Raw genomic sequence first — 142,641 nt, 5'->3', positions numbered from 1 at the left:
GGGCCCCACAGTGTCACAGTGGTCCCTTGGTGTCACAAGGCTCCACAGTGTCAAAATGCTCCCTTGGTTCCATGGCCCTGTGTTGCTGCATTCCCCCCTCCCCTTCTCAGGCCGCCCTGACAGCTGAGAAATGCTCCTTGGGCCTCGGCCTTGGCCAGCAGCCCCTGGGCTCAGCTTCTCTGCAGCTCATCACAAACACTGCTCCAGCCACTGCTGCTGCCCAACCAGCTCCTGGTTCCTTTAGCAGCAGCCCTGGGAACTGTTTTTGTTCCCTCCGTGGCACAACATCCCTGTTCTCACACTGCCAAAGAAAGCTGTTGATGCCAAGTGCGGCCAGGATGAACCATTGCTGGGACTGAAGCCCCTCTCTTGGGGCCCTGCAAACAGCGCTCCTAAAGGAGCCCTTGGAGCTCTCCTGGGCCAGCGACTCCCTCTGAGTGGGGCCTCTCCCAGCCGGGAACTCTCCCGTTTGCTGCACTCGGGGATCCCCAACAACGATGGAGCCTGGGCCGATCCCCCAACTCCTCCAGGCTCAACCCTTTGCCCACTGGGGAGATGCCAAAGGATCCACAGTGAGCATTTCCTGCCCTCAGGGGAATTTCTCACAGGTGCCTTGCACTGACTCTTGGTGTCTGTGTGCACACACGAGTGCCTGTGCTGGGGAAATGTGGCAGAAATGCTGCTCTCTGAGGGGTTGTTGTGCCTGGGATAGCTGAGTCAGTCAGGCCTGTAGGGAAGGTTAAATCATAAGGCCTAAGTTAAATTAAATGCTGCTGAGAGTTTTTCTTTGCTAAGTGGTTACCTTTAATATAAGTTTTATGTTAAGTTCAATATTGTTAAATGTTATTCCTCTGTTAAATTGTGAAGTCATAGGTTTAAGTTAGGTTACATGCTGTTACGCTCTGCTCTTTTGCTAAATTGTGAGGTTGAAACTATCAGTTAAGGTTAATGTATAAGTAATGTCCGGTTAAGTTTGAGCTCTGTTAAGCTTTCAGGCCGTGTTCCTTTTATCCTTGCCCTTGCTGTCCTTGTGTTACACACACACACACAGAGGGACAGTTCTGAGTTAATTTCTGGTTTGATTGCCTGGATTCTGTTTGGTTTTGTTGTTGCTTTGTTTCCCTGGTGTGCCTGAAGAGTCCAGTCAGGAGCAGAGCGACTCTTGCCAAGGAACTTTGTGCTGCTCTTGGTTAATATTAAATCTGGTTTTTGCTGCTCCCTTGCTGGGGATTTTTTCAGCGCTCTCAAGCCCTCGTTCGTAACAGGGTGAAGGAGCCCTGGCCCAGGCTCTGGCTCTGGGGGACACAGGGACCCTGCCGGGGGGTCCCTGTCCCCCTGTGCCACCCCCAGGGCCCCGGCCCCCATCCCCATGTCAGGCTCTGGGGTCGATCTTGTGGAACATCCTCTGGGGGAGGCTGCGGGGCCAGGGGTGGGGGGACCCGGGAGGACAGGGGACCCCGCTGTGCACGAGCAGGGTTGGACTGCTCTGGGGGGAGCTGTGAGGGGGGCCGGGGCAGAGTGACCTTCCCAGTGACCTCACACAGCTCCCGTGATGTCACACAGCCCCCGTGATGTCACACTGCCCCTGTGATGTCACAGAGCCCCTGTTATGTCACACAGCCTTCTCTGTGATGTGACACTGCCCCTTTGATGTCACAAAGCCAACTCGATGTCACCTTGTGATGTCATACAGCAGTGCTGTGACATCACAGAAGACTGATGTCAGAAAGTCACCCTCTGATGTCACAATCTGTTCTGTGATGTCACAGCCTGCTCTATGATGTTCCACAGCCACCAGGTGATGTCACAACCAACTCTGTGATGCCACAGAGCCACCCTCTATGATGGCAGACTGTGTTCTATGGCCTCAGACCCTACTCTGTGATGTCACAGCCAGCTCTGGGATGTCACAGAACCTTCAAGAACCCTCAAGAACTCAGTTCTATTGAAACACTGAAGTTTCTTGTACTTTGAAGAGATCCCTGTAAGGGACACCACAGGGAAAGTGTCCCCAGGCCCCAGGCAGAGCAGAGAACTGCAGGCACTGATGGCAGCTGTGGACAAAGAGAAGCCAAGTCTTGGTGCCCTGGGGCACAGCAGCAGGGTCTGTGTCACCAAGGGCTGGGAGGAGACACCTTGTCCTGAGGCACTGGGGCCTCCTGGCACAGCCCCAGGCTGGGCACTGTCACCCCCTTGTCCTGTCCTCAGCATCTCCCCCTAGCCCACATCCCAGTGGCCTCAAGGATCTGCTGGAAGGAGTCCCTGGGGAGCCTTGCTCAGCAATGGCCCTGGGGGCACCTGAATGCTCCCTGCAGGGACTTCAGGCTTTTCAAAGGACTTGGAGTTTTGCTTTTGCTTTGGAGTCTCTGAGAGCTTTGTGCAGTCATGGCCTCCAATTATGTGTTGTAGTTAGTTCTTAGAGAGGCTTTGTCAGTAACACCACTCAGTGGGGCTCATTAATGCTTCAAGGTACTTCAGTTCTTTTAAGGTACTTGGTATTTCCCTTGGGATAGACTCTGGGAGATATTTGTCCAATCATGGCCCAATTATCTGCGTTAATTAGTCCCTGGAGAGCTTTGTACTGACACTCAGTGGGGCTCATTAATGCTTTGAGACACTCAAGGTGCTGAAGGTGCTTTGGATTTTCCTTTCCACACTGAGTGTCTGAGAGGTTTTTGTGCCATCCTGGCCACCAATTCTCTCCTGCAAGGAGTGCATGAGGAGCCTGTGTTGGAGAGGAACCTCAGTGGGAGCCATGAATGCCTGGAGAAACTTGGGGTGTTTCCTCTGCCTTTGACTCCTGGCAAGGTTTGTGCAATCTCCTGCCAGGCCCTGATGTTCAAGGGCTCAGCTCCAAATGCACAGTGAGGCTCATGAGGATCAAGCAAGTCCTGACAAACCCTGGCTCTGCCTTGATTTCCCTCTGCTCCAGTGCAGTTCATTAGGACGGTTTCCTTTGACAGTTATGGAGAAATAGTTCAAAGACCTTCCAGGAAATATGTAGTCCTATTTTAAAGGGTGTCTTTTATTGCTGTTCCTATTACACAAGAGGTGATTGCAGCATTCAGTGACTGATATTGATCCAGGGACTCTCCTAAGGAGCCCTGGCCTGCTCAGAGAAGCTGTGCCTTGAGCTCTGAGCCAGTGTAGACAACCTTGCTCCACATTCCCCAAGCCCATTGTGTCTCTCCTCACTCACCTGGAACCTGCTTTGCTTGAAGAACTGGCTGCACACAGCCAAAGAGGGATTTTCCTTCTTTGATTTTTGAAGCAATCTAAAACTCCTGAGTTTCCCCATTGCAAACAGACATCCTCCTCAAGTGTGTGCCAAGCCCAAGCTGCCACCAGGAGCACTCCAGACCTGCCCTGGACCAGCTGTGAGGGTGGATCATCATCCCAACATGCAGTGGTGCCATTGCAAGGGACTATTGCCATGGACACTGCAATGACCCCACTGCTGGGTTTGGGTGCCATGGCAACCCCCATCAGTTCAGGTTTCCTTGGAAACCAGCCCAAGGAGCCATTTCTGCAGCCAGGTTCCATGGCCACTTGCCTGCAGAGCTGTTGCTGTCCTCAGCGGCCATGGCAACCCTGGGACAAAGCAGTGCCAGGGCTGTTCCAGGTACAATTGCAGTGACACTCCTTGGTGCCACCAGGTGCCATGGCAATGGCCACGGGGACCTGTTCCTTGGTTTGGTGCCATGGCAACCAATGCCGGAGCTGTTGTGATGGTTGGTGGCCATGGAAAGCTGCCGTGGGCCCTTGCTCAGGGCTGGTGTCAGTGCCCAGAGCCAGAGGGGATCCCTTGTTGGGGGCTGTGCCATGGCCACCTGCCCTGTGCCGCGCTGGCCGCTCAGGCACCAGGAACCAGCAGCCAACGGCACTGCCAGGGCCAAAGGCCAGGTCAGCCAGACAGAAAGGGGCAGGGCTGGGCACTGTTTCCATGGCAACCGGGAGGACACCTGGGTCACCTGGCCTGGCAGTTGCCATGGAAACCCCTGGCAGGCACTGAGGGCACAGCCCCTGGCACTGAGACACTGCTGGGCCGGGTGCTGAGCACAGGGCTGAGCACGCAGAGATGGTTTTGTTCTTGCTGAGCTGCAGCACAGCCAAGGCCTGTCCTGCCCCTCGTCCAGCCACGCTGGGGAGGGGCTGGGGCTGCGGGGCAGCTGGGCAGGGGACACAGCCAGGACAGGGGACCCCAACTGACCCGGGCATACCCCAGACCAGAGCACATCATGCTCAGGGTATAAAGGGGGGAACAGGGAGGAAGGGGGGAATTTTGGAGGGAGGGCTTTTGCCTTTCCAGGGAATACCTAGGCAAGAGGGGGCCCTGTTTCACCAGTGGGCAGGGTCACTACCAAAGACACAGACACCAACTGAAGGAATTGTGTCATTTATATCATGCACAGCTGCAAAGATTTACAAAAGGATAAGCTCAGCAAAGCACATCATCATTAGCAATGAATTACAAAAGAAGCTCAGCAATCCATCATAACCCATCATTACATTTTGATGACCAATCCCTTGGTGAAACACCAGAGGTGTTTGTGGCAGACAAAGATTCTGGCTGACTATCAAGGTACACCTTACAGACATCAGCAGTACTTTAGTGACACCGTTCTTCATTCTTTTTTCTCAATCTCATTCGAGTTAGGAACAAGAATTCTGTTGTGCATGGAGCTGGCACCTTTTTAATTCCAGAATAATGCCCCCAGGCCCTTTGCTGTTCAGCTTTACCATGCTGTCTGTGGCTAACAAGGCTTGGGGGGCCCTTTCCCCTCTGGCTGGAAGGGGCCGGGTCCCAGTCCCTGAGGGGCACCCAGGCTCCTGGATGGAATTCCTGTGCAAGTCCCTCAGTGTCACAGCAGCCTTCACATGGAGCCCCGTGGATCAGAGCATTTCCCAAAGGGGCCCTTGGGGCAAACAGGGAGATCTGGTCTGGCAGGATGTGTAAAACCATATCCTGTCAGATCTCCTTGTTCTCACACAGAATCCTTGGATGCAGGGACACATTCCCATTGTTCCTGCCCAGGTTTCAGGACTCAGAGTTGTCTTTCCCAGGAGTTGCTCCTTCAGCTGCCTTGGGAGGGCCTTTTGGCCTCGGGACTCACACTCTGGCTCCATTATTAGGACTGCTGCACCCAAACCCTTTATTTGCACAAACAGTGGTGATTGGAGGTGGATCTCCTTTTTTCACAATCATTCCTAAAAATGCAGTATCAATAATTGTACTACCCTGTCACAGGGTTGACTAATCCAATCCTGGTCACTATTGTTTACAGAATTACTGTAATTTCTCCTTGATATTCTGCATCATTTCCTCCTGCCATGACAGGAACACTTTGCAAGGCCAAGCTCCAAGGGAGCAGTAACCAAAGCAAAGTGTCCTGGAGGAAGCTGAATTCCTGTTTCAGAATTGACAGCTCTCATTAGCTTTGAATTTCTCCTAATTAATTCCAGTGCATGAAGGCCCAGCCCTGCAGCCTCTGGGCTGGCCCTGCCAGGGGCCATTACAGCCAGAACAATTTCCCAGGCAGCCCAAGTCTCACTGCCCATGGCTGGATTTGCAAATTGGGGGCAGCCGTGCACAGCCAGGGGGTTCCATTTCCCCTGTGGGCCATTGTGAAGGGCATGGAGCACATCTGGGAGATGAGTTCTCCATGGACAAAGGTTCCCATCTCCTTACTTTTCCAACTGCTCTTTTAACAACCCCTTCACCCGTGCAACCAATCCTGCAGCTTGTGCATAATCTGGTACATGAAAAACCCTGCAGGCAAAATCACTGTATTTTTCACAGGAACAGACAAAGCGCCCTGCACCACAGTATCAGCAACCCCTGCAAAAATAGCCAATTTTCTCCCTTTCTCCCTTTTTCATTGTATACAATCTCAAAAAGTTGACCACTGACATTAGGGTCCTGGCCAGTCCTGTTCTGTAGGGTATTTAGTGTTACATCCCTGAGCAGCCAAAGCTACCAAATTAGTATTGTCAGCACTATTTCACGTTATTATATAATTTCATAGATAGATAGTGATATAGAAATATAGATAGATACAGACATAAATAAATTTGTATAGATATATTGAGGTCTTATTATACTATAAATACATATATAATTATTATGTATATAGATATTTCACTTGCACAAATGCATATCAGTTCAAGATTAAAACCTTCTTCTCTTGCTCCATGTGGGAGCATTCCAACAATCATTGTTCCTTCTGAAGGTGCTGTTTCCTATGTACTCTCAACAAATTCATCTTTGTCTGCCCAAACCCACATGGTCTTTTCCTTTTCCGTGTGCAATTTTTGGATGCATTTGAAGACATCCAGGGGTGCAGCTTCTTTTACCCGACTGCCCCACTGCACCCACGGGGCTCCAACCTCAGCCCACTCCAGAGCCAGGGAACTCCAGGAAAGGGCTTCCCAGCTGGGAATTTCTGATGGGACTGATTCCTCACATTTACACTGAACAAGTGACATTTTGTTGGCATCTGGCCAGACTCTGCCAGTTTTGTTTTGCCAGTGGGCAGGGTCAGCACCAAAGCCACAGACTCCAGCTGAAGGAATCAGTGTCATTTCCTGCAGTTCAGAGCAGCAAAGAATCGCAACAGGAGCAGCTCAGCAATGCACCCAACCATCCCCACCAAAGATTGCAGCAGTGATTAGGAAAGATCCAGCAGCATTTACCCTCAGCCTTTACCATCCCCCAGACCCACACAGCAGCTGGGGAAGCTGTCACAGCCAAGGGCTGCAGAGCCACTCCTGGGCACTGGGCATTCCTGCAGGTGCCTCCAGCCCCAGGTGAGGCTCCAACCCCGCTAGGAGAGGGCCCAGCTCTGACAGTGCTGAATGAACAAACTGGCAGCACTGCTAGTGTGGCAACATGTGCTTTCATCCTCCTCTTGCGTCCCTCCCAAAGCCTGGCCAGGGCTCAAGGAGGAACCAAGGGAGCTGACTTTGACCATACAGCCCCAAACAAGGCCAGATGTCAGATTTCATGGCGTTGTCTGGCTTCTAAATACACAAAGGTCAATCCGTGTTTCCCTAATGAGTGGCTACATCTATCTCAGTGCTAATGACCATGCATATTTCATCAGGGAGCAGATACAAAGATAACCTTTGCTTGGAAGGTTCATCCAGAGGCCATCTTTGGCTCAGGGCCTGCTGTTCAGGCCGCACTCAGGGCTGGTGTCCAGACCTTGGCACTTCAGGGACGTGGTTTAGTGCTGGGCTTCGCACTGCTGGGTGAGCGGCTGCACTGGGTGAGCGCAGAAGGCTTTTCCAACAGAAAGGATTCTGTGGCTCCATGTAATATCCACTGCATTCAGCTGGGGCTATTTTAGCAGCATTACTTTGCTCAGAAAGTCTCCTCTTGCCCAGCGCCTGTGGCCTGAGGCTTCAGCTCCTTCAGCTCCTGGTGCTGAGCTGCTCATGCTGAACGAGACGAATCGGAGAGAAGAGCACAGTCCATGCAATTCCTTCTGGGACACGGAGAGGGGAGGCTGTGCAAACAGGAGCATTGTTTGCTGTGGCCTCCTCTCTGCCCTTCACGTCTTTCAGCGCTTTGAACCAGCCAAGAGCTTTCTCCAAGAGTGCAATGGAGCAGCTGTTCCTGCTCCCAGGCCTGGCTCTCTCCAGTCTCAGCCCTTGCCTGGTTCTGTCCCTCTTGCTGTGCCCTCTGTTTCCCCAGGGCTCGCTGGCTGCTGCCCAGGACTGTGGCACTGGCACAGATCCAGTGCTCCAGAGCCTCCTTTCTGTGCCCTTGGAGCTGCCTGGGCACAGCCGCCTTTTCCATCTGGAAGCTCCCCATGGACAGGGAGTGCCCAGCTCCGTTCCCTGCACAGCCTCCAGGAGCCCAGGGCTGCCATCTCCAGTCCCTGCTGGCACTGGGGGCTCCCAGGTGCCTCAGGCTGCTGTGACACCGCTGCACACGGGAGGGCAGAGGGGCAGGGGCTGTGCTCAAAGTCAGCTCCATGTGCTGCTGCGGCTGCTGCTGCTGCTGCGGCTGCTGCTGCTGCTGCTGCTTCTGTGGGGTCATTTGTGCAGCCCTGACCCAGAGTCAGGGATCAGATCCTGCCAGTCTCTTCCAGCCCTGGCTGCTCAGAGTTTGGGCCTTGGAGCCTCAGGTGGCCAAAGGCAGCTGCTGCTGGTCCCTCTGTGTGCCCGTGTTCAGCAGTGCTGCTCCATCAGTCTGTGCCCAGAAACAGGGAAAAGCCTCAGCCCTGCAGGGCCAGGAGCTGCCGGGCTCTGCCTGAGCAGCTCAGCCAGCAGGAAGGGAGCTGCTCCACACGGGAACCAGGAGCAAAGGACATTTCTTCTGTAGGACATGTTTTCTATTTAGAAGGAAAAAAAGGAAAAAACAAGGTAAATTGTAAAAGATAAGAATAAAATCCAAGTGTTAGTGAAAAAACATAACACAATGTTAGTGAAAAAAAACAAAACATAAATGCAAAGACACCTTCTTTGCATTAAGAGGTAAATGATCTTTTTAAAAAGAGAACTCAGTTATTTACATTGTAAATGTGCTGATGGCATGGATCCATCTTACTGACATCAGCAGCCTCTTAAAAGATTTTGGGCTTTGTTCCCAACACTGGTATTTGAAATTGTGCTCGAAGCAAGAGGAAATTGCTTTGTGCCCTTCCAGCTCCAAGCAGGACTGGGAATGGAAACTCTGTCAAACCCCAAATCCTTTAGAAGATCACCTTCCTTCTCACCCTGAAAATGAGCTGCACATTCCTGTTGTAACTGCCAGGAGTTTCTTAGAGACACGAAGTCCAACTGACAGCTTTTTGCTCTGGTTTGGCAGTGCAGAAGGGCAATTCTCCATCCACCAGCTCCAGACTGCAGTACCTCAGGAACACGGCCCACTCGCCAGCTTTGGCCCACTCGTGGCACTTCTAGAGGAGGAAGAAAGTGCAATTGCACAATTCCAGCCAATCAAGAAGGAAGAATGGGACAGACATAACACCCTGTACAGATGCAGGCGTTCAGCTGGGACTGTGGAGAGTTTGGGTCCTTGCCAATTGGATGTGTGTCCCCAGCTGCAATCTCTGGGCCTGCAGCAGAGTCTCACTCACCTGCCAAAGCAGAAAGCTCAGGTGCTGTGCTCGCAACGGGCTCGTCTGATGCAGAGCTGTCAGAGCAATGTGAGGGCAGAGCCAGCCCAGCTGGGCCCAGGGCTGAGCCCAGCAGAGCCCTGGCAGAGCCCAGAGCAGCCTCAGCACCCGCAGAGCCCGGCTGCAAGGAGAGAAAGCAGAAACCGCCCGTCAGCTGAGGGCTCCTGTGCCCTTGTGCCAAGGCCTGCGATGACCAGGCCATGCTGGCTGCGCCCAGAGCTGTGCCCAGAGCTGCCCATCCCTGCTGCCAAAGGCACAGAACAGGAGGGCAGCACATGTGCCCAGCCTGCAGCCAGCCACGGCACATCCAGCCCCCAGCAGCTGCCCGGAGCAGGATGCTCCTGTGCTCGCTGCCATCTCCCAAAAGCTCTGATCCCACCCTGCCAAGCACACAGGGACCCACCTCACGCCAACCACGGCTGCAAGAAAAGCTGCTCCCAAACCACGGCCTCAGCCTTCTCCAAGGGCACGGCCCATCCACACCACAGCTGCTCCCAAGCACTTCCCCATCCACACTGGACCACCTGGAACGCTTCCTCTGCTAAAACAAACAACACATTACTGAAAAGAGTTTAGAGACAAAATGGGAAAACAAGAAAATTGGTAAAAAGTCTTATCTCTGTCAGGGTCTTGAGGAAGGCCCAACCCCTGCATGCCAGGGAAAAACCCAGCCATGGCTGTGGGAAACCCACACTTTCTCTCTTCCCCTCTGCACTGCCCCCCAAAATCACGGTGACCCCAAAGCAAACAAGGGCAGTGGAGCAGCCCAAGCCCTTCCTTGCCTGCACAGCAAAGCAGCTGTGCACAGGTTCTGGAGTCCCACCTCTGCTCCCACCATGGGGCTTTGTTTGTGTCGGGCTGGCTGCCCCAGCCCCAGCTCCAGCCCCAGCCCCAGCCCCAGCCCGGGGCACGGTGCGTGCTGGGGGCTGTTGGCAGGGCCAGGAGCCCACTCCCATTTCGTACCCACCCCAGCCCATCCTCCCAGCCCTGCCAAAAGCAGCTGGGCAGCCACTGAAGAATTACTTGCATCTGCCCCAGCAAAGGGGGAGCCTTTGGTTCCCCGCCACGCTGGGTCATGCCCAGATCTGGCAGAATTTCCCGGGTGGGACTCATCTGCAAATTCCCTGTGGAGTTTGGCTTTGAAGAAGGTGCCAGAATCAAAGTGCACCACCTTCAGCCTCCAGTGGCCAGGCTGAGGAAGAGCTTGTCATCCTTGATGTCACCCTCGCTGTCTCCAGCAGCAGCAGCAGCAGCAGCAGCAGCAGCAGCAGCAGCAGCAGCAGCAGCAGCATCCCCACCCGGTACAGCTTCTCCAGGGGCTCCTTCTCCTTCCCTGGGGGCAGACCAGCCTCTCAGGGCTCTGCCCAGGGCCCCAGCTGTCAGGGAACCAGGACAAGCAAAACGAGCTTGGAGGGTGGCCACCAGTGCTGGGCAGAGCAGCTCAGCTCCAGCACAAGGGCTGTGTGTTCCCATCCCATGACCCCAGTGCAGTGACACAGGCAGCACAAAAAGCTCTGGGTTCCTTTGCTTCTCATTGCCAAGGCATATCTGGAGCAGGAACTTACCAGGGCCCTGGATCAAAGTGTGCCTGTGGCTCTCTCCCTTCTTCTATGGCAGAGGAATATCCCACATCCAAGGATCATAGAACAGGTCTTCCAGTGCGGGTCTGTCCAAGGAGTTCACGGATAAACACCACCTGATCAGATCTTTGCACTCTGGGAAGAGAAAGCAGAAACTGCCGGTCAGCCAGAGAAGGCTCCTGTCTGCTTTGCCCCACTATTCCCACACCCAGGCCATGCTGCATGTGCTCAGAACTGGGCCTAAACTTTCCCATCAATTCCCTGTTTTGGAGGAGAGCAGGACATGTGCCACCTCCTCAGCAGCTGCCAGAGCAGGATGCCCACTAGCCGGCTGCTGGCTCCCAGCACTGGGATTCCCCCCATGCCCAGAGAAGAGGATCCACCTTGAGAGAGCCCTTGTGGCAGCAGGAGCTGGCCCCAGCTGAGGTTCTGGCCCCTTCTGAAAGGGTGCTCCCCGCAGACCATCTGGTGCAGCAGGATGCCCAGGGACCAGACTGTTGCTGCCTCGCCATGGTACCAGCCAAAGTCGTTCCATTCCGGGGGGCTGTAGGACAGTGTTCCTATGGAATACAGATGGAGTTCATCAGGGGGATGCTGCTGCTCCCAGAGCCTGGCCCCAGCATCCCTGGGTGTGCGGGGGCTGCATCAGGGGAACTCAGGGTGACCACTGCCCTCTCGTCAGCATCTGGGACTTGTGCACAAAGTTAGGGTTGGAAAAGAAGCCTCTGGTGTTGGAAGAGGGCAGTCCTGGCTAGGCCCGACCATGACATGCAAAGGAAAAACCCACTCCATGCTGGGGAAAAAACATGCCCTTATCCTCCCTGCCTGCATTTCCCCAAAAATATTATGAAGCCAAGGGAAACAGGGCGAGTGAAGCAGCCCAAGCCCTTCCTGTCATCTGCATACCAAAGTGGCTGGGGCACAGGTTCCGCCCTCCCTCTCTGCTACCCCACCCACGGGGGTTTTGGTCGGGCTGGCTGCCCAAGCCCAGCCCTAGTCCTGGGCAGAGTGGCTGGCAAAGGCTGCCAGCAGGGCTGGAAGATGGCTGCCCACCCAGCCCTGCTCTAAAGCAACCCAGCTGAAGATTCAGTGCCCTGACTGGCAGCAAAAGGGAGAATCCCCGCTGCCACAGCCAGCTTGGGCTGGGAGATGTTGGGCCATGAGATGTCAGCAGCGGGAGCACAGCCCTCTGCAGGCTCACCTGCAAAGTGAGTGTAGACTGTGTCCTGCAGGTAGGTGCCACAGCCAAAGTCAATGAGTTTGGCCTGCCCGGTGTCCAGGTCAACCAGGATGTTCTCTGGTTTGATGTCCCTGTGCAGGACCCCGCAGCTGGTGCAGTGCCGCACGGCCTCCAGCACCTGGCGGAACAGCTCCCGTGCCACCTCCTCAGGCAGGAACCGCCGTGCCCGAATGAAATGATGCAGGTCCTGACACCGCTCTGGCCGCTCCAGCACCATCACGATGCAGTTGGGGAGCTCGAGCCACTCCAGCAGCTGGACCACACCGGGGAAGCCAGTGGACACCCTGGCCAGCAGCACGATCTCCAGCGGGGCGCTGGTGCCGTCGGGCTGCGGGAGGAGCACGATGCCGTCAGTGGGGCCGATGCCGTGCCAGGCCTGGGGAAGCCCTCAGCCAGGCCGGGATGCTCTGCGCCCTGCGCTGGCCCCACGCCCGCTCTCTCTCGGGGCGTCCTGGTGGCTCCCACCGTGCCGGGCGCCGGCTCATCCCCGGCCGGCAGCCCCGGCTGCTGGCCCCGCTCACTCACCAGCTCGCCCCAGTGCCGGACGCGGTTCCGTGGCACCCTTTTGATGGCCACCTGCAAGCCAAGGGCAGCAGCGGGGTGAGCTCGCCGCCCGCACTGCGAGCCCCATCCTCCGCCCTCCGCCCTCCTCCTCCTCCATCTCCTCCTCCTGCGCCCGCCGCCGGCCCCGCCGCTCACCGGGGCGCCGTCCGAGAGCCGCGTGGCCGCGAAGACTCTGCCAAAGCCGCCGCGCCCCAGCAGCGATCCCAGCCTGTACCGCTCCTGCAGCGCCTCCTGCGCCGTCCCTGCGGGCGGGACGCGGCTGTCAGCGCTCGGCCCGGGGCCAGCAATGGCCCCCGAGCGCCCCTCACCCGCCCCGGGCCGGCCATGCCCAGGCGTTCCATCTTCGGAACGCGGCACGGGAGGCTGGGGGCTGGCGGCCGCGCTGCCGAGCGGCGGAGCTCGGGCCGGGGAAGCCGCAGCGGAGGCGGCGGGAGCGGCCGCGCCGCCTGTGTCCTCCGCGGGCCGCGGGAGGAGCCGGGGCCGGGGCCGGGCTCGGGACTGGACCCTGCGTCGGGTCCGGGGCCGAGCTCGGGCCAGGCGGAGGCAAAGGGCGGCGATGCCGCCCCCGCCCCAGGCACTGATGCCCGCCCAGCAGCGCCACCGCCAGTACAGCCGGAGCCGGGCGGAGGCGAGACCGCGGCGGGACGGCCGGGGCTGGGCACGGGGCAGCCCCGCCCGGGGCCGGGGGCGGGCCGGGGGCATGGCCCGGCCCGGCAGGGGAGAGGGAGGCGGGGAGAGAAGAGGGACGCTGGGCAAGGGACCCCGAGAGAAGGGTCCCCGACAGCGGGAAAGGGAGAGAAAGAGAAAGAGAGAGAGAGAGAGAAAGACTATTCAAAACTATCTGTTTTGCTGCTGCTGCCGCTACTGCTGCCGCCGCTGCTGCTGCCGCAACTGAAGCACCGGGGCCGTTCGTCCCCGTGTCCGTTCCCTGCTCGCCCCACGAGCCCCACGTTCGAGCCCCGCGCGCCCCGGGGACAGCCCCTCCGTCTGCACAAACACGGGAACTTTGCAGCGCTGAGCCCAGATGCAGAGCCCTGACTCCTGCGCACTGGCACAGCGATCCCCTCTCTCGCTGCTGTGCATTGTCCTTGCTGAGGGTCAAACACTGTCGGGCCACCTTCCCTTGGTGTAGGATTCCTACCTGACCCAAGCACTGCACTTACACCTCCAGTGTTGCTTTCCTGTGTGGAAAGGAAAACTGTGTGTAGCTCATGGTATTTTAGAGTGTCTAAAACTTGCCAAGTCACAGATTTTAGAGGTGAGGTGCATTTGGAATGAATGGGATGGAGAAGCAGTGCAACATGGAAAAGAGGAGCATAGAAATAAATAGAGGAAAACATCTTGGATTGTTTCTTTCATTTTCATTTCCCTTCTGGAAAGCTGTTTCAGTTTTCCAGGAATCATCTGCTGTCTGCTCTTCTCAAGAATCTCTCATGGAGAACAAGGTTGAGCCTCTGTCACAAGATTTGCCACCAGCTGCAGCTTCTCTTAGCTTTCCACAGTGCACAGTGTGTGCAGCAGGACTTTTGCAGCAAAGCAGGACAAATGTTAGGAGAACTTTACATGTCCGTTCTTTTCCTGCTGGGCTGGGGAGTTGTGCCACTGGTGAAGTTTTCATTGTGACTGTTTGTGCTGGTTTCAGGCAAATTTTGGGAGGAAACCTCCAAAAGGGGTCAGTCTAGAAAGCAAGTTCCAGCGGCCCCTCCCCCTACTAGCTGAGGAAAAGACTTCCCTCCAGAGTGGGTTTAAACAATTCCAAGAAAAAGGAAAGTCACAGTCCGAGGAACTTCTCTGCCCCAGCTAGCTAAAACCAAATTGCTAGACCTGGGCTGTGAAGGCATCAGGAAATTTCCAAGTCTGGGCACTGGCGGTCCCAGCAAACACCAGATCTGGATGATGCTGGTGCCAGAACCTGGAAATATCCAAACTTTGGCTTTCTGTGCCAGCACCAGGAAGTTTTCAGATCTGGGTGCTGGCGCTGCCAGCAAACACCAGATCTGCGTGGTGTCATTGCCAGTGACAGAAATCTGCCAGATTTGGGCTCTGCTGGCACCGGGAAATTTCCAAGTCTGGGCACTGGTGCATCAAACGCAAGATGTGGGTGGTGCCAGACCCAGTAGCAGGAAGCTGCCACAGGTTTTAGCTTTCTGTGCCAGCAAATTGCTGGACATGGGTGGTGCTGGAACAGGGAAATTTCCAGATCGGGGCACTGGCAGTGCCAGCAAACACCAGTGAAACCTTCTGGTCCTCGTCCGGACCGTTGACCAGTGGTTTCCCTGAGAACCAGCTCTGGCCACTTTACAGACAGAGACTGCTTTCATCTGGTTGTGTGGAAACAGAACTTTACTGAAGGCAAACACAACAAACAGGATGGCGTGCACAGTACAGAGAGCGAAGCAGAAAAAAGCCTGGGTCCAGGATCTAGCAGGGATATTTATACATTTATTTATGGGGAGGGGTTAAGGTGGGATCTGAGGGAAGGATCCAAGAGGAAGGAATGATTAGGAATATTACAATTTTGCGGCAAAAAGTAACCAATGGTAGCAAAGAGAACTCAGAACTTTCTAGTAACAATCTGCATAACTGAACAAGAGGATTATGGGCGGGAGCTCCTGCTCACCCTAAAGAGGGTTTTCCCACAGCCTTAAGCCGAGGTCTCCTTCTTTTAAACCAACCCAAACACAGCAGATCTGGGCGCTGCCAAGTTTGGGCTTTCTTTGCCAGAAAATTGCTGCCTTTGGGTTTTGCTGGCATCGGGAAATTGCCAGATGTGGGCACTGGCAGTGCCAGTGCACACCAGATCTGGGTGGGGAATGTGCTGGCACCGGGAAATTGCCAAATGCGAATCTTCTCTGCCAGCAAATTGCTGGAATTATGCTGTGCAGGCATCTGAAAAATTCCGGATCTGGGCACTGGCGGTGTCAGCAAACATGAGATTGGGTTGCTTTAAATACCTTTTAAATCCAGGTATTTGCTTGATTTAGGCTTTCATTGCCAGCAAATTGCTGGAATTGGGCTGTGCCAGCACTGGGAAATTTCTGCATCTGGGCAATGGCAGTGCTGGGAAACTCCAGGTCTGGGCAAAAACAGAGCCAGCAGTGGAAAATTGCCAGATTTTGGGGGTTTTTGCCTGCAAATTGCTGCACTTGGGCTGCACCAGCACCAGGAAATTTCTGGATCTGGGCACTGGCAGTTCCGGGCAACACCAGTTTGTGAGAGCCGAAATGAGGGATGTGGGACGCCAGGCGGCTCTTCAAAGTGCAGTTTATTGTATCCAAGGTGATACAGCAGTCCAGAGTCATAGGTGACAGAGCCTGTGCCTACAGCTGTCAGCTCCAGCTGCAGGCCTGGAGACCCTTAGTTTAGGTTACAAATGCATTTTATACTGTTCTTTGCTGAGCATCTTCACAAAATAGAACCAATCTATACCTTAACTTTTACCTATAGCCAATCATAACTACTATCATTACCATATTCATGTTACTATTCTCCAATCACTAAAAGTTAGTACATTAAAGTTTAAGCTAAAAGTTGTTTTCCAGTTTTCTTGCAGTGGAAAATTCTGAGACCTTTTTTCTACTTGCAAAATTTGCTGACTTGTTTGCCTGTGCTATCTTTCTGCTTGGTAAAATCTTCTCGTTTGAGGTGGGCTTATCCTTTGCTCTAAGTCATAAAAACCCCTTCTAACTAACATACACTTTGCCTTCTTAGCTATCCAAAAAGACTGGCTCATCAATTCTTTTCTTTTATATCAAAACTTGCTTTCATTTATATTCGTCTTCAGACATTACATTCAAAAATCTTTCAGCCAAGCATACATATCTGTAAGACTTTCTTGTCAAACTGCATCCCTATATAGTGGTCAAGTGCTTGAGGCCAGGAGCACCTGGACAATGGGGACAGTTCTTTCCTATAGGAAGGAAATCACAGAACTCCAGGGTTTTGAAGGCACATGAGAAGCAGTCCCCAGAGGCCAAGGCAAGCCAGACCTGTCTGTCCTTGCAGCTTTTGTCTGAAAGCAACCCTTGGTTATATGGGGAGTTTTGGGGTGGAATTCCATTTCAGCCATGGGCTCCTGGACAGGAATGACAGTTCTCCATAGAGGGGCAAGGGCCCCTCACAGCTGCTCATGGTCCCTCACAGCCCCACATGGCCCCTCACAGCCCCTCACGGCCCCTCACAATCCCTTGTGAGATGCAAAGCTGTGTTTCGTGTCAGGTACAAACAGGCAACATGTGTACTTGTGAATGAGAAATGTGTGGATACCGACAATGGGATAGTTGTGAATTCTAGTAATAACTGAGGAAAATAAAGCATGGAAAAAGACTTTTGAACCTATCTTTTGTTTGCAAATTAACCCTAGTTGATTTAGGAGCATTTGAATTAAAGTGTTATAGATGTTGCTTTTTGCTTGCATTTAATCCATAAAGAGTTCTGCAATAATAACCTTTTGAAGTATAATTTTAGAATATTACTTGTATTATTGAAACTGTAGCTTTGGAATATATATAAAGGAAATATGCTTATCTCACGCCTTATTGAAGCAGAGAAAAAGAGCTTGAAAAAGGAAGATGAACATCACCTCAAGGCTTTATGGTTTTGACCAAAGGGAAGCTGGACATCACTGTTATGAGATTTAGAGTCTCTGCAATTAAAAGGTGGACCCATATCTGGGGAGCTGGACTCCACCAGATGGAATTAATCTTTCTTCTTTTGGAAACTGGACCGTCACCATCTGGGAATTCTCCTTTGAGACAGATCCTGAGAAATTAAAATCACAATAGTTTATAGAATTGTGATGTAATAATTTGGAATAAAAATTGCTGATGAGTAAAAGATTGGAAATAGAAACTGCTGAAAAAAACTGATGGGTACCCCTGTAAATACTTGTAACCATCAATTATCGGTATGCAGTTGGAGGGAAAACTTCCCCCACTGTACCTGGCGCTGTATTGCTCATACTTTACCATATTAAATAATAAATTGATTGCTGCTTGAATATTGGACTAGTCAAGCTTCTGATTCATAACACTCTCACGGCCCCTCACAGCCCCTCACGGCCCCTCACAGGCCCAGTCCTGGGGCTCCTCCCAGAGGAGGGGTCGGGCCCTGCTTGTTCCCCTTTCGTTTCAGTCCCTTCATTACAGCAACAAGCAAAGAAAGCTGAAATGGAGCGTTTCCCCAGCATTTCCCTCGGGGTTAACTGCAGGCTGAAGCTCTGTGCTGGCGCTGGCCCCAGCGCCACCATCCCTGCAGCCGCCAGGCCTTTGCTGTCCCCCCGTGTCCGTTCCCTGTCCCCGAGTCCCGCCCGGCTCTGGCAGCAGCAGCAGCCGCAGCGCAGGGGGCGCCGGCCCGGCCCAGCCGGGGCTCCCGGCCAGGAGCAGCAGCAGCGCCGGCCCCTTCCCGCCTGCTCCTGCCTCGGCTCCCAAGGGCTTTTAACAGCTCAATTCTGGAGCAGAGCAACTAGCACCTACACACAGCCCTGACTGCTCAGGGCCCGCCTGTGCTGCCCTGAGCCAGCCCTCAGAGGAAGAAAGGATCGGGCTCCAGCGCTGTTTTCAACGCTCTTTTACTCACCCTGAGCTGACAGCAGGAGGCTGCTGGTGCCCTTTGCCTTGGCAATTGGAGATCATGGCTGCTCTTGGCCCTCTTCTGCTTGCCACCTGAATTTTATCAGTACAACTGCACTTGCCTCTTTCAATCACTGCTGCCCACTGTGCTTTTGTGATGGTGAACTCAGGGTTTTTGTCACAGGCATCATGATTAGCAGAGACTGAAATGCTCACAAGTCCTTGAGCACCAAGTCGAGGGGAATGAAAGCATCACAGACCACTTTTGCAGCACTCAAACACAGCCCTGCTGCTGGTGCTGTTGAAATAGAATCAACCTACAGAGACCATCACAGAAATTGCCTCTGGAGTGGCAAATCAAATGAAAAAATCCACCAGGAGAACGAAAATACTGAAGTTGGCTGGCTTCATTGCTTCCTCGGAGCAGCAGAAAATGGAGATGCCCAGAGGTATTTTGCACTGCTGCTGATCCCAGTTGGAGCCCTGCCCTCTGCAGAGTCCCAGCGGGAACCTGAGCCCAGCCCAGGGAGCTCCCAGAGTGTCCTGGAGATTCTTTCTGCATTCGATCAGGCTTGCATTCCCCAGCAAGTCCCCAACAAAACCTCCTGTTTTCTTGGGTTAGAACAGGCACAATGAAAAACTCAGCAATGGCACAACTGCCCAGCCCACAAGGAAAAGAAAGGACAAGTTGTCAAGTGATGCAAACATTTGTCTTGCTTTGCTGCAGAAGTCGTGCTGCTCACGGTGTGGAAAGCCAAGAGAAGCTGCAGTTGGGGGCACATCTTGTGACAGAAGCTGCACCTTGTTCTCCAGGAAAGGTTCTTGAAAAGGGCAGACAGGAGTGTGGAGAAGATTCCTGGGGAAGTGAAACAGCTTTCCACAGGTGAAATGAAAATGGAAAGTGTTATGTTTGTCCAATTATCTCATCATAAAAAACCCCAATAATATTAAAAGTAGTAGCAATTTTAATTGAATAGTTAAAATAAAAAAAAAATTAAAATTGGATACAATATAATTTGATAAAAATAAGAGATAATTTGGTTCCAATAATAGCGCATAAGCAAACGATAACCACGGGCTACGGAGGGCAGAGTTCTGGGACTCTTGCCACCTCACCTACAAGCTTGCCAAATGAAAATCACCCCTTATATGTCATGTGTCAATACCATCTCTTCTCATTTTCGGTTCATCATGTCTCTATCTCTGCCCTCATTACCACCCTTATCACGCATGCGCTACCACTCGGTTTGGTGTTCACACAAGTCTTTGGGGGTCGTTTTGGATGAAGACCTCTCCTCTTCCTCTTTGTCTTTTAATTCACCTTTGGGTTACACATGCGCATCAAGCCAGTACAATGTAAGCACGGACTAACGTATCACTGCATCTACATATCAAGGCAATAAATCCCTTATAATTAGCATTTTCTGGTACCCAACCAGGTTCTTGGTAATTTTTAGCAACTGTATCTTCAGCTTGTTTCCTGTGGTCCTTGAGAACATCTGCTGGGGGGGGGGGGGGGAGTGGAGCCCCTCCTCTCCCTCTCTTCTTTGGCATTTAACTATTTTATTATTCTCAAATATTAATTACTGTATCATTATTGATTACTGTTTCAATCTTTATCAGCACGAATCATACCTATTTATCACAAATCTCTCATTTCTCTTTTTGATCATTATGATTCGTGCTGCATTTAAAAAGCTGTGCCCTGATGTCTTTTATATTTTTCAGAATTTTGGTTTTCTTGTTGTCTCTTTTCAGCTTCAAACTTTTCTAGCATTTCTATTACTGCTTCTAGTCTTTCACACTTTCAAGTTTAGTTAGCATGTCCTGGTCTATTTCAATCTTTTTAAGTCCTTTTTGTCTTTAACAGGGGTCGATTTAGCTTTTAATACCATTATAGATCTTGGTTTTACTTTTTCTGCTGATACTGAATCTAGAGACATTGTTGAAATTCGCATCTTTTGAATCACTGAGTGAATTAGCCTAATAAAATACAAAATCATACAAGGCAGAAACATAAGTCCTAGAATTGAGCATAACAACATGAACTCTAACATTTTCCTCCAAACACTTCTAAAGAGGTTACCCCACCAATCTGTTTTCAAGATTGAATTCCACTTTTGTACCAGCACATGAGCTACTCTTTTAATCTTTTTTGCAAGTTCTATGATAGCTTCTCCATAATTATCAATTTCTACATAGCACTCAGATTCATTAAAGCTCCTACAAACTCCTCCTTCTTTTGCTAACAGATAGTCTGGGGTGATCCTGTTTTGGTACACAAACACCCACATTCGTGTATATTGCCTGGCCAACATTTTTAAAGCATTGGAGGTGCGATTTGACACCACCTCTACTACTGCTTGGAGCCTTATTAATCGATTCAACAGATAAACTGGGGTCCTATATCTCCATGACCCATCCTGAGCTCATGTTGCTGGGTCATAATATGCTATAATTCGTTCTGCAGGCTATTTGTCCTCCCCCCAGTTTTGATTCCCTCCTGCTGTTGGAAAATTTAAATTCAAATCTCCTTTATTCCACTGCAGGGTTTCATACAGTGGAGTTCCTAGCACATTGCTCCTAGACCTCAGTAAAACAAAGAAGGAGGGTTGTATTACTCCCAAAGTACAAGTTCCTCCCCATTTTTGAGATAACTCACTGTATGCTCGTTGCCCACAAATTTAATATATCCCATCTGGGGCTTTCCATTTCTTATCAGTTTTCTCCGGTTGCTCCCAATCAGACCTCAGGCTGTCGATGGATTGGTAGGGGTTAGTTCCAGGACTTCTGTACCAGCATACATTAATCTGTTCATCTTATTCACAATTTATTTCTTTTATTGGTCCCCAATATCCAATGGGGTTTTCAGGTCGCCAAATTTTTGAACAATTATCCATATTAACCACCAACGTGGATTTACAAGGAGTATGCCCTACTATTTTATTAAATTTCCTTCCTTCTCAAGTTATACAAATGGTTCCAATTACTTGATGGCTTAAAATCCATCCTTCAGGTCTCTTCAATGTTCCAGAAATTTGGGTGTGGTTCTACTTTAAAAATTGCTCTGGAGCTAAGCTCTCACCTTTCCATGGCCATCTTTTAGCCATTTTTTAGACCTCTACAAATCTCACATTTGGATAATTCCAATTCTGTAGCAATCCTTTGCATCAATCCTACAAACTGGTTCTTATTCAAGGCTGGCAAATTCCAATCTTTGTAGCACTGTTTTACCTGTTTATACAATTCAGCTAATTCTCTTGACTCTTTTCTCTTGTTCTTTCTTCTATTCCCCTTTGTTTCTTTTTTTTCTTTTTTTTTCTTTTTCAATTTTTCTTTTAGTGCCCGGCCCCCTATTCTTATACTGGGATCATCTTTATTATGATTTCTTTCAAAACAAAAAAAACCTTTCATATTAAGGGCCAATCTGATTACTATGGGGATAAGGAGCTCGTCCATTATATCCCAAATTTTTCCCTACACAATACATCTTTCCTTCCTTAATACAAACATCTATAACACTGCTGCGATTTTAGCAGGCAGAACTAGCATATGGGTGTGTTACAAACACAGATTCCACCTTGTCCTTAATCCACACAGGTTGATTACAATAGTCACAAATGTTGAAATTGCTGGGACTTGGTTTTTGCCTTGTTTGCTTTTTCATTGCTGAAACTCTGTCCAGTGTGGCTTTCTGGCTTTGGCCAACTGCCCAGGGTACCAGAATGATCACAGTGAAAATAATCCTCAGGAAATCTACCATTTTTCCTTTCTCAAGGCCCCTTGGGTTGCAGCCAAGGGCCGAGATGCCAGTCTTCTTGGTAGCAAAGGTAATATCCCGGCATCTAGTCACCGGTGTTTTTAGTATTTTTGGTACCCATAGCCCCACAGAGTTTGCTTGTCTCTTTTTAAATGCCGTTTCCCAGTTCTAGCTGGTTAAGAAGCAATAATTAAAACAAAAAGAACAGGGAAAAGATTAGGCCGGAATACCATAAACCTGTATTTTCCAAAATTTCAGGGATGTGCCAACTACAAGAAGATTTTTCTAATTATTTTGTGCTTCAGGGGCGGGGAGTGCATTAAGTCACCATCTCCAATAGGCACACTCGCGGCGCCAGTGTGCCCCTGGAATGCGCCTATGATGTGGTGTATAGACTTCTTCTCCACCACAACTATCAATTTTGAGACACTGGTCTATAATATTATGAGTTGCTCGTTCTCTTATTTGTGCTATAGCAAATATAGCAAGAACCAATTGATCTAAGTTTTCTATTAATCTAATTGCTGCTGGAAGGGTCTCATCTCCCAGTCTCAAAGGTATCCCAAAAAAATTATTAACAATACGTTCTATAGTTAGCTGGCTAAATACATAACCATAGCAAAGCAAGCAAATAAATTGTCTCTTCTTTTCTTCTCTCTTACTTTCCACCATGAGTTAAAGCAAAGTGTGCAAACAATACATATTCAGGGAGGACACTTTAAACCATGTTTACTGCACTCCCAATGTTTTACTTGTCTCTGCTCTCTTTCAACAACAGCTGTTATCAATTGCAGTTTCTGGAATTGCAGTTTTGTAATCAATTCTAATAATGTTGCTGGTGCATGACCCTGGAGGAGATCTTCAATCTTTTTAGGCCGTTCCCACTGATTCAGAAAGTCTTTTATTCTTTTTCCACCGGCGTTCTTCTGCCTCCGAGCTCAAGGGAATTGCGGTTAGCAGCCATCCAGGATGCCTAGTTCATTCTTAATAAATCAGGGTTAATATAAATCAACTTAAATCCCACCATATTATCACATTCTTGGAATTTCATGTTCCAACTATATTTTAGCTACAGTTTGAACTGTAGCCCGAGCTGCTGGAAATGCTTTAACCCACTGAGTTAATTCATCTATTATAACTAACAAATATTTCCACCGACCCACTTTAGGCAATTCTATAAAATCAACCTAGAGCCTTTCAAATAGCTTGTAGGCTCTTTTGCATCCTCCAGAGGGAGGGGTTTTTAACACTTTCTTTTTTACTTTTTGACAGGTGAGACACCCCTGGGTAATTTGCTTTCCAATTTCAAATATCCTTATACACCCATAAAATTTTAAAAAGTGATCACAAAAGGCTCTTGTTCCCCAGTGTGTCCGTCTATGCAAGTTATCTAAGATCTAATGTGCCACTGGTTTTGGCATCATAATCCTGCCATCAGGAAAAACTCACTTTCCCTCCTTAAATGTTGCTCCTAATTTCTTTATAGTTGCCAGTTCTGCTAGCGGAAGGGAAAGTGTCTCCTGCTGAATTTCTATTTTTTGTAAGATCATTATTTCAGTATCTCTTTTTCTTAAGGTCACTCTTTTTGCTTCTTCATCAGCCAAATTATTTCTCTGACCCTAATATCCCTCCCTCTCTGGTGTTCCTTTACATGAACTACTGCTATTTTCTTTGAGCCTTTTAAAGCTTCAAGTATCTGAATTATCAATTCCCCGTGTACTAACCCTTTCCCTTGAGTGCTTATAAGTCCCCTTTCTTTCCAAATTTTTCTAAAAGTATGTACTACACTAAAAGCATATTTGGAGTCTGTATAAAAAGGCCCTTCTTGCTATTTTAGTATTAATAATGCACAGAGTAATGCATACAATTCACAGGCTTGTGCTGACCAGGAGGGACTAAGGGGACCAGACTCCTTTACCCTCAACTTTTTCCCACTACACCTGAATGCCAACCCGTGTCATTAATTTCTAGATTATCTTCTTCAGTTAAAGAATAAATTTTAAGTTTTCCTTCACAGGGTTTTATCTGTAAATTTAAGGCTATTATTAGATCTCTGCCTAACAAATTATTCTTGGCCTCTGATAACAACAATAAATCATTTACTCCAAATTTGTCATCTGTTTTAATTTGCACTCCTTTTATTACAGGAACAGGGAAAGCTTCTCTCGTAATTCCGATTACTGAAACTCGCTCACGACTTATCTCACATCCCTGGGGTAATTTTGTCACTGTCGACTGAGAAACTCCTATATTTACTAAAAATATAACTTATCAAGGGCTCTTCTGGTGGCGTTTCTGTCCCCTTCATTAAACAGAGCCCCTGACCTCCCTGAAAAGTTTCCTCATCGTGCTGTTTCTTCCCGCAACTTTTTTTGTAGGTGCTCCTTTTTATAATAGTAAAAACAGGTGAGTCCTGCACCCTTCAAGGCAGGGCAAGGATTTCGTAAGTGCCCTTTCTTGTGGCGGGAAAAAACACACAGGTCCTGTGTTCTTAAAAATAGATCCTGACATCTGCAGTTTGTTTTTCCCTGTGGATTTTTTTTCTTTTTTTTTCTTTTTTTTTCTTTTTTTCTGTATTCAAAGCTGCCTGCATTTCTCTAACTGCCACCACCAAAATTCTGGCATCTGCTTTCTGCTTTTCCTCATCTCTGTTCACACACACCCTTTGTGCTTCTCTCAGTAACTCCTGAAGTCACCTGTCCTGCCAGTCTTCTAATTTTTCCAGCTTCTGCCTGATGCCGCCCCTCAGGACTCTAAAAAGCAGCATACTTACTCTCTTCCTGATTAACAGGGTCTTTTGAACTCACATACATATTTAGAGCCTGGCAAATCCAATCCTCAAATGATCTGAACTTGGGCCAATATAAATTATCTTTCCGGATCATTTCTTTTGTCCATTTAAAAATGTAATACTTAACTATTTTCTGTTTACTTTTTCTCCTTTGGGATTCTCATTCATCCCAAAACCGTATCATCATCCCCAGTGGGCTGTCCTGAGGAATGCTCCCCACCAAGAACCCCCCCTCACGGTTCCCAGATACCTCAAACCACTGAGGATTTTTCCTACAATCTGCAGCCCCTGGGTCAAGGAACTTGTTCCCTGACCCATTTCTGGCGGCAACAAACTAAGAAATTCCCGGTACCAGGAGAGTCTTAGTTTCCCACACTCACCTCGTGGCTCAACTTCCTCACTTACTACTCTGCCACACTGCCTTTTTAATCTACCTGTTCCACTCCTATCTCTCCCTCTGCAATCTACTTGTTCCACTCCTATCTTTTCCTCTTTCTCAATCTATTAGCCTCATCCTCTCACCATCTAATCACATACTAAATTGCCTGCTACCAACCCATCCAAAGAAATTGAACCTCTTCATTCACTCTCTCAGTCTCCCCACTGAGTCAATCCCTCCGGCCCAAGGACCTTCCCACAGGTGCCTGGACCAGGGATCCCCTCCTTCCCCCTGGGTCAAACCCTCCCAGGGTCCCCACTCATTCACTTTTCTTTCATTTCCCTCCTTTCCTGGCCGGCCTCCTCTCGGACAGCACGAAAACGCGGTACTGGGAGGTCCCACTCACTTCGGGGGTCCGGGACTGCCCAGCCCCCATCTCAGACACTCCACACACACTCACACATGCATACAGCCGCCCCCCGACCCAAAACTTCATGATACTCACAGCCTCCTTTTCTCACAAGGGTCTTCGTGCACAAGGCAGTTTTCTATGGGTACTCTCTCTCCTACAAGCCGGCACTCTGATGGGACCCTCTCTTGCGCGCTCTTAAAAACTAATTTGCTTATGCATTATTGTAAAAAAGACTCTCTTTTCCCAAGGGAGAGTGGTCTAGCCTTGGGACCGCTTAAAAGTCTGGTGGGGAGCTCCTTCCCAGAAGCTATCCACCTCCCCGGATTTAAAAGAGTCCCGGGTATCGGCACCAAAATTGTTACGTTTGCTCAATTATGCCATCATAAAAAAGCCAAACAATATTAAAAGTAGTAACAATTTTAATTGAATAGTTAAAATAAAAAAATATAAAATTGGATACAATATAATTTGATTAAAATAAGAGATAATTTGGTTCCAATAATAGCGCATAAACAAACGATTACCGCGGGGTATGGAGGGCAGGGTTCTGGGACTCTTGCCACCTCACGTACAAGCTTGCCAAATGAAAATCACCCCTTATATGTCATGTGTCAATACCATCTCTTCTCATTTTCGGTTCATCATATCTCTATCTCCGCCCTCATTACCACCCTTATCACGCATGCGCCACCACTCGGTTTGGTGTTCACACAAGTCTTTGGGGGTCGTTTTGGATGAAGACCTCTCCTCTTCCTCTTTGTCTTTTAATTCACCTTCGGGTTACACATGCACATCAAGCCAGTACAATGTAAGCCAAGACTAACGTATCACTGCATCTACATATCAAGGCAATAAATCCCTTATAATTAGCATTTTCTGGTACCCAACCAGGTTCTTGGTAATTTTTAGCAACTGTATCTTCAGCTTCTTTCCTGTGGTCCTTGAGAACATCTGCTGGGAAGGGGGGGTGTAGTAAACCCCTCAGCTTTAGCCAGGGCCCCTTGGAGAATAGAAAGCTGACACAGCGGCAAAGAAGTTTCCTGTCTCCAGGGACATCCGCCTTGTACCTTATCCCTATAGCCATGTAAGGCAATATGTCGTTAACCCTACTATTGGTCACATATGGTCACTCTAACAGCTTTGCCATTGGTCAGGATTGGATCCGAGCCAAGGGTATAAAAGTAGCATACTGTACCCCTCCTAACTCGGAAGAAGAAGAGCTGAGACCCTTCATGGACCCTCCAATAAAGCCATACTTGTGGAACAGCCGGCGTCTTCTTCTCTCTCCACCTTCTGCTGGAGCCTTAGGCCAAGGGAAAAGCTACCTAGCAAGCAATGCTGAAATCACAAGAGCTGCCTAATCACTAAGAGCTGAATATTCCCTGCTTGCTAGGGCTGTCCTGCGGCCTTGGTCTGAGAGCGAGCTGGCTTCTGGCACCCAGTCCCCTTGGAGACTGAGCTCTGGAGCTGTAATAGCTTGCCTAGGATAAGACCAAGCAAGGCTCATTTTGGGGGAGGTGGAGCCCCTCCTCTCCCTCTCCTCCTTGGCATCACAACTTTTAACTATTTTATTATTCTCAAATATTAATTACTGTATCATTATTGATTACTGTTTCAATCTTTATCAGCACAAATCATACCTATTTATCACAGTAATATATCTTGCTAATTCTGCACTTAGAGGAATTACTCAGGTCTGCAGTCTTTATTACACACCCTGTTCTAAAAGACTTTTATGCTATTTTCCCTCTCTCTCTGTTTTCACACTTGTTCAACAAGGTTTTCTTTCTAAGAATATAAGTCACAATATCCCAAAGGATTAAAAAATGCTTAGGTATTTTTCCCTAAGTATTTATTAAAGAAAACTAATAATAAAAAAACTGTATACATGCTAGATATAAAATACAAACAGAAATAAACTTGAGAGTTCTCCCAAAAACCTTAAGAAAAGACCCCATGTACTCTATAAAACCCAGAGCATTCATCTACAGCATACAAAAATGAGCATGTTCTAGAAGAGAAAATTTGTGCAATGGTTCCGCACAGAATTCTAGGCTTTCAAGCTTTTTGCCCTTCAGGGGCAGTGCCATTCTCTGAACTGCAATGCTCTGAGCATGTTCTGCTCACCATGGCAGCTTTCTGCTCTCCCCTGGTACAGATCATCCTCCCAGCAAAGGGGGAGTGCAGCCACCACAACTCGCAGCACCTTCCCACACAGCAAGAACCTGAAGGACAGAGATGGCTTTCACCAGCTGCTGCAGGTTCTAACAGTGCCACCTCTCAGCTGCCGAAAGCCTGAATTTCTGTGTTGCACTGTGTTAGTTTATTGAGTCAAATGTTCTGTTATATAGTGGTATGTTCAAGTGTTCCCCGAGTTATTACAGTTAGCTTCTCCCCTGTGTTATCCCCTCCTACCCAAGTGTCCCTCGAGGAATCCCCTCCCTCCTCACCAGATTTTTCCCTGTCTGTCAAGACAACCCAGCCCCTTTGCCCCATCCATCAGCCAAAACCCTACCCTTTGTTCCAGAAAGTTCCCTGTCCCTCACCCTAAGATCCAATCCCTATGCCAACGCTCTCTCCTCCCCTTGTTCTGATTTGTTGTAGCCCTCAAAACCGCACCCCAAGAGTCACTTATTGGTTACTATATGGTGTCCACCCCCTGTTTTGAAAGATTTTAAAAATCCGATCACAGGGATGTTGGGGGTTTTTTCAACATCTGTTCCCTTTGGGAATTCTTGCCTGCACGACTTTCCCCCCGCCTCTCCTGATGAATTTGCTGCACTTTACACCACAGAAGTGCCTCCTCTGCTTCCTTCACTCGGTCCTCCAGGGGTCTCTACTGCTGGCATTTGGCCTAGAGGTTCTGGCTCAGGCAAAACCGTATCCTAGCCAATTCCCCCCTCTTGCCATTGTCTCTGGAGCATCACAGAGCTAGCCAGGGCTGCGGAGGGCAGTGACAGTGACCCATGCCCTGGCATGTCACAGCCCCCAGAGCCACACCTGCCAGGCCACAAGCCCCAGCCCTGATCCCCACTGCCAGCCTCAGGGGCTCCTGGGCACCCTCACCCTGAGTGCAAAGGCAGCCTCAGGAGCCCCCCAGGGCGCTCTGGATGCAGGCTGCAGACACCCTAAAGCCATCACTGAAAGGGACATGGATGGGGACTGCAGCTGGATCTTGCAGTGCTCACTGCTCCTGACTGCTCTCTAAGTGAACCCAAACCTCATTGGCAGCACCTTGAGCACATTGACCCTGCTCGCCCATCCTGGAACGTGGTGTTCCCACATCCTGCACCAGCCCTTTGCAGGGAGTGACCAGCTCCTGGCTGCTCTGCTACCCTGGCCTTACTTTCTGTTTGCCAGCAATGAACTTAACGGATACACTCCTGAGAAACCTAGCACAACATTTGCTTCTCAGGAGCTCTGTGGCAAAAAAACTCCACTAATCCCTAGTTTTTGCACAGAGAAGGAGGTCCTGACAAAGCATGAGGCAGAGGCAGGGCTCTGGCATACAAATTCCTGAGCCGCAGGATACCACCCAATGTCGTTCAAGCTACTTTGCTGATATTTTAGAGCCAGTTCTGGACAAGGGCTGCTGCTGACAGGATAGGAAAACGTAGAGAAAAAAAGGTGCAGGAGGCAACAAAAAAAAAAAACCAAGGGGGAAAACCCTTAGAAATACAGAGCACAACAGAAGTCCTTGGAGATGGTTCAATAGAAAATGCCACCAGCAGTGAGCAGAGCCCGAGGTTGCTCACTGCCACCCCAGGGGCTCCTCAGTCCCCTGCTGGTTTGTGTCTGATGCAGCCCTGCCTGGAAAGGGCTCCAGGCTCTGGTGTTCCCAGCTTGCTCCAGGCTACATTCTTAGCAGCACTGAAAGAAGAGGTGAAACAAAGAGCCATTTTCTGTCCTGCCTGCAAACTCTTCTCCTTCAGCTCCACTGCCAGAGATCATCCCTCTATCAGCTTGGCACCGTGCCTGCTGCATCCTCTCCGTGTCCCTCGCATCAGCTCCTGCACATCATCAGCACTCGCTGTCCCACATCATGAACAGAGAGAGCTGTGTCAGAAGAGCAAGGAGTGCATTTTCTTGGCCTTTCTAACAGACACAAGAAGCATGAGTCCAAATAACTTTGTTGTTTGTTCATGTCCTCCTTTTCGATAAGTCTTTTCTGCTTTAATGCAAAAGCCTCTTTTCATACATGGATGGAATGATCTGGAATTGGCAGTTGCTTCAGGCTGTCAGGCACCATGGGAGTTTTCTCTTGTCTCTGATGAGGATTTGGTGAATTTTCCATTGGTCACTTGGTGGTGTCACCATGGGCTGAGCTCAGCGGCCGACTCTGCTGTCCCCAGGGGATGCATTGGGACGCCAAGCCCCTCATGGCTGGGATTCGGGGGAGGGCGGGCTCGGAGCGCCCAGGGCCTGGGCCCGTGAGGAGGTGCTGCTGGCGCTGGCTGTGCTCAGCCCACCGTCCCGAGCAGCCGCGGCCATGGAGACACAGGCGGGAGCTGTGGCCGAGGCCGGCAGGCGGCCCGGGCCGGCTCGCAGCTGCGAGGACGCCGGCAGCCTGTGCCCTGAGGCCGGGCCCGTGGCGGGCGGTTTGCGGGCAGGGCTTTTCCGAGCCGGCCGCAATGTGCTGCCTCCTGTGTGAGCCCGGCTGCAGCAGAGGCAGGCGGGAGCGCGGCGGGGCCGGCAGCGGCGGGCAGAGGCCGCAGAGAGCAGCAGCCTGGCCGGGCCCGCTGCGGAGCGGCACGGAGCTGCCGGGCAGCCCTCGGCCGTGTCTGTGCGCACAGGGCAGGAGCAGAGCCCGCAGACGAGGCAGGAGCCGCGGCAGGAGCCGGCCATAGCGGCAGCTCGCCGTGCCCGGGGCCGCAGCCGCAGCTCTCCCCTGCCGGCCACAGCAGCAGCTGCTGGCCTCCGAGGCTCCGGCGCTTCCCAAAGACGAGGGGCCCGGCCCCCAGCACGCCCTGGAGCCCCGCAGCGAGAGGAGCCGCCGGCGCCGCAAAGGGCAGTGCAGAGGGCGCAGGTTGAGGAGGAGGACATGAGGCTCGCTCTGCACCGCGCTGGGGCAGCTCTGCCCTCTCAGCCTTTGCCTTGAGCCCTTTGCTTCTTTTCCATGAGCCCTGATCCCCGTCCTTGGACAAGGGCCCCTGCAGCCCTTTGCAGGGCTGCAGGAAAAGCTGCCTCAGTCACAGAATCACAGAATCACTGGCTTGGAAGACACTTTCAAGATGATCGAGTCCAAACTATGGCCTAAAAAATACCTCAACTAAAGCACAGCACCGAGTGCCACTCCAGTCTTCTTTCAAAGGCTTGCAGGGATGGTGAGTCCACCAACTCCCTGCAGGGGTCTGTCCCAGGAAGAACCAAGATAACACTGGGGCCTTCTACCCCCTGGCGCTTGGAGCTCTGGAAGTTTTTTTTTCTGCTTAGGCAAAGGCCATGGAAAAGGACTGGGAAAAGTAGTCACTAATCGAGTAGCCTACAGAGCTCTAAATTGATGTGCAAGGAATACAGAAAAGAGAGAAAAGAAAAAAGGCAAAACCAAAATGGCATCAGTCAAGTCTTGGGCATGAACACATAGCTGCAAAGGGTCTTCTCAGCCCTGTTTCTTTGTATTTCTGGGAACCAGAGGAATCCTGCTTGAGCCTCTGGGGAGATGGGTTTGGGAGGTAAAAGTTCATGTCTTTTTTCTCCTTGGGGCAGCTCCTGTTGCTAGCATCAGCTGAGCCTATCTGCAGCCTGATGCCTGTTCTGATTGTTGCAGCAAAACAACTGATGGCAGACAGAAGACACTGACACTTGCAGAGATGTGACTTTTTCCAATGCCAGATGGGAGTGGGAGTCAGAAGAAAAACTCGCAAAAGCACAACTCCATTGGAAGATTACCTTCCTTTTCATTGCGTAAAGAAGCTCTAGATCCACTTGTGAATTGTCAGTTGTTTGTTAAGGATGGGAAGTTTTCTTTCCTGATTTTTTTCATGTGGTTTGGAAGTGGATGAGGCTCTTGTTCATTCACAAACTCCAGACCAAAGTGCCTTTGGAAGATGGCCCACGTGGCAGTTTTTGCCCAGCCATGGTACTTGTGGATATAGAAAAGCAAGGGCAATGGTATTTGCAGCCAAAACCCAGCAAAGCTTGGCTCAGCCAAAACATCCTGGGGAGATAGAGGCCTCCAGCTGTTCCTAGAAATCAGCAGAGTTCCAGCCAAATGGTTGTGTAGCACTAAGTGCAATCTCTTTGCCTGGATCAGAGTCTTGCTCAGCTGAAGAAGCAGAAGGATCAGCAAGGAGATCCCAAAGGCCCATCACATCATTTTGATTTTGCTCATCTTGTGTAAGTTTGCAACTAAACGTGTTTGCAGTTGAGCTAATGAGAGAGAAAAAAAAGTAAATAGAGGCTTTATGGTGGGGCCATGATATTCCACAAGAGGAATCACCGGTGTGCATTTCATTGGAGCTCTCTCAATCCTATAAAAGTATTGTAGCCCTGATTTAAAATAGGCCGATATGAACCAATTTGGAGAGACAGAGACTAAAATGGCTTATGGGGGTTTTTTTAAGAGTGAGAAAAACTACCCAAAAGGTGTTGTTTTGTGACATTTTAAAATATACTACCTGAAAATTACCAACTGCAATAAATCAGGAGTTTAAAATGCAGTGTTTAGGTATATGAATAATTAAAACCACAAAAATGTGAAGATATGAATGCATGTTTTCATAAAAATCATGAAATTATAGACCAAAAAACACATGCCCTGAACTACAATGCAAAGGCAGGTAGAACTGTACTTGAATGATCTCTTTTTAGATTGCTGGAGTTTTTTCCTTGTGAAGAGGAGCTAGGGCATTGCTGAAGAAAAGTGGCACCAGCAGGACGGGGCAGCGTGCTGTGCTCCATGCAGAGGCTGCCAGGGGCTGCCCGAAGAGCGCCCTGCTGCAGCCAGAGCCCTCCTGGCCTGGGGCCCGGGAGCAAAGGGCCAGAGCAGCCACCTCCTCCTCGTCCTGACCCTGCCACCGCTCCCTGCTGCTGCTGCTACTGAGGGAAAGAGAAGACTCTCCTAAGGCCCCATGAACAAATGCACTTACACAGCCCTGGGAATGCCAGTGAAGGAAACCATGTGTCACATAATGCATGTGTGACCAGAGTCAACAAACACCACCTAAACATGGAATTGTTGCACCTCTCTAGGACAGGCAGAAATTGAAAGAATTAACTGGGGACTTGAGGGCAGAAGAGGTCGGAGGAGGAAAACAACTCTGAGGGGAAAAAAACCCACCAGATCTGGAGGGGAAAACATCTCCGCCTGCTCAGAACTGGTCGAGGGAGCATGCCTCTAATCCTCTCCTGAAAGGGATGCTTTAGGTGAGCTTTGCACCTCCAACTGCCTTGGACCAGAGCCAGGAAGATTCAATTATGTAAATGTTACGTAGATAGATAGATAGATAGATAGATAGATAGATAGATAGATGGATCTCATTACTGAAATCTCTCTTTACTGTCCTCTCTGTTGCTACACACATCAGAACTTGGTGGTAGCCAGTGCCCCACTCAGCTACAATCCTGAGATTGCTCTCCTGTTGCTTCAAAAAAGCACACTCTTGGGGAATCTGGAGCATGTAGGTCCTTATGGAATGCAACCAGACCCAGAGCATTGCACTGGGAACTGCACTCTTTGTGCATCTGTGCTCGGGCAAGTTCCTCTCTTGGACTCGACCACACTGATGGTGCTGAAGTGGCTGGAATCAGAAATGCAGCCCAGCCCCTCCCAGCTCCTGTGATCTCTGAGCACCAGCTGGAATGCCAAGGGCATTGATTTCCTGCTCAATTCCCAAACACAATACACACTGATTCCCTGGGCTGCCAAAAGACACGGGAGCCGTTAACCTGAAAGTGATGTGTTTCTGCCAGTGCTGGAAAAAGGCAGGAAAACTGAGAAAAAGCTCCCTTGCTCCCTGCAGAAGGAGAAATAACACAAGGCTTCCCCTTCTAGCAAACAAACAAACAAAATATGAAAGTGTTACCTACTCCAGTGTCTAAAGCACTTGGATGCAGTGAAGGGATGTTTGGCACTGAAACATCCCTTGTGCTGAGCATTGGATCTATGGATCTAAGGCAGGGATCTATGGAAGTCTGCCTGAAGGTCCCTCACGAGGCTCCCAATGTCCAGGCTAAAGCTCCCTCAGCACCTCCTCCCTGGCCTTGTGCTGCACCCCCTTGCCCAGCTCCCCTGTCCTTCTGTGCACACGCTGCAGCCCCTCCATGACTTTCTGCTTCCCAGGGCCCACAGCTGCACACAGCACTCCAGCTGTGGCCGCAGCGCTGCCCAGCACAGGCCACGCTCACTGCCCTGCTCCTGCTGCCCCACTGCTGCTGGCACAGCCACCGTGCCCTTGGCCTTCTTGGCCCCCTGGCCCCACGCTGCCTCATCTTCAGCTGCTCACGGCCGCCAGCCCTGCGTCCTTTTGGCCCACGCAGCTCCCCAGCCACAAAGGTGCCCATTTCACTTCAGATCCAGCAGGCACCATTGCAACGTGTACATCCTGGGTTTAGCATTACAAGAAAGCAGTCAAGGACTTGCAGCTTTGCTCCCATTCTGGGCTCCAATACAGTTTTCAAAGCAGACTACACAATAGAAAGTATCAACAGACAAAGTCCGCGTCTGGTTTTTGCCTCAGAAGAAGTATTCAGAACTACTCCCTTTGTTTCTTTTGCCACACTAGACAAGAATGGTCCCCCACAGCTTCATGGACAACACAGTCATCTCCTTGCAGCTTATCAAGGACCAAGAAACAGGCAGACTCAGAGCACCTATCTGCTCTGCTACCGGCTGCTCTGCCTGAAGAGGCAAAAGAGCAACCTGGCAACAAAGGCACCAAAATCCCTGACTTCAAGCAGCAACTCTACATCCCCAGTGTGTCTCTGAAATACGCCCAAGTAAGCACACCCAAGAAGTTTGTGGGGACAAAGCACTACCAAGAGCTTTTGTGGTCAGATCAACATTTTTTTGCGCCTGCAGCAACTTGGCCAGTTTGTGCAGGGGGACAGGTCTCTCCACGCCACAGTGTCCCCTGTGTATCCAACAAGGCTGAGCACAGTGTCTTTGACATGCTCCCTGCTCTGGGAACAGGGAGCCTTTGTGCTTCAGGCTGGCCCCTATCAAAATGCCAGGAAGCTGGTGCCTAAACATGACAGACCAAAGCCCATTGTCCAGCTGTCACAGGCTGGGGGCAATCACCAAGCCCTGGCAGGACTCCAGCACTCAGCATCCTCAGCCAGCAGCAGCAAGTGCTGGCTGGTCAGAAACTTGCAGCTCTGCCCTGCACTAAAGACAGCAGCACACACAGCTGGCACTTACTGGCTCAGAATGTTCAGGCTGTGGTGTGAGCACAGCTGGCGCTCATCCACCTCATTTGCCTCCTCTTCGGCCTCCTCTCCATGAGCAGAGGGAGCCAGAGGAGAGACTGCTGTTGGTTCTGGGATCTGTGGACAGACAGCAGTGTGAGGGACAGAAAGTTACCTGTAATTTATAACCTTTTTTCTATTCAGCACTTTATTCTATTCACCTCTATTTCTACAACCAGCTCTTCTAAGGACAAATCAGAAAATTTTATAACAATGGGATTCTAAGTCACTGCAACTAAATTTAAATGGGCTAATTCAATAGAATTGCTAATAGTTCTGAATTAGACATTACACCCTTGCTACTATCAAGAAGCAACATTCTCTCTGCAACATGAGCTTTTCATTCCTTGAAAGTTCTGAAATGGAAAATTAGGAAATAGCCAGCGATGCCTTTGTTATTGCTGCTGCAGACATGGAAATGGATTTTCTTTCAGCCTACTCAGCTGGCCCTCTACACTCTACTGCCACAGACCAAGCTCACAGGTTGTTCTACAATTCCTAAGCACCAGGAACATGAAATGTTCCTTTCTCACTCACCTCAGGATCAGCACCTCTGAATACAGGCTTCAGGTGACCTGGAGTGGGCAAGGGAAAATGAACAAGTGCTGTGAGAAAACTGCCTGGGCTGCTGAATCCCACAGATGAGAAGTCAACCCAAACAGAGAGTATTTTTCTTTATCAACATCCCTCCACATGACATAGTTCTTTCACACAGCCAGCAAGAGATCAGGACAATAATCTTGGTTGTGCCTACACTTTGGCCTGTCTAGTCAGTAAATGAATACAAACATAATCAAGAAAATGCAAATTGTTCTTCAACACTCAATGCTTCTGTTCTGTCCAACAGATAAAGCAGCTTTTGCTCTCTTGTCTTTCAGGTACTTTTTTCAAAAAAGAAGTTGCATGCACTAATTCCCATTAAGTTGCTGAAAACAGTCACCCAGAAAAGCTTGCCCCAAATCCCCCTGAGCTGTGGCAGTTCTAATGTGAAACAGCACAGCAGCAGCTCCAGGCTCAGGGGCAGACACTCACTGCTTTGGCGGTTGCACTTCACTGCAAAGGGAATCACTCTTTTACCACTCAGTCAAGGGTCAAAACGGACAGTCAAATCCTTTCATTACAAAATTTAGAATAAAAGAAGCTTTCCCTGAGTTCTGGGGAGAATTACAAAGTCTTTAGAAGGCCTTCTGAGAGGGCCTCCCAGTCTGAATTTTGGAAGTTGTCCTGCTTGTCCCAGCAAACTGAGGAAATGACAGACTCTGCTGCCACAGACTCTCCTGTGGAGGGAACGGAACCCCTGCAGGTTCCCCTGCAAATGCTGCCCCTGTGGCTACAGACACCCCTTTTTAGCTGAACCTCTTGACAGGAGCTTTACCAAACCAGTGGCATCCTAATGCTCTTTCTCTTTCAAAATCAGAAACTCAGTCACCAAGAAAGAGCAGGAAGACATGCAAGAGTCAGGTTAGGTTACACCTAAAACCTAAGTAGAAGGGAAATCTCAACTTACGGGTGAAGTGTGTCACGTAATACATGGAGAAAGAAATGCCATACACAGCAAAAGCTGCCTTGGCCAGATGGTGAAGCATTGTCCTTTTTGAAAGTTAGGTAAATATAGAAAAAACAAGGCTCTTGTCATTGGGCAGCTACCCACTGACAAATTCCCCAACCAGGAGGGTTCTCCTGATATGAGCAAGCGCTAGGGCTGCTCTGACACTCAGGCCTTCCATGCACCAAGGCAACCTTCTGATGTCACCACGACAATGTGGCAACCATGCCCGGACATCACAAAGCAAACGCTCCACCTTCATCTGTGAATTTATGCACAGCAATAACCAACCTCCCCTACAGCAAACACAAAAGAGCCTGGGAAGTTCTTCTCTGTCACAAAGCAGCACAAAATCCCCTCATGGGCCAAACCCTGTTGTTCAGGGGATCCAAGAGGAACTCCAACAGTGCCCCAAGCACCTACAGCCTGTACCCCAGCTGAGCACTCAGATGGGACACAAGCAAAGGAAACCAGACCAAGAAAATGGCCCACAGCATTGCACATGTGAGAAATGACTCTCACTTTTGAAATTTTAAAGGTTTATTAAACCTTAACAAAGGACTGAAAAGGGAAAAATTGCAGCATTTGGAGTCTCAGTGACTAGCAGCCATGTGCTCATCTACAAAAAGGATGCTCTGCCTTTTATACCCTTAGCTCCTCCAAAAGTTATGTCAGTCAACTCTTTCTCTGCTGTCCATTGGTGGAGATTACTTTCTTGCGTCTTGACTGGAGGTCAGGTGTTGTTACACCCTGCCTGCTGGTCACAAGCTAGCCCTCCCCAAATGCCCTGACTACCAAGGCTATTACAAGAGGGATGGGAAAGAGGACTATGGGAGGATATATTACAATACCATCACTACATATTTGAACATCCACATAACATCTACTTCTTAATTGTCAGAGCCAACCATTGCATTACTCGTCTAGAACACACAGAACCAGGAGAGAAGCCACTGTTGGCATCACAGCTGAAATGCTTCCAAACAAATCTCCCCACATATTTGCACCTTTATTGGACATGCCCAGGGCTCCGGTGCGGGTACATCTCTGCCTTTCTTTCCCTTTGGCAGCAGTCGAACTGGCAGCATCTGCCCGCCAGCAGCAGCTGCTCCAAGCTGGGAACGCCACTGGCGGTGCTGATTTCCAGAGGCTTCTGTGTGCCAGGGGAAGCCAAGGCAGGAGCAGGCTGAACGGCGCTGGCGCTGCTGCTGCTCTGTGCCAGAGAGCCCCGGCTGGGCAGGGTACGGTGCCCACTGCGCTGCGGGCTCCTTCTCCTGCCACAGCTGGGCACACCTGGCAACAAGGCATGACAACTTGTGGGCAAGCCAAGGGGTTTCTGGGGCTGCACTGCTCTGCACACACCCAGCACACCTGCAGCACAGAATTTTAACCCTCAAACAGGTGAACCAAAGGGAAACAGCTGGAAAAGATTTCATTTTGACCATTCTTACCTGCTCAACAGAAGTCTTCAAAATGAACATTACCAAGCAGGGCCCAATCCCTGCTGCCAGGTCAGGGTTAGAAAAGAGGCAATCCTTGATCTCAGCACTGGGTGTGTGGGGAGTCACTTCCCCAACACGTGCACACCCAGCAATCTCAGTTACTAGTTTGTATCCATGGATCTAAGACATATTCAATACTTAGCTGAAACTCACAGGCTAAATATTCCCCCAAATTATTTGATTTACTGATTGATACCTTTTGACTTGTTGATACTTAAATCACTTCTCCGTATTTACTGACATGAGAATAGGAGTGTCCTTTAGTCCCTGCCAGTCTTTGACACAGGTTCAGGAGGAGACCCATGCACAAAATAACCCAGGACAAAACTGGGATTGAAAAGCAAATTCATTCTATTTGTTGCAGTAGCAAATCATACATACCAAGCCCTGGATTCCTAAAAATCTGCTGAGCAGGAGAAGGAGGTGGAGCGTGGTGCTCGGCAGCAGGGGCAGGTAGGTAGTGCACTTTCAGGACATCCCCTGGATCAAAACGCTGTGCATGTCATCCTTCTCACCCTTCCAGCTCAGAACCAGGCCTTGCATCTCCTGCTCAGGAGTGGAATTTCCCAGTTACAGCATCGGCTCACACATGGCTGATGTGTGAGATGAGGCCAATGAATCCAGGATTGAAAAGAACTGGAAGAGTTAAAATTTTAGCAAGATTTAGTTAGGCAGAAAGAGTATAGCAAGAAGAGTAGAAATAATAAGGGATAGTTAATTTCTAGCAGATAAGTTAGTTAAGTCTAGGGTAATATATCACTTGCCTGTCTTTACTATGTTTAAAGAAGCAGGATGGGATGCGGATTTCTTTGTGACAAAGAAGAGGACCGTAGCCTGCACCTGGGCCCCGAAATTTCACCTTTAGCCAAGGGGTGCGAAAGCCTGCCAACAGGTCAAAAGGAAAGAGGTCAAATTGAGGAAGACGTCTTGGCCTTAATCTGAAGGAGGCCATTCCCCACTTTAAAACCCACCAAGCCTTTTGAATTGAAAGACTGCAGAAATGTGAAGGAACTTTGGACTCAATTACAATATGTTTTAATACAAAGGAGGGTAGGCAGTGTTACCTAATGAATATGTATTAGTCGTTTTGGGAATTATATGAATATGTAGCACTTTTTTAGATAAGTAGAGCGGCAGTGATTCTTCACACGTCTTTAAGAGACAACTCCTCGTGTGCCTGGCGCTGTAATAAACACACCACCTTCTACCTTTAACTGTGGTGAGTTCTATTCCACACCTCATTTGGTGACCGCGGCAGGAACGCTTCTCTGCTTCAGCGAGAACAACCGGGCTCTGGATGTCTCTGGGCACTGCCAGGACATTCCTTTCCTCAAGGCACCTCTGCTCTCTGCTGTTCCTCGAGGGGGACAGACAAGACTGCTGGGACTGTGGAGAAAGGGAACATTTAACTCTGTATAAAGTAACCTGTAAGGTGTATGCAGGGGAAGGGCTGTTCACAAGTCACACAGAGATGTCCTGTGCACAACGTACGCCTGTCCAGTTTGGGTTTGGGTCTGGCTGCTGGCAGAAAGGATTTGCTGTGTCAATAAAGACCTGCTAGCAATTCTGGGGATGGATTGAGCAAATCCTGTTTCATTGCTGCTATTTTGCCTGTGTGTTGTAATTGTGCTTCTGTTTTCAGTGTGTTAATGCTTGAGGAAGATGATGTGTGTGGATGCTGATGTGATGGATGGTGTGTATTGTGTTGAGAAAAGTCAGCATTCTGTCCCCTCATAAAGACATGCTCCTTTCCCGGTGAGCCTGTGTGTCTGGACTTTCTAGTTGCAGCGGTTGATGCTCCCTGTGACACCTGGTGCTTGGGTATACAGGGGGGTTGAGTGGTTTTTCTCCCACATTGTGGTCATTTGGGACTGCACGGTTGTGTTTGGGGAGATTTTAGGATTTTGTTTGCAACAAGTGCAGCAATTTATGCAGAAAACTTCAGTGTGGTGATTTATTATGTTAAACTAAGGTAATTCCTTTCTACCGCCCCCCTCCCCCAGGGTTTAAAGTCTCCTGCCATGAGGTGGACGCTCTCTTTCCTCTCCTGGACATCCTCTTTCCTCTCCTGGACACTCCCTTTCTCTCCTGGAGCTGTTCTCCATTAAAGCTGTGGGACTTTGGTCCCAGGAAGAGAGAGCGCCTCTCGTCTTTTGCTTTTGTCCTTGTCAGTGTCACTGGGCCCAGAGCTCACCAAACTGATCCTCCACGAGATGAAAACTGACAAATGGCGCCACATACACAGCTCAAAAATTGGCCACATTTTTGATGGACTGGGGTGTTTGCCACACTTTTGAAATTCTCTATTCCCACACAGGTCAGGCAATTGTTGAAAGGACGCACCAAACTCTAAAACCATTCTAGATCAACAAATGGGGGAGTGGCCCAAGCAACATCCCAGATGAGGTTGAGCAAAGCTTTAGATGTCTTTATGTTTTTAAAAGCTCATTTGCAGGACCTAATCCTCCAAATTTTAGGCACTTTTCAAACAGCACACAGGAAAAATTGAAAGAAAATCCTTCTGTTTTGATCAGAAACCTTGAGTTAGGACAAATTGAAGGACCATTTCCGCTAATCACTTGGGGCAAAGGGTATGCTTGTATCTGCAAAGGTGTCAGACCTATGTGGGTCCCCGCGAAGGGCGTGAAACCATCTCATACACAAGAGCGCAGCGACAATTCCACCAGCAGGGAAATGAGCACGCAGATGTGAGCCGCACAGAGAAGCTATGGTGCATGCCACCTGTTCCCTGTTCAGCCTGTGAAAGCTACAAATCTTGAGTTTGATGTTGCTTTTTGGACTGTGAAAATGGTTTGTCTCATAGAGCTCTTTCAGCAAAAGCGTGGTGTCCATTGTGTTCAAAAGAATTCTAAGATATCCAAATTTGTAAAAATTGAACGTTGAAGGTTAGAGGGACAGTTTAGTGCCCTATAGTTGGCCAGTCCCTGAACAAGTGCTAAAAGATTTGCTTGAGAACTGAAATAGATGGGCAAGCTTCATCCTAAAAACAGCTGAACAGGAACATGGAGTTTGATCAAATGACAGACTGGCACTTGTTGGTTTTGCTTGCTTGCTTTTGCTGTGCATATATGCCTGTAGATCAACCAAAAATGAATGTTTGCCTTGCTTCAGCCAAGTCAGCAGGCTCAGACACCATGTGTTTGACCAGTTTGAATCCAGACTTTGTGACCCGTTTGGTCGGTGTGCCTGTGCCAGCCAAGTAGTAGCCAAAACCCAATCATGACAAATACTGGTGTGAGGCTACCAACAAGACCAATCCCATAACCAGCTGGCATCACTTGGCCCCTGATCTTCTTAAAGCACCTTCTGAACCTCAAGAAATGGAATTCTTGGTTCATTGGTGATGGAATTTTGTGCTGAGTTTCAGTACCAGAGAGATCCACAGTTAAATGTTACTCCCCATCATCCTGAGGACAGATACTCAAGTTTGTGGTGCAATTGTACTACCCCAGTGCCCCCTAAGGGTGAAACTGCTGACGAGTAGATGACCTAGATGAATCCCCATGACAATTAGCAACAAAATATTGGCTCATTTGTGGAGATAGAGCCTGGCAGGACATTCCCTCAAAAATTAAAGGTGGCCCATGTAGCATCATGTACCTCACTGTGAGAGCACCTAGTGTTAAAAAAGCCATCAAGAGAAAACACAGAGAAAAAAGATTTGCCCATCATTATAAAGAAAACTGTAATAGCAATTTCAGACCCTAGGGCCCTGCAAAATGAGGTACATCGAATTTATTTATACATCAATTTGCCTCCGGCGAGGCACTGAAACCAATATACCGATTGGGTTGTTGGCAGAAGAAAGAAGACAGTGCTACTTCCATTGCATTTAGTGACATGATGACTTATGTTAGTGCTGTCAGACATGCAACCTTACAGAACAGAGCAGCAATTGATTTCCTTAGCAGCCATTCCATGTGTTCAGTGTCACCCCCATGTTCAACACTGTCACTGTCAGCTTTGACAGCTCTTGGACTGTAATTGAGAAGTCAAATTTTTCTGACTGTTGAAGGGCTTTGGGGCCCAGAGTTCTTGTTAGGAACAAGGGATTAAGTGTGTGAGCCATGGAGTTGTTGGACCAGGTGTTTTGTGTAAGTAGTGAGAAGGGTTTCTTCCTTTCTGTTTCTCTTTCAAGGGGAATATTAATGTTGCCCCTGAGTCCTCAGGAGGGGAGCCTGTGGACTGAGCTGCAGCAGAGGGAGCTTTACCTGGCACCGAGAGCTGAGGGAACAATTCCCAGGAGCCCGAGGAGCTTGGTAAGGACAGAGCCCACACTGGTTTAGAGAGGGGTGAGATGGCTGCTCTGAGCCTGCCTCTGGCAGTGAGGGAGATGAGAAGGGTTGAGTTCCTCTCAGCAGGCTTGGTGCTTCTTGGTGCCTTGAGTTCAAATCCTGCACTGGCACAACCTGCCTGAGCCCTGCCCTCCACGCTTCTCCAGAGGCTCTGACACTGAGTCCTCTGAGGGAATCCACAAAATTAGAGGGTTTTGGGAAAGCTGCAAAAGGCAGGTCTCGGATACAGCAGAACTGTGATTAGAGCCAAGCAGCAGCCATGAGATAGGTCAGCAGAAAAATTATTTAAACTGCAGAAAAGTAAAGACAAATAGAACAATGGTCTGTGCATTAACGCTGGTCTAGAATAACTCTCTAAGCTACAGAAAAGTTTATCTAGCAAGATATTAGGAAGGTTGAAGCTTAATAATGGAGCTCAGTGCGTTGTGTTTTAAGGCTTACACGTAGCCATTGTATTCGAAATAAGCAAGCATTGTTTTAACCAATGGAACATGTGCTTATAGTGATTGGATAGAACTACTGTCAATAAGCTTTTGCTTTGTGTGATTGGTCAAAAAAATTATAAAGTAAGTTGTAACATTAAGTTCTTTGTCGGCTGCCTGGGATGTGCGCTGCTGGCATCTTCCCATTGTTATAAGCATGTAATGAGACTGATGCTGGAAAACAAACAGCTCGAGGCGCGTTCCTCAGCAGACCCGGCCCATTCGTGATTTCTACACAGCCCCCTGCCAGTGTCAAATGGCATGGCTTGATTTGCAGGGCAGACAGTCTTAAACATCTGCAATATCCTATCAGAGTCCTAGTTTGGCTTCATTCAAAGAAAGAGGAGAGTGCACCTAACACTGACCACTTGTTAGGCAATATCTTCCACCTTGCCCTTGTACCCCTAAAGAGAGGCTGTCTGCAAAATGCCCAGAACACCATCCAAATCTGCAGCAAGTACAGGAAAATCAGGCAGAGAATCTTTCTGTTTTCAAGGTCCCCCTTCCTAGGTGACTTGACCCTTTCTACCTGATTCTCACTTGAGATCTACCCATGATAGAGCACTGCAGGAAAACACTTTAAAGGGTCATTAACCAGGACCTGCTTGGAAAGCAAGGGTAGAAACTCTTTCCCTCCCTGATAGGATGCGGGCTGGCAACTGCTGCTCTGAAGATGTGCAGCGGCCCCTCTCTGGAGAGGCCATGGAAGGGCTGTGATGGTCTACAGGAACCAGAAGAACGATGAGCTCAGGTTGGCATTTAAGCTTCACGGGAACAAGCAGAATGAAGAGCTCACAGTGGAGATGAAATTTGCCTGTGCCTGGCTCCTCCGATGAAATCCCAAGAAGTCCAGATGAAGAAAACACCTTCTCCCAAGAAGCTAGGAAAACCTCAGAGTCCTGAGCACCTGCACTTAGCCTGGAAGGGCCTGGAGGCAGCTCTAAATGCTCAGGTGAGGCAGCACTGAGGTCCTGGTATGAGAGCGCTGTGTAGCAGTGAGGGAAGGAAAAGGGAAGCAAAGGGAAGGCTGGGTCTTCCCTTTGGTCTTTGGGTGTGTTTTCCTTGGTAGCAACTGTACTGTCAGGGAAAACAAAAGCTCCCTAAATTGTTAAAACTGAAAATCAGGGACAAAGACTCTCTAACTAGTCAAAGTTGCAAAGTGGTATGTTCATTACGCCGGGGGGCAGCACGGGGGGGGTCATTCCCGAAATGCGTGACCACTGGCCGGGCTCGGCTCGGCACAGCAGAGCAGGATCCCGCAGGACAGGGAAGGGCAAGGCAGGCACGGAAGGGCAGGGCAGGGCACTGGGAGCAGTGACAGGCTCTGTCCCCACGCTGCCTCCCATGCCTGGGTAACCATTGGGGACAGAGAGGAAGGACATTGCTCTGTCTTGGCTGCGGAAAGGATGAAAAGGGGGAGTTAGAAAACATTAATTTGGACTCCTTTTCAGCAGACTAGCTGGTTTTATCTCACCATGTCTGCCTGTCTTTGGCAGAGTTGGCACATTGCTCATGAATTGGAGTCAGCTACGGCAGCAGGAATGGGAAGCAATTTTGTCAGCATTGATATCAAAGCCAAAGTGCTGCCCCATGGATGGATGGTGCTTTCTTCAGGGGATTTCGGGCCTAGAGTTGTAGCAAACTCACACTGGTGTCTTCCCAAGCAGCGTTGCCTTTTTCTTTCCTCAGGAATCACCTCTTCTTTTTCTTCCCCCCAATCTGGGGAGAGTTCCCATGCAAATGTCTCCTGCAGCCAACTCCTGTCACTGTAGACTGACAAAGGAGATCTTGCAGTGGGGAGAGACTCCCTAGAGCTGCTGTGGAGAGCTGAAGGGGGAAGCTTTGTCCCTTGGTCTTGAAGTGTTGTTGGGGAGCTGCTTGTGCTCTGGGGGGCGGTCACCAATGATGTTTATCCAAGCCTTGCAGGTTCTTTCCTGAGCTTGCTGACACACCACAGAGACTTTGGGGTTGTCGTACTGGCAAACAAATTTCAGTCTGGGCACTTCTTGAAATGCTTCAATTATTCTTTTTTTCCTTTTCTGCAGAAATGTTGTCATCATCTATTCCTTCAAGAGAATCTTTTCCTACTTTTTGGGGAATTCCTTTTGCTGCCCTCCCAGACCAGGCCAATTCCCAGGGCTCCTTCCCAAAGTGAGGTGCAGCCCATGGCCTCCACTCTCCAGCTGGAACAGAAGGAAGCACGGAGTTTGCAGTTGTGGGAGAGGAGCTTCTCTTTCCTGCCTGCTTTCCCTTTGCGACCGATTGGTGTGTGCTCATTTGATAAAGGCAGGTTTAAACTCTGAAGCAGTTGTGTTTCAAACTGCTCCCTTCTCCAGCTCTTCTGTGGGTATCCTTGGACAAAAGGCCTCTTGGTGGGAGCTCCCAATGGCAGGTTAAGGAAGGAGGTTGATATTTCAGGGTTGTGAATGCTGAAAGCAGCTGGTTTCTGGAGTCCAGAACTGGGAATGGCTCATTTTGTCTCCTGCCTGAAGAAAAGGAAGTTGCAAAGTAGGAATTTCATTTGTGGAGATGGCCACCAGGGGTGTTTGCCAAGAGATGGGCTGGCAGAGAGGCAGGTCTCGTGCTAAACTGGCTGTGTGTTTGTTTTGATGGTGGAGAGGGTCAGAGATGCAGACACACCAGCTGAAGGAACAGTGCGATTTACTGGAATGCCAAAATAAAAAAAGAGTCAGGAAAGGATAAGCTAAGCAACGCACCTCAGCATTATTACAAAAGGGTGCCTCTGGTGATTAAGGAAGATCCATCACCAGGTAGTCCAATGGTTTCCCCTTCATCCAGAGCTGCACATCAGCTGGGGGAAGCTGTCCCAGCCCAGCCCTGCAGAGCCACGGCCGAGAACTGGGAAATCCTGTGGTGCCTCCACCTTTGGTGGCCACAAGGCTCCTGAGTGCGCTGTGAGAGTAGCCCGGCTCCGACAGTGCTGGACGAGCAATGTGCCCGAGCTTCTGCTGGGGGCACAGCTGGTGTCATTCTCCTCTTGGTTTTCTCCCCAGGCCTGCCCAGGGCTCAAGGAGGAACCAAGGCCAGGTGTGGCCTTGTCCATTTTCCTCATGCAGAAAGGTGAAGACGTGTTTCACCAGAGAATGCATGCAACTATCCTTTTGATAGTAACACTTGGTTAAGGAGCAGATACGTAGAATATTGGGTTGGGAATGTCACCTAGAGGGCAGCTTTGGCTCAGGTCCTGTTGTTGAGGCTTCAGTCAGGGTCTGTTGTTCAGGCCTTGGTCCTTCAGTATTTTGTGGTGCAAATCACACCTGTGCAGAGCTGCAAACAACCAGGTCTATCATTAGCACATTTGAGACAGGGAACAGGATTAGCCCTGCAAGGCCAGGCTAGGGCCAGGAGCAGAAGGCCAGCACCCTGCTTTTGCCCACAGGCAGCCCTGCAGAGCAAGCAGCCCCTCCTGCCCAGGGGCTGAGGTGCCCGAAGCTGCCTCCCCACTGTGCAGCTCTGCAGAGCCCGCGGGGCGCAGGGTCCTGGGCAGCCAGGGCAGCCCGGCTGCCTTGGGGCACAAGGAGTGGCCCAGAGAGAAGCTGCTGCCCTTTGCTTTGGAACTGTTCCTCAGAGTCTTGTCAATAATCCACAGTGTCTGATGTGTTTTCCTTTCCTCTCCCAAGTTTAACACAGCTTTTTGAGAAAACTGACTGATGTAGCTGCTGCTGGTGGTGGTGATAGTACTTTTGTCTGCAGGTGAGGGCAGGTGATTTGGACCAAGGACGGAGTCCATTGTTAACACCCCAGCCTTTGCCAAGTCAAGAAAGCCATTCACAATTGGGCTACCACAACTGAGCTGTTTTCCTAGGTTTTGGAAAGCTACCACCTTAAGAAACCCAACAGATTTTCCTCCAGGAGGATACCAGCTGTAGCATGATTCCAATGTTTTCCACCCCTTTTCAGTGTCTTTTAACAGTTCCTCAGTGCCCAGCAGGAATGAAACGACCTGTGATAATGTGATTTGAGAGCTTTGTGTTGTTCGTTGCCACATGAGTGTTCATGACAAGCTGGACAGCCCACTCGTGGCTCTGTCAAGTTAAATTTATCCCAATTCTGTGCAAACAGCAGCCCCGAGATGCTGAGAAGAGCAGGCACAGTGGGTGGGTGTGCATGCACACACCCCGAGGCTGACTGCTCTGTGGGCAGAAGGTTTTGAACTGTTGTAAATCATCACACTCCCAAGCTGGAGGAAGAAAACAAATCTATATGAAAAGATATAAATCTATATGGAATGAAAGGATATCAAAATGAATGAAATAATACATATTAATTTATCATATCTGTAATTTAACACCTATATACTATTGCTGGCAGGGGGTCTCTGTAAAAATCATGATCATGACGGGGCTGCTGAGGAACGCGCCTCGAGCTGTTTGTTTTCCAGCATCAGTCTCATTCCATGGTTATGAAAATGGGAAGATGCCAGCAGCTCACATCTCTGGCAGTGGGCAATGGACTTAATGATACAACTTGCTTGAAAAGTTTTTTGACCAATCACACAAAGCAGAAGCATATTGACAGTAGTTCTACCCAACCACTATAAGCACACTTACCTTTGGTTAAAACACTGCTTGCTTATTTTGAATACAATACCTGCTTGTAAACCTTAAAACACAATGCACCGAGCTCCATTATTAAGCTTAGAAGTTCCTAATATCTTGCTAGAGATATTTTTTTGAAGCTTAGGGAGTCATTCTAGCCAAGTATTAATACACAGACCATTGTTCTATTTGTCCTTACTTTTCTACTTCTTATATAAGTTTTCTGCTGACAAATCTTATGGCTGCTGCTTAGCTTAATTGCAGTTCTGTTGTCTCTGAGGCCTGCCTTTTGCAGCTTTCCCAAAACCCTCTGATTTGAAGGATTCCCACAATTCCCCCTCTGGGTACAACTAAAAAGAAACCTTTGTAACCATGTTGTTTATTAACTACCTTGCATTTCATAGCTTTACTATAGTATACCTGCTTATTTCTTGCTTAAAGCATCCTTTTTGCTCGCATTAAGCCTTGCTGTATTGCAACACAGCAATTTTAATGCTGTGGAAGTCAAGGCAGTTCAAAGGGCATAAGTCATGTCTGATAGCAATTACAAGTCGTTGTCCAAAAAAAGTCTCGCCTGTTCCGAAGTTTTAATTCAAAACCTTCCTCCATGTCTATACCATCATCCATTTCAAGAACTCTCTGTGAATCCATTTCCTACCTCTCTCTCTTGTGTGATAAAAACTTCTTTGATAGTTTTGTCCATCATTTGTCACACACACTGACATATGCAAGGCATTACTATTACTATCACTATCAAAACACCCAATACATATAGAGACCTATTCTACAAAGTTCCCTTAGCCAAGGTGCAAAGCTCCATCCTTGGAACAAATGATCTAACCATGACCCACCATCTTCTTTAATTGGACTGTCAAATCTTTCAGCTTTTGTATGCTTTTGTGGATGGATTCAGAGTGATCAGACAGGTTCATGCAATGCAATCCTTCAAATTCCTCAAAACCAAGCCCATGTGCCTGTGAAAGAAAATCAATTGCTGCTCTGTTCTGTAAGGTTGCATGTCTGACAGCACTAACATCAGTCATCATGTCACTAATTGCAATGGAAGTAGCACTGTCTTCTTTCTTCAGCCAACAACCCAGTCGGTATAATGGTTTCAATGCCTCGCCCGAGGCAAGTTGATGTAGAAATAAATTCGATGTACCTCATTTTGCAGGGCCCTAGGGTCTGAAATTGCTATTACAGGTTTTTTTTTTATGATGAATGGCAAACCTTTTTTCTCTGTGTTTTCTCTTGATGGCTTTTTTAACGATAGGTGCTATCACAGTGAGTTGCATGATGCTACATGGGCCACCTTTAATTTTTGAGGGAATGTCCTGCCAGGCTCTATCTCCACAAATGAGCCAATATTCTGTTACTTATTTTCATGGGGACTCATCTTGGTCATCTACTCATTAGCAGTTTCACCCTCAGGGGGCACTGGGGTAGTACAATTGCACCACAAACTTGAGTATCTGTCCTCAGGATGATGGGGAGTAACATTTAACTGTGGATCTCCCTGGTATTGAAACTCAGCACAGAATTCCATCACCAATGAACCAAGAATTCCAATTCTTGAGGTTCAGAAGGTGCTTTAAGAAGATCAGGGGCCCAGTGATGTCAGCTGGTTATGGGATTGGTCTCATTGGCAGCCTCACACCAATATTTGTCAAGATTGGGTATTGGCTACTCCTTGGCTGGCACAGGCACACCAACCAAACAGGTTGCAAAGGATTTATCTGGGCTCAAATTGGTCAAACACATGGTGTCTGAGCCTGCTGACTTGGCTAAAGCAAGGCAAACATTCATTTTTTGGTTGATCTACAGGCATGTATGCACAGCAAAAGCAAGCAAGCAAAACCAACAAGTGCCAGTATATCCTTTGATCAAGCTCCATGTTCCTGTTCAGCTCTTTCTGGTAAAAGATCCCTTATCTATTTCAGTTCTCAAGCAAATCTTTTAGCACTTGTTCAGGGACTGGCCAACTATAGGGCACTAAACTGTCCCTCTAACCTTCAATTTTTACAAATTTGGATATCTTAGAATTCTTTTGAACACAATGGACACCACGCTTTTGCTGAAAGAGCTCTATGATACAAACCATTTTCACAGTCCAAAAAGCAACATCAAACTCAAGATTTGTAGCTTTCACAGGCTGAACAGGGAACAGGTGGCATGCACCATAGCTTCTCTGTGCGGCTCACATCTGCGTGCTCATTTCCCTGCTGGTGGAATTGTCGCTGCGCTCTTGTGTATGAGACGGTTTCACGTCCTTTGCAGGGACACACTTAGGTCCGGCACCTGTGCAAATACAAGCATACCTTTTGCCCCAAGTGATTAGCGGAAATGGTCCTTCAATTTGTCCTAACTCAAGGTTTCTGATCGAAACTGAAGGGTTTTCTTTCAATTTTTCCTGTGTGCTGTTTGAAAAGTGCCTAAAATTTGGAGGATTAGGTCCTGCAAATGAGCTATTCAAAACATAAAGACATCTAAAGCTTTGCTCAGCCTCATCTGGGGTGTTGCTTGAGCCACTCCCCCATTTGTTGATCTGGAATGGGATTTAGAGTGTGGTGCGTCCTTTCAACAATTGCCTGACCTTTGTGGGAATAAGGAATTCCAAAAGTGTGGCGAACACCCCAGTCCATCAAAAATGTGGCCAATTTTTGAGCTGTGTATGTGGCGCCATTTGTCAGTTTTCATCTCGTGGGGGATCAGTTTGGTGAGCTCTGGGCCCAGTGACACTGACAAGGACAAAAGCAAAAGACAAGAGGCGCTCTCTCTTCCCAGGACCAAAGTCCCACAGCTTTAATGGCGAGCGACTCCAGAAGAGAAAGGGAGTATCCAGGGGAGGAAAGAAAATGTCCAGGGGAGGAAAGAGAGCATCCACCTCATGGCAGGAGATTTGAAACCCTGGGGGATCAGGGTGGGTAGAAAGGAACTACCATAATTCAACAAATTAAATCACCACACTGAAGTTTTCTGCATAAATTGCTGCACTTGTTGAAAACAAAATCCTAAAATCTCCCCAAAAGCAACCATGTAGTCCCAAATGACTACAGTGTGGGAGAAAAACCACTCAACCCCCCTGTATACCCAGGCACCAGGTGTCACAGGGAGCACCAACCCCTGCAATTAGAAAGTCCACGCACACAGGCTCACTGGGAAAGGAGTATATCTTTATGAGGGGACAGAATGCTCACTTTTCCCAACACAACACACACCATCCACCACATCAGCATCCACCCACATCATCTTCCTCAAACATCCACACACTGAAAACACAACCACAATTACAACACACAGGCAAAATAGCAGCAATGAAACAGGATTTGCTCAAATCACCCCCAGAATTGCTAGCAGGTCCTTATTGACACAGCAAATCCTTTCTGCCAGCAGCCAGACCCAAACCCAAACTGTACAGGCGTACGTTGTGCACAGGACATCTCTGTGTGACTTGTGAACAGCCCTTCCCCTGCATACACCTTACAGGTTACTTTATACAGAGTTAAACGTTCCCTTTCTCCACAGTCCCAGCAGTCTTGTCTGTCCCCCTCGAGGAACAGCTGAGAGCGGAGGTGCCTCCAGGAAAGGAATGTCCTGGCAGTGCCCAGAGACATCCAGAGCCCGGTTTTTCTCGCTGGAGCAGAGAAGCGTTCCTGCCGCGGTCACCAAATGAGGTGTGGAATAGAACTCACCACAGTTAAAGGTAGAAGGTGGTATGTTTTTTACAGTGCCAGGCATACGAGGAGTTGTCTCTTAAAGACATGTGTTAAGAATCACCGCCGCTCTACTTATCTAAAAAAGTCCTACATATTCATATAATTCCCAAAATGACTAATACATATTAATTAGGTAACCCCACCAACTCCCTTTTTATTAAAATGTATTATAATTGAGTCCAAAGTTCCCTCATATTTGCAGATTCTTTCACATCACATGGGTTGGTGGGTTTTAAAGCGGGGAATGGTCTCCTTCTGATGAAGCCAAGACGTCTTCCTCAATTTGAACTCTTTCCTTATGACCTGTTGGCAGGCTTTCGCACCCCTTGGCTAAAGGTGAAATTTCGGGGCCCAGGTGCAGGCTACGGTCCTCTTCTTTGTCACAAAGAAATCCGCATCCCATCCTGCTTCTTTAAACATAGTAAAGACAGGCAAGTGATATATTACCCTAGACTTAACTAACTTATCTGCTAGAAATTAACTATCCCTTATTATTTCTACTCTTCTTGCTATACTCTTTCTGCCTAACTAAATCTTGCTAAAATTTTAACTCTTCCAGTTCTTTTCAATCCTGGATTCATTGGCCTCATCTCACACATCAGCCATGTGTGAGCCGATGCTGTAACTGGGAAATTCCACTCCTGAGCAGGAGATGCAAGGCCTGGTTCTGAGCTGGAAGGGTGAGAAGGATGACATGCACAGCGTTTTGATCCAGGGGATGTCCTGAAAGTGCACTACCTACCTGCCCCTGCTGCCGAGCACCACGCTCCACCTCCTTCTCCTGCTCAGCAGATTTTTAGGAATCCAGGGCTTGGTATGTATGATTTGCTACTGCAACAAATAGAATGAATTTGCTTTTCAATCCCAGTTTTGTCCTGGGTTATTTTGTGCATGGGTCTCCTCCTGAACCTGTGTCAAAGACTGGCAGGGACTAAAGGACACTCCTATTCTCATGTCAGTAAATACGGAGAAGTGATTTAAGTATCAACAAGTCAAAAGGTATCAATCAGTAAATCAAATAATTTGGGGGAATATTTAGCCTGTGAGTTTCAGCTAAGTATTGAATATGTCTTAGATCCATGGATACAAACTAGTAACTGAGATTGCTGGGTGTGCACGTGTTGGGGAAGTGACTCCCCACACACCCAGTGCTGAGATCAAGGATTGCCTCTTTTCTAACCCTGACCTGGCAGCAGGGATTGGGCCCTGCTTGGTAATGTTCATTTTGAAGACTTCTGTTGAGCAGGTAAGAATGGTCAAAATGAAATCTTTTCCAGCTGTTTCCCTTTGGTTCACCTGTTTGAGGGTTAAAATTCTGTGCTGCAGGTGTGCTGGGTGTGTGCAGAGCAGTGCAGCCCCAGAAACCCCTTGGCTTGCCCACAAGTTGTCATGCCTTGTTGCCAGGTGTGCCCAGCTGTGGCAGGAGAAGGAGCCCGCAGCGCAGTGGGCACCGTGCCCTGCCCAGCCGGGGCTCTCTGGCACAGAGCAGCAGCAGCGCCAGCGCCGTTCAACCCGCTTCTGCCTTGGCTTCCCCTGGCACACAGAAGCCTCTGGAAATCAGCACCGCCAGTGGCGTTCCCAGCTTGGAGCAGCTGCTGCTGGCGGGCAGATGCTGCCAGTTCGACTGCTGCCAAAGGGAAAGAAAGGCAGAGATGTACCCGCACCGGAGCCCTGGGCATGTCCAATAAAGGTGCAAATATGTGGGGAGATTTGTTTGGAAGCATTTCAGCTGTGATGCCAACAGTGGCTTCTCTCCTGGTTCTGTGTGTTCTAGACGAGTAATGCAATGGTTGGCTCTGACAATTAAGAAGTAGATGTTATGTGGATGTTCAAATGTGTAGCGATGGTAATGTAATATATCCTCCCATAGTCCTCTTTCCAGTCCCCCTTGTAATAGCCTTGGCAGTCAGGGCATTTGGGGAGGGCTGGCTTGTGACCAGCAGGCAGGGTGTAACAACACCTGACCTCCAGTCAGGATGCAAGAAAGTAATCTCCACCAATGGACAGCAGAGAAAGAGTTGACTGACAAAACTTTTGGAGAGGCTAAGGGTATAAAAGGCAGAGCATCCTTTCTGTAGATGAGCACATGGCTGCTAGTCACAGAGACTCCAAATGCTGTAATTTTTCCTTATTTAGTCGTTTGTTGAGGTTTACTAAACCTTTAAAATTTTAAAAGTGAGAGTCATTTCTCACATCTGCAATGATGTGGGGCCATTTTCGTGGTCTGGTTTCCTTTGCTTGTGTCCCATCTGAGTGCTCAGCTGGGGTACAGGCTGTAGGTTCTTGGGGCACTCTTGGAGTTCCTCTTGGATCCCCTGAACAACAAGGTTTGGCCCATGAGGGGATTTTGTGCTGCTTTGTGACAGAGAAGAACTTCCCAGACTCATTTGTGTTTGCTGTAGGGAAGGTTGGTTATTGCTTTGCATAAATTCACAGACCAACATGGAGCGTTTGCTTTGTGATGTCAGGGCATGGTTGCCACCTTGTCGTAGTGACATCAGAAGGTTGCCTTGGTGCATGGAAGGCCTGAGTGTCAGAGTAGCCCTAGTGCTGGCTCACATCAGGAGAATCCTCCTGGTTGGGGAATTTGTCAGTAGGCAGCTGCACTCTGACAAGAGTCTTGTGTCTTCCAGTGTTATGGTGAATTCCCACAACACTGCTACCATGTTTTGCCATCTGGCCACAGCAGCTTTTGCTGCTTATGATGTTTGTTTTTCCACGTATTACGTGACACACTTTGTTTGTATGTAGAGTTTTCCATTCTACTTAGATTAGGGTGTATCCTAACCTGGCTTTTGCATGTCTTCCTGCTCTTTCCTGGTGGCTGAGTTTCTGATTTTGAAACAGAAAGAGCATTAGAATGCCAGTGGTTTGGTAAAGCTCCTGTCAAGAGGTTCAGCTAAAAGGGGGTGTCTGTAGCCACAGGGGCAGCATTTCCAAGGGAACCTGCAGGGGTTCCGTTCCCTCCACGGGAGAGTCTGTGGCAGCAGAGTCTGTCATTTCCTCCGGTTGCTGGGACAAGCAAGACAGCTTTGAAAATGTAGACTGGAAGACCTTCTTTAATGCCTTCCAAAAACTCTGCAGTTGTTCCCAGAATTCAGAGAAAGCTTCTTTCTTTTTAAATTTTGTCATTAAAGGATTTGACTGTCTAACTTAATAACCTTTTACTGAGTGCTAAAATAGTTATTCCCTTTGAAAGGAAGTGCAAACTCTAAACCAGTTAGTGTCTACTCCTGAACCCTAGAGGTGCTGCTGTTCTCTTCCAAAATCGAAGTGCCGCTGCTCAGGGGAATGTTGGGAAGCTTTTCTGGGCAACTGTTTCCTGCAAGTTAATGAGAATTAGTACATGTATCTGATTGAAAAAAAAAAAAAAAGTACCTGAAGGAGAGGATTTCAGAAGCTGTTTTATGTCTTTGGTAGAACAGGAGCATTGAGTATTAAAGAACAATTTGCATTTTCTTGATCACATTTGTATCCATTTACTGGCTACATAGGCCGAAGTGTAGGCACAGACAAGAATATTGTCCTGATCCCTTGCTGGCTGTGTGAATTAAATGTGTCTGCTGGAGGGATGTTGTGAAACGGGAAATCATCTCTGTTTGGGTTGACTTGTTCTGTGGGATTCAGCAGCCCAGGCAGTTTTCTGACAGCATCTGGTTCATTTTCCCTTCCCACTACAGGACAACTGAAGCGTGTATTCAGCAGTGCTGAAGATCCTGAGGTGAGTGAGAAAGGAACATTTCATGTTCCTGGTGTTTAAGAATTGTAGAGGAAGCTGAGAGCTTGGCCAGTAGCAGTAGAGTGTAGAGGGCCAGCAAGGAAGGCCAAAAGAAAAAATATTTTCATGCCTGAAGAAAAAATAACAAAGTGTGAAATGGATATTTTAAATTTCTATATCAGAGCTTTGAAGAACTACAAACCTAGTTTTGAAGAGAGAACCTTGCTTGCTGACGGCAGGTAGGGTGGAATATTTACTTAAGAGCAATTTCCTGTACAGTTGAATAAGACCATTATAATTTAGTCACAGTCCCTTAGAATTCTATTCCTATCCAACTTTATGATATCTGCTTAGAAGATGTGGTTATAGAACAGGAAGGCCATCCTGCAATGGTGCCTGCTGTATCTGAAGTGCAATGGGCACCTTTGTGGCTGGGGAGCTGCGTGGGCCCAAAGGACGCAGGGCTGGCGGCCGTGAGCAGCTGAAGATGAGGCAGCGTGGGGCCAGGGGGCCAAGAAGGCCAAGGGCACGGTGGCTGTGCCAGCAGCAGTGGGGCAGCAGGAGCAGGGCAGTGAGCGTGGCCTGTGCTGGGCAGCGCTGCGGCCACAGCTGGAGTGCTGTGTGCAGCTGTGGGCCCTGGGAAGCAGAAAGTCATGGAGGGACTGCAGCGTGTGCACAGAAGGACAGGGGAGCTGGGCAAGGGGGGGCAGCACAAGGCCAGGGAGGAGGTGCTGAGGGAGCTTTAGCCTGGACAATGGGGGCTCATGAGTCTGCCTTCAGGCAGACTTCCATAGATCCCTGCCTTAGATCCATAGATCCAATGCTCAGCACAAGGGGTGTTTCAGTGCCAAACATCCCTTCACTGCATCCAAGTGCTTTAGACACTGGAGTGGGTAACACTTTCTTTTTTTTTTTTTTTTTTGTTTATTTGTTTGTTTGTTTGCTAGAAGGGGAAGCCTTGTGTAATTTCTCATTCTCCAGGGAGCTTTTTCTCAATCTTTCCTGCCCTTTTCCAGCACTGGCAGAAACACATCACTTTCAGGTTAACGGCTCCCATGTCTTTTGGCAGCCCAGGGCATCAGTGTGTGTTGTGTTTGGGAATTGAGCAGGAAATCAATTGCATTCCAGCTGGTGCTCAGAGATTAGAGGAGCTGGAAGGGGCTGGGCTGCATTTCTGATTCCAGCCACTTTAGCACGATCAGTGTGGTCAAGTCCAAGAGAAGAACTTGCCAACTTGCCCAAGATCAGATGCACAAAGAGTGCAGTTCCCAGCAATGCTCGGTGTCTATTACATTTCATAATGACGTACATGCTCCAGATGCCCCAAGAGTGTGGGTTACTGAAGCAACAGGAGAGCAATCTCGGGATTGTAGTTGAGCGGGGCACTGGATACCAAGTTCTGATGTGTGTAGCAACAGAGAGGACAGTAAAGAGAGATTTCAGTAATGAGATCTGTCTGTCTATCTATCTACTGTCTATCAATCAATCAATCAATCAATCTATCAATCTATCTATCTATCCATCCATCCATCCATCCATCCATCCATCCATCCATCTATCTACGTAACATTTACATAACTGAATCTTCTGGCTCTGGCTCTGGTCCAAGGCAGTTGGAGGTGCAGAGCTCACCTAAAGCATCCCTTTCTGGAGAGAATTAGAGACATGTTCCCTTGACCAGTTCTGAGAAGGCGGAGATGTTTCCCCCTTCAGATATGGTCGTTTTTTTCCCCTCAGAGTTGTTTTCCTCCTCCAGCCTCTTCTGTCCTCAAGTCCCCAGTTAATTCTTTCAATTTCTGCCTGTCCCAGAGCTGCAACAATTCCATGTTTAGGTGGTGTTGGTGACTCTGGTCACACATGCTTTATGTGACACCTGGTTTCCTTCACTGGCATCCCCAGGGCTGCGTAAGTGCATTCGTTCATGGGGCCTTAGGAGAGTCTTCTCTTTCCCTCAGTAGCAGCAGCAGCAGGGAGCGGTGGCAGGGTCAGGACGAGGAGGAGGTGGCTGCTCTGGCCCTTTGCTCCCGGGCCCGAGGCCAGGAGGTCTCTGGCTGCAGCAGGGCGCTCTTCGGGCAGCCCCTGGCAGCCTCTGCACGGAGCACAGCACGCTGCCCCGTCCTGCTTGTGCCACTTTTCTTCAGCAATACCCTAGCTCCTCCTCACAAGGAAAAAACTCCAGCAATCTAAAAAGAGACCATTCAAGTACAGTTCTACCTGCCTTTGCATTGTAGTTCAGGGCATGTATTTTTTGGTCTATAATTTAATGATTTTTATGAAAAACTGCATTCATATCTTCACATTTTTGTGGTTTTAATTATTCATATACCTAAACACTCCATTTTAAACTCTTGATTTATTGCAGTTGGTAATTCTGAGGTAGTATATTTTGAAATGCCACAAAACAAAACCTTTTGGATAGTTTTTCTCACTCTTAAAAAAACCCCCATAAGCCATTTTAGTCTCTGTCTCTCCAAATTGGTTCATATCGGCCTATTTTAAATCAGGGCTACAATACTTTTATACGATTGAGAGAGCTCCAATTAAATGCACACCAGTGATTCCTCTTGTGGAATATCATGGCCCCACCGTAAAGCTTCTATTTACTTTTTTTTTCTCTCATTAGCTCAATTGCAAACACACGTTCAGTTGCAAACTTACACAAGATGAGCAAAATCAAAATGATGTGAGGGGCCATTGAGAGCTCCTTGCTGATCTTTCTGCTTCTTCGGCTGAGCAAAGCTCTGATCCAGGCAAAGAGATTGCACTTAGTGCTACACAACCACTTGGCTGGAACTTGCTGATTTCTAGGAACAGCTGGAGGCCTCTCTCTCCCCAGGATGTTTTGGCTGAGCCAAGCTTTGCTGGGTTTTGGCTGCAAATACCATTGCCCTTGCTTTCTTCTATCCACAAGTACCATGGCTGGGCAAAAACTGCCACGTGGGCCATCTTCCAAAGGCACTCTGGTCTGGAGTTTGTGAATGAACGAGAGCCTCATCCACTTCCAAACCACAGGAAAAAAATCAGGAAAGAAAACTTCCCATCCTTAACAAACAACTGACAATTCACAAGTGGATCTAGAGCTTCTTTACGCAATGAAAAGGAAGGCAATCTTCCAATGGAGTTGTGCTTTCGGGAGTTTTTCTTCTGACTCCCACTCCCACCTGGCACTGGAAAAAGTCACGTCTCTGCAAGTGTCAGTGTCTTCTGTCTGCCATCAGTTGTTTTGCTGCAACAATCAGAACAATCATCAGCCTGGAGAGAGGCTCAGCTGACGCTAGGAACAGGAGCTGCCCCAAGGAGAAAAAAGACATGAACTTTTACCTCCCAAACCCATCTCCCCAGAGGCTCAAGCAGGATTCCTCTGGTTCCCAGAAATACAAAGAAACAGGGCTGAGAAGACCCTTTGCAGCTATGTGTTCATGCCCAAGACTTGACTGATGCCATTTTGGTTTTGCCTTTTTTCTTTTCTGTCTTTTCTGTATTCCTTGCACATCAATTTAGAGCTCTGTAGGCTACTCGATTTGTGACTACTTTTCCCAGTCCTTTTCCATGGCCTTTGCCTAAGCAGAAAGACAAACTTCCAGAGCTCCAAGCGCCGGGGGGTAGAAGGCCCCAGTGTTATCTTGGTTCTTCCTGGGACAGACCCCTGCAGGGAGCTGGTGGACTCGCCATCCCTGCAAGCCTTTGAAAGGAGACTGGATGTGGCACTCGGTGTCCTGCTTTAGTTGAGGTATTAGGCCACAGATTGAACTCGATCATCTTGAAAGTGTCTGTCTTCCAAGCCAGGGATTCTGTGATTCTGTGACTGAGGCAGCTTTTCCTGCAGCCCTGCAAAGGGCTGCGGGGGCCCTTGGCCAAGGACGAGGATCAAGGCTCATGGAAAAGAAGCAAAGGGCTCAAGGCGAAGGCTGACAGGGCACAGCTGCCACAGCCCGGCCCAGAGGGAGCTTCATGTCCTCCTCCTCAACCTGCACCCTCTATGCTGCCCTTTGCGGTGCCGGCGGCTGCTCTCGCTGTGGGGCTCCAGGGCGTGCTGGGGGCCGGGCCCTTCGTCTTCGGGAAGCGCCAGAGCCTCGGAGGTGAGCGGCTGCTGCTGTGGCCGGCAGGGGAGAGCTGCGGCTGCGGCCCCGGGCACGGCGAGCTGCCGCTATGGCCGGCTCCTGCCTCTGCTCCGGCCTCTGCTCCTGCCCTGTGCGCACAAACACGGCCGAGGGCTGCCCGGCAGCTCCGTGCCGCTCCGCAGCGGGCCCGGCCAGGCTGCTGCTCTCTGCGGCCTCTGCCCGCCGCTGCCGGCCCCACTGCGCTCCCGCCTGCCTCTGCCGCAGCCGGGCCCACACGGGAGGCAGCACATTGCGGCCGGCTCGGAAAAGCCCTGCCCGCAAACTGCCCGCCACGGCCTCGGCCTCAGGGCACAGGCTACCGGCGTCCTCGCAGCTGCGAGCCGGCCCGGGCCACCTGCCGACCTCGGCCACAGCTCCCACCTGTGTCTCCATGGCCGCGGCTGCTCGGCACAGCGGGCTGAGCACAGCCAGCGCCAGCAACAGCTCCTCACGGGCCCAGGCTCTGGGCGCTCCGAGCCCGCCCAACCCCGAATTCCAGCCCTGAGGGGCTTGGCGTCCCAATGCATCCCCTGGGGACAGCAGAGTCGGCCGCTGAGCTCAGCCCATGGTGACACCACCAAGTGACCAATGGAAAATTCACCAAATCCTCATCAGAGACAAGAGAAAACTCCCATGGTGCCTGACAGCCTGAAGCAACTGCCAATTCCAGATCATTCCATCCATGTAGGAAAAGAGACTTTTGCATTAAAGCAGAAAAGAGTTATCGAAAAGGAGGGCAGGAGCAAACAACAAAGTTATTTGGACTCATGCTTCTTGTGTCTGTTAGAAAGGCCAAGAAAATGCACTCCTTGTTCTTCTGACACAGCTCTCTCTGTTCATGATGTGGGACAGTGAGTGCTGATGATGTGCAGGAGCTGATGCAAGGGACAGGGACAAGGATGCAGCAGGCACAGTGCCAAGCTGACAGAGGGATGATCTCTGGCAGTGGCACTGAAGGAGAAGAGTTTGCAGGCAGCACAGAAAATGGCTCTTTGTTTCACCTCTTCTTTCAGTGCTGCTAAGAATGTAGCCTGGAGCAAGCTGGGAACACCAGAGTCTGGAGCCCATTCCGGGCAGGGCTGCATCAGACACAAACCAGCAGGGGACTGAGGAGCCCCTGGGGTGGCAGTGAGCAACCACAGGCTCTGCTCACTGCTGCTGGCATTTTCTATTGAACCATCTCCAAGGACTTCTGTTGTGCTCTGTATTTCTAAGGGTTTTCCCCCTTGGTTTGTTTTTTGTTGTCTCCTGCACCTTTTTTTCTCCAAATTTTCCTATCCTGTCAGCAGCAGCCCTTGTCCAGAACTGGCTCTAAAATATCAGCAAGGTAGCTAGGAACAACAATGGGTGGAATCCTGCGGCTCAGGAATTCATATGCCAGAGCCCTGCCTCTGCCTTATGCTTTGTCAGGACCTCCTTCTCTGTGCAAAACAAGGGACTGGTGGAGACTTTTTGCCACAGAGCTCCTGAGAAGCAAAGGTTGGGCTAGGTTTCTCAGGAGTGTATCTGTTAAGTTCATTGCCGGCAAACAGAAAGTAAGGCCAGGGTAGCAGAGCAGCTGGGAGCTGGTCACTCCCTGCAAAGGGCTGGTGTAGGAAGTGGGAACACCACATTCCAGGAGGAGCAAGCAGGGTCAATGTGCTCAAGGTGCTGCCAATGAGGTTTGGGTTCACTTAGAGAGTAGTCAGGGCTGGTAAGCACTGCAAGATCCAGCTGCAGTCCCCATCCATGTCCCTTTCAGTGATGGCTTTAGGGTGTGTGCAGCGTGGATCCAGAGCGCCCTGGGGGCTCCTGAGGCTGCCTTTGCACTCAGGGTGAGGATGCCCAGGAGCTGCTGAGGCCAGCAGGGGGGACCAGGGCTGGGGCTTGTGGCCTGGCAGGTGTGGCTCTGGGGGCTGTGACATGCCAGGGCATGGGTCACTGTCACTGCCCTCCGCAGCCCTGGCTAGCTCTGTGATGCTCCAGGGACAATGGCAAGAGTGGGGATCTGGCTAGGTTAGGGTTTTGCCTGAGCCAGAACCTCTAGGCCAAATGCCGAGCAGGTGAGACCTCTGGAGGACCGAGTGGAGGAAGCACAGGAGGCTCTTCTGCGGCATAAAGTGCAGCAAATTCGTCAGGAGAGGTAGGACTAAGGTTCTGCAGGCGAAAATTCCCAAAAGGAACAGATGTTCATAGAACCCCCAGCACCCCTGTGCATTAGTTTTTAAAATCTTTCAAAACAGGGGGTGGACACCATATAGTAACCAATAAGCGACTCTTGGGGTGTGGTTTTGAGGGCTACCACAAATCAGAACAAGGGGAGGAGAGAGCGTTGGGATAGGGATTGGATCTTAGGGTGAGGGACAGGGAACTTTCTGGAACAAAGTGTAGGGTTTGGGTTGATGGGTGGGGCAAAGGGGCCAGGTTGACTTGACAGACAGGGAAAAATCTGGTGAGGAGGGAGGGAATTCCTTGAGAGACACTTGGGTAGGAGGGCATAACACAGGGGAGAAACTAACTGTAATAACTCGGGGAACACTTGAACATACCACTACATAACAGAACATTTGACTCAGTAAACTAACACACTGCAACACAGAAATTCAGGGTTTCGGCAGCTGAGAGGTGGCACTACTAGAACCCGCAGCAGCTGGTGAAAGCCATCTCTGTCCTTCAGGTTCTTGCTGTGTGGGAAGGTGCTGCGAGTTGTGGTGGCTGCACTCCCCCTTTGCTGGGAGGATGATCTGTACCAGGGCAGAGCAGAAAGCCATGCTCAGAGCATTGCAGTTCAGAGAATGGCATTGCCCCTGAAGGGCAAAAAGCTTGAAAGCATATAATTATGTGCAGAACCGTTGCACAAATTTTCTCTTCTAGAACATGCCCATTTTTGTATGCTGTAGATGAATACTCCGGGTTCTATAGAATATATGGGGTTTTTTCTTAAGGTTTTTGGGAGAACTCTCAAGTTTATTTCTGTTTGTATTTTACATCCAGCATGCATACAGTTTTTTTTTATTATTATTTTTCTTTAGTAAATACTTAGGGAAAAATACCTAAGCATTTTTTAATCCTTTGGGATATTGTGATTAATATTCTTAGAAAGAAAACCTTGTTGAAAAAGTGTGAAAACACAGAGAGAGGGAAAACAATATAAAAGTCTTTTAGAACAGGGCGTGTAATAAGGACTGCAGAACTGAGTAATTCCTCCAAGGGCAGAATTAGCAAGATATATCACCAAGAACACCTGCCAAGATACTTCCTTAAATCAAGGGAAATGTGACCTGCAGCCATATGAAGCACAGCCAAAGCAAATGAAAACCTTTGGAAAATTTTGCCAGTGACATCAGTCTGTCTGGATAACTGAGGGATGCCCATCAATATTGCACTACATTCCTCAATATTTGCAATGTCTTTTCTCCCAATTTCTGTGAAATCAATAAGCTGCAGTTGTTTACCATTAACTTAAGCTCTTAGGGGAATTACCAAGCACCATGTATGTTTTTCTGTAGCTGAGCAGGACTTGAGTTTCCCAAATCGTCTACAAAGCAGAAGGGAATCACACAGTTACTTGTGCTAATGTTAATGAAGGGTTTCATGAAAGCAGGGGAATGAGAGCATTGCATTGTAAAACTTCCACATGCAAGAAAACAGGAGTCCACTTAGAATAAAACATAGAAGGCTAGCATAACATCAGAACAGGATAAAATGAAAGTGCTAGACAGGAACTGATGCGTCAGAAATTAGGTGAAGCATTTCTGATACATCTGCATGCATTTGCAAGCTAAAACAGAAAAGGAAGGGCAGAGATAATAAGGAACAAAGATTTTAAAATTGCACTGTGCAGAAGAGACACACGAACCACCAATGTGAGCACAGCTGGGAGATTCAGCTTGGAGATGGATTAGAGTGGAATCCATTCACTGAAGGTCTCTGGTGCACATGAGTGCAAAGACTGAGGAAAAAAGGAGAAAAGTTTAATTTCTGAAAGCTATTTAGATTCCTGGAAGCATTGTCTAGAGATCTAAAAATCTAAAGCCTCAGAGAATCTGAACCTAAACCATCCCCAAATGGATTGATCAGGTATGATGTGCACATCTCTGCTGTTTTCAGAGTCAATGAAATTGACAATGAGTGGCTGGAAATTAGGAATGCCCACCCAGATTTTATCTCCCTTACTTTAAGAACACCTTAATAAGGCACTTCAGGAACTGAACACTGACATTCTCACCCTGCTCTATTTACTTTACATTTGAATACAGGCTGGTAGAAGGAGAAATCAGGCTTTAATTTCTCCCCAAATGACCTGTTGCACTTTCAGGTTAGGAGTAGATGTAAAATTCAGCTAATCACTCTCTCTATCAATGGATATTCCACTAGTGAACTGACCTACAGAGCATCCTTTTCATCTTTTGTACCTTCCTAAATGGTGCCCAAAGAGCAGGACACTCGCATAAATCTCACAGAAAATCACCAAAATTGCTGAAATTAACTCTCAATTCCATGATAAAAGCTTCTGAGAAAAGGCTTGACGGGATCACTGAACAAACTGTAACTTGGAAGAGAAACACGCATTTCAGCACTGATCAAGGGGAAAGAAAAAGAAATGCTGTAAAAGTTCCAAGTGGAAGGTAAGGAGAAACACAGGAAGCACAGAAAGAACAAGGCCCTGTCAGATGACCTGTGCAAGGTAACTTTGTGCCCCAGGACTGTTAGAGGACATTCCCTGTCATTGGTGCAAGCAGCTGGAGACATAAATGCTGACTGATTTGGGGGCCACAACCTTGATAAGTGCAGAGGTGGTTCAATAACGTGACATGAGGGAGTTCCCCCAGAGCAACTGGGATGCCAGAAAGAAGTGAGCAGCTCACCACAGCCCGGCCTGCTCGGCTGCTTTTCCTTCTGACCCTCCTGGGGAGGCTCTGACATTTCCTCTTCCCTGATGGAAGCGCAGCTGCTGCCAAGGGAAACGTCCCCACACTCACTCAGTGTTCCCTTTGCTTGCCAGATGTCCCATCTGCTGTCCCTGTCCAGGAGAGCTGCTCTGCTCGGGAGGAGGAGCCCGAGCGAGAGCCTGGGAACATCGGCGCCTGCAATCCCTCCTGATCTAGCGCTGTTTATGGATGTGTAGTTGGATTTGGATAGTTACAAGTATAGGGATATTTACATACACTGACTGATATTTGTATAGGGATATTATGTATGTATATTGTTATATTGATGCGTGTATATTCATCTGTCTACATACTTGTACATCTCTGTAGCTGTGCATTTCTATTGCTGGGGATGTATAGAATATTCTATTGGTCCATTGATATTTGTGTATTTATAGAAAGGTTTGTTATGTTTGTATTATATTGTCATGTTATATGTCATGAAATATGTAATGCATGTTTACATCTCTGTATTGTTATGCCTATATAGGTATTTACTTCTATTTATTATGTATGGAGTTGTATAGTTCTAAAATTCTTTTTATTTAGTTCTGGATCTGAGTTCCTTTACAGAGGGATATTGATGTTTCTGTATTTGTATATGGGCTGTACATTTGTAGTAATAAGTAATGAATTTAATTGTTAAACTTCAATTCAGTAACTTCAATATTTGTGTACAGTGAGTTGTTGCAGAGGGTTGCAACAATTTTTTTTCACTGAAGTTGATATCTGTATATATTTACATAGCACAATTCTCAGAATAAATTAAATTTTATTCATAAATTGATGTTTCTGTGTTTCTATATTGGTAGCACAGGTGTTGCAATTTAAAATAAATTTCATATTTAAACATAAGTTAATGTTTGTGTATTTGTACATTAGTAGTGTGGGTGTAACTATCTGCAATAAATGCAATGTTTCAACTGAAGTAAGTGTAGATTTGTGCTACCCAAAGCCATGGGCAGGTGTAAATGCTGGAGGATTCTGGCCATGCAGATCTCCGGCCATGCCCAGCACATGCCCCACCTGCACTCATGCTGGGCAGGGGAAGCGCAGATTTGGGCTGGCAGCAGAGCCCCACGTTGGCTCAGAACTCGCTGCAGAGGCTGCTGAGAAAACTCCGGGGCTCCATGAGCACAGAATCCAAGCAGGAGCCACCCGGGAGGACAAATCCCTCATCCCACGGGCAGCTCTTTAGGAAAGTGCTCCAAGTGTCCCCCTGAAGCTCATTCCAGAGACCAGAAGCCAGCAGGGATCCTGAGCCAGCTCTGCTGCCTTTGGCAGCACTTTGGCAAATGAGCTGCAGCAAGGGGGAGGCAGCAGCAACTGTGACTGCTGCAGGCTGGGGATGAAGGAAGGGCCATGGACACAAGTGCTGAGATGCCCCAAAATCCAGAGGGAGGCTGGAGAGCTGGGAATCAACTTGGCATTTCAGTGCAAAACTCTCACAGGCACTGAAATGATGGAATCCCTTTGTGTGAAGTGACCTGGAAGAACTGACAGGGAGTTGCTGCTAGGATCAGCAGTAGCAGAAAGCAAAAAATGTACAAACACTAGGAGATCATCTAATATCCCCCACAAGCAATGGCTTCAAAAATGATCTCATGTATATATTATATTATGTTATGTTATGTTATGTATGTATATATTATGTTATGTTATGTTATGTTATGTTATGTTATGTTATGTTATGTTATATTATATTATATTATATTATATTATATTATATTACATTACGTTATGTTATTTTATGTTATTATTATATTAATCAAAATATATAATATATAATATGCATGAAATTTAATGCACATGTATTTTTGGACAATTTCATTTTTTGATATATATTTTCATTTAAGATATATATTTGAAATAGTCTTTCAGCTTGGGACAGTGAAGATTTACAACAGTGCAAAACCATCTGCCCACAGAGCAGTCAGCCCCCGGTGGCGTGCATGCACACCCACCCACTGTGCCTGCTCTTCTTAGCATCTCGGGGCTGCTGTTTGCACAGAATTGGGATGAATTTAACTCGACAGAGCCACGAGTGGGGTGTCCAGCTTGTCATGAACACTCATGTGGCAACGAACAACACAAAGCTCTCAAATCACATTATCACAGGTCATTTCATTCCTGCTGGGCACTGTGGAACTCTTAAAAGACACAGAAAAGGGGTGGAAAACATTGGCATCATGCTACTGCTGGTATCCTCCTGGAGGAAAATCTGTTGGGTTTCTTAAGGTGGTAGCTTTCCAAAACCTAGGAAAACTGCTCAGCACAGGTAGCCCAATTGTGAATGGTTTTCTTGGCTTGGCAAAGGCTGGGGTGTTAACAATGGACTCTGTCCTTGGTCCAAATCACCTGCCCTTACCTTCAGACAAAAGCATCACCACCAGCAGCAGCTACATCAGTCAATTTTCTCAAAAAGCTGTGTTAAACTTGGGAGAGGAAAGGAAAACACATCAGACACTGTGGATTAATGACAAGACTCTGAGGAACAGTTCCAAAGCAAAGGGCAGCAGCTTCTCTCTGGGCCACTCCTTGTGCCCCAAGGCAGCCGGGCTGCCCTGGCTGCCCAGGACCCTGCGCCCCGCGGGCTCTGCAGAGCTGCACAGTGGGGAGGCAGCTTCGGGCACCTCAGCCCCTGGGCAGGAGGGGCTGCTTGCTCTGCAGGGCTGCCTGTGGGCAAAAGCAGGGTGCTGGCCTTCTGCTCCTGGCCCTAGCCTGGCCTTGCCGGGCTAATCCTGTTCCCTGTCTCAAATGTGCTAATGATAGACCTGGTTGTTTGCAGCTCTGCACAGGTGTGATTTGCACCACAAAATACTAAAGGACTAAGGCCTGAACAACAGACCCTGACTGAAGCCTCAACAACAGGACCTGAGCCAAAGCTGCCCTCTAGATGACCTTCCCAACCCAATGTTCAATCTATCTGCTCCTTAATGAAGTGTTAGTATCAAAAGGATTGTTGCATGCATTCACTGGTGAAACACGTCTTCACCTTTCTGCATGAGGAAAATGGACAAGGCCACACCTGGCCTTGGTTCCTCCTTGAGCCCTGGGCAGGCCTGGGGAGAAAACCAAGAGGAGAATGACACCAGCTGTGCCCCCAGCAGAAGCTCTGGCACATTGCTCGTCCAGCACTGTCGGAGCCGGGCTACTCTCACAGCGCACTCAGGAGCCTCGTGGCCGCCAAAGGTGGAGGCACCGCAGGATTTCCCGGTTCCCGGCCGTGGCTCTGCAGGGCTGGGCTGGGACAGCTTCCCCCAGCTGATGTGCAGCTCTGGATGAAGGGGAAACCATTGGGCTACCTGGTGATGGATCTTCCTGAATCACCAGAGGCACCCTTTTGTAATAATGCTGAGGTGCGTTGCTTAGCTTATCCTTTCCTGACTCTTTTTTGGACTTCTGCATTACAGTAAATCACACTGTTCCTTCAGCTGGTGTGTCTACATCTCTGACCCTCTCCACCATCAAAACAAACACACAGCCATTTTAGCATGAGACCTGCCTCTCTGCCAGCCCATCTCTTGGCAAACACCCCTGGTGGCCATCTCCACAAATGAAATTCCTACTTTGCAACTTCCTTTTCTGCAGGCAGAAGAGAAAAAGAGCCATTCCCAGTTCTGGACACCTCCAGAAACCAGCTGCTTTCAGCATTCACAACCCTGAAATATCAACCTCCTTCCTTAACCTGCCATTGGGAGCTCCCACCAAGAGGCCTTTTGTCCAAGGATACCCACAGAAGAGCTGGAGAAGGGAGCAGTTTGAAACACAACTGCTTCAGAGTTTAAACCTGCCTTTATCAAATGAGCACACACCAACCTGTCCCAAAGGGAAAGCAGGCAGGAAAGAGAAGCTCCTCTCCCACAACTGCAAACTCCGTGCTTCCTTCTGTTCCAGCTGGAGAGTGGAGGCCATGGGCTGCACCTCACTTTGGGAAGGAGCCCTGGGAATTGGCCTGGTCTGGGAGGGCAGCAAAAGGAATTCCCCAAAAAGTAGGAAAAGATTCTCTTGAAGGAATAGATGATGACAACATTTCTGCAGAAAAGCAAAAAAAGAATAATTGAAGCATTTCAAGAAGTGCCCAGACTGAAATTTGTTTGCCAGTACGACAACCCCAAAGTCTCTGTGGTGTGTCAGCAAGCTCAGGAAAGAACCTGCAAGGCTTGGATAAACATCATTGGTGTCTGCCCCCCAGAGCACAAGCAGCTCCCCAACAACACTTCAAGACTAAGGGACAAAGCTTCCCCCTTCAGCTCTCCACAGCAGCTCTAGGGAGTCTCTCCCCACTGCAAGATCTCCTTTGTCAGTCTACAGTGACAGGAGTTGGCTGCAGGAGACATTTGCATGGGAACTCTCCCCAGATTGGGGGGAAGAAAAAGAAGAGGTGATTCCTGAGGAAAGAAAAAGGCAACGCTGCTTGGGAAGACACCAGTGTGAGTTTGCTACAACTCTAGGCCCGAAATCCCCTGAAGAAAGCACCATCCATCCATGGGGCAGCACTTTGGCTTTGATATCAATGCTGACAAAATTGCTTCCCATTCCTGCTGCCGTAGCTGACTCCAATTCATGAGCAATGTGCCAACTCTGCCAAAGACAGGCAGACATGGTGAGATAAAACCAGCTAGTCTGCTGAAAAGGAGTCCAAATTAATGTTTTCTAACTCCCCCTTTTCATCCTTTCCGCAGCCAAGACAGAGCAATGTCCTTCCTCTCTGTCCCCAATGGTTACCCAGGCATGGGAGGCAGCGTGGGGACAGAGCCTGTCACTGCTCCCAGTGCCCTGCCCTGCCCTTCCGTGCCTGCCTTGCCCTTCCCTGTCCTGCGGGATCCTGCTCTGCTGTGCCGTGCCAAGCAGAGCCCAGCCAGTGGTCACGCATGTCGGGAATGACCCCCCGCTGTGCTGCCCCCCCCCCCCCCCCCCCCCCCCCCGGCGGAACATGCCACTTTGCCAAAGTGGCATGAACATGCCACTTTGTAACTTCAACTACTTAGAGAGGCTTTGTCCCTGATTTTCAGTTTTAACAATTCAGGGAGCTTTTGTTTTCCCTGACAGTACAGTTGCTGCCAAGGGAAACACACCCAAAGACCAAAGGGAAGCCCCAGCCTTCCCTTTGCTTCCCTTTTCCTTCCCTCACTGCTACACAGCGCTCTCATACCAGGACCTCAGTGCTGCCTCACCTGAGCATTTAGAGCTGCCTCCAGGCCCTTCCAGGCTAAGTGCAGGTGCTCAGGACTCTGAGGTTTTCCTAGCTTCTTGGGGGAAGGTGTTTGCTTCATCTGGATTTCTTGGGGTTTCATCGGAGGAGCCAGGCACAGGCAAATTTCATCTCCACTGTGAGCTCTTCATTCTGGTTGTTCCCATGAAGCTTAAATGCCAGCCTGATCTCATCGTTCCTCTGGTTCCCGTAGACCATCACAGCCCTTCCATGGCCTCTCCAGAGAGTGGCAGCTGCACATCTTCAGAGCAGCAGTTGCCAGCCCGCATCCTATCAGGGAGGGAAAGAGTTTCTGCCCTTGCTTTCCAAGCAGGGCCTGGTTAATGACCCTTTAAAGTGTTTTCCTGCAGTGCTCTATCATGGGTAGATCTCAAGTGAGAATCAGGTAGAAAGGGTCAAGTCACCTAGGAAGGCGGACCTTGAAAACAGAAAGATTCTCTGCCTGATTTTCCTGTACTTGCTGCAGATTTGGATGGTGTTCTGGGCATTTTGCAGACAGCCTCTCTGTAGGGGTACAAGGGCAAGGTGGAAGATATTGCCTAACAAGTGGTCAGGGTTAGGTGCACTCTCCTCTTTCTTTGAATGAAGCCAAACTAGGACTCTGATAGGATATAGCAGATGTTTAAGACTGTCTGCCCTGCAAATCAAGCCATGCCATTTGACACTGGCAGGGGGCTGTGTAGAAATCACGAATCGGCCAGGGCTGCTGTGGAACGTGCCTCGAGCTGTTTGTTTTCCAGCATCAGTCTCAATACATGGTTATGACAATGGGAAGATGCCAGCAGCTCACATCCCAGGCAGCAGACAAAGAACTTAATGTTACAACTTACTTTATAAATTTTTTGACCAATCACACAAAGCAAAAGCTTATTGACAGTAGTTCTATCCAATCACTATAAGCACATGTTCCAGTGGTTGAAACAATGCTTGCTTATTTCGAATACAATACCTACATGTAAGCCTTAAAACACAACGCACTGAGCTCCATTATTAAGCTTCAACCTTCCTAATATCTTGCTAGATAAACTTTTCTGTAGTTTAGAGAATTATTCTAGACCAGCGTTAATGCACAGACCATTGTTCTATTTTTCTTTGCTTTTCTGCAGTTTAAATAATTTTTCTGCTGACCTATCTCATGGCTGCTGCTTGGCTCTAATCACAGTTCTACTGTATCTGAGACCTGCCTTTTGCAGCTTTCCCAAAACCCTCTAATTTTGTGGATTCCCTCAGAGGACTCAGTGCCAGAGCCTCTGGAGAAGCGTGGAGGGCAGGGCTCAGGCAGGTTGTGCCAGTGCAGGATTTGAACTAAAGGCACCAGGAAGCACCAAGCCTGCAGAGAGGAACTCAACCCTTCTCATCTCCCTCACTGCCAGAGGCAGGCTCAGAGCAGCCATCTCACCCCTCTCTAAACCAGTGGGGGCTCTGTCCTTACCAAGCTCCTCGGGCTCCAGGGAACTGTTCCCTCAGCTCTCGGTGCCAGGCAAAGCTCCCTCTGCTGCAGCTCAGTCCACAGGCTCCCCTCCTGAGGACTCAGGGGCAACATTAATATTCCCCTTGAAAGAGAAACAGAAAGGAAGAAACCCTTCTCACCACTTACACAAAACACCTGGTCCAACAACTCCATGGCTCACACACTTAATCCCTTGTTCCTAACAAGAACTCTGGGCCCCAAAGCCCTTTAACAGTCAGAAAAATTTGACTTCTCAAACACAGTCCAAAGGCTGTCAAGCTGACAGTGACAGTGTTGAACATGGGGATGACACTGAACACATGGAATGGCTGCTAAGGAAATCAATTGCTGCTCTGTTCTGTAAGGTTGCATGTCTGACAGCACTAACATCAGTCATCATGTCACTAATTGCAATGGAAGTAGCACTGTCTTCTTTCTTCTGCCACCAACCCAATCGGTATATTGGTTTCAGTGCCTCGCCTGAGGCAAGTTGATGTAGAAATAAATTCGATGTACCTCATTTTGCAGGGCCCTAGGGTCTGAAATTGCTATTACAGTTTTCTTTATAATGATGGGCAAATCTTTTTTCTCTGTGTTTTGTCTTGATGGCTTTTTAACTATAGGTGCTATCACAGTGAGTTGCCTGATGCTACATGGGCCACCTTTAATTTTTGAGGGAATGTCCTGCCAGGCTCTATCTCCACAAATGAGCCAATATTTTGTTGCTAATTGTCATGGGGATTCATCTAGGTCATCTACTCGTCAGCAGTTTCACCCTTAGGGGGCACTGGGGTAGTACAATTGCACCACAAACTTGAGTATCTGTCCTCAGGATGATGGGGAGTAACATTTAACTGTGGATCTCTCTGGTACTGAAACTCAGCACAAAATTCCATCACCAATGAACCAAGAATTCCAATTCTTGAGGTTCAGAAGGTGCTTTAAGAAGATCAGGGGCTCAGTGATGCCAGCTGGTTATGGGATTGGTCTCGTTGGCAGCCTCACAGCAATATTTGTCACGATTTGGTATTGGCTACTCCTTGGCTGGCACAGGCACACCGACCAAAAGGGTTGCAAAGGATTTATCTGGGCTCAAATTGGTCAAACACATGGTGTCTGAGCCTGCTGACTTGGCTAAAACAAGGCAAACATTCATTTTTGGTTGATCTACAGGCATGTATGCATGCAAAAGCAAGCAAGCAAAACCAACAAGCGCCTGTATATCATTTGATCAAGCTCCATGTTCCTGCTCAGCTGTTTTTTGGCAAAAGCTTCCCCATCTATTTCAGTTCTCAAGCAAATCTTTTAGCATTTGTTCAGGGACTGGCCAACTATAGGGCACTAAACTGTCCCTCTAACCTTCAATTTTTACAAATTTGGATATCTTAGAATTCTTTTGAACACAATGGACACCACGCTTTTGCTGAAAGAGCTCTATGATACAAACCATTTTCACAGTCCAAAAATCAACATCAGACTCAAGATTTGTAGCTTTCAGAGGCTGAACTGGGAACAGGTGGCATGCACCGTAGCTTCTCCATGCGGCTCACGTCTGTGTGCTCATTTCCCTGCTGGTGGAATTGTCGCTGTGCTCTTGTATATGAGACGGTTTCACGTCCTTCACAGGGACCATCTTAGGTCCAGCACCTGTGCAAATGCAACATACCCTTTGCCCCAAGTGATTAGCAGAAATGGTCCTTCAATTTGTCCTTACTCAAGGTTTCTGATCAAAATCGAAGGATTTTCTTTCAATTTTACCTGTGTGCTGTTTGAAAAGTGCCTAAAAATTGGAGGATTAGGTCCTGCAAATGAGCTATTCAAAACATAAAAACATATAAAACTTTGCTCAACCTCATCTGGGTTGTTGCTTGAGCCACTCCCCCTTTTGTTGATCTATAATGAGTTTAGAGTGTGGTGCGTCCTTTCAACAATTGCCTGACCTGTGTGGGAATAGGGAATTCCAAAATGTGGCGAACACCCCAGTCCATCAAAAATGTGGCCAATTTTTGAGCTGTGTATATGGGGCCATTAGTCAGTTTTCATCTCGTGGGGGATCAGTTTGGTGGGCTCTGGGCCCAGTGACACTGACAAGGACAAAAGCAAAAGACGAGAGGCGCTCTCTCTTCCTGGGACCAAAGTCCCACAGCTTTAATGGAGAACAGCTCCAGGAGAGAAAGGGAGTGTCCAGGAGAGGAAAGAAGATGTCCAGAGGACGATAGAGAGCGTCCACCTCATGGCAGGGGATTTTAAACCCTGGGGGAGGAGGGTGGGTAGAAAGGAACTACCATAATTCAACATAATAAATCACCACACTGAAGTTTTCTGCATAAATTGCTGCACTTGTTGCAAACAAAATCCTAAAATCTCCCCAAACACAACCGTGCAGTCCCAAATGACCACAATGTGGGAGAAAAACCACTCAACCCCCCTGTATACCCAGGCACCAGGTGTCACAGGGAGCACCAACCCCTGCAACTAGAAAGTCCACACACACAGGCTCACTGGGAAAGGAGTATACCTTTATGAGGGGACAGAGTGCTCACTTTTCTCAACACAACACACACCATCCATCACATCAGCATCCACCCACATCATCTTCCTCAAACATTCACACACTGAAAACACAACCACAATTACAACCCACAGGAAAAATAGCAGCAATGAAACAGGATTTGCTCAATTCACCCCCAGAATTGCTAGCAGGTCCTTATTGACACAGCAAATCCTTTCTGCCAGCAGCCAGACCCAAACCCAGACTGTACAGGCGTACGTTGTGCACAGAACATCTCTGTGTGACTTGTGAACAGGCCTTCCCCTGCGCACGCCTTGCGGGTTACTTTATACAGAGTTAAACGTTCCCTTTCTGCACAGTCCCAGCAGTCTTGTCTGTCCCCCATGAGGAACAGCCGAGAGCGGAGGTGCCTCCAGGAAAGGAATGTCCTGGCAGCACCCAGAGATGTCCAGAGCCCGGTTGTTCTTGCTGGAGCAGAGAAGCGTCCCTGCCGCGGTCACCAAATGAGGTGTGGAATAGAACTCACCACAGTTAAAGGTAGAAGGTGGTATGTTTATTACAGCGCAAGGCACGCGAGGAGTTGTCTCCTAAAGACATGTGTGAAGAATCACTGCCGCTCTACTTATCTAAAAAAGTCCTACATATTCATATAATTCCCAAAATGACTAATACATATTAAGTAGGTAACCCCACCTACCCCCTTTGTATTAAAATGTATTATAATTGAGTCCAAAGTTCCCTCATATTTGCGGATTCTTTCACATCACATGGGTTGGTGGGTTTTAAAGCAGGGAATGGTCTCCTTCTGATGAAGCCAAGATGTCTTCCTCAATTTGGTAGCATTCATTTTGAAGACTTCTGTTGAGCAGGTAAAAATGGTCAAAATGAAATCTTTCCCAGCTGTTTCCCTTTGGTTTACCTGTTTGAGGGTTAAAATTCTGCGCTGCAGGTGTGCTGGGTGTGTGCAGAGCAGTGCAGCCCCAGAAACCCCTTGGCTTGCCCACAAGTTGTCATGCCTTGTTGCCAGGTGTGCCCAGCTGTGGCAGGAGAAGGAGCCCGCAGCGCAGTGGGCACCGTACCCTGCCCAGCCGGGGCTCTCTGGCACAGAGCAGCAGCAGCGCCAGCACCGTTCAACCCGCTCCTGCCTTGGCTTCCCCTGGCACACAGAAGCCTCTGGAAATCAGCACGGCAAGTGGCGTTCCCAGCTTGGAGCAGCTGCTGCTGGCGGGCAGATGCTGCCAGTTCGACTGCTGCCAAAGGGAAAGAAAGGCAGAGATGTACTTGCACCGGAGCCCTGGGCATATCCAAAAGAGGTGCAAATATGTGGGGAGATTTGTTAGGAAGGATTTCAGCTGTCATGCCAACAGTGGCTTCTCTCCTGGTTCTGTGTGTTCTAGACGAGTAATGCAATGGTTGGCTCTGACAATTAAGAAGTAGATGTTATGTGGATGTTCAAATATGTAGTGATGGTATTGTAATATATCCTCCCATAGTCCTCTTTCCCGTCCCCCTTGTAATCGCCTTGGTAGTCAGGGCGTCTGGGGAGGGCTGGCTCGTGACCATCAGGCAGGGTGTAACAACACCTGACCTCCAGTCAGGATGCAAGAAAGTAATCTCCACCAATGGGCAGCAGAGAAAGAGTTGACTGACAAAACTTTTGAAGGAGCTAAGGGTATAAAAGGCAGAGCATCCTTTTTGTAGATGAGCACGTGGCTGCTAGTCACAGAGAGTCCCAATGCTGCAACTTTTCTTTATTCAGTCCTTTGTTAAGGTTTACTAAACCTTTAAAATTTTAAAAGTGAGAGTCATTTCTCACATGTTCAATGCTGTGGGCCATTGTCTTGGTCTGGTTTCCTTTGTTTGTTTCCCATCTGAGTGCTCAGCTGGGGTACAGGCTGTAGGTGCTTGGGGCACTCCTGAAGTTCCTCTTGGATCCCCTGAACAACAGGGTTTGGCCCATGAGGGGATTCTGTGCTGCTTTGTGACAGATGAGAATTTCCCAGGCTCTTTTGTGTTTGCTGTAGGGAAGGTGGGTTTTGCTCTGCATAAACTCACAGACCAACACAGAACTGTCCCTTTGTGATGTCAGGGCATGGTTGCCACGTCGTCATAGTGGCATCAGAAGGTTGCCCTGGTGCACGGAAGGCCTGAGTGTCAGAGCAGCCCTAGGCCTTACTCAGATCAGTAGAACCTTCCTGGTCAAAGCATCTGTCAGTAGGCAGCTGCCCACTGACAAGAGGCTTGTTTTTTAAGCTTTTAGAAAAATTGCAGAAATGCCAATTATTAACCATCTGGCCACTGCAGCTTTTGCTGCATATGGCATTGCCTATTCCATTTATTATTTTACAAATTTCGCACGTAAGTAGAGTTTTCCATTCTAATTAGGTTAGGGTGTACCCTAACCTGGCTTTTGTATTTCTTCCTGCTCTTTCTTGGTGGCTGAGTTTCTGATTTTGTAGGAGAAAGAGCATTAGGATGCCAGTGGTTTGGTAAAGCTCCTGTCAAGAGGTTCAGCTAAAAAGGGGGTGTCTGTAGCCACAGGGGCAGCAATTGCAGGGGAACCTGCAGGGCTTCTGTTCCCTCCACAGGAGAGCCTGTGGCAGCAGAGTCTGTCATTTCCTCAGGTTGCTGGGACAAGCAAGACACCTTTAAAAATGCAGACTGGCAGACCTTCTTTAAAGCCTTTCAAAAACTCTGCAGTTTTTCCCAGAATTCAGAGAAAGCTTATTTCATTTTAAATTTTGTCATGAAACGATTTTACTAACTTGACCTTTTACTGAGTGCTAAAATAGTTGTTCCCTTTGAATGGAAGTGCTGCTGTGCTCTTCAGCAATAGAACTGCATCATCTGCAGGGGGACTGTGGGGAAGCTTTTCTGGGCAACTGTTTGCTGCAAGTTAATCAGAACGAGTGCATGACACTGAGTGATAAAAAAAAAGAGTACCTGAAGGAGAAAATTTCAGAAGCTGTCTTATGTGTTTGGTAGAACAGGAGCATTGAGTGTTAAAGAAAAACACTTTGCATTTTCTTGATCATATTTGAATTCATTTACTGGCTAAACTGGCTGCTGTGTGGGCACAGCCAAGAATATTGTCCTGATCCCTTGCTGGCTGTGTGAATGAAATGTGTCTCCGGGAGGGATGTTGTGAAACAGGAAATCATCTCTGTTTGGGTTGACTTGTTCTGTGGGATTCAGCAGCCCAGGCAGTTTTCTGACAGCATCTGGTTAATTTTACCTTCCCACTACAGGACAACTGAAGCATGTATTCAGCAGTGCTGAAGATCCTGAGGTGAGTGAGAAAGGAACATTTCATGTTCCTGGTGTTTAAGAATTGTAGAGGAAGATGTGAGCTTGGCCAGTAGCAGTAGACTGTACAGGGCCAGCTAGGAAGGCTGGAAGAAAATCCATATTCCTGCCTGTAACAAAAATAATAACAGATATTTTTAAATTTCCTTCTCAGAGTTTAAAGAATTAAAAACCTAGTTTTGAAAAGAGAATGATGCTTGCTGACAGCAGATAGGGAAAATTTAATTAAGAGCAATTTCCTCTACAGTTGAATTATATAATTTTAATTTAAACAGAGTGACTTAGACTCCTATTCCTATAAAACTTTATGATATCTGCTTGGAACATGAGGTGGTAGAACAGGAAGGCCATCTTGCAATGGTGCCTGCAGTATCTGAAGTGCAATGGGCACCTTTATGGCTGGGGAGCTGCGTGGGCCAAAAGGACGCAGGGCTGGCGGCCGTGAGCAGCTGAAGATGAGGCAGCTTTGTCTCCATGGCCGCGGCTGCTCGGCACAGCGGGCTGAGCACAGCCAGCGCCAGCAACAGCTCCTCACGGGCCCAGGCCCTGGGCGCTCCGAGCCCGCCCAACCCCGAATCCCAGCCCTGAGGGGCTTGGCGTCCCAATGCATCCCCTGGGGACAGCAGAGTCGGCCGCTGAGCTCAGCCCATGGTGACACCACCAAGTGACCAATGGAAAATTCACCAAATCCTCATCAGAGACAAGAGAAAACTCCCATGGTGCCTGACAGCCTGAAGCAACTGCCAATTCCAGATCATTCCATCCATGTAGGAAAAGAGGCTTTTGCATTAAAGCAGAAAAGAGTTATCAAAAAGGAGGGCAGGAACAAACAACAAAGTTATTTGGACTCATGCTTCTTGTGTCTGTTAGAAAGGCCAAGAAAATGCACTCCTTGCTCTTCTGACACAGCTCTCTCTGTTCATGATGTGCGACAGCGAGTGCTGATCATGTGCAGGAGCTGATGCAAGGGACAGGGACAAGGACGCAGCAGGCACAGTGCCAAGCTGACAGAGGGATGATCTCTGGCAGTGGCACTGAAGGAGAAGAGTTTGCAGGCAGCACAGAAAATGGCTCTTTGTTTCACCTCTTCTTTCAGTGCTGCTAAGAATGTAGCCTGGAGCAAGCTGGGAACACCAGAGCATGGAGCCCTTTCCAGGCAGGGCTGCATCAGACACAAACCAGCAGGGGACTGAGGAGCCCCTGGGGTGGCAGTGAGCAACCTCGGGCTCTGCTCACTGCTGCTGGCATTTTCTATTGAACCATCTCCAAGGATTTCTGTTGTGCTCTGTATTTCTAAGGGTTTTTCCCCTTGGTTTTTTTTTTTTTTTTTTTGTTGTTGTCTCTTGCACCTTTTTTTCTCCATATTTTCCTATCCTGTCAGCAGCAACCCTTGTCCAGAACTGGCTCTAAAATATCAGCAAGGTAGCTAGGAACAACAATGGGTGGAATCCTGCAGCTCATGAATTCATATGCCAGAGCCCTGCCTGTGTGCCTTATGCTTTGTCAGGACCTCCTTCTCTGTGCAAAACAAGGGACTGGTGGAGTTTTTTTGCCGAAGAGCTCCTGAGAAGCAAATGTGCTAGGTTTCTCAGGAGTGTATCCGTTAAGTTCATTGCTGGCAAACAGAAAGTAAGGCCAGGGTAGCAGAGCAGCTGGGAGCTGGTCACTCCCTGCAAAGGGCTGGTGTAGGATGTGGGAACACCACATTCCAGGAGGGGCGAGTAGGGTCAATGTGCTCAAGGTGCTGCCAATGAGGTTTGGGTTCACTTAGAGAGTAGTCAGGAGTGGTGAGCACTGCAAGATCCAGCTGCAGTCCCCATCCATGTCCCTTTCAGTGCTGGCTTTAGGGTGTCTGCAGCCTGGATCCAGAGCACCCTGGGGGGCTCCTGAGGCTGCCTTTGCACTCAGGGTGAGGATGCACAGGAGCCCCTGAGGCCAGCAGTGGGGACCAGGGCTGGGGCTTGTGGCCTGGCAGGTGTGGCTCTGGGGGCTGTGACATGCCAGGGCATGGGTCACTGTCACTGCCCTCCGCAGCCCTGGCTAGCTCTGTGATGCTCCAGGGACAACGGCAGGAGTGGGGATCTGGCTAGGTTAGGGTTTTGTCTGAGCCAGAACCTCTAGGCCAAATGCCGAGCAGAGACCCCTGGAGGACCGAGTGAAGGAAGCACAGGAGGCTCTTCTGCGGTGTAAAGTGCAGCAAATTCGTCAGGAGAGGCAGGGGGAAGGTTCTACAAGTCAGAATTCCCAAAGGGAACAGATGTTCAGAGAAGCCCCAGCACCCCTGTGCACTGGTTTTTAAAATCTTTCAAAACAGGGGGTGGACACCATATAGTAACCAATAAGCGACTCTTGGGGTGTGGTTGTGAGGGCTACAACAAATCAGAACAAGGGGAAGAGAGAGCGTTGGGATAGGGATTGGATCTTAGGGTGAGGGACAGGGAACTTTCTGGAACAAAGGGTAGGGTTTGGGCTGATGGGTGGGGCAAAGGGGCCGGGTTATCTTGACAGACAGGGAAAAATCTGGTGAGGAGGGAGGAAATTCCTTGAGAGGCACTTGGGTAGGAGGGCATAACACAGGGGAGAAACTAACTGTAATAACTCGGGGAACACTTGAACATACCACTATATAACAGAACATTTGGCTCAATAAACTAACACACTGCAACACAGAAATTCAGGCTTTCAGCAGCTGAGAGGTGGCACTATTAGAACGCGCAGCAGCTGGTGAAAGCCATCTCTCTCCTTCAGGTTCTTGCTGTGTGGGAAGGTGCTGCGAGTTGTGGTGGCTGCACTCCCCCTTTGCTGGGCGGATGATCTGTACCAGGGCAGAGCAGAAAGCTGCCATGGTGAGCAGAACATGCTCAGAGCATTACAGTTCAGAGAATGGCACTGCCCCTGAAGGGCAAACAGCTTGAAAGCATAGAATTCTGTGCAGAACCATTGCACAAATTTTCTCTTCTTGAACATGCCCATTTTTGTATACTGTAGATGAATACTCCAGGTTTTATAGAATACATGGGGTTTTTTCTTAAGGTTTTTGGGAGAACTCTCAAGTTGATTTCTGTTTGTATTTTACATCCAGCATGCATACAGGTTTTTTAAATTATTATTATTTTTCTTTAGTAAATACTTAGGGAACAAATACCTCAGCATTTTTTAATCCTTTGGGATATTGTGACTAATATTCTTAGAAAGAAAACCTTGTTGAACAAGTGTGAAAACACAGAGAGAGGGAAAACAATATAAAAGTCTTTTAGAACAGGGCGTGTAATAAGGACTGCAGAACTGAGTAATTCCTCCAAGGGCAGAATTAGCAAGATATATTACCAAGAGTAACTGCCAAGATACTTCCTTAAGCCAAAGGAAATGTGACCTGCAGCCATACGAAGTACAGCCAAAGCAAATGAAAACCTTTGGAAAAGAGGGAATTTTGCCAGTGACATCAGTCTGTGATAAATAGGTATGATTTGTGCTGATAAATATTGAAACAGGAATCAATATTGATACAGTAATTAATATTTGAGAATAATAAAATAATTTAAAGTTGTAATGCCAAAGAAGAGAGGGAGAGGAGGGGCTCCACCCGCCCTTCCCAGCAGATGTTCTCAAGGACCACAGGAAAGAAGCTGAAGATACAGTTGCTAAAAATGACCAAGAACCTGGTTGGATCCCAGAAAATGCTAATTATAAGGGATTTATTGCCTTGATATGTAGATGCAGTGATACGTTAGTCTTGGCTTACATTGTACTGGCTTGGTGCGCATGTGTAACCCAAAGGTGAATTAAAGGACAACGAAGAAGACTACAGAGCCTTCATCAGTGACAACCTCCAAAGACTTGTGCGACCACCAAACCGAGTGGTGGCACATGCATGGTAAAGGTGGTAATGAAGGCGGAGATAGAGATATGACGAACCAAAAATGGGAGGAGATGGAATTGACACATAGCATATAAGGGGTGACTTTCACTTGGCAAGCTTGTACGTGAAGTGGCAAGGGTCATTGAACCCCGCACTCTGTACCCCACAGTTGTTTTTGCTTATGTGCTATTATTTGAACCAAATTATCCCTTATTTTAATCAAATTATATTGTATCCAATTTTATATATTTTTTTATTTTAACTATTCAAATAGCGACTACTTTTAATATTGTTTGGGGTTTTTTTATGATGGGATAATTGGGCAAACATAACAGCTTCACAGTTAGAGCTGTACATATGTTCTGATCTTTAGATACAGTTTTGAATTAACGTGTTTTGATTCTGTCTTTAAGTTTTGATGACATATTTTTAATTCTGTATTTTTTTTGATGATGAAAAAAAGTAAATAAATAAACAAAATTGAAAAAACCAAAAGGAGAATGTGAGACCAGGACCTGCTAGCCTAGAGATTATGGGAGTGCAGCTCACTCGATGTGCCAGCGTCTCACCACATCCTTTCCGCATTGGGCCTCTCCTCCTCCTCTTTGGCCATGTTTTCTTTGTGTCATTTGTGCTGCTCTTTGTTACTTGGCATTACAACAGAGTCACCTGTTGACCTGTTTGAGGGACAATGGATCCAAAAGATCCTGTCTAGTCAAAGGTGTGTTCTGTGCTCACCAAAGGCCTGAGCAAAGCAACCAAGAGAACTGTGCCCAAATCCCAAAGCTTTGCTCCTTTGCAATCTCCCACAGATCTGGCTCACAGGTGTCTTCAATCACAATTCCATAGGTAAGAAGAGGTAATGTATTTCACTGGGAAAAGATGCACTGCTTTGGAAAAGTCACCTGTATGTATACTACTGGGGACAGCAGTGCAGCTGTGTTGTTTGCCCCTTGTTTGCAGAAGGATGAGTGCACTGGGAGGCCAATAACAAGTGACAAGGGTTCCTCAAACCTGCACTGCAGCCTGGCTGCCATTCAGCCCAGAGCTAGGGGATCATTTGTTCCCATGGACCAGTGCTTGCCAGTGGAATGAATTCCTGCACAGCTGGAAGAAGCAATTCTGGATTCAGCTCCAGCTCTTGGTGGGCTGTATGATCATTGACAATGCTGCACTTCCAGAAATTATTCTGCAGTTTCCTTTCATAGTCATTTGAAACTTTGAAACTTCACATTTTAATTTGCTTTGCTTTAGGGTAAAACACTTCTGGGCCCAGTGCAAGCTGTAACCTTTTGACAGCAAAGTCCTCATGGTTGCCAGCTTCTGTTGTCACACAATGTCACCTGGCTGCATGTGCTTGCTTAGCTCTGGGCCTAGTCCCGGCCTAGTAAAGCCCAGGCAGGGTGGCACGTTGCAAGGAAAACTGGTCCATGAGCTTATGGGGTTGTCATCAGCAGCAGAGTGAATGTGCCCTCTGGGGATTCCTCTGGAGACAAATTTAGTGACCTACTCCATGCCACAATATTACCTTAGATCTTTCTGCAATATTCTAGAAAAGGCTGTGAAACATCACATCTCCTTGCACAGCCACTGTTTGAAGAGGGGCATTTTTGTCCCTCCTCAAAGTCATTGCTCTTGCACACCAGAAGCATGAACATCCACCAACAGGAATGATGCATGGTCCTGCTGCTGCTGCTGCTTCAGAGGACTGGGCAGTGCAGACCTGGGTGTTACCAATATGAGCACTTAATTAGCATTTCATGCTCCTTCAAGCTGTCCAGATCCCAGGGCTTTTTTGTTTCAAAGCAGCCACTGCACCATCTCGAGGGAAGAACAGGAAATGGGAAACAGCCACTGCCAGCCTTGCAAGGGTGTAGGGGAAAACCTGAAGTGCCTGCATAAAAAGATGAATGGGAAGAGTGTAATTGCCAAAGCAAATGCTTTGTTAGGATAGCAGGAGCAGTTCTTTACTGCATGCTTGCATGAAGATCATTTGGGATCTCCTTTTGGTGTCTCATGCAGAAAAGGAGCTCTTAATAATACCACACTACTTAAACCAGATTGGGATGCAGCTCTGTAGTGGTTCACAATGAAGCAGACTGCCTGCTGTGCCACTGCCAGGCCTGGTGAGCCTGTGAGGGACTGTAGTGTATCCCATGCCTGTTTTGCCTCCAAGCAAAGCTTGATTTTCCTTATTAGTGTGGAGTAAATACAAGAGTAATAAAATGGGCAATTAAACTGGCCACTTTGGAGGATATGCTCATGCTTTCACACATCAGTCTTGCACCTCATACTCTCAAGGCTTCATACTCATCATGAAATATTTTAACAAAAAAAACCTCAGCTCCCATGTTACATCTGAATAAAATTGCACAAGATCATAAAGAATTCTGCTGTCAGGAACAAGACAAGAGCCTTCCAACACTCACTTGCAGCTGTCCTGGATTTCTGCAGCCCTTTGTGAAAAGCTGCAGCAGACAGAGTGTTTGGAGTTGGTTTGGGCCTTTATGAAAGATCTGTGGAGCAGTGTGCAGGGCTCTCCTGGCAGGAAACTGTTTGTCCAAGCCCAGGGACACGGTGCCGGCAGCAGCGGAGCGGCCCCGCTCCCAGCCCGAGAGTCTGTGAGCTGAGCCACGCCGGGGAGAAAAGGCAGCGAGGGGCTCCAGCCCAGCTGCTTCACTGCCCTGCCCGCTCCATGGAGCTCTGCCATGGGAGAAAGCCGATGCCGGACGAGCCCCCGAGCTTCCATCAGCTGCTGGAACTGCTCCGTGACAGCTCCTGTTCTTCCCAAGAGAGCCCGGCACCTTCTTGTAACGCGTGTCATGGGGGGATTCTGTTTGGTAATAAACTGTTGGGGGTTTTCCACTTTCATCTATTAGTAATAATTTCCTATTGCTGGAAAGGGATTGTTGGAACACTTTAGAGGAGACGACTTATTGCACAATATCCTGTTTGAAGTTGTCTCAAACTGTGTGAGACAGATGGCTTCACACAGGAGCATCCCCAAGGCTGCTGAGGGGAAGGCACAGAGGAAGACAAACCCAGTATTTCTGAGGGAACTCCTTGACACCAAACCAACCTGAGTTGTCAAACAGTAGACCTGATGTTTCGAGACATGGGCCACAGGGGAAACCTTTCAGTGTGTTTGGTCCAGGCTGGGTTATGCTCAGGCCAAAGGTGTGTCAGTGTGTTGGATAATACTCTTTTCTTGACCTAGAGATGGGGCAACTGAGAGGTGTTTTAAAAACTTTTCTTCCATTTTCAGTCTCATGAGAAGGGTGAGACAATACAGATGTTATAATTCACGCCATCAAAGTTAAGAAGCCAACTATTTCCTAATTACAGTATTTCTTGGTCTATGAGCTTTTTGCCATGCCATGTTGTAGATGCCTTAAAGCCAATTATTTAAAACTACCGCTTGTGGGTCCCACTACAATGCATCTTTCATAGCTCTGTTTTTCCAAAGTCTTATTTGCAAGGCCATCTTTTGAAACTTGTTTCCAGCTCCATTTCTCTCTCAGCAATATCTGTCCTATTCCATGGCATTTTTAAGTTAGCGTTTCATGTCTCAAGGGTTATATACAGATGCCTATATTGTGGGCCTTCTATTAGGCCCTAAAAGCTTTCTACAAATCCATTTCCTACATCAGTGCACTTGGCTCCTTCTTTCCTCATTGTGCCTGGCAAGCACAGGAGCCCAGAGCTCCTGCAGAACCCATCACAGCACTCAGTGGGAGCAAACTTGTGTCCAGTCCTCACCTGGAGCTGTGGTGCCCAGCATTCCACCACACTCGAATGAGGAACTGTTCCTGCTCTTTCAGAAGGAGCTAAGGAGCTTTGGCCTTCAGATCAATTGTCTGCAGGCTCCTGCAGTGCCTGGCGCTGCTCCCTTGCCAGAGGCACCCCAGGCCAGGGGGGCACATCTGGGCTGCTGTGTCTGCCTCTGGGGCTCCCTGTTCTGGGCAGTGAGGAGGAGCTGCAGAGGCTCTGCAGGGGTGACAGGATGGGCTTTGGGGCTGGCAGGAGAAGCTGAGGGACCTGGGCTGCTGAAGCTTCTGAAGAGGAGGCCCAGGGCTCATCCTGTGACTGCTCCAAGGGTGGCTTCATGGAATCCCAGAATCAGCAAGGGTGGAACAGGCCATGGAGATCATCAAGTCCAACCTGTGCCCTGACACCGCCTTGTCTCCCCTGAGCCTCCTCTCCTCCAGGATAAACAACCCCAGCTCCCTCAGCTGCTCCTCACAGGACTTGTGCTCCTGACCCATCCCCAGCCTCGTTGCCTTTCTCTGGACACGCTCCATCCCCTCCATGTCCTCCTTAATTGGGGGCACCAGAACTGAAACAGCACTCAAGGTGCTGCCCAAGCAGTGCTGAGAACAGGGGAAGAATCCCTGCCCTGCTCCTGCTGGCCACACCATTCCTGAGCCAGGCCAGGAGCCATTGGCCTGCTTGCCCACCTGGGCACACTGCTGCCTCATGCCCAGCCTGCTGTCCATCAGTCCCTGCCGGTCCCTTTCTGCCTGGCTGCTCTCCAGCCCCTCTGGCACCTTGTTGAGGGTGGGAGGCAGGGAGGGAATGGGTCCAGATCCAATCCTTCCTGAAATGTGGTGTTTGCTGGCACTGCCAGTTCCCAAATCTTGATATTTCCCTATTCTGGTACAGCCCAAGTGCAGCAATTTGCTGGCAAAGAAAGTCAAAACCAAGCAAAGACCTGGTACCTACTGCAACTCAATCTCAGGTTTGCTGACACCGCCAGTACCCAGATCAGGACTGTTTCAGATGCCTGCACAGCCTAATTCCAGCAGTTTGCTGGCACAGAAAATTAGCATCTGGAAATTTCTCAGTGCCGGCACATTCCTCACCCAGATCTGGTGTGTGCTGGCACTGTCAGTGCCCACATCTGGCAATTTCCCTCTTCTGGCACCACCCATGTCCAGCAATTTGCTGGCAAAGAAAGCTAAAACCTGGCAATTTCCCCTTGCCAGTACCGCCCAATCTGGAGTTTGCTGGCAGCAGGACCCCAGGAAAGAAGGAAGGAAAGAAGGAAAGAAAAGAGGAAGGCATCCAGATCCAGTCCTTCCTGGAGCCTGGAGCCTGAAATGGGCTGTTTGCTGGCACTGCCAGTGCCCAGATCTGGAAATTTCCCTATTCTGGCACAGCCCCAGTGCAGCAATTTGCTGGCACAGAAATACAAAACCTGTGGCAGCTTCCTGCTACTGGGTCTGGCTCCACCCACATCTTGTTTTTCATGTAACCAGAACCCAGATTTGGAAATTTCCCTGTGTCAGCAGAGCTCAAATCCAGCAGATTTCTGTCGCTGGCAACGACACCACCCAGATCTGGTGTTTGCTGGCAGTGCCAGTGCCCAGATCTGAAAACTTCCTGGTGCTGGCACAGCCCAAGTCCAGTGATTTGCTGGCACAGAAAGCCAAAGTTTGGAAATGTGCAGGTTCTGGCTCCAGCACCATCCAGCTCTGGTGTTTGCTGGGACTGCCAGTGCCCAGATTTGGAAATTTCCCAATGCCTTCACAGCCCAGGTCTAGCAATGTGGTTTTAGCTAGCTTAGGAAGAGAAGTTTCTTTGGACTGTGACTTTCCTTTTTCTTGGAACTGTTTAAACCTGCTCTGGACTCAAAACCCAGAAAAACACCAGCAGCTCACACCTGTGGCCCACCAAGTTCTGGGATGCTGCATTCCAGAACCAGAGGGACTTAGAAGAGACCGAGTGAGCCAACTACAACCCACAAAAAGGACTTCCTGAATTTGCCATCTCTTCAGCACTGTCAGAGGTTTGATTTAATATTGTTCCTTTTTCATGCTTGTGAATACTTTACTTGTTTAATAAACTGGGTTTTTTTCACTTTTCTCCAGGGAAGTATTTTCCTGAACTAGTAGGGGGAGGGGCTGCTTGAACTTGCTTTCTAGACAGACCCCTTTAGGAGGTTTCCTCTCCAAATTTGCCCTAAACCAGCAGCAGTAACAGTCATCATGAAAATTGCACCAGTGGCCTAATTTCCTGGTGGCAAATCTTGTGACAGAAGCTTGACCTCGTTCTCCATGAGAGATTCTTGGGAAGAGCAGACAGTAGAAGATTCCTGGAAAACTGAAACAGCTTTACAGAAGTGAAATGAAAAATGAAAGAAACAATCCAAGATATTTCCCTCTATTTGTTTCTATGCTCTCCTTTTCCATGTTGCATCTCAGTAATTCCAGATGCACCTCACCTCTAGGATCGATGACTTAGTGATTTTTAGACACTCTAAAATACCATGAGCCACACACAATGTTTTCCTTCCCCTGTTTTTACAGGAAAGCAACACTGGAGATGTAAGTGCAGTGCTTGGGTCAGGTAGGAATCCTACCCCAAGGGAAGGTGGCCCGACAGTGTTTGACCCTCAGCAAGGACAATGCACAGCAGCAGGCGAGGGGATCGCTGTGCCAGTGCGCAGGAGTCAGGGCTCTGCATCCGGGCTCAAGGCTGCAAAGTTCCCGTGTTTGGGCAGACGGAGGGGCTGCCCCCGGGGCGCGCGGGGCTCGAACGTGGGGCTCGTGGGGCGAGCGGGGAACGGACACGGGGACGAACGGCCCCGGTGCTTCAGTTGCAGCAGCGGCAGCAGCGGCAGCAGCAGCGGCGAGAGCAGCGAAACCGATAATTTAAAACACGCTTTCTCCTATTTTTCTTCCTCTTTCTCTTTGTCCCTTTATTTCTCTTTCTCTCCCTTTCCCGCTGTCGGGAACCCTTCTCTCGGGGTCCCTTGCCCGGCGTCCCTCTCCTCTCCCCGCCTCCCTCTCCCCTGCCGGGCCGGGCCATGCTCCCGGCCCGCCCCCGGCCCCGGGCGGGGCTGCCCCGTGCCCGGCCCCGGCCGTCCCGCCGCGGTCTCGCCTCCGCTTGGCTCTGGCCGTACTGGCGGTGGCGCTGCTGGGCGGGAATCAGTGGCTGGTGCGGGGGCGGCATCGCCGCCCTTCGGCTCCGCCTGGCCCGAGCCCGGCCCCGGCCCCGACCCAGGGTCCGGCCCCGGCCCCGGCCCCGGCCCCGGCTCCTCCCGGGGCCCGCAGAGGACACACGCGGCGCGGCCGCTCCCGCCGCCTCCGCTGCGGCTTCCCTGGCCCGAGCTCCGCCTCTCTGCAGCGCGGCCGCCGGCCCCGAGCCTCCCGTGCCGCGTTCCCGGAAGCGAACGCCTGGGCATGGCCGGCCCGGGGCGGGTGAGGGGCGCTCGGGGGCCGTTGCTGGCCCCGGGCCGAGCGCTGACCGCCGCGTCCCGCCCGCAGGTGAGGCGCAGGAGGCCCTGCAGGAGCGGCACCGGCTGCGTTCGGTGCTGGGGCGCCAGAGAGCCTCGAGAGTGCCCAAGCTGGCCACTGTGGAGGAGGAGGAGGAGGAGGAGGAGGAGGAAGAAGGCCCTGGAGCTGCTCCAGCACAGGAGAATGAAGAGGCGGTGCCGTTCCATCCACCGCAGGAGGGTGAGTGGCAGAGCTGGGCTGCAGGACTGGAGCCTGCAGCCAACTTGTCTCCATCCCATCCCATCCCCTGGGGAAATGCCCAAGGACAGGACGGAAGAGGGGCCGGGCAGACATCCCGCAGGGGCCGTGCTCCATCCCCTGGGCCATCCCGGGGCTCTCTCTGCCTGGGGAGCGCAGGGCTGGGCTGTGTTCTCCGGCCTCTCCCGCAGCCCCTCAGCTCTGGCTGCGCTCGCTCTTTGCCAGATGCAGCCCTGGAGCGCACACAGCAGCAGGAGCGCAGACGTGGCCGCTTCCGCAGCACAGCACAGGTACCTGCAGCCATCCCCACCTGGGCTGGGCCTGCTGTCCCTGCTCAGCCCAGCCCCCTGTGTGCAGCATTCCGTGCAACATCCCCGGCTTCTTGCCCTTCTGCTACAGCTTGTTTGCGACTTCATCAGGAGCATTTGGCAGGAAGAGACCAGCACCATGGGCACTGGGCTCAGAGCACACTCAAAGCTCCTCAGTCATGAGACCAGTACCGCCCTGCTGGATTTTCTCCTGGAGAAGGGTGTTGCCAGGCCAGAACAAGTAAGCAGCCTGGGGCCAGGCTTCAATTCCGCCATGAGTCCCGTGCCTTCCCCAGCCACGCCTGGTGGTCCCTGGGAGCCTTTGAGGCCATGGCAGTGCGCTGGGAAGGGAAGGACTTCTCTGGGGACCCTGGGGACATTGTTCTCTCTGGCAGCTTTCCAAGTCTCCCCGTGCCTTCTCCAGGTGCCCACCATGGTGAGGTACATTCACCGCTGGCTCATGGCCAATGATTCTGCGGAGCACAGGCTGGACAAGGCCCTGCTGAATCTCACCGCAGCACACCCGGGTGACGCAGTCGTGACGCTCCTGCGTGTGGCCCCGTCCTGTGACAGGTATGGGGCCCACCTGCCCAGAAGGCTCAGGCCTTCCCAGCCCATCAGCCTGTACCACCTGTCCCAGGTGTCTGAGCAACAGAGACTTCCAGGGCCCTCTGGCTGCTCCTTTTCCCAGCCCTGGCACGTCAGCCCCCGAGCCTGCTGCCATGCTGCCTTGCTGCCCCTAAGGGCCCTGTCTCCACAGGGCTGGGCTGCCTGGCTGCTGCTGGCCAGGGCCAGTGGACAGAGGCAGAGCCCGTGGTCAGCCAGGCCCCTAGGGATGCCCAGGCCATGGTGCCGTGTCTGAGACCCCCCCTGAGACAGAGCTCTAACCCTACAGAGCTGCTTTGACCATGTGGAAGACCATCATGTGCTCGCTCAGGACTGCAGAGCCAGTGCAGCTGATACTCCTGGATGTGCTGGGGAGCTGGCCAGAGCACAGCATGTGCACCTCTGACAGGGACAAAACGGGTGTCTTTGGCCTGGCTGTGAGTTTCTGACACTGGCCTTTGCTGGCCCCAAGGCTCCCTCTCCAGTAGCTCTCCTTCCTCCTTCCCCCACTGCATCTCCCAGCCTCAGGCGCTGATCTGAAACCTGGCCCAGGGGCAGCTTCAGGCCCACCAGGCTCCGTGCTCCCCCTGCCAAGGTCTCACGGGGCCTCTCCCTGCTAAGCTTGGGCCCTGCCACACGGACCCCTCGGCACTGAGTGCTGTCTCGGGGGGCTTTGTCCCTTGCAGGCAACCGTGGTGATGTGGAAGATCCTTCAGGAGGCCCCTGTCCCACGTATAGTGGCGCCGCATTTCCCCCACCTGTTTGTGCATCTGCTCTTCCAAGTGTTCTTCAGCACAGAAGAGATGGCAGAGGAGGTTGATACCTTTTGGAAGCAATGCCAGGAAGAGCACGGCCTTGCCACCAGCCCCAACAGGTGCTCCATGCCACTCCTCCTGTCCCTGCCACGTGGCCTGCGAAGGAGCCAGTGCTGCCAGTGTGACCTGGGCTTTGCTGTGCACACAGGTTTGCAGTGCAGACCCTGAAGTCCCTGCTCTGCCTTCTCCAGTGTGAGCAGGTGGTGGTGTCAATGGAAGGCAAGCGTGGCTGGGACACGCTGCTCTGCGTTGATACCCATCATTCTGCCGTGGCTCTGCTGGCCAGGTGAGACACCCCCTTCTCCCCATTGCTCCTGGCATTTGTGCCCTGTGCCCGGGCTGTCCCACACAGTCCCCGTGGCTGTGGGTCAAAGGGACGGGCGACAGCCAAGCAGACTGGAAAAGGCTGGAAAAGGGGGTGCCCAGGAGCACATCTCAAAGGGCCCAGGTCCCCTGGCAGTGGGTGGTGGGGAAGGACAAGAACCATGTGAGTCAGTGCTGGGAGAGGCTTCCCCCCCCGGCTCAAGGTCTTAGTGACACTTTCCACCTTCCAGGGAGATGTGCCATGCATCCAGGCCCTTGTGTAAAAGGATCTTATGCTGCCTCCTTGAGATGCTCAGCATAGAGATGCCATACTGGGATTTCCCTGCCCTGGCATTCCTTGCGGAGGTGAGCCTGATGGCCAGTACTGCCTGGCTGAGCTGCCTCCCAGCTCTCTGCCCTCTCGTCGCCGCAGCCGCCTGGGACGGTGCCCGCGCCCTGCACTGCTGCCTGGGCCCAGCCCCGTGCGGCTCCGGGTTCCTGCCGGCCGGCTCCCCCGTCACTGCCCTGTGCCTTGCAGGTCCTCGAGTGCCTGGACTTGAGGGAATGCAGGGACAGCATCATGGATCTTGTCTTGTCATGGCACCTGCAGAGGGACCGCGCAGACATTGGCAGCCAGCTGCTCAGGGCCCTCCTCCCGCTCAGGGACCATTCCCCGCTGGTGAGAAGGGGGCAGTGGCTGAAGCCGTGCAGGCGGCGTGGGGCTGGGCAACGCAGTCGCTTGGCCTTGCCTGGCCTTCGGGCGCTGGGGCAGCTGCTCCCAGCTCTCCTGCCTCCTGCTTCAGCTGCCCCAGTGCTTAAGGACAGGCCTTTGGCCTCTGGGCCCTGCGGCAGCAGGGTGGCCTTTCACAAAGTCGTGTTCCACACAGGCCGAAAGAATGTGGAGCCTGACCGAAAGGCTCGTGGAGCTCCTGCGGGTCAGGATGACCACCATGCTACTGGGCTATCTGTTCCTGGATAATGGTGCCCGCATACCCAGTCCCATTGCCCTGCATTTGGCTAAGGTGTTCCTGCCACTCTTTGACCACGTAAGGCTCTGTGCCCCCAGCCATGGCCACTGGCTGCTGCCCGGACACTTGGGGCCCTGTGCAGATGCAGGCCTGTGCCAATGTGGGCCAGAACCAGCTGATGCTGAGCTCTTGCTGCCTTCCTGTTCTACAGGGTGATAGCCAGGTGCAGCAGCTCTCCATGATTGTCTTTCACACCTTGATTTCTGCTGTAGAAGAAGAAGGAAAAAAGCCCCTGATGACACAAGTGTGGCAGAGCCTGCTCCCACTGCTCTTCCACTGCCATGATGAGAATCTGCGTGTGGCACAGGTGAGGACTCGTGGGCTGCTGCTGTCCCCCTGGCAGGGGGCTCGGCTGCTTCCTGCCCTGCACCTGCTGGACCGCAGCCTCCTCCAGGCTGCGGCTCCTGTGCCCTGGGCTGTGGGGCCATGTCCGCATCTCTGCTGCTCTCCAGACTTCTCGGGAAACGCTGCTTTGTGCAGTCAAGTTCCTGAAAAGGAAAGATCTTGAAAAAACTGTGAAGAAACAGAAACTCTCGAAGTTCACTGAGCTCCTGGTAAGGAGGGCCTGCATGCCCCAGCCCCAGCCGGGAGAAGGGCCCTGAGGGCGGCGCTCAGTGTGCGGGGCTGGCAGCTGTGCCCCTGCCCGCTGCTGCAGCCAGAGGCCCCGCGGGCTCTTCTCCAGGCTCCCGTGGGCCCGAGCCGGGTGCCCATGGAGCCCCGGCCTGGTGGGGCTGCGGGGCGGGCCAGCACCGGGGCTCCCCGGGCTGCAGCCGGCCTGCTGCCCCCTCCCCTCGGGAGCCCTTGGCCAGCGGCTGCTGGCCGCGCCTCAGGGCTCTGCGGCCAGGGGAGGCCGGGGCTGGGCACAGGCAGCGCCCGGCCCAGGGGCTGAGCCCGCACCAACCCTTCCCTCCTGCCACTCTCTGCAGCTGGCAGAGGACAGGAGCCGAGTGGCCGAGCACCTGCGCCGGGCCCTGTGCTACGTGGAGAGCCCACAGGAGCCCCTGCGAGAGGCGGCCGTCAGGTTCATGGGTGAGTCCCGAGCCCGGGCTGCCCCTCCCCTCCCTGGCCTGCCGCAGCTTGGCCCCAGCCCCGCCTGCTGCCCCGGCAGCGCCAGCCGTGCCCTGGGGCGCCGTGGAGCCCCGCCTGGCCTGGGCATTGCTGCTGCCGCCCTCTGGCAGCCATGCCCTGGGGCGGCAGTGTGCGGCAAGGGCCGGGCTGAGCCCTGCCGGGCCAGCAGCCCGTGTGGCCACAGTGCCAGCAGCGCCGCTGGCAGGGAGCTGTGCCGCTGGGGCCGTGACAGGCTCTGTGTTCACAGGCATGGCCGGGCGGCGCCTGAGGGGGCAGCAGCAAGAGCTGCAGCTGATCTGCACTGGTGAGTGAGGGCAGCGGGCTGACAGTGCGGGCTGCCGAGGGGAGCTGCAAGGCCTGCTCCAGCTGCGGAGGGCTCAGCTCCCGTGGGCAGAGCACAAGGAGCTTTCAGGGCCCCGTGGGCCATTCGTGGCCAGCAGCTTCGGGCTGATCCCCTTGCTCCCTGCTCCCTCCTGGCCACGGCAAGAGCCGGCTGGGATGGCCCTTGCAGGGGGCTCTCCTCGGCTCCCCGCAGATCCGGCTCTGACCGTGCCTCTGTTCGTCTCTCTTGCAGCCCTGGAACGCCTGACGGATGACAGGAGCAGTGCCGTGTCGCAGCTGGCACTTGAAACACTGCATGTCCTGGGGGAAATACAGTGTGGGCGATATTCCACCATCCAGAGGCTGCAAGATCAGCTGCACAGGGCATGGAGGACTCGGCCTCGTCTGTCGGGGCTCAGCTGGCTGTGCTGCCGGAAGACTTAGGAGAAGAGCTGATCCTGGAGGCTGGGGCAACCTGAGCCAGGGGTAATTTTCCTTTTCTTTAATATTTTTCTGTTCTTCTTTTCATTGTTTTATCTATATTGAAAATAAATAAAATATAGGGTATATATAATTATATATATTATTATAGATTATAGATTACTGTAAATAATTATAGAATGTATTATGATACACAGACTGCCAGGAGCTTTTCTTTGCTGCCCAGGGTCTGCAGGACAAGAGGCAGGAAAGGGTGAAAAGGGAGCTTGTGCTCAGCAGCACAGCAGGCTGAGGGGTCCTGAGGCCCTGCAGGGGGAAAAGGGTGCTTGTGCTCAGCCAGCTGCCCAGGTGTGCAGCGGGCAAGGGAAAATGGCCAGAAGCCCCTTGGCCTTTGGTGGCTCTGCTGAAGCCTTTGTGCTGCCCACAGAGCAGCTGGGCAGGGGCCGGGGCTGTGGGGATCCCTGCCAGAGCGGTGCCTGGAGATGGCCTCAAGCCCTGTGCCAGGCAGGAAGCGCCATCCTTGTCCTCCTGGCCGCGTGCTGCTGGCTGCCTTGCTGAGGGCTCCCAGGTGCCTCTGGATGGGGCTGCTCTGGAGCTGCTGTGGGGCTGCGGCGCTGCTGCCGGGCAGCTTGGCCAGGCTGGGGGAGACCCTGAGGGGCTGGGGCGCTGGCAAGCCCTGGGCAATGGGCTGTCAGAGGCCATAAGCAGCCCCCCAGCAGCTGCCTTGATCCTGACAGAGTTGACTTGCAAGAGGGATCCCGGGCACTGTGTAACTAACATCATTGGTGCTGTGGGAAACCCAAATGCAGGGAAATCTCAGACCTTTGGTCTTGTCAGCAAAGCTTAGAATTAAGCACAGGATTTGATCTGAGACCTTGGAAAGGGCTTCCAAACTTAGGTGCTAGAAGCGAGAATGCAGATTTCTAGTTTATAGCAGAGACACGGGGAGGAATGTTGAAGTGGAGGAAAGTTTAGAGTTTTAGAGTCCAAGATCTAGAAAAAATAAAAGTAGTTACAATGGAAAACAAGAAGCTTAGGATGCAGTGCTGTAGGTTTGTGTGTCATAACATGATTGGCTAAAGAAGTTTACACTGTAGCATGAGTCCCTAAGACAAAATATTGAAGGGTTGGCTCCAAACCACAAATATCTTTGTTGGCCATGTCTTCTTGGCCAAGAAATCCTTCAAAGTTCTTGTAACTACAAGTCTTGCGACCCTGTGAGCCATGCGGTGGAGATGTGAGCCAAACTCACCCTTCCTGTCTGTGTAGAAGTGAAGAAAATGCAATGGCATCATGTAAAATACTCAGAGGTCCGCTCTCTAGCTCGTTCCAAACTCCTTCAACTCCCGTAGAGTGGGATTTAGCTACAAAGAGATGACAAGGACCCTTAGTGCTTCCTCTTTGACTCCAGAGCAGCTGCTTTAGAATCTTTCACATAAGCCTGTGTAGTTATGTGCCAGAAATGGATCATTGGAAGAAACTTTGCCAAGTAACTTGCATGGAGGTTTGTTTGAAGGGTATTTGAGGAGAAAGGCTCCCAGCAGAGGTCTGGGCTTTGGCCTAGCTGTGTCCCCTGCTGATTGTGAAGTGTGCCATCAGCTGCAGGGCTTTCTGGGCTAAAAATGTCATCAAGTCACTTGGACTTGCTCGTTATGGCCTCTAAAAGCTGGACCCAATTTTGGGGCAAATTTGGAGACCGCATCTATGGGTGGATGGAGCACCTAGGATTTTCCCAGTTGCTGGGAATGGCTCTCCAGGTCCCTGGAGTATCCATCCCATCTGGTTTTGCTTGTGCTGGTTCCCTGACATCTGGGGCCTTGGACAGAGCCCTGAGAGCCTGGTCTTCCCCCAGGGAAGGAGAAGGAGCCCCTGGAGAAGCTGTACCGGGTGGGGATGCTGCTGCTGCTGCTGCTGTTGCTGCTGCTGCTGCTGGAGACAGCGAGGGTGACATCAAGGATGACAAGCTTTTCCTCAGCCTGGCCACTGGAGGCTGAAGGTGATGGACTTTGATTCTGGCACCTTCTTCAAAGCCAAAGTCCACAGGGAATTTGCAGATGATTCCCTAGCTGGGGAAATTCTGCCAGATTTGGGCATGGCTCAGCCTGGCTGGGAACCAAAGGCTCCCCCTTTGCGGGGGCAGATGCAACTCATTCTTCAGTGGCTGCCCAGCTGCTTTGGCAGGGCTGGGGCATGGGCTGGGGTGGGTACGAAATGGGAGTGGGCTCCTGGCCCTGCCAACAGCCCCCAGCACTCACCATGTCCCGGGCTGGGGCTGGGGCAGCCAGCCCGACACAAACAAAGCCCCATGGTGAGAGCAGAGGTGGGGCTCCAGAACCTGTGCACAGCTGCTTTGCTGTGCAGGCAAGGAAGGGCTTGGGCTGCTCCACTGCCCTTGTTTACTTTGGGATCACCGTGATTTTGGGGGGCAGTGCAGGGTGGAAGAGAGAAAGTGTGGGCTTCCCACACCCATGGCTGGGTTTTTCCCTGGCATGCAGGGGTTTGGCCTTCCTCAAGACCCTGACAGAGATAAGAGTTTTTACCGTTTTTCTTGTTTTCCCTTTTTGCATCTAATCTCTTTTCAAGAATGTGTTGTTTGTTTTTCCAGAGGAAGCATTCCAGGTGGTCCAGTGTGGATGGGGAAGTGCTTGGGAGCAGCTGTGGTGTGGATGGGCCATGCCCTTGGAGAAGGCTGAGGACATGGTTTGGGAGCAGCTTTTCTTCCAGCCGTGGGTGGCATGAGGCGGGTCCCTGTGTGCTTGGCAGGGTGGGATCAGAGCTTTTGGGAGCTGGCAGCGAGCACAGGAGCATCCTGCTCTGGGCAGCTCCTGAGGGCTGGATGTGCTGTGGCTGGCTGCAGGCTGGGCACATGTGCTGCCCTCCTGCTCTGCTGCCAAAGGCAGCAGGGATGGGCAGCTCTGGGCACAGCTCTGGGCACAGCCAGCATGGTCTGGGCACCGCAGGCCTTGGCACAAGGGCACAGGAGCCCTCAGCTGACGGGCGGTTTCTGCTTTCTCTCCTTGCAGCCGGGCTCTGCGGGTGCTGAGGCTGCTCTGGGCTCTGCCAGGGCTCTGCTGGGCTCAGCCCTGGGCCCAGCTGGGTTGGCTCTGCCCTCACATTGCTCTGACAGCTCTGCATCAGACGAGCCCATTGCGAGCACACTGCCTGAGCTTTCTGCTTTGGCAGGTGAGTGAGACTCTGCTGCAGGCCCAGAGATTGCAGCTGGGGACACACATCCAACTGGCAAGGACCCAAACTCTCCACAGTCCCAGCTGAATGCCTGGATCTGCACAGGGTGTTTTGTCTGTCCCATTCTTCCTTCTTGATTGGCTGGAATTGTGCAATTGCACTTTCTTCCTCCTCTAGAAGTGCCACGAGTGGGCGAAAGCTGGCGAGTGGGCCCTGCTCCTGAGGCAGTGCAGTCTGGAGCTGATGGATGGAGAATTGCCCTTCTGCACTGCCAAACCAGAGCAAAAAGCCGTAAGTGGGACTTTGTGTCTCTAAGAAATCCCTGACAGTTTCAAAGGGAATGTGCAGCTCATTTCCAGGCTGAGAAGGAAGGTCATCTTCTAAAGGATTTGGGGTTTGACAGAGTTTCCATTCCCAGTCCTGCTTGGAGCTGGAAGGGCACAAAGCAATTTCCTCTTGCTTCAAGCACAATTTCAAATACAAATTTCAAATGTTTGGAAACAAAGCCCAAAATCTTTTAAAAGGCTGCTGAGGTCAGTAAGATGGATGCATGCCATCAGCACATTTACAATGTAAATAACTGAGGTCTCTTTTTAAAAAGATCATTTACCTCTTAATGCAAAGAATTTAACTTTGCCTTTATGTTTTGTTTTTTCAGTAACACCTGGATTTTATTCCTATCTTTTACAATTTACCTATTTTTTTCCGTTTTCCTTTTTTTTCCTTTAAATAGAAAACATGTCCTATCAAAGGAATGTCCTTTGCTCCTGATTCCCTTGTGGAGCAGCTCCCTTCCTGCTGGCTGAGCTGCTCAGGCAGAGCCCGGCAGCTCCTGGCCCTGCAGGGCTGAGGCTTTTCCCCGTTGCTGGGCACAGACTGATGGAGCAGCACTGCTAAACATGGGCACACAGAGGGACCAGCAGCAGCTGCCTTTGGCCACCTGAGGCTCCAAGGCCCAAACTCTGAGCAGCCAGGGCTGGAAGAGACTGGCAGGATCTGATCCCTGGATCTCGGCCAGGGCTGCACAAATGACCCCACAGCAGCAGCACCAGCAGCAGCAGCAGCAGCAGCAGATGGAGCTGACTTTGAGCACAGCCCCTGCCCCTCTTCCCTCCCGTGTGCAGCGGTGTCACAGCAGCCTGAGGCACCTGGGAGCCCCCAGTGCCAGCAGGGACTGGAGATGGCAGCCCTGGGCTCCTGGAGGCTGTGCAGGGAACGGAGCTGGGCACTCCCTGTCCATGGGGAGCTTCCAGATGGAAAAGGCTGCTGTGCCCAGGCAGCTCCAAGGGCACAGAAAGGAGGCTCTGGAGCACTGGATCTGTGCCAGTGCCACAGTCCTGGGCAGCAGCCAGCGAGCCCTGGGGAAACAGAGGGCACAGCACGAGGGACAGAACCAGGCAAGGGCAGAGACTGGAGAGAGCCAGGCCTGGGAGCAGGAACAGCTGCTCCATTGCACTCTTGGAGAAAGCTCTTGGCTGGTTCAAAGCGCTGAAAGGCGTGAAGGGCAGAGAGGAGGCCCCACGAAACAATGGTCCTGTTTGCACAGCCTCCCCTCTCCGTGTCCCAGAAGGAATTGCATGGACTGTGTTCTTCTCTCTGAGTCGTCTCGTTCAGCATGAGCAGCTCAGCACCAGGAGCTGAAGGAGCTGAAGCCTCAGGCCACAGGAGCTGGGCAAGAGGGAACTTTTGGAGCAAAGTAATGCTGCTAAAATAGCCCCAGCTGAATGCAGTGGATAGAATCATGGAATCACAGAATCCTTTCTGTTGGAAAAGCCCTCTGAGCTCAGCCAGTGCAGCCGCTCACCCAGCAGTGCCAAGCCCAGCACTAAACCACGTCCCTGAAGTGCCAAGGCCTGGACACCAGCCCTGAGTGAGGCCTGGACAGCAGGCCCTGAGCCAAAGGTGGCCTCTGGATGAACCTTCCAAGCAAAGGTTATCTTTGTATCTGCTCCCTGATGAAATATGCATGGTCATTAGGCCATGTAATAGATGTAGCCATTCCTTAGTGAGACATGGATTGACCTTTGTGTATTTAGAAGCCAGACAAGGCCATGAAATCTGACATCTGGCCTTGTTTGGGGCTGTATGGTCAAAGTCAGCTCCCTTGGTTCCTCCTTGAGCCCTGGCTAGGCTTTGGGAGGAACTGAAGAGGAGGATGAAAGCAGATGTTGCCACACTAGCAGTGCTGTCAGTTTGTTCATTCAGCACTGTCAGAGCTGGGCCCTCTCCCAGTGGGGTTGGAGCCTCACCTGTGGCTGGAGGCACCTGCAGGAATTCCCAGTACCCAGGAGTGGCTCTGCAGCCCTTGGCTGTGACAGCTTCCCCAGCTGCTGTGTGGGTCTGGGGGATGGTAAAGGCTGAGGGTAAATGCTGCTGGATCTTTGTTAATCACTGCAGGCAATCTTTGGTGGGGATGGTTGGGTGCATTGCTGAGCTGCTCCTTTTGTGATTCTTTGCTGCTCTGAACTGCAGTGAATGACACTGATTCCTTCAGTTGGAGTCTGTGTCTCTGGTGCTGACTTTGGCCACTGGTAAAACAAAACTGGCACAGTCTAACCAGATCCCAACCAAAGGTCACTTGTTTAGTGTCAATGTGAGGAATCAGTCCCATCAGAAATTCCTAGCTGGGAAGCCCTTCCCTGGAGTTCCCTGGCTCTGGAGTGGGCTGAGGTCAGAGCCCTGTGGGAGCAGTGAGGCAGTCTGCAAAAAGAATCTGCACCCCTGGATGCTTTAAATGCATCCAGAAATTGCATATGGAAAAGGAAAAGACCTTGTGGGTTTGGGCAGACAAAGATGAATTTTTTGAGAGTACATAGGAAACAGCATCTTCAGAAGGAACAATCATTGTTGGAATGCTCCCACATGGAGCAACAGAAGAAGGTTTTAATCTTGAGCTCAGATGCATTTGTGCAAGTGAAATATTGATATATTTTATCATTATATACGTATTTATAGGATAAGACAATATATATATTTATATATGTATTTATATATTTTAATATGTATCTATATTTCGGTATGTCTATATCAATATCTACATAAAAAATAGGAACAATATGAAATAGTGCTGACAACAATAATTTGGTATCTTTGGCTGCTCAGGGATGTAACACTAAATACCCTACAGGACAGGATTGGCCAGGACCCTAATGTCAGTGGTCAACTTTGTGAGATTGTATACAATGGAAAAAGGAGGAAGGGAGGAAATTGGCTATTTTTACAGGGGTTGCTGATACTGTGATGCAGAGTGCCTTGTCTGTTCCTGTGAAGAATATAGTGATTTTGTCTGCAGGGTTTTTCATGTACCAGACTATGCACAAGCTGCAAGATTGGTTGAACAGGTGAAGGGGTTGTTAAAAGAGCAGCTGGAAAAATGAGGAGATGGGAACCTTTGCCCTTGGAGAACCCATCTCCCAGATGTGCTCCATGCCCTTCACAATGGCCCACTGGGGAAATGAAACCCCCTGGCTGTGCCCAGCTGCCCCCAGTTTGCAAATCCAACCATGGGCAGTGAGACTTGGGCTGCCTGGGAAATTGTTCTGGCTGTGATGGCCCCTGGCAGGGCCAGCCCAGAGGCTGCAGGGCTGGGCCTTCATGCATTGGAATTAATTAGGATAAATTCAAAGCAAATGAGAGCTATCAATTCTGAAACAGGAATTCAGATTCCTTCAGGACACTTTGCTTTGGTAACTGCTCCCTTGGAGCTTGGCCTTGCAAAGTGTTCCTGTCATGGCAGGAGGAACTGATGCGGAATGTCCAGGAGAAATTACATTAATTCTGTTAAACAATAATGAACAAGATTGGATTATTCAACCCTGTGACAGGGTAGCACAATTATTGATCTTGCAATTTTAAGAATGATTGTGAAAAAAGGAGATCCAGCTCCAATCACCACCGTTTGTGGAGATAAAGGGTTTGGATCCAGCAGCCCTAATAATGGAGCCAGAGTGTGGGTCCAGAGTCCAAATGGCCCTCCTGAGGCAGTTGAAGGAGCAGCTCCTAGGAAAGACAACTGTGAGTCCTGAACCCTGGGCAGGAACAATGGGAATGTGTCCCTGCAGCCAAGGATTCTGTGTGAGAACAAGGAGATCTGACAGGATATTGTTTTACACATCCTGCCAAACCAGATCTCCCTGTTTGCCCCAAGGGCCCCTGTGGAAAATGCTCTGATACACGGGGCTCCCTGTGAAGGCTGCTGTGACACTGAGGGACTTGCACAGGAATTCCATCCAGGAGCCTGGGTGCCCCTCAGGGATTGGGACCCAGCCCCTTCCAGCCAGAGGGGAAAGGGCCCCCCAAGCCTTGTTAGCCACGACAGCATGGTAAAGCTGAACATCAAAGGGCCTGGGGGCATTATTCTGGAATTAAAAAGGTGCCAGCTCCATGGGCAACAGAATTCTTGTTCCTAACTTGAATGAGATTGAGAAAAAAGAATGAAGAATGGTGTCACTAAAGTACTACTGATGTCTGTAAGGTGTACCTTGATAGTCAGCCAGAATCTTTGTCTGACACAAACACCTCTGGTGTTTCACCAAGGGATTGGTCATCAAAATGTAATGATGGCTTATGATGGATTGCTGAGCTTCTTTTGTAATTCTTTGCTAATGATGATGTGCTTTGTTGAGCTTATCCTTTTGTAAATCTTTGCATCTGTGCATGATATAGATGACACAATTCCTTCAGTTGGTGTCTGTGTTTTTGGTAGTGACACTGCCCACTGGTGAAACAGGGCCCCCTCTTGCCTAAGTGTTCCCTGGGAAGGCAAAAACCCTCCCTCCAAAATTCCCCCCTTCCTCCCTGTTCCCCCCTTTACACCCTGAGCATGATGTGCTCTGGTCTGGGCTATGCCCGGGTCAGTTGGGCTCCCCTGTCCTGGCTGTGTCCCCTGCCCAGCTGCCCCGCAGCCCCAGCCCCTCCCCAGTGTGGCTGGACGAGGGGCAGGACAGGCCTTGGCTGTGCTGCAGCTCAGCAAGAACAAAACCATCTCTGCGTGCTCAGCCCTGTGCTCAGCACCCGGCCCAGCAGTGTCTCAGTGCCAGGGCTGTGCCCTCAGTCCCTGCCAGGGGTTTCCATGGAAACTGCCAGGCCAGGTGACCCAGGTGTCCCCCAGTGCCGGTTGCCATGGAAACAGTGCCCAGCCCTGCCCCTTTCTGTCTGGCTGACCTGGCCTTTGGCCCTGGCCGTGCCGTTGGCTGCTGGTTCCTGGTGCCTGAGCGGCCAGTGCGGCACAGGGCAGGTGGCCATGGCACAGCCCCCAACAAGGGATCCCCTCTGGCTCTGGGCACTGACACCAGCCCTGAGCAAGGGGCCAGGGCAGCTTTCCATGGCCACCAACCATCACAACGGCTCTGAGCATTGGTTGCCATGGCACCAAACCAAGGACCGGGTCCCCATGGCCATTGCCATGGCACCTGGTGGCACCAACGAGTGTGACTGCAATTGTACCTGGAACAGCCCTGGCACCGCTTTGTCCTGAGGGTTGCAATGGCAGCTGAGGGCAGCAACAGCTGGTGCTCTGCAAGGGCCCTGGGGCAGACGGGAAGGAGCAGCAGAGCAGGGACTGATCCATCCCCAGTGCGCTGCACAGCCCAGGGCAGCGTCCCAGAGCGTCCTGATGGAGCTGCCAACAACATCCCCCCTCTGCAGCCCTGGCCTCTCCCCAGCTCACACAGGTGCCCCATCCTTGCAGGCACAGACACGGCAGCACTGGCTCCGCAGCCCCTGTTTGCATTGCACACAGCAGCGGGAGCACCCCCATGCTGTTGCAGTGGGGACGTGAACCTGAGGAAGCACAAATGCCATCAGCCCCTGGTGCCAGCAAGGGCTGGGGGACACCAGGGAAACCACTCAGCTTTGTCCTGGCCTCTGCAGTCAGCCAGAAATTTGTTCCCATCAGCTGGGAGTTTCCTGTCCCACTGCAGACTCTGTTGGTCAGAGCCAGGGCTGCCTGGCAGCCACCCTCAAACTGCCCTGAGCATTTCCTTGGCTTTACCTTTGCTTTCTTTACTCTTCCTGCAACAAATGTCTTCCCATTGCCCACCCCTCTTCCCTCCCCTGCAAACAGCCCATCCCTGTTTGCCCTTTCCTCTCTGGCTCCACTCCCCATTGCAGTTCCCGACTTGGCCCCATGGGAACGTCCCTTGGGCAGCAGGATCATCCTACAAGTGCTGCAGGAATTGTCTGCAGGCTCCTGCAGTGCCTGGTGCTGCTCCCTTCCCAGAAGCACCCCAGGCCAGGGGGGCACATCTGGGCTGCTGTGTCTGCCTCTGGGGCTCCCTGTTCTGGGCAGTGAGGAGGAGCTGCAGAGGCTCTGCAGGACTGACAGGATGGGCTTTGGGGCTGGCAGGAGAAGCTGAGGGACCTGGGCTACTGGAGCTTCTGAACAGGAGGCCCGGGGCTCATCCTGCAACTGCTTCAAGGGTGTTTTCAGAGAATCCCAGAATCAGCAAGGGTGGAACAGGCCATGGAGATCATCAAGTCCAACCTGTGCCCTGACACCACCTTGTCTCCCCTGAGCCTCCTCTCCTCCAGGGTAAACAACCCCAGCTCCCTCAGCCACTCCTCACAGACCTTGTGCTCCAGACCCCTCCCCAGCCTTGTTGCCCTTCTCTGGACACGCTCCAGCCCCTCCATGTCCTTCCTAAATTGGGGGCCCCAGAACTGCAAACAGCACTCGAGGTGCTGCCCAAGCAGTGCTGAGCACAGGGGAAGAATCCCTGCCCTGCTCCTGCTGGCCACACCATTCCTGATCCAGGCCAGGAGCCATTGGCCTTCTTGGTCACCTGGGCACACTGCTGGCTCATGTCCAGCCTGCTGTCCATCAGTCCCTGCAGGTCCCTTTGTGCCTGGCTGCTGTGCAGCCACTCTGTCCCCAGCCTATAGAGCTGCAGGGGTTGTTGTGTCCAACATGCAGGACCCACCACTTGGACTTGTTCAACCTCACCTTGTTGGATTTGGGCCCTGGATCCAGCCTGTCCGGGTCCCTGTGCAGAGCCCTCCTACCCTGCAGCAGATCCACACCCACACTCAGCTTGGTGTCATCTGCAAATTTGCTGATTCTGGACTCAGTCCCCTCATGCAGATCATCAATGCAGACATTGAAATCCACGCTGGCTGGCTCTGACCCCTCGGCCATCCTGTGGGTGCTCTGTGATGGCACTCAGGGTGATCTGTTCCAACACCTTGCCAGGCACCCAGGTCAGGCTGACAGGCCTGGAGTTCCCCAGATCCTCCTTCCAGCCCTTCTTGGGGATGGGCTCACACTGGCACCTCCAGTCCTCTGAGAGCTCCCTGCTGAGCCCGGACTGATGGTAAATGATGGAGAGCAGCTTGGGGAGCTCATCCACCAGATCCCTCATCCCCCTGGGAAGGATCCCATCTGGTCCCAGAGACACCTGTGAGCATCTGAGTGGCTCAGCAGGTCCCCAGCTGCTTCCTCCTGGATTCCAGGAGGGCTGTTCTTCTCTCTGTCCCCATCTACCAGGCCAGGAGAACACTTGTTCTGGTTGGAAACTGTCTTATTTTTTAAATTAGTCTTACTTTTGAAAGCAAAGAAAGGTTAAGTACCTCAGTCTTTTCCTCATCTTTGGTAACCATATCCCCCACAATAAGAAATGGAGGTTTTCCTCAACCCTTTTGCCATGAATGCATTTATAAGATATATTTTGTTATCCTTCAAAGAAGTGGCCTGATTAAGTCCTAATTAATCTTTCGCCTCTCTAATTTTCTTTCTAAATGACCTAGTGATATTCTTAAACATTTCCTGAGTTTCCTGCCTGTCCTGTGTTGGCTACATGATGATTGTATCATATAATTTGTATAATGTAATTTGCTCCCTGCCCAGCCAGGCCCGTCCTTTCTCATGCTAACTCAGTTTTGGGCACAGAGGTAAAGGCTGTTGCTGCTCCTTTGAAATTTCTATCTTGAAGGGTGTCCATCCTTCCTGGAATCCTTTGTTTTTAAGGGCTGTTTCCCTTTAAAAAATCAGTACCTGATTCAGTACTTTCCAAATCTGCATCCTGAATAGGCTGAAGTCTGCTCTTAAAAATCCAATGCAGAAGATTTGATGATGCCCCTCCTTCCACAGAATATATAAAACCTCAATAATTTCATGGTCATTGTGCCCCAAACAGCCTCTGACCACCACATCTCCCACCAGCCCTTCTCTGTTTGTGACCAGCAGGAGACAGAGCTTTCCTTGGCAGTGGGAATTGCAGGAAACCTCCCCAAAGTGAAGCTTGGAGAGTTCAGGCTGGATCTGAGGAGAAAGCAAAGTCCCTCGCAGGGCAGAATGTTGGTGCTGGAGGTGTGGCAGTGTGAGGCTGGGCCATGGCCGGGCTCTGTGTGCCAGGAGCTGGCAGTGCTGGGTACAGGGAGCCCAGGGAGGGCACAGCAACGCTGGGTGAGAAATGCTGGGGCACAGCGAGATGGGCGAGTGCAGCCAGCCAGGGCAGAGGAGCAGCACGCCCAGGGGGCACAGCCTGCAGGACAGATGGCCAAGGGCTGGCAGGGTCACAGGCACCCAGGCCTTTGTGCCCTGGGCTCGGGCAGCGCCTCTGGAGGCCCCACAGGAGGAACTTTCCTGGCAGGGGCTGCACTTTGCTTCTCCCTCGGCCTCCCTGGGGAGGCTGCAGGGGCTGCAGGTTTATGCCATTTGTCCTTACTGCCCCTCACATCCCCCTGCCCCACAAACAGCCCCAAGGCAGCCGTGAGGGACAGGCCCTGCTGGCCCAGGCTGGGCTCAGGGCTTGGCCTTTCTGCTTCCCCCAACCAGCCCAGGCCTTGCTCAGCATTGCAGTTCCCTGCTCAGAGCCTTGGGCTCCCTGCAATCCTGCCTCAAGGATCTGCTCTCACCAGGCCCTGGGCAGCCTTTGGCACTCCCTGCCCTCACTGGGGCCCAGCCATGCTCCAAGGCACTTGGAGTTTTGCTGCTGACTCCTTCAGCAGCTTCTTCATCCTTCTCTGCATGCCTGAGGCTCCTGGACCCAGCCCCAAATCCACTGTGGGGCTGATTAAAATACAGAAAACCCTCAGGAGATCTTGGACTCTGAAAAAAACAGGGCCAGGAGACTTCTTCTCCTTTTTAATGCCTTTATTAAAAGTGATCAGCTCAGGATTGGGTAGCTCGGCGGGTCTGCAGCATCCCGTTGTCCCCCAAGGCGACTCAGAGGAGGAGGATATGCGCAGCTCTGTCCGCAAGGGGCAGAACTGGGGGAATCTAGTCCTCGTGGGAGCTTTTTGGGCATGGTGTCCCCACCAGATGTTTCTACTTTTGCCGGCTGTCTTAGCAGGCCCTCATCTCCGGGGGCTACTCCCATGGTCAGGGCGAGAGGCTCCGAAGATGTTCCGCATCTCTGCAGGCCCAGCACTCGGCTCCTCACATCCAGACATCACTCTAGTCTCTCAACTCTTATTTGGTTCGTTGTTTTTGGGGTCTTCTCAGTGCAGCGGGGGACCCATGCTGCATTCTGGTCTTGGAGTCACTTTGCATAACCCCCTCCCCTTCTCAGGTGTCTTCTCCTCACTGTTCGGGAAGGTTCTCATCCTTCACTGTGTCAGAGAAGGGCCATTACCTCGCCCTAGCCAGGGCTTTTACTAATACAAAAACAACCATTAACGACAACGACTTGTAATTACTATAACACAGGCAGCAGCCCAGCAGTAGTGGTCCCTTTTTTTCTCACAGAAAAAAATCAACTGAATTTTTGTTCATAACAGTCTCCCTTCCATTGTCTTCAGGTTTTCAAGGCTTGTGCAGTGATTGGAGTTAGTTTGGAGTTCTCCTCAGGAGGGAGATTCCAAAATGTACCTCATGATTGTTTTTTAATCAAGGGTGCATTTTTTTATTTTTCAGTTCATTGAAAAGGTGACAGAAGCTTTCGCCTGGTGATCTTAATGCTGAATGTCTCCTGTGGAGGTCTGGGCACAGAGAAGAATGAGCCCCTTGCAGGCTGACCGTTTGGACAAGCTGCTCCTCACCCCCAGCCTCACCATGTCTGACATCACCCACCTGGGACTGACATCCCAAAACATCCAAAAAATGTAGGCATTTATCCTTAAAAGAAAAATTTAATTAATTAATGATAATTATACTATTCAAATTTGTGGGATTTCTGGGCTGTTCAGATGGTCTGGGGAAAAGCCCAAAGATGGCCTTGGGCCCCCGGGTTCGAAAGGACGAGAGGAAGCTTCAGATTTGTTCTTGGTCTTGGTGTTTATTAATTGCTTATCTAAAAGATTTTCTCTTGGCCTGACAGAGTTCTGCTCAGCAGTCAGCCATGGGCACACACTGAAAGCCCCTGGGGCGGTCACCTATCTTTATACCCGGAGTTACGTATACAATATTTATCATTTTTCTCCAATACCCTCTACCCTTATTAACCAGTGTTCCCCTAGTAAGGTCCAATCCCGGAGTGCCAACATCACCACAGAAGATGGAGGTCTAGAGGAAGAAGAAGAAGGAGAAGGGCACGCCCCAATTCCTCCATCTTACTTCTCTAGACCCCCCTGTACAGAAATCTTAAGCCCTGTATCTCACACCCCAATTAACTTGTCCCTTCACCATTCACCCCAGTGAAATCCTCCCGTCCTCATACTGATGTCATCTCCCATGTGGGATCAAAGTCCAGCCACCAGACATTTCTGGCAGCATTCCAGGACTCCCGAGCCCCCCAGGGGGGGTCTTGTTCACCCTGCACCCCAGTTCTGAGAGACTGAGATCCCACACAAATTCATGATAGTATTATTCAATATTTTTATTACCTGATTTGTATATTTATATTTTAAAAAATGTTACATTTTTATCAGGCAAAATAATTATTGGTCATTGGTTCTAAACAATTCCCTTCGTTATTCAATTATTCTCTACTGCCTATTTATTTATTCCTCTTTATGGTAACTAGTAATATTTGTAGTCTTTTTGGCATTATATTTATCATGTTTTGCTCTGATAGGGCCAAGTGGTGGCACTTTGTGATCCCTGGAGACATTTCTGAGGCACGTTTAGGGCAGTTTTGAGTCTGGGGAGGGAATTCAGAGAGAACTTGAGGGTCTGGAGGACACTTGGAGGAGCCGGGTGGGCACTTGGAGAGGCACTCAGGGATTCTGAGGGACAGTTCGGGGTCCGGCGACAGCACTTGGGGGTCCAGGGGGGCCCTTGGAGATCAGGGAGGGGAATTTGGGGCCCTTCAGGGTCCGGGCGGGCCCTTGGGGGGCTCGAACGGGGCTCTCTGGGCCGCGGGGGGTGATGGGAGTTGTAAGCGCGGGTATCATACGGTTTAACCAGGGCCGCGGAGCATCACGGGAGTTCTAGGCGCAGCTGCAATGACTCTCAGTGGGGCGCGGGGCATGACGGGAGATGAAGTCCCGGCTGGGATAGAGCCAGACGTGCGACGCGGAGCATGATGGGAGCTGTAGTCCCGGAAGTGGTTCGAACGCGGCGTTTATGGGTCTGAGAAGGCACTTGGGGGACACTTTTGCGTCTGAGCCGCGACTTGAGATCCTCGGGGGGGGGACGTAAACGGTTCGGGAACTCTTGTGGGGAGGTCAGGGAGCCCTAACTGGGCTCTTTAGCGTCTCCCACAGCGTTTCCAGTGTTCCCCAGTATGTCCCAGTCCTCCCCAGTCTTTCCAAGGACAGTTTCATTTCTCACGGTGGCCGTGGCAGCCGAACCCAGCAGTGGGGTCAGTGCAGTGCCCATGGCCACAGCCCTTTGCAAGGGCCCAGTGCAGCTTGGGCTGATGATCCACCCTCACAGCTGGCCCAGGGCAGCTCTGCAGTGCCTTTGGTGGCACCTGGGGCTGGCACACACCTGAGCAATGTGTCTGCACTGGGGAAACTCAGGAGTTTGAGATTGCTGCAAAAATCCCCAAAAGTGAAAACCCCTCTTAGGCTGGGTGCAGGCAGCTCTCCAAGCACAGCAGGTCCCAGGGGAGTGAGGACAGACAGGATGGGGCTGGGCAATGTGGAGCAAGGTTGTCCACACTGGGTCAGAGCTCAAGGTGCAGCTTCTGTGAGCAGGCCAGAGCTGCGGAGGAGAAACCCTGGGTCAATATCAATCACAGAATTTTGCAACAACATCGTCTCTAAAGCGAAATAACATAAAATACTTCATTTAAAATAGGAATGTGTATTTCTTACAAGTTCTTTGAAATCTTTCTCCATAACCGGACTAGGAAAAGTTTCATGATTCTCACAGGACTTTGATGTTGTTTACATGAGACTCAGTCCCTGAGAGTGTCTTCAAAAAACTTCTCAAGAACTCAAAATTAAATCGGAACTCTGAACTTTCTTGAAGTTTTAATGGGTCCACTGGGGACGATGACTGAGAAAAGTGTGCCCAGGTTCCACTTAGAGCAGAACACTGGAGGCAGTGATGACAGCTGGGGACAAGCAAGGCTAAGGTGTCTCTGGTGCTTAGCACACCTGGATGTGTTTGAGGAATGCAAAGGGCCAAGGCCTGAGCCCCAGCCCCTGCCAAGGCAGATCCTGTCCCTCCCTCCTTGCTTAGGGCTCTTCCCGGGATGGGCACTGGCATGTGGGGATGTGCAATGCCAAGGGCAGGAGCATGGGGCGGCCCCTGCCAGGCTGCTGAGCAGGGACAAGGAGGCAATGAGGCCCCAGGCCTGCAAGGGTCACTTGTCCCCTCGTGGCCTCAGGCCCAGGCCCAGCAGCCATGGCCAAAGTGCTGCCCAAGTTGGCTCTGGCAGGGCTGCCTTGCAGCTGCTGCCCATCCCTGTGCCCTGTGCAGCCCAGGCTGTGCTAAGGTGTCCCTGCCCTGCGCCTCTGTCCCTGCAGGCTGTCGGTATCCCCTGGCTGCCCCATGTGGCTGAGCGCTTCCTTTGCTGACAGCTCTGCCTCCTGCCTGCCTCTGCCTGTCCACACAGAGCCTGGGGCTGACCAAGACTTCTTCTGGGAGATGTGTTGTGCCACAGCCCTGCCCTGGGAGGGAAATTAATCTCTCCTTTCCATTCTGGGTCTTCACAGCTGCACTTGGTGACATTATTTCTATCTCAGGTTCATTTCCACTATGAAGAAGAGGTCCAATATATTTGAATCCACCTTTGTCATCCTCACAGGCTGTTCTTGTTCTGCCCTCAGTCTCCACTGTACCCAGGACTTCCAGTTCCCATACAGTGATCATGTTCTTGGGGCCTCCAAATCCCATCCTGGGAGATCTCTGGGCCTTCTCAAAGGTGCTCAGCCCTGGAGATGTGATTTAAATCCAGGAATGGCTGAGTACATTTTTGCCCAAGATTGTATTGGGGAATATAATACAGAATAATACACTGTATCTTTTAAGTGACTGAGAGCAGATTTAGATTTTCTGTAAGGATGAAATATTTTTTGATGATGGTGGCAGGACACTGGCATAGGCTGCCCTCAGAATTGAAACTCCATCCCTGGATGTGTTTAAGGTCAGGGGCTTTGTACAACCTGAACGAGTGACGGTGTTCCTGGGTAATGGGAGTTTTACCAGAGACTCTTTTCGGTCTCTTCTAACTCAAACCATTTTACATTTCTTTGGTTCTTATATCCCAACTGCTTCTCCACAGGGCTGCAAATACCTACGCACACCCTGCCAGCATTTTAATGTGGCCTAATTCCCAAAACTTTCATAAAAAGGAAAGAATTGCCATATTAGGGACATGAATTGCCATGTTTATGGAGGAATCATTAAAAGCCCCAAAAGTAAAGAAACTGAAAGGAAGGACCAAAATCTCAGTGTGAAAGATTCACAAAGTGGGATATTGGCAGAGACTCTGATGGTGACCTCCCAGTTGAGGATGGGGGTTTCTGAGTATCAGGATGGAAGGTCGCTCCCAGGAGGAGTCCTTGTGCATTTTCCTCCCCCATGCCTCTGCCCTTCCTGATCCAGCAGCTGTGGGGCAGCAGAGCAGGGGCAGTGCAGGGACAGGCCTGGTTCTGACAGGGCTGTTGTGGTTTAGGAATGGTGCTCCCAATTTACTACACGTACTACCAAGACCACGTGTCACCCCAGATTTATATTCCCACCATTGCCCCCCCACACCACAGGGGCTTTGCCTGGCCTGGCCCTGATTGATCTCAGCCCATGTTTCACAGTCAGGGATAACCTGGAGATGGTGTCCAGGGTTCACCCTTGTGTGGCCAGTCCAGACCCCCCTGAGGCACTTTAATCCTGGCCGCCCCATCCTCCTGTCTGTTGTTGTGATGCTCTTCAGTGCCCAACTCTTGGGCACGTGAGCATCCACAGGAGGGAGTTTCACAGCCAACTTCTCCCCCAGACAGAGATGTCTTGCCCCAGTCCAGCAGCCCAGCTGGGTTTCCCTCTGTGCTCCCAACTGTCCTTTTTCCATGGTTCCAGCCACCCCAGAGAGCATTTCCCACCATCCCTGAGTCACTGCAGAGGTGCAGCGCTGGCCATTTCTCTCGCTCAGAGCTCCAGGGATGGTCCCAGTGCTGCAGTGACTGCAGGAAAGGGGACCCCACAATGGGACATTTCTTGGTCAGACACAGACAGGAAGAGTGACAAACTGTCTGTGACTCGGGTTTTGGCCTCGCAGCCCCTGCCGTGGTTTGCAGGGAGCTGCAGTGTGGCTCAGCCCTGGCTGTACCCGGCAGTGCTGGCCTGGGAGAAGGTGTTGGTGCCAGCCGGCCCAGGGAGCTGCAGCGTGTGGGGAATGAGTTCCTCCTGGCCTCCTTCCCCAGGGTGGCACTGCAGGGCCTCATGGAGCCAAGGGGCCATTGTAGCTCTTCAGGGCCCCATGGAATTAAGGGGACTCTTTGGACATTGTGGGGCCTTGTGGGACTGAGGCCATCGTGACACTTTAGAACCAAGGGGCCACTGTGAAACTACAGGGCCTTGTGGAACTGACACTGAAATCACCCAAAAAGAAACTTTCTAACACAGTTTGAGTATCAAAAAGCATTCATTTTTATTGCAACACTGATCACTTGGAGGATCCTTCCTCCATTCGAGTGCCCCAAACATCATGCGAACAGAGGTTTTATGACACACACAAGTTCCATATTTATGAGCTATAGAGGTTTTATGACACACACAAGTTCCATATTTATGAGCTATTCCTCTGTGATGCTCTACATCTGGCCTGTAGGCCACACAGTATAAATAATTCCAACTTCATAAGTGATTTATTATATAATTACCTTGCTTATGTAATTCAACCAGTAAGAGCAGACCCAGGCCATTGGAGACTCAGGCTGCTATTGGCTGGTTAGCTGAGTAGTAACTGGCTCAGCCAATGAGGATTACCTTCATGGGCCTTCTTATCTATATAAGGAAGTTAGATCTCAATAAAGCTGCCTGTTGCTGCATGAACACGTACAGTCTAGTCACCTGTCTCCACGGGCAGGAGTTACTCCACTCTCAGGCATGCAGAGTGCTGCCAAAACCTGGCACCACTGAGCACAAGGACGGCCTCGCTGGTGCCAGGAAAGCTCAGCAGCACCTTTCTCCCCCAGCAGCATAACACTGGCACAGGCACTGAGCAGCCACGGGCAGCTGACTACTGCTGGGAGACAAAAACCCCAAAACTGGGGGGTTTACAGGGCAGAAAAAACGTGGAGGCACCTTTCTGATGACACCTACTCTCATCAAGGCTTCATCCAGCAAGAGGAATAGATAAGCTAAACTTATTTCTGGATAAACCACGTTATTTCCACCCTGAGGACCTGAGGCTAGCACAGGAGCCAGCGGAGGCCTTTTAGACAGCAAAACATTTTTGCCCATTTTCCCAGGCTGGCTCACGGTCACACCTCACCCATGTGGCTCCAGAGCTCTTGCTGTGTCCCACGGGCAGGTTATCCCTTCACATCTGCTCTCGCAGGTTCCAGTGCCCTCCCGGAGCGCCTCCCCGGCTGTCCCAGCACAGCTCAGCACAGCTCAGCTCGGGGTTCCACACGCGACGGGGTCGGGGCACCTCAGAGCTGCTCCTTCGGGCAGGTCACCGCCATCGGTCATCGGCTGAAGGCCTAAAGAGAGGACAGCAGAAACATCACAAATAAGCCATTAGTTCCATCTGTATTCACAAAGCTCGACAGCAACGGCCTGGCTTGTGGCAGAGGACAAAAGCCAGCACACCGAGCGAAAGGCTGAGGAATTAATGCTGAACCGCACAGCCGAGCAACATCCCCAGTCCCCCGGCCGAACAGCTAAATAGGAGACAGTGAGTATTTCAGGTGGCGCTTTCCTGCCCTGGAGCCCCGGTCTCCAGCCCCGCTGCCGCCGCCACCCGTGCCCTGTACCCTCCCCCCCCCTCACCTCATGGCGGCGGTGGCCCCTCATGGCGAGGGAGCTCGGCCCGCCAGAGCCGCTCCTGGCCCTCATGGCGGCGAGCTGAAGAAGCCCAGCCCCCCAGAACCGCTTCATCTCCACACGGCGGCGGGGGCAGAAAAGAGGCGGGCTTGGCCACGTTGCCCAGGTGATTCCACAGACACCGCCCCGCTCTCTTCGGCCGCTCCCCCCAGGGCGGGAAAAAACCCTCGGTAATCAGGCACCGGGAGGGACTTTGAGATCGTCTCGTCCCACTCCCTGCCATGGGCAGGTACACCTTCCACTGTCCCAGGTTGCTCCAGTCCCTGTGCGACCTGGCCTTGGACACTTCCAGCATCCCTGACAGAGCTGGAGCAGGAACATAATCTGTGGAGCTGGGAGAACTGAACTCAAGCACCGGCTCATGGGAAGCAGAGGGCTGGTGAGCTGCCTCTGCTTGCCCCTGATGTGTTCCACTTCGGGCACAGGAGGTAGAAGTGTCAGCTCAGAAACAGCTGCCAGCAACAAAAATCCAGCCCTGAAATAAGCAGAGAAAAAGCTGTGGTGCTGCCAAGTGCCTTGCTGGGAGAAGCACAATTCCACACTTTCCCTGACCTCCACTGGATGCTGTAACATCAGCCCAGTGCTCTGTGTATCCATGTCTGGGCACAGCAGTGTAACTGTAACTCCCTCGCTGGGGATCCATTCAAAGGAAGTTTTTCTCTGGGCTTTGTGCTCCATTGCGACACTTGAAGGCCTTTCCAGAAAGCCTGGCATCCGTCCCCCATGCTCCTCATGTGCTTATGCTCTCAGAGCTCAGCAGTGAACTCAGCTGGAGCTGCGCCTTGCCTCAGGCAATCATCCACTCCAGCTCTGTCTTCTTCAAATGTTTCATGGTCTATTTTCAGCCCAAGCAGGCAGCTATTCTTCCTGGATGTGGGGTGCTCCTCTCCAGCTCAGCCTGATCCTGCCTTGTCCTGGGAAGCTCTGGGCTCGTTGTGCCCAGGACACTGCTGTGTGCAGGGACAGAGGCTGGTGCTGAGCAGAAGGAGCTCGGTGCTTCCCCTGTCACTGATGAACCTGGTGAGGAACAGGTTTCCCAGCTATGCCCAGTGCAGCACAGCAAAACCTGTCTGGGGGAGAGACAGGTAAAAGCAGACACAGAACACTTCATGCTCTTGTTCCTGAGGGTCTCGCTGCCCATGGCCAAGGGCACGTGCCCACACAGGCATGGATGCTGACTCTGCCAAGACCCTAAGCCACAGCTTCAGTTTAGAACTGTTTAATTCATTAGCCCAGCATGGGGCCCAAATTAATATGCTTTGTCTCTTTAATAAGACATTTTCAGCAGGACTGGGGAGATACTTCAAAAGCTTCCTGAATGCCAAATACCAGAACTCAGAAACTCTCAGTGCCAGGACTAGTCTCTCACTTCCCAGTACAGACTCCCTCTGTGTGCACAGCTTTTTCTCTGCTTGCTAGCCTTGGAGGGGGGCTCAAACAAAGGCCTGCACATCATTTGTGAACTTTGGGTGAAAAGCATCAAACCAGATGAAACACAGCAGAGCAGCTCTGCCATGGGGGTGAAGCCCTTTTCTATCACAGGAATGTGCTCTCTGCATTAGCTGCAGCCAGTCCCTGTTGTTCATCTTGGCTTGCTGACCACTAAACAGAGCCTCCTTTTCTCCTGCAAGTGTCGTGGCAAGGCCTGAAAGGACTGAGATGCTTTGTTCCAAGCCAGATTAGAGATATGAGTTACTACAAAACAAAAGCCCAGCAAGCCTCCTGGAGAGTTCCTCTAGTCTAGACACAGCCTCCCCTGAGCTCCCTGCATCCCAGCACAGCCCTGCAGCTTGTGTTCAAAGCAACTCAACTGGCTCCAGAAGCCTGGGTAACCTCTGTCGAGTGAATGTTCAGTTGCAGCATAAAGGAGGAATCACATTTGAGTGATTTTGCTCCCATAAATTAGCAGGATGGGTTAAACCAGGACATGAGCACTGTCTGCTGGCACAGTGCATCCACTCAAGAGATCTGCACTGGCATGGAGCTGTAGTGCTTCAAAAGACGTGTGCTCCAAGCCTGGGGTGGGACATCCCCCATGTAGCTGATGTCTGCAGCTCCTGTGGCAGCAAGAGAGATCCTTTACTGTCACCTCAGCCCTGAACACACCCGTGCCCAGGGCTCACTGCCTGCCCCCCATCACTGCTCAGCTCTGGCACTGCAGGGCTGGTACTGTGATCCTTCTGTACCAATCAGATTTTGGCTCAACACCATTTGGCCACACTGTCAGTCACTGGAGAAAAAGACAGAGTAGTACCGTGGGAAGAGGAAGAAAATTCAGTAAACCTATGGAAGAAAAGATCCGTGGATGTACATCATCATTTACCATGGTGGTCACCTCCAGCCCCACAGCCAAGCACGTTCAGGCTTTGGTGAGAAGAACTTTTATCCCCCTGGTGTCTGTCATGGCTGGGGCCTGTGATGATGACACCTCATGGGTGTTGGTGCTTGCACTGCCCTGTGAGTGACACCAGCCTTGCTTGGCTCCCACACTGCAGAAGGCAGGGCAGCCATGGCCTCGATGGTGCCTTTTCCTCTTTGAGGTGCTGCACCCAGGTCAGGGATACCCCACACATGAGCACAGACTGGGAGAAGAGCTCATTGACCAGCAAAGAAGGGCTTGGAGGATATAATGGATGAAAAGCTGGACATGAGCCAACAGTGGCAGCCCAGAAACTCCCCTGTGCTGGGCTGCACCCACAGAGGAGTGGGCAGCAGGTGAGGGGGGGATGGTCCCCCTCTATTCTGCCCTTGTGAGATACCCCTGCAGAGCTGCTCCAGCATCAGAAGGACCTGGAGCTGTTGGAGCAAGTCCAGAGAGGCCATGGAGATGCTCCCAGGATTGGAGCCCCTCTGCCATGGAGCCAGGCTAGGAGAGCTGGGGGTGCTCACCTGGACAAAAGAAGGCTCCAGGGAGAGTTCAGAGCCCCTTCCAGGGCCTAAAGGGGCTCCAGGAGAGCTGGGGAGGGACTGGGGACAAGGGATGGAGGGACAGGACACAGGGAATGGCTCCCACTGCCAGAGGGCAGGGATGGATGGGATATTGTTCCCTGTGAGGGTGGGCAGGCCCTGGCAGGGTGCCCAGAGCAGCTGGGGCTGCCCCTGGATCCCTGGCAGTGCCCATGGCCAGGCTGGACATTGGGGCTGGGAGCAGCCTGGGACAGTGGGAGGTGTCCCTGCCATGGCAGGGGGAGGAATAAAATTATTTTTATGGTCTCTTCTGACCCAACCCATTCTGTAATTCCATCATCTCCTCTGCCTCCACAGAGGGGCCATTTCCACTTCCCCACTGCCATCACAAGATGGCATTCCAGACCTAAAAGCTGAGCTGGCTCAGCTGATACTTGGAGATCTTTTCCAGGCCCTGGGGTGTCCAGCCTCAGAAGAAGCTGTGGATTTAACCCTGCCTGCTGAGCTCTTCTGCCAGGTCTCAGCCCTGACACTGCCTTTTAACCACATCCTTTAACGCCAGGGCTGTGTTTTAATCAGCTGCACTGAAACACTGCTGCTGCTACTGTGTAACCTCTGAGCCATCTAATTGCACTGAGTTAAGCCAGTTACAGCTTTGACAGTGAATGTCATGCACAGCACTTTAATCTTGACCTGCAATACCTCGGGCTCTTGCAGGGCCTCCTCTGCCTCCGAGGACACGCTGCTAATCAGACCGAGCCAGGACGTAATTTAAGACATGGACAAAGGGAGCCAAGGGCAAATCATGAGCAAAATGAATCTGACTAATTTTGTTACAAAGCAGTGTTGAAGGCAGAGCTGCCTTTTCTTTGCCTGAGAATGATTTGGGAGAGTAGTGAGAATAATTTTTTTCAATAATTTATAACTTCAAAATAATAACAAAAAAAAAAAGAGAGAGAAAAATCATTGTTCTTAGATATGTTTTTTAAAAAGAAAGCTTATTTTGAGTTAGGTGCATAAAGCACTGGTGCAGTGTGTTATCCCCTGTGTCTGCTCCCACATGTGAGTGGGTGCTCCAGGCTTCACCCACCAGTTGCTCCCTGCAGGAAGAACCCATGATCCAACCATCTCCTTCCCTGGCCAAGGGCCTGCAGCCTCCCACCAGGGCTTGGTGCCATGTCCTGGGTGCCGGCTCTGCCAGCACAGCTCCCCGGGGGTGGCAGTGGGGCAGGATCTGCTGCTCAGCTGCCTGGGAGGCTGGGGCTGGCTGTGTCCCTCTGGGCAGCTCAGGAAAGGCTGCTCCGGCTGCTCCTTGCAGGGAGCTGGAGCAGCAACCTCACTTGATCGGGGGAAAGAGCAGTCAGGAAAGGTGACATAACCCCGATCAGGCTGCCAGAGGGGTGGTGCAGCAGCAGCAAGGGCAGTGCCACTCTGGATGTGGCTGGGCAGGAGCGTGCCCCGCCTGTTGGACCCTGCAGCCCCTCTGTCCATCCACTCTTGCCTGGGTCTCCTGGCCCTGTCAGAGCTTGCTGGTTTTGTTGTTCAAAATGCCCTCGGGCAGCTCGAGGAGCCCGTGCAGTTCCCTCTGTTCTGGGCTGAAACTGCTGCACAGCAATGCCTTTTTCCATTTCATCTCTGGCAGAGCCCTTGAGCTTTGCTCCCTTCCTCTTCCACCCTCCTCTCCTCCTTCTGAGCTTCTCCTTGGCCCAGTCTCCTTCCCTGGTGTCCCCTTCTGCTCCCAGCTCCTATTTAACCCCCATCTTTTCTGTCCTCTCCTTCAGTGCTCCTAGCCAGAGGACAGATCACAAACCACAAGCTCTGCTATTCATCTACCAGATCCCAAGCCACTGTCTCAGTGTGATAAAGGTGATCTGCTAATTGTGTGGAGAGGATCCCCCAGGATGCAAACCCCTGCTGGGATCTGTGGCAATTCCATGGCATCAGCCACAGGGTCAAACGTACAAGGGGGGGGTTGCAGCTGCCTTGCTCGAGTGTGGGCACCACAATCAGCCTGCCTCAGGAACTGAGACCTGCACAAGGCCCACCAAACACACCTGTGTCCTTCCAGTGCCCCACCAGGTCTCCTGGCAGCAAGGAATTTGCTTTAGTTCTGTGAGTTTTATAAAGCCTGACTCAAATCCCAGGGATTTCAGGCAGTGCTGACACGCAGAGTGGGGTGGTGTGAGCACAGCCCTGGGGTCAGGTGCTGGGGCAGATGGGTGGGCACATCAACATCAACCCAATGTTTTAGAGCAGAGCTAACTAGGAACAGCTTATTCCATTAAGAAAAAAAAGAAAACCAATAATCATTCTTAATTAGGACAGAAACCTCCAGATAGGCTTTTTTAAAGAAAATGCCTAAAAATACCATTTTTGCTTTGATTTGAAAACTATTTTTTGCTCTTCAGACTGTAAGATAAAACAATTTGAATTGATGATGCATTTCACAGCAGAAATACATCCCTTTTCATCTTGAAAATGCTGAAATTAGTTGTTACAAAATTTTCAATGTTTACCCCCTTTCTTAAAAAACAAAATTTTTAATTTAGATGGAATGTCTTTTTTTTTTCCTAATGGAAACTCTTGATTACATTTTTACCCAACAGTTCTAATTAGAATTAACAATTACAGCTGATTCTTGGTGGGGTGATAAACAGCTGGACTGCACAGCCCTCTCCACTCTGGGACTTCCAAACAAGCCCCAGCCCTGGCAGTTTAGCCTTCTGCAACATTTTAGACTTGTCTAGTCACTGGAATTTATTTTTCTTTCTTTTTTTCCCACCCTTTCTCCTCTGAGGGTTAGATTTTACCAGTGCAGCATCTCTAACAGTCAGGGAACTTCACAGTGAGTTGAGATCGCATTGATTTCTCGAGGAAGAAGCCGCATACTAATTTTTCCTGTTTTCCTCCCTTGAGGAACACAGGTAACAGCTCCAGGAAGGCAGCTGGGTTTGTAGATATTATGTTTACCCACTGGCTGACAGGGAATTCTGAGGTCTGTGGGACCATCATGGGACACAAGGAGACTTTGGCTGGTCTGGTGCAAGGCTGGATTTGCTGAGAAAGAATGTGGGATTAAAGCAGAACAGGTTAAACCTGAGAGAAGCATCAGGTGAAGATCAGGGGATGGATCAGTCCATGCTATGCTGCCAGAGCTTCCCCCTGCCTCCAGGATGATCCTCACAATCCAGCTCTGTAGGGCGAGGAAAGGAACACTGGAGCAGCGAATGAAGAGGAAATGACTGTGGTGGAGGGGAAGGGAAGATGTCAGAGTCTGCTCTTAAACCCCCAAACCCTCTATTCCAGGCACCGAGGCAAGTTTGTCCAGCCTTTGCAGGCAACCTCCAGAGAGCCAAGAGGCACTGGGACATCCTCTTTCAGGGGACTGGTGTCCCCAGTGCCGCTGTCACTCCTGGACTGCCATGTCCAGTGCTTTTCATGGCTGTTCATACCTGGGCTGGCTCCATGCTGTTAATGGCTGATCTCTCCCTGGAAACAAGCCCATGGCCTTTGCCTGTCCCACCTCGCCCCTCCCACTCCCCTGCCAAACAGTTATTACCTTCTTGGAAAAACCTGAGATAGTATTAAACGAGAGGGAGGTTTTCATACACAAATGTCCCTGTGATTAATGGATTAAGAGATTCTGTGCAAATTAAAGCCTTTCTTCATACTTTGCACATACAGCTCTTCAGCTGTTGTTCTTTCCCTTCTAGTCCTTTACAGAAGTCCCTGTGGGCCTTGCTTGCCCCATTCCTTTTGCTGCAGTTTTCTCCCCACAGTGACCCAGGGATTTCCCCCAAATCCTTGTGCCCACTGAGTCCTGGGCAGACCTTGCTGCTCCTGAATCAGCACTGTGGAGAGGAGGATGCTGTGAGCACAGCTTGTTTATACACAGAATCAGCCCAAGAGAGGGGCTGTAAATGCCTCTTTATTTCCATATTTATCATTGCAGCTCAGATGGATGAGGAACCCAATGGAAAGTTTAGATGAAACAGAGAAGAAATGAAAAACTGTTGGCAAGCGGCAGCTCAGCTGAGACTGGCAGCCTCAAGGGCTTCCAGAAGGAAAAAGGCTTTCAATTCCTGCACTGCTGCTCCATAACAACCCCATTCCCCTGCCAGGCCAGGAAGAGTGGGGCAGCTGAGGAACCCTGCCCTCCTATGATCCCACCCCAGGGAGATAGACCTGAGACCCTAAAGCAGCACGTTTGGTCTTGCTGATGTTTGGCAGGGCTGATTTCTTCCCAGAGCAGCAGCAGAGTGTGAGTGTGGAGGCTCCATGAGGATCTCCAGGTGATGGACACTGTGGTCACCCATGCCATGGTGGAAAGGAGCCACAAAGGCTTTGCTGGACACCTTTGGAACATCCAGTGCTGGGTGCTGGTGATGGATGATGATTTAAAGCCCATTTGTGCAGGGAATAATGGCTCATAACCATCCCCTCTCCTTTAGTGGTGTGACACTGCTGAGATGGGTGGTCTCATTTCCACCTTAGGGGAGGCGTTTTATTACTTGTCTCTGGCCTTGCTCCTGAGCCCGTGTGTGCTGTGATGTGGACATGCTTCAAATGCAGTGACAAGGAGGTGGCAGCCAGGATGTGGTTCCTGGGGGAGGCAGCCAGAGAGGCAGGGATGGTGCTGCCCACAGCTGTCCAGTGATCTGAAACCTTCAGCCCTGGGAGGGACTGACTGCTCCAGGCCAAGGGAGTCTGACTTTGCTGGGGGATAACCAGGACTGTGTGTCTGTGACCGGGCTCTGTTCCATGGGGAGGAGGCAGGGGATTGAACTGTCCCCTTGCTGCCTGCATGGCCCTCTGTGCTGGCCAATTTTTCACCTAAATCCTGGCTTGAGCACCCATAAAGGCCCCTGCCCAGATCATCTGGCATGATGGCTTCTAGAAAAGCGTCCCTAGGGTCGCTGTCCCTGCCTAGTCACAGCTGAGCTGGTGGCACTGAAAACTTGAGTTTCCATTCACATCCCTCCTGTACCTGCAGGTCCCTGTGCCCTCACTCGGGGCTTTATTCTCCTCCCTGCTTTCCCCTCATTCGTGCCCGGCTCCGGAGGAGAGCACTGGGAATTGATCACTGTGTTGGCTTCGCTGATTTAATCCAAATTTAACCAGGCGGGAGCGAGCGAGGGCAGCCCGGGGGCCCGGCATGCTGTGAAGAACCCGTCGGTGCCGAGCGGTGCCGTTAATAACGGGGGTGAAAGGCGGCAGCCTCCCAGCATCGCCCCTCTCACCCTGGCACAGCTCCCACGGGGACAGAGCTGTCCTGGGGACACGGCACAGGGACCCTCGGGAGCTGTCACCTGGTGGGCGCTGAGCCCTTAGTGCCAGTACAGAGCTGTCCTGGGGACACGGCACAGGGACCCTCGGGGGCTGTCACCTGGTGGGTGCTGAGCCTGAGCTGTGCCAGGACAGTGCTGTCCTGGGGGACACAGCACAGGGACCATCAGGAGCTGTCACCCAGCGGGCACTGAGCCCTTAGTGCCAGGACAGAGCTGTCCTGGGGACATGGCACAGGGACTGTCAGGGGCTGTCACCCTGCGGGCCTCACCCCGAGCTGTGCCAGGGTTGCATGGGCAGCAGCTCACCCGCGAACCCTGAGCTGCATCCCCGCTGGCAGAGCCCTTCTAGAGCAGGGATGGCCCCGGGCTCATTGCATCCCACTTATGGCTCCAGAGCCCCCGAGGGACTGATGGCAAACGCCTTTGGATGAGTCTCTTTTTTTGGCAGTGAATGAAATAGGATTTGTGCTGCTGGTGATAAGAGACTGCAAGATGGACTCATCTGATCCTCACAGCAATTCAGAGAGGCTGATGCTGACATGGCAGAACAGGTCCTACAATAGTCTTCACGTCCCAGCACACAAAATGGGTGAGAAAAAGCATTTTTAAAAGTGACTGGGGAAACTCTGCAGTTATGATGCTATCCTATCTCAAGCCCAGGGTTCCCCTCCGGCCTCTTTGGAGTCACAAGTACTTAACAAATGCTCTGCTCTGAACTCAGGCTGGGTCATGACTCATGTCTTGGGCTGTAAAAATGCATTTCATTGTGTCAGCAGGAAAGTGGCTGTGGGCAGCGCTCTGGCAGCGGTGAGGCTGGCCAGGGCAGGCTGTTCAGCAATTACACCCACTGGAGCCCAAATTCCATCTCATATTTTGCTACAGCACACAAAAAAGGTTCAGGGGAAGGAAAGGCTGAAGGGGAAAAGTGTTTCACTTAAAAATCCTGGTAGGACTCTATGCAGTGGCTTGTCTGGCCACAAATCCATCTGTTTTGGTGCAAGTGCAAAGCCTGGACCTGCCACCTGGAAATGTGACCTCAAGAGTCTCCTGTAGCCTGTGGAGTTTGCTTTGTACCCAGAAGAGACACCTCTCATGCTCATCCTGGCATCCTTCCAGAGAGAAAAGGGCAACTGAACCCTCTGGATGTCTGTGCCTTGCTGTGGGCCTTGTCTCTGGGTCTTCCCCCAACCAAAACTACTTGCAGGTACTTTTAGTATGAGCCCATCACCAAAAACTAAGTTACCTGTCAAGGGCAGCACTGTGAGGCTTCACAGCATTGGCACCCTGGGACTTAATTTTGCTTGTGGACTTAAATGTCCAGTTATGTATCTGGGAGTGTTTAGCTGTTGTGACCAAATTTGGGACACATTGCCACAACTGAGTCACTGGAGAAGCCAAACAGCCTTGAGAGGAGAGGAGCCTGGTGGCTCCAGATGAGCATATGGCAGTCCTGGGAGAAAACTCACACACCTTTGCCAGAGGAACATCTGGATTCCTTAAAGGAAGGGGTTTAGCCAGGAAGCATCAACTCCATGAAGAAAATCTGGATTCCTTAAAGGAAGGGGTTTAACCAGGAGGGATCAATTCCACAAAGAAAACTTGGATTGCTTAAAGGAAGGGGTTTAACCAGGAAGGATCAACTCCATGAAGAAAATCTGGATTCCTTAAAGGAAGGGGTTTAACCAGGAAGGATCAACTCCATGAAGAAAATCTGGATTGCTCAAAGGAAGGGGTTTAACCAGGAGGGATCAATTCCACAAAGAAAACTTGGATTGTTTAAAGGAAGGGGTTTAACCAGGAGGGATCAATTCCAGGAAGAAGATCTGGATTCCTTAAAGGAAGGGGTTTTCCCAGGAGGGATCAATTCCATGAAAAGCAGCTGCCCTGTTCCACTGCTGTCCAGGACAGAGCAATGCTGTGGGATTGGGACAGGGGCTCAGTGCCTGTTAAAGCCCTGGGCACTAAGGAAGCCCAGGAGCAGCTGCAGGCAGAGGCAGCTGAGGGATTCCTGCTGCCTCCCACCAACGCTGCCCGCGATTCATCAATTACCTATCTGCTCAGTCCTTTTCTCCATCCTTTTGCAATCTAAATAGCACATTTTATAGTTGCTGCTAAGTGATGTGATCAACATCAATTACCTACTAAAAGAGAATCAAGTCTTGATTTAAAATTAAGTGCTGCATTTTCCCATGTTCTTTGTATGTAGCCAACAGAATAATTGCAGAGACATAAAAACTAATTACACAACTCCACAATTATGCCTCCCTCCTAGTGCTGTGATTGTCTTTAAGTATACTGATGAAAAATTACTCCCAGTCCCAAATTACTCTCTCACACCCATCTTCTCTAATACCTTTTGAAAAAACCCTTCATCCCATCAGACCAGAGAGAGGAACTCCAGATGCAGAAGGTAATACATGCAGAGTGTATTTTCTTATCTCTTAGATGTGGGAGCAGTTTCAGATGTGGGATTTGGTTGGGATTGCCCAGGGATGCAGCAGTGCTCCTCTCTGGATGGACTGAGCATCTCAGTGAGGCTTCCCAAAGTGCCTGGTGTGCAGCAGCCTGAGACAAGCAGGGGGAAAATCCCCTTCTCAGTGCCCCAGCTGACATTTGGCTCCTGGGCTGCAAGCAGAGAGACCAGTCCTGCCTGGCTGCCAGCCTTGGCTTGGTGTGTGGAGCCCAAAAGGAGGAGGAAGAGGATGAAGTACAGCAGTACTTCCCCCATCCAAAAGCCAGGAGTTACACCCAGGCAGCAATCACGTAGCTGCCTGAGAAACTATAATCCTCAACAAAAATCATAAACATCTATAAAGCTCTGGTGCACTCCTGATAGGCTTTGAGGGATTTGATTCCAGATTATGTTTTTGAGATGTTTACAACCAACCTGGAAAGACTGAAAATATTCAATTACTGGCAAGGAGAGCTGAGATTTGCTTACAGTCAATCTCCTGCCTCCAGAATCTCTGTGGGTGCCAGCAGTGAAACACAGCATGGGTGAGCAGAGACGTGGGGACAGTGGCCCAGGGACAGGTCCCCTGATGTCACTGAGCATCTTTCACTAGATGATCAAGCATTGCAGGTTTAATTTTGGGGCTGGCACGTTGGTTTTGGCTGCTGTGCAGTGGATCCCATGGCCTGTTCCTCAGCCACAGCCCAGCCCTCACCAGGGAGGGCTGCACAGCTCGTGGCTGATATTCCATCATCTCTGCAATGCCATCACTCAGTTGCAGTTGGGAGAGGGGTGGGAAATGCTTTGGCATGATTTTAATCAGCAGAGTGCTTTGAGTGAATGAGGTGAGGGGACCAGTGAGCTCCTTGTGTCTTCTCTGACTTTCTCATCTCATTTCAGCATCAACCAGGGGTGCTAAGACTGAGAATTTACACCCTTGTGTTTACCTGAAACCTCACTACCTTCCTTAAAACCTGTGAAAAATAAAGGGGGTGCTGAAGTAGCCTGTGGCAGGGATGATGTGATGTGTAAAGCCAATATCTCCAGATCATTGCAAATATTCCCTCCTGATCCCAGGCATCCATCCCAGATATTCCCACCTTGTCACCAGCCCAGAGCACTGGGTGCCACCTCCAGCCCTTCCTTGGACATGTGCAGGGCAGGAGACTCCAACACCTCCCTGGGCAGCCCCTGCCAAGGACGGACCACCCTTTCCACGGAGAAATTCCTCCATTAGTCCAACCTAACACAATGCACAGAGGTGCGCCAAAGCAGGCATTCACTCCTGAGGGACAGATCCTCCAGGATGGGGTTGCTGCCCAGGACACGCCGTTCCCACAGCCAGGGAGGCTCCCGCAGCCCAGGGCAGGGGACACGGCTCAGCCCGGCTAACCCAGCCCGGGACACGGCTCAGATCGGCCCGGGACACGGCTCAGATGGGCCCGGGACATGGCTCAGGCTCAGCCCGGGACACGGCTCAGGCTCAGCCCAGGACGTGGCTCAGATCGGCCCGGGACACGGCTCAGGCTCAGGCTCAGCCCGGGACATGGCTCAGATCGGCCCGGGACACGGCTCAGGCTCAGGCTCAGCCCATGACATGGCTCAGATCGGCCCGGGACATGGCTCAGGCTCAGGCTCAGCCCGGGACATGGCTCAGATCGGCCCGGGACACGGCTCAGGCTCAGGCTCAGGCCGGCAAATCCAGTCCGAGACACGGCGGGGCCAAGACAGCGCCGCCACCGCCGCCTCACAGGGCACAGGCGGGGCCAGGATCAGGGGGCGGGGCCAGGATCAGGGGGCGGGACCAAGGGCGGTGCTGTGAGACAGACACGGGTCAGGGGGTGTGGCCAAGAGTGGGGCCGTGCTGAGTGAGTAGGGCAGGGCCAGGGGCGGGGCCAATGGCAGGAGCTCGTGCAAGGACGGCGCTGATTGGATAGAGCGGGGCCGGGCCGGGGCGGCTGGGGCCGGGTGGCGCGTGCGCAGTGCGGAGCGGTGAGTCGGGGTGGGGGGGTAGCAGGGGGCGGTGGTGCTGGGGGCCTGTGAGGGCCGGGGCGTAGCTCCGGGTCGGGGATCTGCGATCCGGGACGGAGCCCTGGTCCCGGCCTGGGGGTACCCACTGCTGCCTCCCTGCGTTGCCCTCGCGCGAGCGGACCCGGCGGTAAGGCCTTGCCGGGTGGAGGCTGCCCGCCGCCCCGGTTCCCCTCATTGGCTGTGGCCGGGCCATTGGGGACGTTGCGTGTGCGGCCCCGGAGGCTCGGCAGGCCCGGCAGGACGGGCAGCCTGGGCGGCTGTAGTGCTTCAGCAAACGCGTGCCCTGTGAGGGGCACTTAGGCACACAGTCGGAGCAGGGCAGGGGTCCCTTACACTCAGGGCTTTTAAACAAAAATCTTACACGTGAGTTTCCCCCAACGGGCCCAGTTTGGATCCTGCCTGGAGCACGAGGCTGCGTGACCTCTGGCCTACTGTGTGCCCAGGCTGCTGTGGAATAAAAACGTGCTGGAAAAATTGAAGTAGCTCTGGGATATTAAAATGGATGTTTCTTCAGGATGTGCTCTCTGTAACACGAGGTCTGAATTTTAAAACTGGTTTAATTGTTTTGGTACAAGCCCGCATATGGTTTTCTGGCAGGAGAATGGTGAAACGATGCATTCCAAAAGGCCAGGAAGGAGAACGCTGAGCAAATGGGATTTTGTATATAAACACTGTTTGGAATGTTGCCTTAAAATGTTTAAGTTCAGTGGTTGACTAACACTTGCATTAGGAGTGAGCTTTGACAGAGCTCTGATGCTGCCCACCTTCAGGAGGGTCTGGGTTTACACCAAGCTCTATAGATACAATTTCTTAAGTTATTTATTCTGCAGTGTTTCTTTGCTAGAACTAACCCTGTCTGAGTGCAGCGCAGAGGCAGAGCTGCCTGCGCTGGTGCTGCTCAGTGTGCCTGCCAAAGGAGGGTGATCAGCAGAGGCATTTCTGTGGTGGAGCTGTCTGTGGAAGAGGCTGGTCCGTGCACAGCCTGGCAGGAGCCTTTTAAGTGCAGATAAGTGTCCAGGGGATGTTAGAAGATGGTGACATGCCCTGTCATTTACCCAACGTGCTGCCGCAGTGCTCCTGCTCCCTGTGATCATTTGAATTCATTTGTTCTCTGGGAGTAGCACTAAGGGATGCACTTCTAAGTTTCTGTCTTTTCTTTCCCCCAGTCCTGCCTTAAAATGACCCAGCCTGATCCACTTAGTTTTTCAGCAGCCTCTAGGGTATTTCTGTGGTGGAAGTATCCAAAATGCTGTCCCAGAAACTTCAGTGTAGGAGTCCAGCTACCAGAGGTGGGAAAGCAGTGTTGCGAGTTCCTGGAGGCTGCTGTCTGTGTGACCATGTATTTCCTAAATTTGAAAGGATACAAATATGATTCTTGGTAAGAAATCAGCTGGAAACAATTCCTGGTGAACTGTCAGAACAGCCTTTGAACCCACAGTGTTGTCCCTGTGTCCTGAAGCAGCACAAGAGCAGGGCTGGTGCTACTGCCACCACCTTCTTCATTTTTACAGTGGAGAATTCCTTTAGCCTGAGCAATAAAACACCTGGCAAACTCCAGCACCCCCACACCTGTCTCTGCTTCTGCTTGGGTTGAGCAGATGGGGTTGAAAGCACAGCAGCCATACCTTGAGAATTTGTGAGGCAGTGGATTATTTGGATAAATTTAGGGATAATAGTCAGCCTTTCCATGTGCTAATCCTCTGTGCTACTGACTCCCTCTGTGGCTTTTGTAACCCCCCTCAGCTCTTACACCCAGCGTTCTCCTCTGAGAAATAACGCTGCACTCGGGCTCGTGAGGGAGGTGAATCAGCTTTAATTAAGATTTGTCGAGCACTTTGTTGATAAGTTCTCAATAGCTGGTTGCTATTTTTTATGAGCACGCAGATATTCTTAGCACCTGCAGTGGGAAGTGACACAAGGCTGGGGATCTCTGGGAAGTGACACAAGGCTGGGGATCTCTGGGAAGCAGCCCTGCCAAGGGAGACGGCGCCTGCTCACCGTGAGATCCATTCTGGCTGTGGTTCACGAGGCAGCTCAGCAAAACCCCAAATCCCTCTGAGTCTTTGGGAAATGTGAAACGTTCCTGAGAGCTAAGCCCTGCTTTTGCATGATATTTGTAGCTTTTTCCCCCTCGCTGGGTTTCTCCCAAGCTGCTGGTTGGGTTTGGTGCAGCTGTGTTCTGGTGTCACCTGCTTTGTAACACCTTGTGGCAATGGCTTTTAACAACTGTCCCCTCAAATTAAGGTGTCTGGGGTGGGCAGGGCTGGGTGATGGCCCCTGTGGGCTTCAGGCATTGCAGAGGTCAGTGGGGTGGAAGGGGAGGAGGGAAGCTAGGAAACCATGCCCTCCCCCAGGGCAGCATCCCATTCCCTGCTGGCTTCTCTGCTGCAGCAGCAGGTGGCAAATGAAGCTTGACGAGCTCTGTTAGTGAGGGATAAGGAAGGCGTGAATGGAAACGGTCACAGCAGTGCTGGCTCTGTGTTGTGTGGGTGCCCCTCAGCAGGATGAGGAGCTCTGTTGTATTTTGGGGAAGAGAAGGCTGTTCATTTGGCTTTGTCACTGCTGTAGGAGTAGCCAGATGGAGGATGCTAAAAGGAAATACAGGGCTGGAACGGCCTCCTTGTCCGTGCCCCTGTCCTGAGACAGGGGAGAGATGCTTGGCTCCAGGCTGGGCAGTGGTGGATGGTAGTGCAGATCTGGACAGGGCCCAGTTCCCTCTGGGCCTTGATGGACTCCCACTCTCAGAGCCTGACAGCCCATCTAACTTGTCCTTGCAGCAAACTGAGCAGCCAGTTTGTGTCTTGCCTTCACAGAGTGGGGAGTCCTGTGGCTAGTTTTCCTTGTGAGTAAACCCTGTTAAAATCTGAGAGCTGGGACTGGCCCTGGAGGGAGCAGGGATGGAGAAACCCCTCCACAGCTGGTATAGGGCAGCATGTTTTATACTGCTGACTGCTCTGCTGGCTGCCCAGACCCTCTGGTCTGTGTGTACCTCAGAGCTGATACCAGCACAGAGCCCAGAACTGGGTATTTTAGGTTTCTGGATCACAGAGGGGAGTTCAGCTCTTTGGAGCTGTGGTGTCACAGTGCTGGCGCATTTAGTCTGGTCCCCAGTTTTCCCCAGGTTCCCTCTGTCTGGAGAACTTTCCCCTGGACTCTGTTTTTGTGCTTGATCTCTGTTTGTGCTGTTTCCAAGTACACTTCTTTGCATTGTTTTCCTTGCTTTTCTTTCTACTGATTTGTTGGTGTTTTGGGAACTTTTCTTCAGTTTAGCAATTCTGATCATGACCTCCAGAGTGCCTCCATCTCTTGACTCCTGGGCATCCTTTCAGGTTTTATAAAAGTGCTTTCTCTTCTTTGTTCAAACTATTAATGGAAAGGTTGAACAGAAGCAGACCTGGGCTGAGCTCCCGGGGCTCATACACAAGGATTTCTCTTGTGGTGACAGGGAATTGCTGATGGCTACCCCTCAAGTGTGTGGGGTTGAGTTGCTTTGGTTGGTCTTTTTTTTTCTTATTAATGAGCACTGGGCCTCATGAAGGTGAGCTTGCCCAGACCCAGCTCCTCTGGCTATTGAAAGCATCAGATGGATAGAGTGAAAAACCTGCTTTGTGCTGGTCAGAGGTGTGATGGGCAGGTCTCTGTAGGGGAGGATTGTGTTGTGCTCTCCTTCTGAAGGCTGAGGTGATTTTTAAGAGCTTTCATGAACTTTGTTCACCTGGGGCTTCTTGCTGATGCTTGCTGGGGCTGTCACAGCTCTGAGACAATCCTCAGCCCTGCTTCCCATTCAGAGCTGCTTCAGCAGTAGGCTGTGCATGGGGGAAGTTGTGTCCAGCATCTCCTGCTCCCCTTTTCTCTCTATTAAGTCTCTCCTCAGTGAGAGTTGGCCTTGTGTGTATATGGCTAAGGTAGCAAAAATGCATTTTTCTCCTCAAGCAATTCCAAGTTCCTTGTGTGGTTGCTCTTCTCTGGAAAAGATAAAACTACCTGCTCTGGAGAAATTAATGACGCTCATTTTTATTCCTAAATAGTGTGTCATGGTGGGTGTGGTTGCAGGACACCTCACTGCACCAGGCCTCTGCTGTCACCTCAGTGCCAACTGCTTAAGGAAGAGCTGAAATAGATTTCACTGGAGCAAACATCTCTGCCTAGCTCTACCCTCCCTGAGTTCTGTGAGTACTGAGCTGCTGGGCTCAGCTGCCTGAGGTTCAAGAATTGGTCCTTTTCTGAAGTGCTATTCCATCTTTCTTTGCACATGGGTGTAACTGTGGGGCGAAATTTGGGCCCCACTGAATTTAAGGACAACACAGGGTGTTCATGTCTTCCTCCTCTCCAGGCTGGTAACTTGTGGTACCCAGCTGTTCAATCCAGCTGTGCTTCAGGGACACCATCAACAGGATGGAGATGCTGTGCCCTCTTTCTATTGGTCTGTGGCTGATGGTAGAGTCATGGAATCATGGAATATTCTGAGTTGGAAGGCACCTACAAGCATCATTGTGTCCAACTTGGTGGATGCCCTGACCTAATTTCAGTTCCAGGGCAGAAAATTCAGTCTCCCTAAAACCTTCCTATGGCTTCTGTTGGATTCTTCCTCACTTTTCTCCAGGGGGCTGTGTGCTGTAGTTAAATATGGATGGAAAGGTTGTGTTGTGGTGCTGGTGCTCACACAGAGAGGAGGACTCGGTGACCCAGTGCAGGGACTGGAGGTGGTGAGCAAAGCGTCCAAGGAGGGGAGAGGTTGCTCCAGGGCTTTCAGGTCACTGGAGCAGGAGGAGTGGGCTGCCAACCCCCTGTGGGGGGGGGGGCTGTCTCTGTCACTGGCTCCACAGCCCTTTCTCTCTTCATTTGTCAAGGGCCAGGTTTTATAACGTTTGTTGGCACGTGGATTCCCAGGTCTGCTGTGCTCTGGTGTGGCGCTGCTCAGTGGCAAGCTGATTAGGAGCTGTCACTGGAGCACTGCACAGCTTTTTAACAATGGCTTTTCTGTTCCTCGCCTGTTTGAAAGCTAGCTTTTATTTCCATCTGTGCAAACCACAAAGAATCTCTTCCCTTTCTTTGGGTTGGTGTCTTTCATTAGACATGCCTGGGACTCTGTAGTGAGAGGAGCCCAGCAGAGCAGCTTGGCCTCTGTGTGCTGAGAAGGCTCTGGAGGGGCCAAACCCATTCAAACACACACAGATGCACATGTACATACCTATTTCAACAATTAGCCTGTCTCTGGGATCCTGAACGAGCTGTTTAATCCACTTGTGCTTTGGTGTCCTCATGTATATGCAGGTGTAATACCTTCCCACCTCACAAGGGTGAACTAAGTAGTAATTAATTTTCATAAAGTGCTCTGAATTTAAGAGCTTTATCCTGTGCTCAGTATTATCATTGAAAGAATAAGTATGGGTTCCATTTGTCTTGAAATTTCTGCCAGATATAGCAGAATGACTTTTCCAAATGTAAATCTTTGTATAACATAAATGGCTACAAAAGCCCCTGCGTTCCACAGAGCTGCAGTATATACTTATATTCCATTTCCGTACCATTATGTATGGAAGGTGTGTGGTGTCACTGCTCATTAGTCAGCCTGGCAGATCCCCACCAGCTTTGTTGGAGCAGAACATGTACATACTTGCAATCATTAGAAACCTCATTGCAGGGTTTTTTCACAAGCACCTTCTCCACTGCTTGGGTGCCTTATTCCGCTTCATTTTTGTAGTTATTCCATGTTGGGCACATGCAGTGAAGGGCTTGTGGAAGTGGGGAGCTTGTCAGTATTCACAGAGGAGAGTAATTTTGGTTACTCTTGTAAAGACTTAAATGGTGTCCTGCCTCATGTTCTGACTGCTATAGATGCCAGCACTGGGGACGTGGCACAAAGAGGAGCCGGCCTTGGTCTCCTGCTGTCAGCCTGGGTTTCTGTCTCCTGGGGTTCTTGTGCAGTGAAATCCCTGTGAGGAGTGGCACTGACACCTTCAGCACGTGTTAGCCAAGGCTGGGGCCCTGCTGCCAGCATGAGCCCATCCCTGCAGCCTCTGGCCACACTTTCCCAGTGTGAGCTCAGCTCTGGCTGGCAGGGAGCTGACCTGGCACAGCTGCTGCTGTGGCTGCACAGGGATTCACCTTTTGGTGCTGCAGCAGAGCCACGCACCTTGGCAGCGTGTCCATCCCACTGGTTCTGCATCTTGCCATGTTTTCCATGTGGCTGCACTCACTGGCAGCTGAGCAGAGCCTGGCTGGGCTCAGGGTTTGCCTTCTGCTGCCCATGTCTCCAGGACACCCCCACTCCCTCTCCCGTTGTATCCCTGCGGCAAACTAGGCCAGTCTCTCTGGGGGAAGCAAATTCAAGTGTTTGAATTTAGAATTTGGATCTACAGTTCTGAGCACTGGGAGGAAGCTTGGAGCTGCGTTTCCCCCATCTCACTCCTGTTTCAACTTGTTCCTGTTCTGAGCTCACGCAGGATTTTGTGCTTCTCTACAATGGTGCAGCAGCTCATCTTTTATAAATGTGTTCCCAGTTTTCCTCTGCTGAGTTTCCCGTTCCCTGTTGCTAATTGCATCAATCCACATTTTCACCGGGACTGCAGCAGTGTCATCAACCTGTAACCTGTCAAATCCCTCCCCAAATTCGATTGTTGTTGTGTCTGTAATGCTTTGGGCGCTTGTTCCTCGCTGTCTACAGTGTGAGCTGGATTTTGATCAAGTGCTTCCTTGCACTTTGAGCACACTTCAAGCTGCTGGAGGTGGCTGGATGCAAACAGAGAGACAGTTGCCCTAAGAGCTGTGCTGCCTGTAGTCTGGAAGCAAGATCAGTTGTCTCTTCTGCCAGGCAGCCGGAGCTGACGGCTCTGGAAAGGTTGGTAAAACTTCCCAAAGCCCTTTAACACTTGGTTAGGCATTGCTTCTTTCTCACTTGGCACTAAATAATGCACCAGGTGCAGGCTCAGACTGAAGGGAGATGTGTGCCCCAGAGAGGCTTCCAGCACCTCTGCTCTTAGACTTTTGGGCATCATCTGTGGGGCTTTTCCTTCTGTCCATGGTTGGAGTCCACAGGAACCTGGAGGTTTTTTGGGGTTTAGTGAGTGGGATTGCTGTTTCCTCTGAATGAAGGTTCACACCCCTGCTCTGACTCCTCATGGTCAGGTAACAGAGTTTGTTTGAAGTTGTGCTTCCTCTGCAGTCTTTTTTCTTTCAGAATACACTTTCTCCATGTGACAGTACCCTTGGGAGCTGGAACATATTTTACTTTTGTTATTTGGGCACCAAATCTCCCAATATTTTGTTCAGCATTCCTGATGATGATTGGAAGTTGGATTTCTCTGGCCATCTAGTTGTATCACTGAGCAGCAGATTTTCCACCCAGCAGTGGTGGGAAATTTTCCACCCAGCAGTGGCTCCTCTGGGAAGAGTTTGCTGTGAAGATTCAGAGCAAGGATATTAGAGGCAGGGGTTTAATTGGGAAAGGAAAAGGGCATTAATCACCCCCCAGCAGTGATGAGTGGAGAGCTGGGGCTGCACAGGGCTCTGCTCTGCCCATCCCCGTGGCAGCAGTGCTTTGCTGCTCCCTAATGTGGCAGAAACCCTCTGGCAGCTTTTCCAGTTGACAGTTGGGAGTTAATGAGTCCAGTTTCCAATCCAGATGGACAAGTGAGAACCTCCACTGCCCAAATATCAAAATATTTACAGATTGCTCTGCAGAGAGGCAGCAGTGGGGCACAGAGGCTGCCTTTGCTGCAGAGCAGCTCCCTGCAGACTGGAGGGATGGAGCAGAGCCTGGCACTGTGACTGGCACAGTGCAGCGTGGATCTCTCTGGGCTTTGGATGGATGTCTCAGGGCAGAGCAGGGAGCTCAGCTGGCCTGCACCTTCAGCTGTGGTTAAAGCTCTGCCTTGCAGAGCTGAACCTGCAGTGACTCCCCGCTGTTTGTGCTGCCCAGAGTAATTTTCTGCAGTGCCCAATGATTTCCCAGTTAAAAACCAAGGAGCCACAGCTGCTGCTGCTGGTCAGGCTGCCAGAGTGAAGCTGATGTGAGCATACTGTTGGTGCTGCTTCTGCAAAGATGAAACCATCTCATGTTCAGCAGGGAGCCAGTGATACATTGCTTGGCATTTAAATATCCATGGCTGCAGTTCCCAAGGATCCTCAGGCTACCTTTGCTGCTCCTGCTTGTCACAGGTCTCCTCCCGTCTCATTTGCTGCTCAAACAAGGTTTTACACCTGTGGGAGCCCAGTTCTGCAGGCAGCCACGGCAGGGAGGTGTTTTCAGGGCTGCTTTGAAGGGCTTGTTGTGCAAGGACAGGGCTGAGGATGGGCAGTACCTTAGCCCAGTTTCACTGCCAATCTGTCCTCCAGGGGATTCCAGTGGCCAAATGAGGCCGCACTGATTTGGCTGACAGGAGGTTCCTGAGGCAGGGGAGGCAGGAGGCAGCAGGATCTGTTCCAGGCCTGTGCCACAGCCCGTGGGGGTGACCTGGCTGCTGCTTAGGGTCCCCTCACACCTTGTCTGCTCCTGCTGCTCGCTGGGATGTCCTGAGCTGCAACAACTCTTGCTAATTGCTCTGCTGAATTCATCACTGTCCAAACCATTGGCTTCTCACTGACCCAGACCTAACTGAGACAGTGGTGGCCAGGTCTCTGAAATATTTATAGCAGCACAGTCAAGAGAGGGCTGTGAAATACAGAGTGAAACCACCAGGGTATGCTCATTTTTGCAAAGTTTGACATGTCTAATCCAGGAAATAGGAGCCTCATCAGATCAGCACGGTTTTGCATACAGAGGGAAGGCAAATGGAATTTTAAAAACCTCATCTATACTAGATGAAATGCTTCTTCTCCACGTTTCTTTATAAAATGACTTGTTAGTGATATGCAGATGGGAGGAATCTCGACTCTGGAGTTGTTATAATCTTGTCTGGCCAGCAAGAGGAGAGCTGGAGGATGATTCCCGCAGGTAGGAAAGGCCAGACTGACTTCAGAGCAAATGTTCAGTGCTTGGAAGCTGAGTTATAGTCCCTGGTAGTTCTCCCTCTACTTGTTTTCAATCTGACTTCTAGCATGGGAGGCTTTCCATCTCCTTAATTTATCTCCTGCCTGTCCTTTTTATTGCCAGCTGCCTTCATGGGCTCCTCTCTCAGCTTCCTACCCTTGTGAGCTTTCCTTTGCCCCTCATCCTCACATCACAGGCAGCACAGTGTCCCTAACACTTGTGCCTAATTCCAAGTCCTTGGCAGAAGTGCCAGGGCTGAAGCTCCAGGTGCTGCTCCTGCCTGGCGTGTGGGGCAGTGCCAGGCAGATGGGGCTCACCAAGCACACCCTCCATGCCCTGGTCCTGGTCTGGGTAAGAGGGATGGTGATGTTTCCCTCCAGCTGTTGGTGAGAGGACAGGACTGGGGCTCAGGAGATGCTGGGACAGTGAGCAGACAGGGGTTCCCAGCCCCCTGCTCCAGCAGGAGGATGTGTTTGAAGGATGCCAGCTCTGGGCAGGGAATCACAGCACAAATGTCCTGCCCTGCAGCTTGGTTTCAGCATTTCTGTACAGAATTGGGACCCCCAATTCCATGAATTGGGAGCCAGCTTTTGCCCCCCAAATGCAGGTGAAACTTCTGTCATTTGCAGAAGTGGCAGTGTCCTGGCAGCACTGGTGTGGTGAGGAAAAGCCCTACAATGCTTGCTCAGGTTAAGTAGCAGAGTGGGCTTGGGGTGGGTTTTTGGTGTGTCAGGTCAGTCCTGTCCCTTACTGGCCATGATGTTCTGGTTTCAAACTGGTTACAAAAGACTTTTGCAGGGATGCTCCTTCTGCCAAAAACTAACTGTGCTTCTGAGCAGCCAGAATAAAATCTGAGCTTCTGTAACACAGAGCCATGGGCTAGGCTGTGGGCACTACCAAAACAAGGGTGCAGGGCTGTGTTTCCATGAGCCAAGCCATGACTCCTGCTAGTGGTTTGTGGAATTCTGAGCCCTGCAGGGTATTCCAGGTGGTCAGGAGTGGCCATAAACCAGGGGATGAGGTGCTGAGAGTCAAGCAGTGGTTTTAGTGCAACAGGAGGAGATTAAGCTGCAGCTTTCAGAATAATTTCAAACTTCACTTTAATGATGCTCAGGCTGCTGGTGGTGCAATAGCAGCAGACATCAGCAGTGGAACCATTCCCGTGGTTAAATGTACATTGTTTGGTGGGGGAAAAGTGCTTTGAAGGAAGAGAGACTGTTTCCCAGGGAAGACATCTCATTCCTTGCTTTTATCTCCTCCCTGCCAAGCTGGGAAAGCTGTGAGCCTGTGAGCTGCTGAGAGGTGCTCAAATGTGTGCTGGGTGATGAGGAATACCTTGCTCTGGTTTTTATGTGCAAGTAGGCTGGATTTGCTGCAATAGTTCTAATAACCTTTGCATGGCTGTTTAGAAGGATGAACCTCATTAAAGAAGAGGTATTTAATAACAGGCCAATTTTTATCTCTGTCTTTATCTAACAGTCTGCACATTTATTTCAAGCTTGTAACAATGCTTTGGAAAAAAAATGTTTTCCCTCCTCTGAAATGTTTTGGCAGTGCCTCCAGCCTTGGTTATCTTGAATTTCCAGTCTGGCTAGCATCTCTCCTCTTTCCAAAGCCAGCAAGCCACAGCAGGCCCACAGCTCCAACATTTTCCTTGGGAAATGGGAAATTTCTGGGGGAATATGCTTTCAAAACATGGGACTTGGGTCCCAGGGTTACTGAAACAGTTATGAAGGTTTAATCAAACATAATCACAGCGACTCCCTCAGGCTTCAAATGTGTGATCTTGTGTGGGACAGGCACTGCAGGCACTGCAGTGTTTGGTGTTTGCTGCAGGATGTGACTGACCACACACTCTGGGAGAGGCTGGCAGCTCTGGGGTCAGGCATTCCTGCAGAGATTTTTTTTTCCTAAATTTGTCAACTTTATTCTGTAATGTCATAAATTAAACCCTGACCTATAGATATCTTGCAGACATTGTGTTTTCAGCCCATTCTCCTGTGTTTGCTGTCATTTGCTGGTGGTGAAGGAGGCAGCCCCAGCCCTGAGGGGATGCACCATCTTTCCACCTCCTTCCACATCTGTCCCTTTGGCATTGCTGTCTCTGTACCCAGACCCTGCCCTGAATGAAGGTTTGCTGGAGCACAGGTGTCTGAGCCTGTGGCCAGGATGACCATTTCTGAGCCCTTTTCCCAGGATACATGTGGCCATGTGCTCCAGGAGCTGCTGGATTTGGGCCTTGGGATGTGTGTGGCAGTTGTTACAAAAGAGCTTGGCTCTAGGGGCTAATCCCTGGTTTTTCCTTGCTGTTCAGTCTGCATCATATACATCCCTTACCCACAGTTTTGCAGCATTATCTTTTTCCATAATTAGGGAGTGTTTTCCATGGTCTTACTCAGGCCCTTCCTCCCTGCAGTTTCCGCCATGGGTTAAGGCCTGACTTACTGAAACTTCCACAGAGCTGATTCTGGGCAGGCAGGGACAAGGCCAGAGGGTTTTCAGCAGTCAGCACAGTCAGATGGCTCCTGTGAGGAATATTTCACTTGCTCCTTCACAGCTCTTGCCTGCAAATTGTCCTCTTGCTCAGATGGGGCTCCAGTTTCTTTTTTTTTCTCCTTTTTCTTTCCTAAGTTATTCAGTTTTCCATACATTTATTTATAGGGTCACACAAGCAACAGGTCTGCTTTTTCCACAGATCCTTCCAGAGCCACGTGCTGTGCCTGCTCCATTCTGGTGCAAAAGCACCTTCTCCTCTGAGGAAAACTCAGAATATCCATCCAGCTGTCTTGACTGAGTGAGGCATTTTCTCTGAATCCTGCCCTCTGTTCATTTCAGAATCTGCAGGGAATTTGGGACATAAATTAAAAAGCTATTTGATGCTCCTTGAGGTCTAGAAGCTGGTTTTGCATTTGTTCTTACTTGAACGCACACTGAGACAAATGGCTCTGCTTTACTGAAGCTGCTTCCTTTGGCATCCTGAGGAAGCTTCCCAGTTAAAAAATAAATATGGCTCTGTTTTTCCAGCCCTGCTTTACTAGCAAAAGCTGGGGAAGGAAATGTAATCTCCTTGGGTCTGTCCTGATGTTTTGTACAGCTAATTCCCATTTATTGAAAGAACTCTTCCATGCCAGATTAACGTTTAATTTTTTATTATGTGTTTACATTTTGGAAGGAGTAAGGGTGGTGGTGTTGGAAATTCTAGTGAGGGACAACATTTCTGAGTCAAAAGACTCAGGCTCCTCTCTTCTGATTTTTCTGCCTGATCCTTCAGACTGCAGGAAGTTTTGCTTGGGTCATTCACTTGCAACAGGATGTTATGTGAATACAGAATTAATGTATGCAGCCTGTCACTTGGAATTGCTGCTGTTTCAGCTGCTGGAGAGCTCCCAGTGTTGCAGAGTCCTTGCAAGCAGCAATAACAGGAATGTGCCTGTGATCCTGCAAAGCCAGAGGAGGAGCAGGGAGCTGCGAGTCTCCCCCATCACTGCGGGGTGTGAATAAATAGATCTAATCAACAATTTACATGTTAGCCCCGGACCAGGGTTTATTTTTAGGATGTGTCATTCAGCCCAAGCGAAACCTCTGCATCTCAGGCTGGTGGTGTTTCTAAAAGCACCTCTAAGTGATCACTGAGGCTGGATTTTGAGCTGCATTTACATTTTGATAGAATCTGCTGCTTTCCTTATCTGAAACAAAGCCTACCTGATCTTCATTAATTACACTACCATTTCACCTAACCAGGGTGCTACTAATTACAGTTATCTGTCTGTTCTTCACCAGATAATACACAAAAAAATTGTTGTCCCTGGCTGTATCTGGATTAGCTGGAGCTGTAAGGGGGGTGCACATGGTGATGGGTTTTACAGGTGGAGTGCAGGTATTTATAGACTGTCTGAGGAAATGCTGGAGGAGTGGCTGCTGCCCCACTGGCTGTGCTGCCATCCCAGCAGCAAAACATACAGAAAACACTGCTTAAACACAGAAAAATTGTTACTGCAGGGTGGCTGGAGCAGGCCATCTCCACAAGAGAGGTGATGGAGTCCTGGGACATCCCAGACCCTCCTGAGCACAGCCCTAGGGCTGGAGGGGACACTGCTGGAGCAGGGGTTGATCCCAGAGGTGTTTCCAGGCTCAGCTATCAGGGACTGTCTGGCAGTGCTGTTTCAAGACAGAAAATCTCACAGTGGCTTCACAGAGAGCTGCAGGCCCTGGTGGCGGTGCTGACTGCTGCCCCACTAACATCAGCTCCAGTCTGAGCAGGGGAAGCACAGAAAGGGCTCCTCTGAAAAGAGGCAGCAGGAAATGTCTGAGCTGCTGGGGAGCTGTGGGTCCAGAGGGCTGGAGCCAGGAGCCAGAGGCTGCAGGGAAGGGGGTCCATGAGGGCAGAGCCTTTGCTGGAAGAGAAGCCAAGGGGCTTTCACTTGACTCCTGTTTCATCATCCTTCCACACACTGATCTCTTCAGGTGCTCTCCAAACCTTTGGTTTGCTTTCTGAAGGGGAAAGGACTTGTCCTGGAGGAGGAGCAGAGCCAGGCTGCTGAGGAGAGTGGTCACTGTCAGCTGGCAAGAGAGGAGGGACACGGAGGCCAGAGGGGGGACACTGGGTGAGGAGATGTTCACACTCAGCTCCATCCACTGTGAGTGCCAAACACACCTGCACTCCTATTTGTACAGCTTGCTGTACTTGATAAACTGATAGATGTGAGTTTGGGCATTTTTATTACCTTTTTGTATTCTGAAGAGAACTAAAGATGGTTCACATGATTTTTTTTGTGCCTTTTGCAGTGCAGGTGATACAGGCAGGGATGGAACAGCAGCATCTTTATACTTGTCAAGTCTCCATCCACACCCAAGGCACTGCCTGAAGCTCAAAGTGATTTTCTTGCAGGCTTAGAACACTACACCAGCAGGGAGAACAAGAAACTCAGTGGAGATTATGCTCCAGAAAAACTGTATGCATGGCCCAAAAGCTAAATATGGAACCATGGAAGTGCACACTGCAGTTGTAGTGGAGCTGGGAATGCTGAATGGTGAGGCTTCCTGTCCTTCTGGCACGAGGAACCAGGGGTCCTCTGGTTCTCCATGGTTCTCCTTGAGGATCTCTGGTTCTCCATGGTTCTCCTTGAGGATCTCTGGTTCTCCATGGTCCTCCTTGAGGATCTCTGGTTCTCCATGGTCTTCCATGAGGATCTCTGGTTCTCCCTGGTCCTCCATGAGGATCTCTGGTTCTCCATGAGGATCTGTGGTTCCCCATGGTTCCCCCCAGGGCTGTGCTGGTGCCATGCCCGGAGCTTACTGTGACAGCAGGCAGTAGTTTCAGGTGGGGCTGCTCTGCTGGCAGGGCCTTGGTGTTCCCAGCAGGGCAGGGCAGGGATGCTCCTTTCCCAGCAGGACACTGGGCATGCAGGTACCACCCCACAGCAGCTGCTCCTCCTCTGCATCACTTCCAGGGACAGAACTCCTGTCCTGCTGCGTGGCAGGGAGCCCTGCAGAACCAGCATGGAGGGGACAGGCTGGGCAGCAGCTGGGCAGCACTGGTTTAATCCTTTTTGCCTGTTCCTGCCATGGAAGCTGTGTACTGGGTGAGATGTGTGTGTTCGGGGAGGGCTGGCCTGACCATTAGCCTGTCAGGGTTTGCAACACTGGCAGCTGGGGAGAAAACTGTTATTAAGTGTAACGTGGCACCTTGGAGACGGAAGCATGGGGAGACAATAAATACAGCCTTCCATAATGCCATTTTATGGTGTCACTCTTCAGAATTTATTAAGACTTAGTTGCAGCCATGCCTGCAGCCTCCTGTGCTGGAATCCATAAATTGTGTTCATTATCTCCAGCACTTGCTCTGACCTGCTGTGTTTTACAAGGGGGGAGACACTAGAGGCGTGGGGACACCCCAGCTGCTTTCTGCAGCCATTCCCCTGGTGCCAATCCAGCTTTTCTGGCATTGCTGGGACACCCCAGGCAGTTCTAGGCTGCGTGGATGGACCCCAGGTGTGATGTGGTGGTTGACGAGAACACTGAGGGACCGAGGAGCTGCCAAAATCACCACAGCTCCACAGGGAGCAGGGAAGCAGCTGGGCGAGGGGGGAGCCATGGGCACCTTGGAGCACACTGGCACGTTGTCACTCCACTGTGGGACCACTCCAGCAGTCTTGGATGTGCTGAGGATGCTGGAGGTGGATATGGGTTCACAGGAGCTCCCTGAACTGCACACAGGGAGATGCTACACCCCTGCTTGGTGTCCTCTTGCACCAGTGTTCTCAAATGAAAACACAAATGAAATTGTGCTCCTTTCGCCCACTTTTTGTCATGACATATCCCTGCAGCAGCATGTTTGTGTACCTTCATCCTTATCCTCAGCATTTAGGTCCAGGATGGAGGAAAACAAGTTCAAGCCCAACCTCCTGTTAATTTATTATGTTCCTTGTGCTTAAGGGCAAAATTTAAGTTGCCAAAAGCAGATGTTTGCATGCTCTTTTTTTAGCTCTCAAAGTACTTTCTGTGTGCTTGATTGATGTATGTCCCTGTTACATTAATAGCTGGGCTTTGCAGAAAGCTGTTATTACCAGGAGAATCTGGTGTGAGTTTCAGTTTTTCTTCTTGCATTGAAAATCCATTATTAATGTCTTTCTGAGGGAAAAGAAAAAAAAGGTTTCAATTCAGGCATTTTGCTTTGCTTTCTCAGGCTTCTTCTCAACTGTCTTTACAGTGGTGCTTTTAAAATCAATATTACAATTGTTCTTTCTATTTTACTGAGTGATTGAGGATTTCTGCATCTTGCTATTGATTTCTGATTGTATTGCAGGACATGTAGGTGCACACAGGTTGCTCTGTGATGGATAACTTTATATGTGTCTTCCTAATCATCACTGAGTTGCCTTCTGCATGTTCCCTCTTGCTGGATGCTGCTGCTGAGCGTGGAAGGCACCAGGAGAGCTCTGAGTGCAATCCTGAGACACCAAACTTGTGACTTCTCATTTAATTCAGTTTGGTTTTCAATCAGACACAGGGGTCACATGAGGCTTGTGGGGTCTCCTCTTTTTTGTTGTCTTTGCAGAGTTCTTCTGCCCTTGCTTTTCAGGCAGCTTCATGTTCTGTGTTGTAGGAGCAAAACAAGTCATTGTCCTGGCTTTGTGTGGGGTGGTCATAATGCACCTTTAGCTTCCAGCACTGACCTTGGCCCTTGGGACAGCTCTGCAGGCAGATCTCAGCATTTCAGAGGTGCAGAGTCATTGGATCCCAGAATGGTTTGGGTTGGAAGGGAACCTTGAACTCATCCAATTCCAATCCCCTGCCATGGCAGGGTCACCTCCCACTGTCCCAGGCTGCTCCAGCCCCAGTGTCCAGCCTGGCCTTGGGCACTGCCAGGGATCCAGGGGCAGCCCCAGCTGCTCTGGGCACCCTGTGCCAGGGCCTGCCCACCCTCACAGGGAACAATTCCTGATTCCCAATATCCCATCCATCCCTGCCCTCTGGCAGTGGAAGCCATTCCCTGTGTCCTGGCACTCCAGGCCCCTGTAAAAGTCCAAGTCTCAATGAAGCAATGCAGAAGCCCAGTGTGCATTGGTAACTGCTGTAAAGCTGGATTTGCAGACTGAGGCTCTTGGAGCACATCAGCACTGATGGCACAATCTGTGTGAGAGCTTGTTGGCACCAGAGGAACCTGTGAGGAGTGACAGGACTGTAGCCAGCACGGGTGCTCCAAAATGCTTCCATGGCTCCAGGTGGGTGTACAGGGGAAGAGCTCTGTGTGTGTGTGGGCACAGTCCTTCCCAGCTCTGCGTGCCCTGGCACAGGCTCCACCTCTGCCAGGGGCTGTGGCTGTGCCAACAGGCACTCTGCAGAGGGCTGGCTGTGCACAAACCTCTGCTGGCTGGACTGGGCTGTTTGCTCCTCAGGCTTTTCCTGGACAGGCTCCTGCACCTTCACACATGGAGGCTACACCTGGCTTCTGAGGAATTGGTTGTTGCAGTTAGTCTGTCCGTGCTGGGGACCAGGACAAGCACTGGCACAGGAGCTGGTCCTGTGTCCCCGGGATAGCAGGGCTTGGTGGTGGCAGCGGTGGCAGGGACATGGCAGCCCAGCCCTGCCTGGCCCTGCAGAGCCGGGGAGGAGACAGGGCTGGCATGCATAACAATGGGCAGGTTCTGCTGCTGGAACTCACTTAGCAATTCTGTTGATGTTCTGGAAACGAAAATATAATTCAGGCCACCTTCTCCTCCAAGCTGACCCTGAGAATCTGGGAGAAGAGCTACTGAATAATTAGGGGCTTTTTTTTTCTCCCCCCTTTTTGCTGGAGTTACTGCTCAGTGTTGAACTGTGCTCTTCTACAGTGTCATCACTTCCCTTGAACTTACTGCTCCGAGTGTACTTAGCATTAACATAATTACGTAAATTGCAGTCTCATTAATCACCGGGGGCTGCGGCACATCCTTGTTGTGCTGTTGGCTTGGCTGGTGGGAACCCCTGGCCAGGGATGGGGGCTGTGGCTGGAGCACTCCCCCTCTGCTCCTGAGCCTGGTTTAGCTGAGCTTTGTGTGTCTCACCCTGCAGGATCTGGAGTGTTTGCCAGCACTGCCATGATTGCAGCCTTGCTGCTGCAGAGGAGAAAAGGGAAAGGTGGGTTTGTCCCAAGGGAGTTTGGCTGGACCACATCCCTGCTGCTGTCCCTGTGATTTGAGTCTGTGGGGTCCCAAAATGCAGAGCCCAGCCTCGTGGCTTGGCAGTGAGCACCCAGAGCCCGTGCTCTGTGCAGGGCCTGCTGTGGGGCTGTTTGATGATGCTGCGCTTCTGTCTCTGTGGCAGAGCTCTCAGCCTTCCTGGCAATGTAAATTCTCCTGGCTGCATGCTAAAACTACACTGAGTCATTGCTTTATCTTTGAGAGGATTTCCTTCCCGAGGGACATTTCTGGCTGTTGTAGTGATTTAGTTCTTCTGCAAGGGCAGAATCCGTGGCAGAGCAGAGCCGCCCTCCTGCCCTCGAGCCTGCAGCTCAGGGTCGCGCTCCCTCAGGCTTCCTCTGCAAGCTGATTTCTTTTCCAAGGCTGGGACAAGGTTACATGGCTGTTATTTCCGTGTAACAACTGCAAATAAAAGGGCATTTTCAACT

The 142,641-nt window shown here is 50.5% G+C and overlaps 1 non-coding gene across 1 annotated transcript; it reads right to left on the bottom strand.

The window, feature by feature from the left end:
• Window positions 1–110,881: 110,881 nt before the first annotated feature.
• On the bottom strand, window positions 110,882–111,085 carry LOC128940389 (small nucleolar RNA SNORA74). Its single transcript, XR_008483291.1, has one exon. It is a non-coding gene; the product is annotated as a small nucleolar RNA SNORA74 (small nucleolar RNA).
• Window positions 111,086–142,641: the final 31,556 nt, after the last annotated feature.

The sequence above is a fragment of the Melozone crissalis genome, unplaced genomic scaffold (genome assembly GCF_028551555.1).
Source record: "Melozone crissalis strain CALT ecotype California unplaced genomic scaffold, PUWL_Pcris_2 ptg000032l_1, whole genome shotgun sequence".
NCBI lineage: Eukaryota > Metazoa > Chordata > Aves > Passeriformes > Passerellidae > Melozone > Melozone crissalis.
This window is presented reverse-complemented; position numbering and strand designations above follow the sequence as displayed.